The sequence below is a fragment of the Arvicanthis niloticus genome, chromosome 2, assembly GCF_011762505.2.
Source record: "Arvicanthis niloticus isolate mArvNil1 chromosome 2, mArvNil1.pat.X, whole genome shotgun sequence".
Lineage (NCBI taxonomy): Eukaryota > Metazoa > Chordata > Mammalia > Rodentia > Muridae > Arvicanthis > Arvicanthis niloticus.
In genome coordinates this window covers 90929263-91048072 of record NC_047659.1, presented here as the reverse complement: position 1 = coordinate 91048072, position 118810 = coordinate 90929263, and the positions used below count along the sequence as shown (strand labels likewise).

General features: G+C 45.4%; 4 protein-coding genes across 8 annotated transcripts; 2 read left to right on the top strand and 2 right to left on the bottom strand.

Moving 5' to 3' along the window:
* Nucleotides 1-7718: 7718 nt before the first annotated feature.
* Nucleotides 7719-28031, top strand: Rpap1 (RNA polymerase II associated protein 1). Of its 4 annotated transcripts, none has more exons than XM_034496013.2 (25): nucleotides 7719-7814; nucleotides 10018-10274; nucleotides 10777-10925; nucleotides 11181-11270; nucleotides 13261-13381; nucleotides 15521-15742; nucleotides 17214-17429; nucleotides 18631-18746; nucleotides 18984-19082; nucleotides 19502-19603; nucleotides 19782-19949; nucleotides 20175-20357; nucleotides 20475-20609; nucleotides 20902-21072; nucleotides 21717-21874; nucleotides 22256-22414; nucleotides 22560-22761; nucleotides 23228-23337; nucleotides 23568-23763; nucleotides 23918-24070; nucleotides 24274-24416; nucleotides 25134-25890; nucleotides 27093-27269; nucleotides 27403-27462; nucleotides 27558-28031. In XM_034496013.2, exons 2-25 carry the CDS (start codon nucleotides 10094-10096, stop codon nucleotides 27705-27707), a joined length of 4218 nt encoding a protein of 1405 aa, XP_034351904.1. In that variant the 5' UTR covers nucleotides 7719-7814; nucleotides 10018-10093; the 3' UTR covers nucleotides 27708-28031. The 4 variants fall into 4 exon arrangements, with proteins under 4 accessions (XP_034351904.1, XP_076785624.1, XP_034351903.1 ...); XM_076929509.1 differs by having other exon boundaries at nucleotides 7737-8029; XM_034496012.2 differs by lacking the exon at nucleotides 7719-7814 and adding an exon at nucleotides 8047-8246.
* Nucleotides 28032-30882: 2851 nt separating this feature from the next.
* Ltk (leukocyte receptor tyrosine kinase) lies at nucleotides 30883-39498 on the top strand. 2 transcript variants are annotated; one of them, XM_034495362.2, is made up of 20 exons: nucleotides 30883-31035; nucleotides 31522-31665; nucleotides 31760-31931; nucleotides 32321-32471; nucleotides 32564-32701; nucleotides 32823-32979; nucleotides 33067-33249; nucleotides 34939-35037; nucleotides 35616-35768; nucleotides 36224-36319; nucleotides 36593-36788; nucleotides 37269-37359; nucleotides 37496-37560; nucleotides 37744-37873; nucleotides 37967-38064; nucleotides 38207-38299; nucleotides 38385-38486; nucleotides 38620-38754; nucleotides 38829-38919; nucleotides 39052-39498. In XM_034495362.2, the coding sequence occupies exons 1-20, from the start codon at nucleotides 30993-30995 to the stop codon at nucleotides 39367-39369; spliced, it is 2655 nt and encodes an 884-aa protein (XP_034351253.1). In that variant the 5' UTR covers nucleotides 30883-30992; the 3' UTR covers nucleotides 39370-39498. The 2 variants fall into 2 exon arrangements, with proteins under 2 accessions (XP_034351253.1, XP_034351254.1); XM_034495363.2 differs by lacking the exon at nucleotides 33067-33249.
* A 264-nt stretch (nucleotides 39499-39762) lies between these two features.
* Nucleotides 39763-48474, bottom strand: Itpka (inositol-trisphosphate 3-kinase A). Its single transcript, XM_034495851.2, has 7 exons — nucleotides 47881-48474; nucleotides 41677-41773; nucleotides 41385-41601; nucleotides 41084-41288; nucleotides 40764-40865; nucleotides 40447-40518; nucleotides 39763-40336 (listed from the first exon to the last, which is right to left on the bottom strand). Exons 1-7 carry the CDS (start codon nucleotides 48361-48363, stop codon nucleotides 40133-40135), a joined length of 1380 nt encoding a protein of 459 aa, XP_034351742.1. The 5' UTR covers nucleotides 48364-48474; the 3' UTR covers nucleotides 39763-40132.
* Nucleotides 48475-55937: 7463 nt separating this feature from the next.
* Rtf1 (RTF1 homolog, Paf1/RNA polymerase II complex component) lies at nucleotides 55938-112568 on the bottom strand. Its single transcript, XM_034495422.2, has 18 exons — nucleotides 112322-112568; nucleotides 96222-96332; nucleotides 87772-87919; nucleotides 84140-84344; nucleotides 79499-79613; nucleotides 78709-78820; nucleotides 70621-70756; nucleotides 69627-69804; nucleotides 65696-65778; nucleotides 63841-63928; nucleotides 63644-63751; nucleotides 63031-63108; nucleotides 62362-62483; nucleotides 62170-62227; nucleotides 61047-61124; nucleotides 60269-60364; nucleotides 58306-58417; nucleotides 55938-58049 (listed from the first exon to the last, which is right to left on the bottom strand). The coding sequence occupies exons 1-18, from the start codon at nucleotides 112529-112531 to the stop codon at nucleotides 57943-57945; spliced, it is 2145 nt and encodes a 714-aa protein (XP_034351313.1). The 5' UTR covers nucleotides 112532-112568; the 3' UTR covers nucleotides 55938-57942.
* Between the last annotated feature and the right edge of the window lie 6242 nt (nucleotides 112569-118810).

The window sequence follows — 118810 nt, the reverse complement described above, 5'->3', positions numbered from 1 at the left end:
CACACTTTCCCCAAAGGACATCCTGGTTTCATTTTTCTCCTTAATTTCACTCCAGTATCCCTTCTGGCTCTCAGTATTTCTACTTATAGGGCCAAAGTGGCAAGCAGGGAGAAACCTGTGGTTTTCTTTTCTGGTTTTTTTTTTTTTTTTTTTTTTTCCTGCTATACAAGAGTGGTTAGTTTCTTAGTTTTTAAACCCACTCAGTGCCTCTCCCCCCGCCCCCCCTCTGAGCATAGCATAGGAATGTGCTTCTAGGGGTATGTGAGCAGGTGTGATTTTTGTGGAAGAGATGTGTAGGTGGGTGAGAGGGTGTGCATTGTGATGTACGAGGGAGGGTGTGCATTTGTGCAAATTCTAAATGTGACTGACGCTTTGTGGGCGGATGGGAAGAAAGTGTGTTCTTGCGTGTGTCTGTGTGTGTGACTGGAGGAGGACGGCTGCCTGTGCAAATGCATGCCTGCAAAAGTTCCCTTCCTTCTGGAAATGCATGGTTTGGAGGAAAAGTAATCAAATCAGCAGGAAATGTATTTGACCTAACAGAGAAGCAGCTGCCCCTGGAGTTCCTGTCCTCCAGATAGACCAGAACCAGTCCTATCTATCTCAGGGGAGGAATGTGCTATTGCATGGGTAAAGAAATACTGTGAAAGGAGGGGCTGATGGCAGACTCGTACTATGGACAGGTCAAAGACCATAGCATCTCCTTACTCCGATAAATGGTAAAAATTGGGACTAGAGAAATGGCTCAATGGTTAGGTGCACTGTTGCTCCTGCAGAAGACCCCCTCATTTGATTCCCAGATCCCACTCGATAGTTCACAACAAACTATAACTCAAGTTCCAGGGGATCTAATATCTGCTTCTGACCTCCTCAGGCACCAGGCACACACATGACATGACACACACATACACACACCACTGCTCACAGGAGCAGGACACCTGATGCCAATTTCCAACATCCCAGGAAACAGCTAATTCAGCTTCTTTAGATTTGAGGCCTCTCTCCCCACTAGGAAGAGGAACCAAGGTGAGCTATGGGGCATGACACCCTGACCTGTACCCAAGTATCTGTTCTTCCCCTAACCACTGGCTCATGAGTGTTGGCAGGTCCCACTCAATGAGTGAGGAAGATCACAGGCTATGGTCCTTATCTCTTTATAGGCAAACATTGTTGCTTTGGGAGTTTCATAGGGAAAATAATGCCTATTGAATTCCAAGGGTGCTAGAAACTGTTGCTATGCCTACCAAATGCTAAGCAAGAGATCATGCCACTCCTTGCCCCACAGAAAGTGAAGCAGAAAGGTATACTCCCAGAGGCAACTAGATGTTCCCTTATAACCTCAGGGGAGCCTCAAATGATCAGATTTCTTCCTAAAACAGATTTAGGAATAAGAAGAGAAGGAGTAACTTGGGCTTTCTGAAAGGGGACTAGGTCCAAACGTGGAAGGAAACAGAGATAACTCAGTGTTAAGAATGCTTGCACAAGAGGCTGAAGAGATGGCTCATCGATTAAAGCACTGGCTGCTAGTCCAGAGAAGACCTGGGTTCAATTGCCAGCACTCACATGGCAGCTCACAACTGTCTGTAGCACCTGTTCCAGGGGATCTGACACCCTTCTAATGCAGTCAAATCACAAATGTACATAAAATAAAAATAAACAAATTATTTTTTAAAAAGGAACACTTGCAGAGGCCCCAGGTTCCCAGCATCCACAGGCAACTCACAGCCCACTGTGGACCCAACACCTTCTTCTTGCCTCCTTGGGCACCGAGCATACATGTGGTGCTCATACAAGCAGGAAAGCACTCATATATAAAAATATATATATAAATAAATGTTTTGAAAACAATTTCAACAGGGGAGGAGAACCCTTAAGGGGAAGAATTGTATGTTTGAATGTGTCTGTGTGTCCTATTTGTCCTCTTTAAAAAAAAAATGTGTACTTGTGTATCATTGCGGGGGGGGGGGGGTTGTGGAGGGGCTCCTGTGTCACAGCCTGTATGTGGTGTGGCCATCAGAAGGAAACTTTGTGGGATCAATTGGTTTTTCCATTTTACTTGAGTTCTGGGGATCAAACTCAAGTTTTCAGGTTTGCATGCCAAGTACCCACTGAGCTATCTTGCTGGGTCCCTGATTCTCTTTAATTGTATTCTGTTAAGTAAGGATTTTTTTCATCTCTAATTTACTTTATTTACTTATTTTGTGGTACATGTGTGTGTACTTGTACTTGTTCCTGTGTTCACATGTGTACACATAGGTGTGTAGGTCAACCTCAGGTGTTGTTCCTCAAGTACCATCCACATTCCAATCCCCTTTTGAAACATCATCTCATTATGTAGCTCTGCCTGACCTGGAACTCATAATGTACACCAGACTAGCCTCAACCTCCAAGATCCACCTCCCTCTACCTATGGGGTGTTGGGATTAAAGGCATGTACTATGCCCAGTTCTATGTTCTTCTTTTCTGAGCTGGGTAACCCAGTAGATTAGACTTGCTAGGTAGCAAGCCCCAGAGATATGCTTGTCTCTGCTTTCCCAGAAATGGGCTTTAAACCACTGTGCCCAGCTTTTCAACATGGACAACCAACTGTTTCTGCTTCTGTGCCTTTGCTCCCTGATGTGGCTCAGTGGTAAAGGGCATACTTAGCATGCTCCAGTCCCTGGGTTCAATCTTCAGCAATTCCAACTCCCAAAATGCTTAGGAAATTGTTAGTTACAGACATAGAAACTAAATATAATATGGCATGTTTGATATGATCTCAGGACAGAGAAAGAATGTATGGGGAGAAAATGAACATCTGTGTAAAGTTGGTGGTAATATTAGTTATTAATTTTAAAATATGCCTCGCTAATGTTGTAGATTGCCAAGCTTGGCAGCTCAGGCCTATAATTCCCCAGCTATGAGGTAGAGATCAGAGAGTGATGGGGCAGTAGAGTGAGCAATTTCGAGACCTGAGCAGGGCTGGTAGTGGTAACACAGGCTGGTATTTTTGCTAAAGAAGTAGAGGCAAGAGGGCCAGGAGTTGGAGGCTAGCCTGAGAGACAAATTTTGGGTTTGGGCACAGTGGCTCATGCCTTTAATCCCAGCACTTGGAGGCAGAGGCAGGGGACTTTCTGTGAGTTCCAGGCCAGCCTGAACTACAGAGTGAGTGCCAGGACAGCTAGGGCTATTAACCCAGAGAAACCTTGTCATATAAAACAAACATACCAAAACAGAAGCAAACAAAACTGTTGGGGATTGGTTCTAATGCTTTGAATTGGTTTTTGATCAATCAATAAAGAGCCAATGGCTGGGCAGGGTGGGGGTGTGGAACCTTTAGAATTGCTCAGGCAAGAAACTAGGAGAAAGGAGAAGGAAATCCCCATGATTTAGAGGGAGATGAAACAGATTTAGAGCTTCGGAAAGAAAATCATTCAAAATGCAGGTGAGAAGGAATGTGGGGCCCCAGAATGGCTGCCCAGAAGCATCTTGAGCAGCAAAGACTAGGGTGCCGCCCAGAAGGAGCCAGGGCAACAAAGATAAAATATAGAATTAGAGGGCGTAAAGCCAGGATTACTGGAGGGAAATGTGTGCTAGCCCCAGGGAGGATTAGAACTGCCCAGCCTTTGAGCTAGCCAAGGCATTTAAAAATTACCTGGGCAGCCTGTTGGGAGCCAAAGCTTATAGCCAAAACTATCCCTACAGAATGGTGCACAATGTGGTCGGGGAGAACTCACCTTTAAAATTATTTAGAGAAGCCAGGCAGTGGTGGCGCAGGCCTTTAATCCCAGCACTCAGGAGGCAGAGGCAGGTGGATTTCTGAGTTCCAGGCCAGCCTGGTCTACAGAGTGAGTTCCAGGACAGCCAGGGTTATACAGAGAAACCCTGTCTTGAAAAAGAAAAAAAAAAAAAATTATTTAGAGATTCTTAGATGGAACACACACACACAATTGATATAAGTCTAGGTGGAGGGGAAAAGTAGTTTCTCAGCTAGCAGAGCTGTGATTTCTTCAAAAGCCTTGAAACTAGAACAAAGGAACAAAAAGAAAGAAAGATAGATAGAAAAAAAAAAAAAAAAAAAAAAAAAAACCAAAAGCTGGGCAGTGATGGTGTACGCCTTTAATTCCAGCATTTGGGAGGCAGAGGCAGGTGGATTTCTGAGTTCCAGGCCAGTCTGGTCTTCAGGTCTTCAGAGTGAGTTCCAGGACAGCCAGGACTACACAGAGAAACTCTGTCTCGAAAACCAAAAAAAAAAAAAAAAAAAAAAAAAAAAATGAGTCTTGCCAGGGCAAATACTCTGGATCTTTGAACATAATCTACATGAAGCCAGCCTAGGCTAGGGCTGGAGAGTTGACTCAGTGGTTAAGAGCACACACTGCTTTTCCAGAAGAAGTTTTAGTGAAAGTTCCAGCACCCACATCAGGCAGCTTCACAGCCACCTGTAATTCCAGCTGCAAGTGTATCTAACACCTCCAGCCTCCGTAGGCATCTACCCTCATATGCACATAGCCTCAAAAGATAGACACAAAGATATATCATTAAAATAATAATAAATCTTTAACCAACAAAAAGCCAGAGGACTTAGTGGCTTATGATATAATCCTAGCATGGAGGTAAGGGAATTTCCAAGAATTTCAACTACATAGTAAGTTCCAAGGGAGCCTGGGCTGCCCTGTCTTAATGAAGCAGTAACAACAAGAATATACCAATAAGGACCACATATTCAGCTTAAGGTAGCCTTTAATCTACAAGATTAAATCTACAAGATTCCCTTTCTCTCCTAGACATGCAGTTAATAAAAGAAAGAAACTGGCCACTGGCACAATTAATCACAATTGGATTTAGCTAATTGTATTCTTGGGTCATGTTCCTGTATTACTAGTATTTTCTAGGTCATAATGCTTGACTGTATTCTGATCTTTTTGGACAAGATGTGAAGGACATGGTGGCATATGCCTTTAATCCCAGCTCTTGGGAGACAGAGGCAGGCTGTGAGTTTGAAGCCAATCTGGTCTACAGAGGAAGCTCCAAAACATTCAGGGCTACACAGAGAAAAAAAAGCAAAAACAGTCTGAAAAAGCAAACAAATAAAAAAGAATCCTTAGATATTTGTATTTCTAAGCCATCACATGAAGAGGGGAATTGTGTTCAACAGTCTTCTTTAGTGATGCTAAGATTTGTCAATAAAGATTGGGTGTGGTAGCTCCCCACATGAGGGAGGGGGATAGAGGCAGGAGGACCTGAAATTTCAAGGTCATCCTGAGTTGCACAGCAAAATCAAGGCCAGCCTGAGCTACATTTGACCTTGTGAAGTTTCAAAAACAAAACAGGCTGGGATGTAGTTAGTTGGTGGAATGTTCACCAGGATCCATCCTTTCTTTCCAAGTTGTGATTTCCTCCTGTCTTTCGTTCTGCTGCTTTGTACCAGCTCTTTCCCCATTTCCAGAACTTCTTAGTAGGTCTACTCTACTACTGTTTGAAATCTAAAGGCTGCCTAATCCCTAATAGCTGAAAGTTACAAACATGACTGAGGCCTGGAGAGTCTGTGATTCTGGACCATTAGCCTGTGTGTGTGTGTGTGTGTGTGTGTGTGTGTGTGTGTGTGTGTGTGTGTGTGTGTGAAAGAGAGAGAGAGAGAGAGACAGAGAGAGAGAGAGACAGAGACAGAGACAGAGACAGAGACAGAGAGATTTTGAGATTGAGATTTGGTGTCATTAAGTAGCCTGGACTAGCCTTGAACTGCAGCAATCCTCTTGCCTCTGCATTCCCAGTGCTGGGATTACTGGTGCACATCACCGTGCCCAGTGTCATCAATGTGTTGTAACAAGTCCTACAGTAAATTCTGATGCCTGCTAAAGTTTTTTTGTTTGGTTAGGTTTTTTTTGTTTGTTTGTTTTGGTTTTTGTTTTGTTTTGTTGAAGGGGGAAGAGGAAGGGAACAGCTGAAAAGGGGGAAGGAAGGTCAGGTGAAGTGAAAAAATTTTTTTTTCTGAGAACTCATTCTGTCCTGGAACTCACTCTGTAATCCAGGCTGGCCTCGAACTCAGAAATCCACCTGCCTCTGCCTCCCAAGTGCTAGGATTAAAGGCTGTGCCATCACTGCCTGGCACCAGCTAAAGCTTTAGACCTCTGACTTAACATTGACTGTCATAGGCTGGCCTCAAACTATGACTTACTAAGGATAAGTATGTGCACAACAATACATTGATTGCTGAACATTATGGAGGCAAAGACAAGGACCCATGCTCACTGGGAAATCAGTCTATCCGTCCATTCTAACACACAAAACTTTTTATTTAGTCAAAACAGGACACTGGGCTGCAGAGATGTCTCATCAGTTAAGAGCACTTGTTGTTCTTGCAAAGGACCAGTGTTTGGCTTTTACAGAGCTCACAGCTATCTGTAACTGCAATTCTAGGGTATCCAATACTGTCTTGACATCCTCTTTTTAATTCCTTGGACTCCAGGCATGCATGTGGCACAAATACATACATGTAAGCAAAACACACACTTAATAAATACATATAAAAACATTTTTTAAATGAGCACCTGTTGTTCTTTTAGAGGACCTGGGTTCAACTCCCAGCACCCACGTGGTGGATCACAAACATCTGTAACCCCAGTTCCTGGGGCTCTAACTCCCTTATCTTGCTTCTCAGGGCACCAGGCATACACATAATGCACAAATATACATGCAGGCAAAACAGGTATATCTAAAAAGAAATAAATATAAAAATTAAAAATAGAGTTTTGCCCATAGGTGGTGGCACACGCCTCTAATCCTAGCACTCAGGAGACTGAATTTGACAAGGTTAGCCTGGTCTACAGAGTGAATTCCAGGACAGCCAGGGCTGCACAAAGAACCCTGTCTGGAAAAACTGAAAAACTGAAAAACAAACAAAACAAAACAAAACAAAGCAAAAAAACCCCAAGGTCTCACTGTGTAGCCCAGGTAGACATTGAATCTGTCATCCTCCAATATCAGTCTCCCAAGTGCTGGAATTATACAAGCCTTCCATATCACAAGACTGAAAGAACTTCTCTTGTGAAAAGGTAACTAGTAATTGCAGAAGTCTGCTCCTAAGGGGTTAGTGCAAGTGCTTGGATTTCAGACCATCCGATTTCAGAAGTTGAGGGGGCAGAAGTGATTGGTAAAGGTTTTTACCAAAGTTGACTCTGGCTACACCTTAAAGGAGAAAGACTTTGTGGGAGGGGACGGCAGGGACAGTGGTTTGAATTTCCAATAAGGGAGACTGGCATGAACAAAGGCAAGATGCTTAGGAAGCAGGTAACCTTGATGACAACCAGGTTCTTTAGTCTTCTCACAAACACCCAATTCTTACAGTGCTCTCTGGGAGAGTTGCTTTCTTTGAGTCCCCCTCTCGCAGTTGCCTTCTCGCTCGTCTAAAAGCACACTGGGGAGGTCGCATTGGTTTGTGTGCAGACTTTTTTGTATGGTGAGTGAGGACAGTGGAGCCAGAATACAGGATGCAGTTAAGCACGATGGTGAGTGCAGAAGGGCGTTTCTGTCAGTTTTTGCCTCTGCCGTGCAGTGAGTGTGGAAAGGCCTTGGTCTGTAGTACACCAAACGCGTAGATTTCACGCGTCTATGTGATAATTAGATGCCGCAGGCTTCGCCGCTTGGGGCTAAGAGATACAATGCTGAACAGAGCTCCTTCGAGCTCCAAGGCGAGCCAAAGCGCGGCAGGCGGGGCTGCTCGGCGGAAGCTGAACTCTAGCGGCGGCGGAAGTGCCACTCCGTACGGCCAAGATGGCGGCGCCCAGGCGGGTCTTGTTGGAGTAGGTTGCTGTTTGCAGGGACCCGATCAAGTTACTCAGGTGGAGAACCCAGAAGCAAGATGTCTGGTTACTTTGTCATAACCTGCTTGGGAGTGTTTGCACAGAAGTAGCTTGTGTTACATAGACCTCGGGTACATCCCCTCATTTCAAGCCTCACGAGCTGTCTCTTGGTTGCAGACACGGGCGATCCAGGATGCTTAACTAGAGCCTTAGGCGCAGTCTCCGGACAGGTCGTGTGGCCGATAGGCTGCGATGTAAGGGGCTGTTCCAAAACCCAGTAAATCCGTTGTTAGTTTTCCTTCGCTTTAGAGTTAATCTGTAGGAATTATCCTTATTATAATTCAAGGTGTAACTTTTAGCACTAGATGATTTTAGACAAATTCCCCCATGGAGTTTGTGGGGGAGTACATTTGCTTCGTTATGTAGCATGGACTTGCTGTTTTCATCCACTGGAGTTTATTTATATAACAGGTACTGTGGTAGGCACGCTGCATGTAATTATATTTTGCTGTTGTTTTGAAAGGTTTCCTGGATTCCAGGTTGAATTGAAACGCCTTTTCCTCCTACCTCCACTTTCCAAATGCTTGGATTAGGATGTCTCAGCCTTGTGCATTTTACAGTCTTGAAACTGAATTTGGAATAGCTTAAATAATTTGCCTAATTTTACACTAGTAAGTAGTGGAGCTAGTATTTGATTTCTGAGTTAGATTTCTAACGCTGCTGTTAAACAACCCATACTGGCGCACGCGCGCGCACACACACACACACACACACACACACACACACACACACACACGTCTCCTATACCTGGAGCTAACTATGTAGCCTTGGGGGTTGACTTTGAATTCAGTTGTTCTGCCTCAGCTACCTGCATGCTGATTGTAGCCCTGAACATTTATAGCCTTTTCTACACACCTCTGCCCAAAGTAAACTCTCAAAAATCTTTTTTAGTGGTAGTTTGTTTTTATTTTTTTTTGGGGGGGGGGAGGGGAGAAGGTCTTGCTATATTATCGCACAAACTATCTTGGGCCTCTCAATCCTTTAGCCTTCTGAGTGCTAGGATTGCAGGCATTGCCAATCACAACTAACTATCGGTACTATTCCTTAAGTTATACACTTGTGATTATTTTAACATTTCTGCGCACTTTAGGCCTTATGTTAGGAGTATTTTCTATACTGGCCTAGTAAATACAGTTTACTGATATAGTTTACTAATATAGTTATGCAGTTCATCTGATCCTGCATAGGACTGGGAAATAAGGAAATACATGGTTGTCACTGTTACTATTGTGATCTGTCTTGTCTCTCCCTGCTTCTTACTGTCCTTTGCCTTTAGAAGATGTGTTCCATGTGCCATATATTTACATTTTATTTTTATTATATTACTTGTTTATTTTGTGGAGGGGAGGCACACATGCCACACTGTGCTTGTGGAGGTCAGAGGACAGCTTGCCTGGTTTGGTTCTCTGTTTTCACTGTGTGGGTTGGTGATAGAGTTCAGGTTGCCGGTCTTAGCAGCAAGTGTCTTTATTGGTTGAGCCATTGAGCCCCTCATTGTTTATTTTCTGTGATAGGATTTTTGTAGACCAAACTAGCCTCCAATTCGTAGAGATCCACTAGCCTTTACCTCACTAAAGGCATGTGCCACTATGCCTGGTTAATTTATCTTTTTGAAAGTGTATATAACAAGGTTGCTACCAACATCATCTAATTTGAGAAAATTTTGAGAGTTTTGTCATCCACAGATTGTAAACAACCTAAATTGGCAATACTTACTTTTTGGTTGTTGCTCTGTTTTGTATTGTGTTTTCCTGAGACAGAGTCTCACCATGTAGCCTTGGCTGTTCTGGAATTCACTAGGTAAACCAGGCTGGTCTTGAACTCACAGAGATCCACCTGCCTTTGTCTCCCAAGTGCTGGGATTAAAGTTGTGTGCCACCACTGCCCCGCTCTTGTTTGTTTTTTGATACAGAGTTTCATGTATCTCAGACTTTTAAACTTACTGAATACCCAAGGATAACCTGGACCTCTTTACCCTCTTGCCTTCACCCCCAAGTGCTGGGGTTATTGGCATGTGCAGCCAGCCACCCTTGCCTTAGCTATAAATACGTTTACTAGATTTATGGTCAGAGGGGGCTGATGGACAAAGGAATGCCAATGAGAAGTGAGCTCATATCAACTCATGGAAAAGATAAAGACAACCAGTGTTCAGTTATAAAGGCTGTTGTTTTGTTGCTTTTAGGGGTGAATGAGAGAGTTTCTCCTCACCAACAAAGCAGTACTGGAAGGAATCATACACAGGTCACAGCTCCAGGGTCATGATGCTGTCCAGACCAAAACCTGGAGAGTCTGAGGTAGACCTACTGCGCTTCCAAAGTCAGTTCCTTGAGGCTGGTGAAGCTCCTGCGGTACAGCTGGTGAAAGGAAATAGGAGGCGTGATGATGCTCATCCACACCAGCCTCCACTGCAGGACCATCGGGATGTGGTGATGCTGGACAGTGAGTGCCTGTGGGCTCAGCCTGAGGGACCCTGCTTTTATCCTGAGGTGGCTGAATTCTGCTCCAATTGTAACCTCCATTGCTGAAATTTTGCTTTTGCTTTATTCTTATTGCTTTCATTTGTGTGTGTGTGTGTGTGTGTGTGTGTGTGTGAGAGAGAGAGAGAGAGAGAGAGAGCGCAGGAGGGAGAGAGAGGGAGAGAGAATCTCACTCTGTGACTCTAGCTTGTTTGAAACTCAGTATTGGGCACAAGCTGACTTTGAACTTGTGATGATCTTCTTGTAAATACTGGGGTACCAGACAGATGTGCAAGCCAGCTGTGCAGCTTCATTATACAGATGAAGAAACTGAGGTTCAAAGAGGTTAAATATCATACCCAAGAAGACACAGCTTAAGCTAGGGCCCAGGGTAGCTGTCATCGTCTTTTGTTCTTTGTCCCCCAATCCTGCTATTTCCTTAGGAAGGTGTGAATATACTCAGTATCTCATTCGTTTTCTTTCAGATCTCCCAGATTTGCCCCCAGCTCTGCTTCCTGCCCCTGCCAAAAGAGCTCGCCCGAGCCCTGGCCGTCCCCTGCCTCAAGATGAAGACCCTGAAGAGAGGCTGAATAGGCATGATCAGCACATCACTGCCGTCTTGTCTAAGATTGTTGTACGTGGCAGCCCAGCTGGGTGGGGGAAAGCAGCCATTTGGGGGAGAAAAGGCACTTATGAGTGGAGGGTGCTGCAGAAAGGCAGACTTTTAACACTCCACAGTCAGGTCAGGTTGGGGCTTGGTTAGAACCACCTAGACTAGATCCAACATGGGTTCATGAACCCCTGGAATGAGGGTCATAGAGGCCACTGGAATAGGGTTCAGCCTGAAGAAGCCTGTGCATCTTAATTACTTTGTGTTTTGTTGCCACAGGAACGAGATACAAGTTCAGTCACTGTGACTCTGCCTGTGCCCAGTGGTGTTGCTTTCCCCCCTGTGTTCCATCGCTCTCAGGAGAGACAGGTAAGCCAGAGTTCCCTTAGGTGGAGTCTCAGGCTTTCTATTGCTGGACCAAAACACCATGACCAGAAGCAAGTTGGGGATGAAAGGCTTTATTTCAGTTACAGTATCATCAGGATAGGAACCCAAGTAGGGCAGGAACCTGGAGGCAGGAGCTGATACAGAGGCCATGGATGGGTGCTGCTTACTGGCTTGCTTCTCATTGCTTGCTCAGCCTGCTTGCTTATAGAACTCAGGACCCCCAGCTCAGGATGACACCACTCACAATGGGCTGGGCCCTCCCCAGCAATCACTAACTAGGAAAATGCCCTAGAGCTAGATTTCCTTTCAGTTGACTCTAGCTTGTGTCAAGTTGCCATAAAACATGCAGCACAAGTGGTGCTTAGGGGATGAGTGGTTCTCAGAGCACATCTTCCCTAGGAAGTTGCTCTGGGCAATGATAATCACATCCTTTTTTTTTTTTTTTTTTTTTTTTTTTGTTTGTTTGTTTGTTTGTTTTTGTTTTTGTTTTTTTGAGACAGGGTTTCTCTGTGTAGCCCTGGCTGTCCTGGAACTCACTCTGTAGACCAGGCTGGCCTCGAACTCAGAAATCTGCCTGCCTCTGCCTCCCAAGTGCTGGGATTAAAGGCGTGCGCCACCACCGCCCGGCAACCACATCATTTTTATTTTTTTCTTAAAGAACACCACATATAAGTATGTATGTCTGGGTATGTGCACGTGGGTGCTGGTGCCCACCCAGGCCAGAAAGGTAGAGTACCCTTGGAGCTTGAGATACAGGTGCTTGAGCTGCCTGATGAGAGTGCTGTGAATTCAATTTAGTCCTCTGGAAGAACAGCAAGTGCTCCTGACCACTGAGCCATCTCCAGACCTCTCTTTAGACATTTTATCTGTGTGAGTGTTTCACCTGCATGTATGTGTGCCCATGGAGATCTGAAGAGGCTTTCTGATTCCCTGGGACTGAAGTTAATGAAGCCTTCCCAAGTAATAGAATTTTTTAATTTTTTTGTTTCTTTTGTGTTGCTGGGAATTGAATCCAGTGCTTCCCAGTCCTGAGTAATGCACCCTGAGTTCTACCCACAGTTCAAGTCCTACTTTCTTCTTTGTGTGTGTGTGTGTGTGTGTGATGTGTGCGCACAAGTTTGTATGTGTGAGTTCTGGAGGTTGGAGAACCACCTCAGGTGTCAGTTCCTGCCTTCTACTTTCTTTAAAAGAGCTTATCTTTGTTGTTCACAGCTTTGCATGTCGGAGTAGATGGCTTATGGCTTTTATTTTGTGAGACAGGATCTCTCTGTGTAACCTTGGGAGTCCTAAAACTCACTGAATAGACCAGACTGTCCCAGAACTCACAGAGATCCTCCTGCCTCTGCCTTTCAGGTGCTGGGATTAAAGGCATATACTATCACAGCCAGGCTTCAGTGGCCTTTGAATTTCCAGGGATTCTTTTGTCTCTGTCTCTTATTTTGATTTAGAAGTATTGAGATTACAGATACGTGCTAATTGTACCCAGTTTCACATGGGTCAAGGGGATTCAAATCAGATCTCCATGTTTACAGAGCAGGCACATTTACTTTGTGTGTGTGTGTGTGTGTGTGTGTGTGTGTGTGTGTGTGTGTGTGTTCTCCCCTTCCAACATGTGGGTCCCTGGATCAAACCCGTTTTATCAGACTGCAAGTGTTCTTACCAACTTGGCCATATTACTGTTTTGTTTTGTTTTCTCTTTTCTTTTCCTTTTTTTTTTCTTCTTTTTTTTAGACAAGGTCTCATTTCTCATTGCTGGCTTCAAACTTGCTGTGTAGCAGAGAGTGTCTTGAACTCCTCTTATTTCTACCTGTACCTCCAGAGTGCTGATTTTAGCTGGGTACCACCATATCCCAAAAGTCCTACTTTCTCTGAGAAACTTTCTTTTCTCTTTGTTCCAGGGCCTTGGTTTATGGAGCTAAGGAAAAACAGATAATTAATATTAGCAACTTGGTTTTTTCTCTTTGCCCTATAGGTGAAACCAGCAGCATCTGGTAAAAGGAGCATCTTTGCTCAAGAGATTGCAGCAAGGAGGGTGTCAGAAAACAGGGTGTCATCAGCTGAGCAAGTTGTCCCCAGCCTAGATGCACCAGAAGGTGAGTGCTGACAGACTGAAGATGATGGCGCTTATTCATGTGGACTCTTATAAATGCATTCTCTTTTTGGTGGTGGATAGAGTGGGGCAAAGTCAAGATTAATGTATGCCAGTCTGGCCTCGAACTCACTGTATAAGGGAGGATGATTTTAAGATTGTTATTCTCCTGTGCTTCCACCTCTGGACTGCTGGAAATATAGACATGTGCCACCATTCCAGGCTATATAGTTATGGGGTCAAACCCAGGGCTTCATGTATCCTAGCAAGGACATGCATGCCAATAACAGAGCTATGTCCCTAGCCTCTCAGATGTATATTTATTCATTTATTCATTTTTTTCTTTCTTTAAAAACTTTTTGCTGGGCAGTGGTGATGTATACCTTTAATCCCAGAACGTGGGAGGCAAAGGCAAGACAATTTCTGATGGTTAGAGGCCAACCTGGTCTACATACAGAATAAGTTCCAGGATAGCCAGGGCTACACAGAGTAGTCCTGTCTCAAAAACAAAACAAAAATACTAAAGAAAAAGAAAGAAAGGGAGAAAGAAAGAAAGAGAGAGAGAAAGAGAGAGAAAGAAAGAATGAAACCCAGAATACTAATAAATATAAAAATTATGTTTGGACTTATTTAATTGTATATGAGTGCTTGTGTTTTGCCTGTCCGTCTCTGAGATCAGAAAGGGACATTGGATTCTCTGGAAATGACATTTGGATGGTTGTGAGTCACCATATAGGTGCTCAGAACTGAACCTTGGACTTATGCAAGAACAGCAAGTGCTCTTAACTCCTGAGCCATCTCTCTGCCTCCCCCAAGCATATTTTAATCAATTTCAGATAGAAACTACTAAGGGAGGGTAAGTAATTAATTCTGCCTCTAATTCTTGAAAGCTACAGCTACAGTATTAACAACCAAGTCACTGGGGCTGGAGAGATGGCTCAGTGGTGAAGAGTGAGGACTGTCTTACAGAGGATCCTAATTTGATTGCTAGCTCCTGTGTCAGGTACTTACAGCTACTTGTAATCCCAACTCCAGGGGAGCCGATGCCTCAGGCTTTCATGAGCAGTGGCACATATGTACATTTGGCATGCCCATACACAACCCATATATGTGTACATGACATACCTACACAGACCCACATACGTACACATAATTAAAATAAAAATTTAAAAACCCAAGGTATTACGTATCATTTTACGTTATGTTTGCGGCCAGTATGTCTTCTTGGTTCTGCTCTGGTCATGCAGGTCTCTGCATGGCACTTTCCCTGGAAGTCCCTTTCATCTGATACTCATGGGAGGCTGAGGCAAGAGGACCACGGGGCAAGGGCAGCCTGGGCTACATATCAACATTTTTTATTGAAAGAAGAGGGGACTGAGGGGAGGTTAGAAATGTCCAGTAGAGAGTGTGAAGGTCTTAAGCCAGTTGGACAGTGGTGGCACAGGCCTTTAATCCCTAAACTGGGGAGGCAGAAGCAGATAGATCTCTATGAGTTTGAGGCCAGCCTGGTCTACAGAGCTAGTTACAGTTCAGCCAGGGCTACAGAAAGAAACCTTGTCTCAGAAAAACAAACAAACAAACAAACAAACAAACAAGATATTGGCCAAGTTTTCAGAATGATGTGAATTGTGAATTACTGGTGGAACAGCATGAGGTAAACCCTGGTGGTAGATGGCTGTTAGGATCTGATAGACGATTCAGAGGGAAGTCCTCCCGTAAAAGTGTTTTTTGTTTGTTTTGTTTGTTTGTTGGTTGGTTTTGTTTTTCTTTTTAGATTTACTTGGTATATACATTTGAGTGTTTTGCTTGCATGTGTGCCTAGTGCTCTTGGAATTATAGAGGGTTGTAAGTCACTATGTGGGTGCTGGGAATAGAACCCAGTCCTCTGCAAGAACAACAGGTGCTCTTATCCACTGAGCCCTCTCTCCAGCTCTCCCATGTAAGTCTTAAGAGAGGAATGAATGAGAAGTGGCCATCTTGCCTTGCCAGAATGCCTGAAATGCTGTGTGGTTTCCATTCTGTGTCTAGGGAAGCCTCGGGGCCATTGCTGGTCCCTAGGGCTAGTTGCCTTATTGAAGAGGCCAGGGAGTGTAGGTAGAGCCAGGAGAACAGAGCAGTAAGACTGATTGTCCACTTCTTTCAGGTGCTGTGCCTTGTGAGACACTCTCCTCTAGGGACAGAAGCGACCAGCTTCCTGGGAGGATCCATGGCTTCCACAAACCAAACCTGGTCACAGGAAAGGGGCTCAGGAGCCAGGCAGCTGAGCAGGAGGTCCAGACAATCCATGAAGAGAATGTAGCAAGACTACAAGCCATGACTCCTGAGGAGATCCTGAAGGAGCAGCAGCAGTTACTGACTCAACTTGGTATGAATGTTAAGTCTTCCCGCTGGGGCCAAGCTAGCAGGGGCTGCAACTTGTTGGGGAAGGCCTGTGTATGTGTGTTTTACTGTTTTGGTTGCTGGGATTGAACTCTGGTCCTCACATATTCTAGGCAAGTGCCCTAGCCCCTAAAGGAGTTGAGGGAAGCAGTGAGCAGTGAGCCTGTACTAGTACAAGGTAGACACATTTTGAGTGTTTATTTACTTCCTGGCATTGGAGATTGATGAGCTATGTACGGATATTTCCTTGCATTTCTTTGTTCAGAAACTATTCTTCTACTCCTGGGAGAGATATGGTATTAAGTTCATTTTACTCGTGTATGAATGAATGAATGAATGAATATGGTATTAAGTTCATTTTACAAATGAGTGAGCGAACAAAGCAGGCTCTGCTTCTTGGGGTAGTCAATGCCTTTAATCCCAGCACTTGGAAATAGAATCAAGCCAGAGTTCATGCTCAGCTACATGGCTAAGTTTAAGGCCAGCCTGGCTCTGAGTTGGAGGCCAGCCTGGCTCTGAGACTCTTCCTCAAAAACAAAACTTGAAGCTGACGACAGAGCTCAGTGGATAACTGATGACACAGCTCAGTGGGTAACTGAGCATGCCTGTAACCATGTGAGGGTGGGAGAGAACTAACTCCACTAAGTCGTATTAGACCTCCACATGCACACACACTACCTCCTCATGCTCCCAGTAGTAACTTAAAACAAATCCTCAAAAAAAAAAGAGACTCAGAAATTTAAGAGAAATTCTCCACATGTCACATAACTGGTGTGGAATATAGGATTATGGGAAGAGTGCTCCAGTTGAAACCCAGAGCCTTGCACATGCCAGGCAAAATGCCTTACACGTCTAGTGCTGCAGATTACATTTGGTGCTTCTGACTGGACTAGCCATCCCTGCCCTAGTGTGTGCTACCGTAGTTCCTGGTGTAGTTCACACCGTGCTTGGTCACAGAGGTGGTGTTCTACCCTCTATCCTTTACCCTCTCGTTAACTACAGTGACACATATAGGAGTGTGCTGTGCCACATGTTTCTTCCCAGTCAGTCTTGTTCCACATTGTGTGTGGAGCACTTATGTACTGTATATTCAATTTTTAGCAAATGTATGTACAGACTGAGAGAAAAGAAAGAAATTGTTTGGCTAAATGCTGTTCTTTGGGCTCTAGTCAACGGTCACTTGTTTCTCAGACATCTGACCTGGTAGCAAGCAGAGGTTTCAGCCTAGGAACCTAGGCCAGAGGACTGGGAGGGCAGGGGCCATGAGGATAGTCAGGTCCCAGGGGCTACACAGTTATGGGCTAGCAGGGTCATTAAGGAGCCACAGGAGAGTACAGGGGGCCTGAGCCAGGACTGACCTTAAGACCCAGAATTGGGAATCTTCCAGCAGATGTCAAATGAGGAGGATTCTTGGGACCTACCTTAGCTTCTTACTCTCTTTCCACTTTTACCCCTAGACCCCAGCCTGGTTGCCTTCTTGAGATCTCATAGCCATGCCCAGGAGCAAACAGGAACAAAGGCCACCAAGGAGCAGAGCCCAGAAAGACCCTCAGTTCCTGTCACTAAAGAAGAGCCTATCATGTCAACTTGTACCAGAGAATCTAGAATGGGGGAGAAAGTGGAAGGCAAGGTAGAGGACGAGCTGGAGGACAAGCTGCAGCCAAGAACCCCAGGTATGGAGGACAAGCACCATCATTTCCTCAGAGAGGAAAAAAATAGCCTGGTGTGGTGGCACATGTGTTTAATTCTAGCATCCTTGAAAGGCAGAGTTAGGCAGATCTCTGTGAGTTTGAGGTTATATGTCTACATATCAAGATCCAGGACAGCCAAGGCTACAAAAGGGGAGTGTGCTTGCTACCAAGCTAACAACCTGAGTCAGATTCCTGGAACCTACATAGTGAAAGAAATAAACAACTTACACACACACACACACACACACACACACACACACACACACACACACACTAAATAAATGTTAAAAAAAAAAAAATGGCAGGAAAGAGTGTCCTTTGTCCTTAGCCTGCTGATGGGGGTGACGTTCTCTGCCCTTGGATATGGAATGTTCATCTTCATTAGTGTCTTTAAATTGGCTCAGATGGCCCTCATTTGCTGGTGCATGTCTTCCTGCACCACTTCTGTTACCCCTGCTTCTCCCCCCACCTGAAGGGGCAGCAAGGTGTGACTGAGGCTCCCTCCCAAGACAGACCATCTTCCTGCCCTTGCTCTTGCTTCATCTCCTTTCTGTCAGTGTTTTGGAGGGATGGCAGGGCCAGGAAAGGGGAGACATGTCCAGTGCAGAACTCTGGACATGCCAGACCAGAAGCAGAGGCCAGTGGAAGCACTCATCACCCAGAAACAAGATTATTCCATTAGGGATTAACAAAAGAGGAAATTGAATTATGATAGCCCGGAACCTCCTGCTCCTGAGGGACTGAGGGCCAGCCAGGCAGGTTGAGTGGGGGTGGGGTGGGGTGAGGATGCAGGAGGAGATGGTGGAGGTGTTCCATACCCTGCCACTGGAGCAGCAGAGCTGCCTCCCCTTTGTCTCCATTTCCTTGCTCCTTCAGAGGGTTGTACCAGAGTGGACTGCTGTGCTTTCCTTGGCACGTGGTGCCCATCTTCCTTCTCTGTCACATCTTCTCCTCTTCTCCTTTGAGCAAGTCTTTGGAGTCAGCATGGGGCTGGAGCCAGGTCCAGCTATGTCTGCTATAGTTGAAACATTCATCCAGTTGCCAGGGGTGCCAGCCCCCAAGCCATACCAGTTAGCCATAGCTGAGGGTCGGAGCTGCTAGGCTCAGTGCAGAAAGCCTGAGGCAGCTGCTTTCTGCCAGTGGGCTGAGCCCCTTGAGGAACACTATGCTTCTGCCTCTCTAGCACTGAAACTGCCCATGACCCCCAACAAAGAGTGGCTCCATATGGACACTGTGGAGCTGGAGAAGCTCCACTGGACCCAGGACCTACCACCACTCCGGCAGCAGCAGACACAGGAGGTGAGGGGCACAGGTGGGATGAGGTTGCTGCTCTTCTGCCCAGAACTGGGGCCTGAGAGATAGCTCTTATCTGCTCTCAGCGTCCCTCCTGTCACCCTGCCTGGCCCTATAGACCACGTGAACCTCATTTCCAGTCAGAGGTAGAGCCCAGAGCTACTCCTAAAAGGCCTGAGATTAAAGGTGATTGAATGTGAGGAGCTGCTGCAGCACCCAGCACAGTCCTTTTCTTTGTCTTAGAGAATGCAGGCTCGATTCAGCCTTCAGGGCGAGCTCCTGGCACCTGATGTGGATCTGCCCACGCATCTGGGCCTGCACCACCATGGAGAAGAGGCAGAGGTAAGGCATGGGATCCAAGGAAAACCAGGAGAGTCTTGGCAAATGTTTAGCAACTGTGCAAAAATAGGAGCCCTGGTCAGTTGCCTTTGACCTCTTCTGTGTCCTGCCCCAGCTCATGGCCTTGCTGTCACTCAGTTTCTTAGAGTCAAGATGCTGCTTCTACTGGCAGCTTACTCTGTTCTGTAACTTAACAGCCAGGCTTTGCATGCTTTCCCTCAGGCTATTCCCTCCCTCATGTGCTGCCATCAGCTACTTTATCCCTGTTGCTTTATGGCACCATTGCTGTGTGCTTGAGGTTCCAACGAGAGCAGTCACTAGGTGTCACTTGTTTCTCTTGCCTTTCCCTCAATATCTTCCTGGGTATTTAGAAGACACTGCCCTGTGTCTAGATTCCTTCTGACTCTTTGTCCCTGCACCAGCGAGCAGGGTACTCTCTACAGGAGCTGTTCCACCTGACCCGTAGCCAGGTGTCGCAACAGAGAACACTAGCATTGCATGTGTTGTCCCAGATCGTCGGCAGGGTAAGTGGACTGCTGGCCTGGTCCTACCTAGCCATACCCCATCCCTCATCCCTTGATCTTAGACTTTTCCTGCTTACTGTGGGTCAGACTAGGAATGGGGCAAATGCAGGGTGATGGTTCGGCAAAGGTTCTATCCAAGTTCTGCATCTTCAACAAAGTGTAATCCTCCTGTACCAAGGCCCAGGCTGGTGAGTTTGGGGACCGCCTGGTGGGCAGTGTCTTGCACCTCCTCTTGGATGCTGGTTTCCTCTTCCTGCTGCGCTTCTCCCTGGATGACAGGGTGGACAGTGTCATCGCAGCAGCTGTCCGGGCTCTTCGTACTCTGCTAGTTGCTCCTGGAGATGAGGTATGTCAGGGGTAGAACTGCTCTGCGTTCTGGGCATGCCCTTTTCCAAGGCTTTGCAGGCAGAGTGGAGAATAGGGTGGCAGGTATCAGCCATGTCCAAAGGCCACAAGCCCAGGAGCCTTGCCTCCTCATTGCTGTTGTATGTTGGGGAGGGATCATTTGCCCTGTCCCAGAACCATGTCTTCCTTTCTGTCCCTTCCCACCTCTACCCCCATCCTCTGGCAGGAGCTCCTTGACAGCACCTTCTCTTGGTACCATGGATCTTCGGTGTTCCCTCTGATGCCCAGCCAGGACGATAAAGAGGATGGAGATGAGGATGAAGAACTTACAACAGAAAAGGTGAAGAGAAAGACCCCTGAGGATGGAAGCCGCCCTCCACCTGACCTGGCCAGACATGACATCATCAAGGTAGAGGGCACTCTGCATTCCCATCCTTGACCTGCAGGGCAGGTTCGATGAGCAGGAGAGGTCACCAAGACCTGGGTGTCCCTCATATGTAGCAATGGGTTTCTTTTTGAATCCTAGGGGCTTCTGGCTACCAACCTGCTGCCTCGGCTCCGCTATGTGTTGGAGGTGACCTGCCCAGGACCCTCTGTGGTCCTTGACATCCTGGCTGTGCTTATCCGCCTGGCCCGGCATTCCCTGGAGTCAGCTGTGAGGGTGAGAGGGGAAGAAGGGGAGCAAATGGACAAACAGCCCCGTGGGCTCTTCTTGTTTTATTTTATGGTTTTTTGTTACTGATGTTTTTGTTGCTGCTATTGTTTTGAGATAGGATTTCATTATGGCTCAAGCTGGTCTGGAGCTCACTGTATCACTTAGGCTGGCCTAAACTTGTGGAAAACCTTCCTCAGCTTCCTAAGTACTGAGGTTACAGACATAAGCTGTGGTCTTAATAATCTGATGATGGACCTTATCTTGGTCTTCTCTGCCTCCCTTTCCCTATCTCCTGCAGGTCTTGGAGTGTCCTCGGCTGATGGAGACCATAGTTCAAGAGTTCCTTCCTACCAGTTGGTCCCCTATAGGGGTGGGGCCTACTCCCAGTCTATACAAAGTGCCTTGTGCTGCTGCCATGAAACTGCTTAGAGTCCTGGCTTCAGCTGGGAGGAATATTGCTGCCCGACTGGTAAGCTGGATACACGGCAAGAGATGGAGGGCATAAGACAGGGCTGGTTTGAGCTGGAATAAGCTCTGAACTCTGGATAGCAACCTTATTCCATCCTCCCCTTCCTCTCTGGTCTGTTTGCTCAGAAATTCAGCAGACACCAGCAGGTGGGAACCTGGTTACCTGGGTCTGTTGGGCCTATTCTGGTCTCATGATGTGGGGAGGGTTCCCTGACCCCAGCCTGTCCAGGGTTACTGCATGCAACAGGCTCTCATCACCTATATAGCCAAGCAGAAAAAGTACCTAGCAAATACTATCTAAAAAGAAGGCAAGAGCACTGGCTGGTGAGATGCTCACCAAGTAGGCACTTGCTGCCAAGCTGATGACCCAAGTTTAGTCTCTGGAACCCATGTGGAAGGAGGAGGGAATCCAGTTTCATCTGATTTCCATATGTACTGTCTGACATGTGAGCACTTGTAACCCCAAATAAATGCTAAGGGAAAAAAGCTTGGGGGGGGGGGCGCCAAGGGCAAGGTTTTTCAACCCTGCCCAGAGCCGTAGGCCATGTGGCATCACAGAGACTTAGAATAGGGCAGCTTGAGCCTGTTTCCAAGAGACCCAGTACTAGTTGGATGACCCTGGCTCCCTTACCTTTTCATCTCCAGTTAAGCAGCTTTGACATCAGGAGTCGCCTGTGCCGATTCATAGCTGAAGCACCAAACGACCTGGCCTTGCCACCTGAGGAAGCAGAGATCCTGACCACTGAGGCCTTCCGTCTGTGGGCTGTGGCTGCTTCCTATGGCCAGGGTGGTGACCTTTACAGGTGAGGAGAAGCAAGAGGTAGGCTTCTCATAGGGCCCTGGTGTTCTGCGTTATGAGTTCTGCATTATATCCTTCAGCTTTGTTCAAGGTCCTGAGAAAGGGAGGCCGAACATGATGAGGTGATTTCTGCTGGGTGTGAATTGCTAGGGAAGAGCGGACCAAATGTGTTCTTTAACAAAACGTCAGTGTCAGTTCCCAGTTATGGGGTAACCTTGGAGGTTTGCAGCCTTCCCAGTTTTCAGGACCTAGCCTTGCATAAGTGTCTCTGTCCTGGGCTGTCTCCCTCCTGCTCCACTTTCACCAGGTTGAAGCTCCTGACACAACTGTCCTTTGTGCCCTCCCCTTGCCTCCCTGCATAGTGAAGGCCAGTTGTCTTCCCCAGGGAGCTGTACCCAGTGCTCATTCGGGCCTTGCAGACACTGCCTACAGAGCTCAGCACTCATCCCCTACAGCCCCTGTCCATGCAGCGGATGGCCTCTCTGCTCACTCTGCTTACCCAGCTGACTCTGGCAGCTAGCAGCACACACCCTGAGCTCACCAGGTAGGCCAGCTCCAAGCCTGTCAGCAGGTGTGCCCAGCCATAACCCCAGGACAGATGGGAATGCTCCTCCACAGGGAGAGAGTGGCTGGAATTTAGGGAGTAAGGCAGCCAGGTGCTTACCTTTGCCCCTTTGGCACTCCTGCAGTGGCTCTGCCAAGTCCTGTGTGTCAGCCATTCCTTCCTCTATCACCTGGACACACGTATCTGGACTCAAGCCACTGGTCGAGCCATGTCTAAAGCAGACCCTAAAGCTTCTGCCCAGACCTGATGTGTGGAATGCCCTGGGCCCAGTGCCCAGTGCCTGCCTTCTATTCTTGGGTGCTTACTACCAGGCCTGGAGCCAGCAGGTGAGTGCAACCTACCTGCCTTCATCCTAAACACTTCTTCCTGTTCCTTCACTATTGGCCCCTTTTCTACCTCTCCCTCTGCATGGCTTTGGGTGTAAATATGACTGTACTGAGTGGAACCCAGAACTCATGCCAGACAATTACTTCTCTACTGACTTCTACCCTCACCTTTTCACTTCTACCGTCCCTTCCTACTTCCATTTCCCAGGCAAGAACCAGGAACGCCGAGCAGCAGCTCAGCTTTCCTCTGCCCTCCTCATGCACCTAGATGTTGTGTACTAGAGCAAGCTCAGGGCTGTCTCTGCTTCTGAAAGATCTGCCTGTGGAAGCTTCCAAACAGATTTTTTTTTTTTTTTTTTTTTTTTTTTTTTTGAGATCCTTAGTATAGAGGGACTGGTCTGGATATATAGGGCTAAGAGAATGGGTGTTTTAGCCCATCAGTTCAATGGGCTCTTTGGCTCTCCAGTCCAGCTTGTGCCCAGAGGATTGGCTTCAGGACATGGAGCGCTTGGTGGATGAGTTCTTGCTGCCCCTGCTGAGCCTGCCTCCCCTGGGCAATCTGTGGGATTCCTTAAGGTATGACCTGTGACAGCAGCTGGGGGAGTGTGGGATGGAGGCAGTTCTCCTGAGGGGCTCCTGGGTCTGTCTCCCCTATCCATCCCAGGCCCTTTAGGAGCCTGAGGAAACCCAAATTCCCAGCAAGAGCAACCCTTGGTACTCTGAGGAACATGAACACTGGTCTTCACAGACACACCGGGCTATACTCACAGACCAGAGTCCCCTTAGCATCTATATTCTCCCTGCAGGGACTGCTCCCCACTCTGCAATCCGCTGTCCTGTGCTTCCACCCCTGAAGCTCTCCCCAGCCTTGTGTCACTGGGCTGTGCAGGAGGCTGTCCCCCTCGCAGTGTGGCTGGCTCAGCCTCACCCTTCCCATTCCTCACTGCCCTCCTCTCTCTCGTTAACATTCTGGTCCAGATCCACAAGGGGCTTTGTGGACAGGTAAGCCTCGGGTGCCCATTTAAAGGCCAGGTATGGGGACAAGATAGCAGGGGTAGGAGAGAGAGGGATAAGTGGCTAGGAGGGGGCAGCAGTCTGGGGAGCCCCAGGGCCCATCAGTGTCAATTTCTAGATCTGAATAGACTTGTTTCCTCAGCTGGCTGCTGTGTTGACAGCCCCAGGACTCCAGAACTACTTTCTCCAGTGTGTGGCTCCTGCGCCTGCCCCACAGCTCACACCCTTCTCTGCCTGGGCCCTGCGCCATGAGTACCACCTACAGTACCTGGTGCTTTCCCTAGCCCAGAAAGTGGTGGGTCCCTGTCTGCAGAGTCAGCCACGCCCTGTTGTCCCTCCTGCGCCTCTGCTGTCTGTGCTGTTTGTCCTGGGCCATGCCCTCTGCTGTAGTCTGTATTCCCTGGTTCATATCCTCCTTTCTGTCATTTCCTCACTCCCTCTGCTTTGTGTCTTCCATGCTGCCTTCCTGCGCTGACTAGAGTTCTGTCTCCTCCCTAGGCAACATTGCAGCCAGAGCCAACCGCCAGCACTGCCCTCCATCATGCTATAGCCTTGGTCCTGCTGAGCCGGCTGCTGCCTGGAAGTGAATACCTCGCCCAGGAGCTGCTGCTGAGCTGTGTGTTCCGGCTGGAGTTCCTGCCGTAAGTCCAGGGGTTTCAGCTTCAGGGGTTTGGTGTTTTTGGATGCTGCTGAACTTTGTTAACAAAACAACATCTTGGAGCCAGGAAACCTGGGTTTTAGTCTCTTTCCTTCACATGTTATACTTAATTTGTTATTCCCTCAGTAAAGTGAAGATGCGGCTATTCATCTTCACCCCACCTGAGAATGATAAGATTCCATAATATGACAGTGGCTAAAAAATGTCACAGAAGCTAAGCTAGGGATATAGCTGAACAGTAAAGCACCTGCTTGGCGTGTGTGAGGCTCTGATTCACTGATGCACACCTCTCATCCTAGCACTCAGGAGGTCAGCCTGGGCTACATGAGAATGAGATTACCTCTATCGATAGATAGTTGATAGATAGATAGATAGATAGATAGATAGATAGACAGACAGAGATGGGTAGAGATAGATGATAAATGATGGATGGATAGATAGATAGATAGATAGATTATAAATAAATAAATAAACAAATAGAAAAGAGCTGGGTAGCTCCAGCACAGCTAGAGGTCAAGCATATAAGTTTAAGTAAACTTTCCTTCTGTTCCATCTCCTAAATGCTATGCAACATTGTGGTGTGAAAGGCTGTCAGGGGGGCTGAAAGGCATAGGACTAAACTTAGACACTCTAGATCTGGGACAGCTGTCTGGATGCTGTGATTCTAGCCCTTAGTTTTGACTTTTATATCATGTTACAGGGAAAATGCTTCAGGGGGTCCAGAGGCAGCTGACTTCTCTGATGGACTGTCCTTAGGGAGCAGTGGGGACCCTCAGTGTAAACGAGGGTCTCTCCTAGTTCAAGCTTGCCAGGATCTCCCCAGTATCCGCAGCTGTTACCTGGCCCATTGTTCACCAGCCAGAGCCAGTCTGCTGACCTCCCAAGCCTTGTACCGTGGAGAGCTGCTGCGAGTCTCAAGTCTGCTCCTGCCTGTACCTAAGGAGCCACTGCTGCCTACTGACTGGCCCTTCCAGCCCTTGATACGTCTCTACCACCGAGCTTCAGATGCTCCCTCTGGGCTGCCTTCTGCTGATACTGTAGGTGTCACCATGCGGGTCCTACAGTGGGTGCTAGTTCTGGAGAGCTGGCGCCCTGAGGTCCTCTGGGCTGTGCCCCCTGCTGCCCGCCTGGCACGTCTCATGTGTGTGTACCTGGTGGATAGCGAGTTGTTTCGAGAGACTCCCATACAGCATCTGGTGGCAGCTCTTTTAGCTCGGCTCTGTCGGCCCCAAGTCTTGCCAAACCTCAAGCTGGACTGCCCCCTCCCTGGCCTGACCTCTTTTCCTGACCTCTATGCCAGCTTCTTAGACCACTTTGAGGCCGTCTCTTTTGGAGACCACTTGTTTGGGGCTCTGGTCCTCCTTCCTCTGCAGCGTCGGTTCAGTGTTACCTTGCGCCTTGCCCTCTTTGGAGATCATGTAGGAGTATTGCGAGCACTTGGCCTGCCTCTGACTCAGGTATGTTCTCAGCCCACCAAGGCCGGCCTAGGACCCTTGCACCGGACACTAGGGGCAGTCTTGAGCAGTGTGGAGCTTCTGTGGCAGTCATTACCTCATTACCTCTTTGAAAGCATCAAGATGTAGGGAATAGAAGCAGAGAGTCAGTATTTTTTTATTATTATTATTATTATTATTATTATTATTATTATTATTATTATTATTATTATTATTGGTGGTGGTAGTAGTGGTGGTGGTTTTTTTCAAGACAGGGTTTCTCTTTGTACCTGCACTCAGGTGTACATATAACATACACACACACACATATGCACGTGCGCACGCATATACACACACACACTTACTTAAAACATGAAAAAAAATTAAAAATTTTATAGTTACTCATAGTAATTTTTTTTTTATTTAAAAACATTTTAGAGCCAGGTATAGTGGTGCACACCTTTAATCCCTGCACTTGGGACACAGAGGCAGTTGAGTCTCTGTGAGTCTGAGGACAGCCTGGTTTATATAGAAGTTCAGAGCCGGGCAGTGGTGGCACACGCCTTTAATTCCAGCACTTGGGAGGCAGAGGCAGGCGGATTTCTGAGTTCGAGGCCAGCCTGGTCTACAGAGTGAGTTCCAGGACAGCCAGGGCTACACAGAGAAACCCTGCCTCAAAAAAACAAAACAACAACAAAAAGTTCAGAGCCAGAGCTATATAAAGAGACCCCATCTTAAGAAAAACAAAGGTCTGAGACAGTGTCTTCCTGTGTGACGGCGGCCAGACTCAGCCTCGCAGTTCCCTGCCCTCGCCTTCTGTATGTGTTGGGGAATGATAGGCACATGCTTCGACTCCCAGCTTAGTAATAATTGTCTTTATTTATATTTTTTTTAGTCTCTTTTGTACTTGTATATTTTTATAAAATTGGAATTACTGTAATGAATTTTTCATTTTACCTTACACCATGAGCATTTGCCATCCTTAAATACTCCTAGGAAATCATTCCCTTGTGTGCGGCTTCCACGCATCTTAGGCAAGTGCTCCGGCTGTCAGCTGTGCCCGCAGCTTTGTTCTTCAGCGGTCATCCATGCACTAAAGAAGGGAGGTTTTTGTAGGACCTGATTTCTGCGCTATGGTTTGATGACATGTGACCAAAATCGTTCACTGCTGCTGCTGTTGGACATTGCCAGCTTGGCCCTCAGTATGTCGTTTCCCTCTGTCACAGCTGCCTGTGCCTCTGGAGTGCTACACGGAGCCTGCTGAAGACAGCCTGGCTCTCCTTCAGCTCTACTTCCGGGCCCTGGTTACTGGGACACTCCGTGCTCGCTGGTGTCCCGTCCTCTACACTGTAGCCGTGGCTCACGTCAATAGCTTCATCTTCTGCCAAGACCCAAAGAGCTCAGTAAATCACCTCTCTATCTTCAGAGGGAAGGAGGGAGCTGGTGGGCCAGTCGCGGATGGGCTGAAGGTTAATTGAGGCCAGTGGTGGGTACCAGACCTCAGCTTAGTGCCATATCTCCCTCTTCTGCTCCCAGGATGAGGTGAAGGCCGCCCGAAGGAGCATGCTGCAGAAAGCCTGGCTGCTGGCGGATGAGGTGGTATTGTGGAAAAGATACAGGGTGGATTAAGGAACCAAACCTCAACAAACTCTCACCACCCACCCACTTCACGGGGTTTGTCCTCTCTGCAGGGGCTGCGGCAGCATCTCCTCCACTATAAGCTTCCCAACTCCAGCCTCCCAGAGGGCTTTGAGCTGTATTCCCAGTTACCTCGCCTGAGGCAGCAGTACCTTCAGACGTTGCCCACAGAGGTGCTTCAGAATGGAGGATTCAAGACATAGAGCACTTGCCGGCAGGCAGATCAAGATGAATATTCTCCTGGGGCTTACCAGTGAACATCATGAGAGAAGAAAACACAAGGCTTGCCTTCCTGTGAGCACATTGTTTGAGCCTTTTTTTTTTTTTTACAACAGAAGGAACTCATTACATCACGCTACTGGAGCTCAGGGTCTGGGTGCACTGAGGGCTATGCTAGGTGGGAAAGGTGGCTTCAGTGTTTACCCTGCAGTGGCCAGGACAGCTCTCCTCACCTGCCTCCAGTCTCCACCAGGCCAGAGGGTATGATTGCTGTGCTACACCCTGAAATAAATCCTTTTCTAGTCTAACTGATCTGGACTGTTTTGTCACGTTCAGAGTTGGTAGCAAGGGTGGATTATCTCAAGGAGAGAGGTGGGAGAAAAAGTGACAATGGGAGGTAAACACAGTCTCCATCTGGCGAAGGCAGAGAGAGGTGTGTTTTCTGGGAGTCCTCTGTAACAATGACAGTGCTCCTGGAGTGGGTGTGGTCCTGGAGGACTCTGCAGGCCCTGGAAGTACTGGGGTCAGAAAACCCAGATGTCAGCCTGGTGTAGTTCTATGCCATTCTCAGTGGGCCTTTTTTTATAATGTGTGTCCCTCTGCATGTGAGTATGGCATGTGTACAGAGACCAGAAGACGGTGTTGGATGCCCCTGGAGCTGTGTGGTTATGAGCTTCCTGCTGTGGGTACTAGAAACCAAACTCAGGTGCACTTAACCACTGTGCCATCCTCCAGCCCTGGTACTTTCTAGATTATCCTCTCTGAACATTCTGACATAGGCTTGCTTAAATTTTTTTTTTTTTTTTACTTTGCAAGGCATTGTGGAACATGCCTTTAATTAGCCTGACCTTCAAAATTCCAAGTTCAAGACAGCCAGGGATACACAGAGAAACCCTGTCTTGAAAACACACACACACACTATGTGTATGGATTTTTACCTACATGTGTCCGTGTACCATGTGTGTGCCTGGTACCCCTTGAGACCAGATGGGGACATCACCCTGGAACTAGAGATACAGATGGTCGTGACCAATTGTGACCAATCATTTTGGTACTGAGAATTGAACCCTGGTCCTCTTGAAGAACAGCCTGTTCTCTTTAACTGTTGAGCCATCTCTGCAGCCCAACACAGGCTTTCTTACCCTATCATTTGCTGTGTGGAATAACTGTTCTTGCAAATAAATCATCAGGAGAGGTCCAGTATGGCCCTGTCAGCCAAGATAAACGACATGATCACCCATCATCAGACTAGTGGCCCATGAGGGAAGTTGAGGCAGGAAGTGGTAATGGAAACCTTAGGCGGCTGTGAGCCCTATGAGAACAGACTTTCAGGAGACAGGCTTCACTGAGCAGCTTTTAATTTCAGGGAACAAAAGCTATTCAAACCTTTGGGGAGTGGGTAGATCCTTTCAGGGTAAGTGTCCTTCCTTGGCCGTGGCTGAGGTGCTGGAAATACCTTATTTGCATAAAGAGCAATTCCAGGTGCTTGCTGGACATGATCTTATAAGAAGAGAGGATTTTTAACCTGCAACATGGCCACCAGGCTACCTGACCACCTGGATGGTGGGGGTGTGTGGGGGGTGCTGTGACATGCAGGCCCAGAGCAGGGAGAGAGGAGTCATACCTCTAAGTCTCAGGACTAGATTTTCAGGGTTTGTGCATAGCTCCACCTCTCTCTGGCTCCGGGTTGGCTTACCCAGTTGCAGGGCTCCTCAGCCCCACACACAAACAGTTCCCTTTCTTTAGCTTATTAAAACAAAATTTTATTCATGAAAGTTCCTGATGGTGATGTCTATAGAACTGAGTGGGTCATGAGTTCTCCATTTTTATAAAATCTACTATAACTACAATTAGTATTAGACACCCAGAATTTAGTAACTAGCTAGTTAGTTACCTACTAGGCCTGGCTTCAGTTTTCCGATGTTAAAAAAAAAAAAAATCTTTAACCATTAACTTTTTTTTGTTTGTTTGTTTACTCCAGTATATATTTACTAAAACAATTCTCCCTCATCACGATCCAGGTCCTCTTAGTTGAAGAAAGGAGTGCTAATTTCTTTTTTTTCAACAGATAGGAGATCCTTTGCAAATGATTTATTCTGGTAAGAAGGTTTTGTTTGTCTTTGTTTTGAAGGAACTCATAGCAATCCTCCTGCTTCAGCCTTCTAAGTGCTGGAATTACATGCCCTCATGGGCACCATGCCTGGCTTAACATTGGCAGTTAGAACAAAAGATAAAGGACACAATACACTCTCCTATCCGAAGGCTTCCTTCTAGTGGCTCTCTCAGTATGTGGCTTGTAGAAGGATTTGCAGGTGGCGGACTGTAGAGCAGCTACTCTGCATTGCTGGGAGTACTTAGCATCTGAATCTTCTGACATCCTTTTTCAATTTCTATTAGCTTTTTGAGAGGAAATCTCGAGTAAGCCCAGCCTGGCATCCAGTTTGAAAGCCGGGGATAACACTGAACTTGGGGTCCCATCTCCACTAGGCAAGTGCTGGATTATAAATGCAAGCTACGCTGCCCAAATTTTCTAACACCTTGTCCAGGCATGGCAGTAAGAAGTTGTGCACAGGACTCAGAAAGTCATGATTCTGCATTGGGATGTTCTGCCTCATAGTCAGAAAGGGACACAGCAATGGCAAGCAATACTGCCTTCCTGAGGCCTGGTGGCATCAATCCCAGCACTCAGGAGGCAGAGGCTGACTCTACATACTCCCCATGTGGTCATACACATACACTAACATTGACACCATTTTTTTGTCTTTGTTTGTTTGTTTGGTTGGTTGGTTTTTTTTTTGTTTGTTTGTTTTCTCCTGGAGCTGAGGACTGAACCCAGGGCCTTTCAATTGCTAGGCAAGCACTCTACCAACTGTGAGCTAATGCTATCCTGAGACCTACAGAAGCCACTGCCAAATACTAGGATGAGGACTGCCGTCCAGGCTGCTATCTCAAAGGAATAATGTAGAGCCAACTTTTTCTCCTGCCAGGAACACATACTAGTTGATGGGGCACCACGGGAGGAGACTGAGAGCCCTTCAGCTCAGCAAGGCTTCTCCCGGAAGCCTGAGGACCTTGCTTGCCCCGCCTTTTCCTCCTATTACCCAGGTCTGACGTGGGTGTATCCAGGCCAGCTCGATGTAGGGTAGTGGTGATGGCACTGAGACTGCTGGATGGCACTGAGACTGCTGGACACGCCTATAAACCGCAGCCAGAGTCCAGAGTAGCGAGTTCTCAACCATCATCCTTAGCTGGAACCAAGGGATCAGACGATGGGCTGCTCCCACCGGCTGCTGCTGTGGCTGGGAGCTGCCGGTAAGTGCTGTTTGTCAGGGTACCAGCCAACCAGAGACACCTAGACTTGGGGCTGCATTAGCAGCAGACCAAGTAGATCTCAATGGTTCCTTCTAAGGTGGCCTTGTGCTTCTAGAAAGCACAAGCAAGAAAGCAAGAAAGGTACGGAGCACGTCCAAATCTCAGAATCACGTAGGGCCTCGGCACTACTTAGGAAGAAGATAGAGAAAAGAAGGTGGGGGTGGGGTGCTGAATAACCGGGCTTGGTGCAGCCCCAGTTACTCCGTGAGAACTCTGAAATAGAGGATGTAATATATGTAGACACCTTGTAAGGCTTGAAAGACCAAGTTGGGTGTCAGATATCTAGCTTCAGGCTCTGTAATTACCCCGGGGCTGCATTGGGGTATGGCTGTTAGCAGGTACTGCTGAGTGGCTATCTATCTCTTATGTCTTTCCCTTCACATTTGCATCTTCTTCTAACCCCTCTTCCTCCCTGTCACCTTTCAGGAACTATTCTTTGCTCCAACTCGGAATTCCAGGCATCTTTTCTAACACCCTCGCCTTTGCCGGTGCTGGTCCCCAATTCCCAGGAGCAGAAAGTCGCCCCCACGCCCAATAGATTGGAGCCAACTTCCCTCCCAAATTCTCTAGGTGAGCTTCAGGCTCCTCCCTTTTCTTGGTTCACCCTCTCCAGATCCCTAGGCCTGGACAGGAACTCTACTTTTTCCTTTTCCCTTGCACCTAGGCACGCGGGGGCCTTGGGTGTTTAACACCTGTGGCGCCAGCGGCCAGAGGGGACCCACACAAACACAGTGCGACGGGGCATACACAGGAAGCAGCGTGATGGTGACAGTAGGGGCTGCCGGGCGGCTCAAAGGCGTGCAGGTGTGGCGGGCGCCAGACACCGGCCAGTATCTGTAAGTGCTGGGCAGGGAGAGGGTGGCAATCACCCGTGAGGCTGAGGTCCTACAGTCCAGGGAAGCAGGGCCCAGAGCCTCACCACGTACATGTTCGTCTTAAAACATTCCGCAGCGATGCCTAGTGTCAGTTGCTTCGATTGTCTGTCCTTCCATGTTAACCATCAGACAGGACGGCCACCTAATCAACGGTGGCTCCAGATAAGGGCTTGACTCTTCCCACCATCTCCATTAACACTCCTGAAATACACGTGGAACCTAACTGTAAACTCGGTCTTGCCCATCCCTTCACCACAGTCCATCTAAGTCCCCTAGGAAGCTTTCGGGCCGCGAGTTCCCGATGAGGCGCCCAGGACGGAACCGCGGACCGGTGCTCTCTCTTGCCACAGGATCTCCGCTTACGGAGCAGCGGGCGGCAAGGGCGCCCGAAACCACCTGTCACGGGCGCACGGCATCTTCCTCTCGGCAGTCTTCTTCCTCAGTCGCGGGGAGCCGGTGTATATCCTTGTGGGGCAGCAGGGCCAGGACGCCTGTCCGGGAGTAAGCGGAGCGAGTGGGACAGGAACGCCCGGGGCGACAGCTGGGGGAGGAGAGTGTCCTGGTCAGCAGCATTTCACCTTGGTGCCACCCAGGGGAGCCCCGAGAGCCAGCTCGTCTGTCTGGGAGAGTTTGGGGAGCATACGATGACCGATGGGACGGAAAGGATCCCAGGCTGGAGACGCTGGGCCGGCGGGGGCGGGGGTGGCGGGGGAGCCACCTACATCTTCCGGGTAAGTGCACCGGGTGCTGTAGCCTCGACCCCCAGCTGGGTGTCCCAGGCTCCTCTCTCCCTCTGGGCTCCCGGGGGCTCAGGACCCGGGCGTGGCCCCTGATCGGCCACTGGCCCCATAGCTGCGCGCAGGGGAGCCAGAGCCACTGCTGGTGGCAGCAGGAGGCGGCGGGAGGTCCTACGGGAGGCGACCTGACCGCGGCCGGACTCAAGCTGTCCCCGAGAGGCTGGAGACCCGCGCGGCGGCGCCGGGCAGCGGCGGGAGAGGAGGTGCGGCAGGTGAGCGCGCCGCCCCACAGGGAGAGCCGGGGAGGCGAACGCTCCGCCCCGCCCCGCCACTGCCCGTCGCTTGCTGTCCTTTCGCAGGTGGAGGGGGCGGCTGGACGTCGCGGGCCCTCTCTCCGCAGGCTGGACGTTCGCCGCGGGAAGGGGCCGAGGGCGGCGAGGGCTGCGCGGAAGCCTGGGCTGCGCTCCGCTGGGCGGCGGCGGGAGGCTTCGGGGGCGGCGGCGGGGCCTGCGCGGCGGGCGGCGGTGGTGGCGGCTACCGGGGTAGGTGCACCGGTCCGGAGGGCAGCCCGTGTGATATGAGCCTAAGAACTTGGCTTGAGCTTTCCAGGAGATAGATGGGGAATGTCCCACTCTCCAGTGTGCCAGGCCCCAGCAGGTGCTCTTACAAAGGTCAGACCTGGTCAGACCTGGGCGTGGTGGCACGCTCGCCTGCAGGCAGGCTGGAGGCAGAAGGTGTCTAAGCTAAGTGGAGTGAGTTTGAGGCCAGGCTGGGCTACAGACTGGTCTTGTTTTGTTTTCTTTTGTTTTGTTTGGGGTTTTGTTGTTGTTTTGTTTTGTTTAAGACTTAATTTCTTTTTTGAGACAGGCTGTCCTGGAACCCCCTCTGCAAACCAGGCTTGCCTCAAACTCACAGATACCCACCTGCCTTTGCCTCCCAAGGGTTGGGATTAAAGGTGTGCACCACCACCCACCAGGCTGGTCTTGTTTTGTCTTTTACAAAGGGCCAAATTACCCAGGCTAGCTCGCACATTCCTTGAGCCATACTACAAGAGAAGCAAAAACAGGCAGATCTCTGTGACTTTCAGGCCAGCCGGGGCTCCATAACGGAACCCTGACTTAAAAACTAAAAAGAAAAACCTAAATCAATTCCAAATCACACATGCAATTAAATCAAGTGCCTGTTCCAAAAACAAATCCTTACTCTGCCCAAGTCTAAGGAATTTAGGGCCAGTCTTGTTATGTTAGCATGCTGAGTTGGGAGGGTTAAGAGTAAGAATGGTTTAAGTCAGTAATTCTCAAAGTGTGCTTATCACAGAAGTTATTAGAAATAAAGATTCAGGGATGAAAGCTGGGAAGATGTTGGTCAAACATTAAAACAAAACTTAATTACAGAAGGAGTCCATTTAAGTTATCTTTAGTTCAATATACTAATCACAATTAATACTAATATTTTTGGTTCTGTCAGTGTAGAGGATAAAACCCAGCCTGTGGTCAAACCCAGGGCCTTGAGCATGCTAGAGAAATGTTCTCCCACAAGGCTACATCCCGAGTCTCAACAGCATGGCTAAAAGAGTAGTTCTGAGATGTTCTTGCTACAAACAATGGTTTATTGGCTTAAATGATTGCACAATGCATGCACATTTCAAAGTATCATATTGTATACAATAAGTACATAGTTTTTATTCGTTGATTAAAACTTAGTTACAAAAAAACCTTGGTTACTATGATTAATTTTAAGGAGAAATGCATGGCCAATCTCCAGAATCTATGATGGCAGGGGAGGTGCTGGCCATCTGTTTTAACCCATCCTAAGGATGCTCTAGAGTTTGGGGATACTGATGTAAAGAAATAGAACCCCTGGTCTATCAAGACTGGACTGCTCATAAATACTTACAACACATCTTTGTTCACACAGGAATGGAGTTTGTGGGCTAAACATTGCTGTTTCACAGCTCAGTATGTAGTCTGGAGGGGCTCAGATAGAAAAGGGGTCCCAGCCAGGCTAAGCCAGGTCTTTGGGTTTCAGCAGAACATCCAGTCCCCACTTCTCTAGCCCCTCAGCAGCTATATGGCAGTGTTACTGTAGAGAAGGCCACACAGGATTTACAATGGGAGATGGTAGCTTTCCTGCTGGTCATAAGTCAGCATCTCACACAAGGCAGCTGGGTGCTCTTCCTCCAACATCAATCTCCTTTTTGTAGTTAAACCTCCATCACTCTCCATTTCAAGGTGGTGATACTTCTGAGTCTGACCTCTTCTGGGCTAATGGGGAAGATGGCATATCCTTTGTCCACCCCAGCGGTGAGCTCTACCTACAGCCTCTGGCAGGTATTTGCCCTGAACCCCTGCCTCTCAGCCTGGCCATCCATCTTCCTCAATCCCCGGACCCACAACCATACATAGGTACCATCTTCCCTGAGCTGTTTGATACCCAGTTCTTAAATGGCAAAGGAACATTTGAGAAGCATCTGTGAGTTGAGATTCTAGTACAGGTATTCCAGACTGCTAGGCAAGTTTCCTTGCTATGAATTCTCTCCAAACAACTCAGGGCTCATGGGTCCCAGAAGATGTAATATACAGGCTTGACTGATATCCCCATTCTGGGCTAGCAAGATGGCTCAGTTGGTAAAAACCTTGCCTCTCAAGCCTGATGACCTGAAATCATGGTAGAAGGAGAAAACAGATTCTGACTTCACTAGCATGTGCATGCATGCCTTTGTCTATCTCTGAATGAAATCAGTCAGCAGAAAAGAAGTCCCCGGGGCTCTGACATCACCCTGCGTGTTGCTGTGGTTGGAACCACTGCTTACTCTACCCTCTTGACTAGAAATAGCCATGCGGCTGAAAAATTCTGTATGTTCCATCCCCACTTCCCACCCCACCATATCTATTCTTTTTACTCACAGTCACAGAGGGCCATGGGGAGGTGGAGATCCGAAAGTACCCCAATTGCAGTCATTGCCCTTCCAAAGACTGCCAGTGGCAGGCAGAGCTCTGGACGGCTCAATGCATATGCCCAGAGGGCATGGAGCTAGCTGTGGATAATATCACCTGCATGGGTATGTCTTTGTAGAGCATTGGAAATGCATCAGGGCATAGTCTCCTGTCAAGAACATGTAGGCCAGTGTGGGAGGCAAGACGGATATTTAGACATAGCTATGTATCTAAAAATGGCAGTTGCTATGGAAGGTATCAAATAGTTAAGGGACTCTCAAGAGGGAGAGTTGCTTTTGTCTAGGACAACTGTGGGTGGCATTGTGGGAAAGTAAACACTGAGAAAGGGCTTGAAGCATGGATAAGATTTAAGGGTACCCAGACATAGGAGCACAAACATGTAACCCCAGCAGTGAGTAGGCTAGAGCAGAATTGAGAGTCTGAGGCCAGCCTGGGTTACTGGGAGACCCTGTCTCAAAAACTAAACAAGACAAAACAAAACACAAGACAAATGAGAAAAATACTTGAGGGTAGAGGGACAGAGGAGCCTCCTGCTGGAGATGGCGTTCTTTCTCCTTAGACCTGCCAACCACCACAAGTCCTCTGACTCTGATGGGAGCTGTGATAGCAGCCTTGACACTGAGTCTCCTTATGATGTGTGGAGTCCTAATTCTAGGTATGGGCAGCCAGCACGGCTGATGCAGGCTTACCTTCTCTACTAGGCTGACGGGCTTCTCTGTGGTTCTAAGGTAAATGTGGCTGACTTCATGGCCCTTACCCCCACAGAGCAATGGTAGATTCCTCTCAGCTTTTAAGGGTAGTGCCGGGGAGTCATGGGGAAATGTGTATTTGAAAGGACATTTGGAAAGGTGTTCTGGGCCTGGGAAAGCAGTGTGGGCCTGATGGACAGGTAGACAGTATACCTCTCTCCTCACACTCTCATCCGCAGTGAACCAGAAGAAGTGTCAGAGCCTGTGGGGGACCAGGCTGCCAGGCCCTGAGCTTGAGCTGAGCAAGCTTCGAACCTCTGCCATCAGGACAGCCCCCAATCCCTATTATTGTCAGGTGGGGCTCAGCATTGCCCAGTCCTGGCCTCTGCCCCCAGGGCTCACTGAGGTTTCCCCAGCCAATGTCACTCTACTCAGGTGAGTCCTTGACCTCCTTCTGCAATGGTATGCACCTTGAGCTCCCTCGCCATTCTTCCTCCTGTCATGAATCCCAGAGAGCATCTAACTTAAATTTCTTGTACAGAAGAAAAAGTCTTGTATATCCCATCCCCATTCCCACTTCCAAAAGCCAAGGAACATGGATAGGGTCAGCTCTTGCCCTAGTTCTGGAGTGCAGAGACCTGAGAATATGACTGTTCTGGAGCCTACAGCTTGCCTTTCTCCCAGAAGGGTCTGCATTAGCACAGGAAAGGCCTTATCCTCCATTAGGACCCTGACTCTGGCCACAGCTCTGTGTGTCAGCATTAGCTTGTGTCTGAGAGCATTCATGGCCCACAGAGAGCTCAAAGAAGGTCACCTGGGCCTATGGGGTGGGAACCAAAGAGATAAAGGGGCATTACCTCCTCTCTAGACCGTTTGTCTGTGTTATCCTCTTCCTTCCATCTTGTCCTCTTCTAGAGCCCTTGGCCATGGTGCCTTTGGGGAAGTGTATGAGGGACTAGTGACTGGTCTTCCTGGGGAGTCCAGCCCTCTTCCAGTGGCTATCAAGGTGAGAAGGGGTAAGGCTCCCTTACCCCTTGTGGCAAGCATATGGAAGAACTGACTACTGCTAGAGCCTTTGTTAATCTCCCTCCTAAAGCACTCAGCCAAAGCTCAGGAGTGCTCTGTCTGCATTCCCTCCTCAGACTCTGCCGGAGCTCTGCTCCCGTCAGGATGAGCTGGACTTTCTCATGGAGGCTCTGATCATCAGGTGCACCCCATGGCAGGCAGGAGGGTGTGGTGGGAGGCAGGACCTGCCTACAGGAATGGCCTCTCCACTCTTTAGGGTTGAGAGGCAGCATTTTAGGGCACAGAGGTTTTCTGCACTTTAACTGGATCTAGAAAATGCTTCTCTCTCCACTGGTGATGGGGTATATGCACCATCTCCACTTAGCAAGTTCAGCCATCAGAATATTGTACGCTGCGTGGGGCTCAGCTTCCGGGTTGCCCCTCGCCTCATTCTGCTGGAGCTGATGTCTGGTGGGGATATGAAGAGCTTTTTGAGGCATAGCAGACCACACCCGGTAAGGCCTCCTCTGGGCTCCCCGACCCTGCTAAGATCCTGACCAGTTATTTCTATGATCTGGATCAGCTGATGCGCCTTCTGCCCAACTCAGGGGCTGCTGTCACCTCTGACCATGCAGGACCTATTACAGCTGGCCCAGGATATAGCACAGGGCTGCCGCTACCTGGAGGAAAATCACTTCATCCACAGGTTGGAAGCAATCTTGACTCAGGAGACCCTTGGCCCACTTGTCCCCTCAGAACATCCCTCTCTCTATACAACCTTTAAAGAAACATATCAGAAAGAGCTAGAGTGCCTGTGTTCTGGCACGAGTATTTTGTCTGTTTTACAGAGACATTGCTGCCCGTAACTGTCTGCTTAGCTGCAGCGGAGCCAGCCGAGTGGCCAAGATTGGAGACTTTGGAATGGCAAGAGATATCTACCAGTGAGCAGGAATTGGGGAGGTGGGAAAGCTGCTGCTCCATTGACAGTATTGGAAAAACTCAGCACTTTCTTTCTCCTTTATATAGGGCCAGTTATTACCGCAAGGGGGGCAGGACCTTGCTACCAGTCAAGTGGATGCCCCCAGAAGCTCTCCTGGAGGGCCTTTTCACATCCAAGACAGACTCCTGGTAATAGCATGTCCCCTACTGTTCTCCCCTCCTCTGCCCTGAAACTAAGTCTATCCCCTTCATGCCACCTCATATGACAGCAGGGGACACTACACATGATGGGTCTTGTTTGTTCCTTCCACCTCTGATATAGGTCTTTTGGGGTCCTGCTCTGGGAGATCTTCTCACTGGGTTATATGCCCTACCCCGGATATACCAACCAGGAAGTTCTAGACTTCATTGCCACAGGGAACAGGATGGATCCTCCTAGGAACTGTCCTGGGCCAGTGTGAGTTAACAGTGCTGCCCAGGGAGGGAGGTATCTTAAGGTTTTGGGAGACATAAACTCCTGCCTCTCCCTAGGTACCGAATCATGACCCAGTGCTGGCAGCATCAGCCTGAGCTACGCCCTGACTTTGCCAGCATCTTGGAGCATATTCAATACTGCACTCAGGTGTGCCCCTCACCCGACCCCCAGCTCCCAAATATCCCTTTGATCCCCTCTAACTACCCTGGCTCTGTAGGGCAGGAAGAAAGCCATAAAATAGCCATGTGGTTCCCTATTCCCCCAACTCTCCCATTACAGGACCCTGATGTGCTGAACTCACCCCTGCCCATGGAACCAGGGTCCATTTTAGAGGAGGAAGGGGCCTCTGGGCTGGGAACTAGGTCTCTGGAAGGTCTTAAATCCCCAAAGCCGAGTTCCCAGAACTTGAAAGGCCGGGGAGGAGGCCTGCTTGGCTCGTGGCTGCCCTCTGGCCTCAAGACCCTCAAACCCAAATGCCTCCAGAACATTTGGAACCCCACCTATGGCTCCTGGACTCCAAGGGGCCCCCAGGGTGAAGATTCAGGCATTGACCTCAGCAATGGCTCCTTCTCGAATTCCTTTCCAGGCATCCAGTAGCCTCTGCCCCCTGCAGCCTGTGCTGCATGTTCAGGCATGTTTCAGGGATGTCCTGGCAGCCTGGCCTTTCTACACTGGAAACCAGCCCAGACCCTCTTGGGGAAGGGCCTGGGCTACTCTCAGTCTTTGGTCTTTGGAACCAGAGGCCAAGCACCCACTGCAGGAGTCAGTTGAGAATCCTAGATTGTCCACTCCCCATAAGTATCTTTCCTCTGGCCCATTCCAGTGCTACAAATGTTTTTAGTAATAATAATAATAATAATAATAATAATAATAATAATAATAATAAAACAACCTTTCTAATTCTTCAGTTCTCTGAGGGAATGTGAAGGAGTCTAGAACTGAGGAAGAGTGAACCAGAGGTGAAGGGGAGGAGGCTTGAGTCACAGAAGCTGAATCTTTGAGTTTTATTAGGAAGGGTGTCCACTGTAGTGTAGGAAGTTAGACCAGTAAGTCTATATACCTGTGAAGGACAATTCTGGATCGGCAAAGCCACTTGAGAAGAGCTGGGCTGGGGGAGAAGCCCATTGTTTCCTTCCCCTCCTATAAATTAGTGTCATTCAGCTCTGGGTAACAGGCTTGTGCGGAAGCCAACTCCTGATGTGCTGCACCCCCTTAATGGATGGCACCTGGTCCTGCAGGACCATGTGAACTGCCCGCCCAGCGGGGTTCCAGTCTCTTGCCGGCATGCATGGTGGGGATGCAGCCACAGGTCCACATCTGTCTGACCAGCTGGCCCACGTTGAGGGAAAAGGGCCCAGCCTCATCTCTCAGCCAGGCTGGCCAAGATGCCAATGAGATTGTCCAGCCCCAGCAAATAGCCGTCCTCACGATTGCCCTCCTCCCAGGGCCTCCGATGATCCAGGATCTGGCCATCGGGGAGAGGCGTGGTCTTGCCAAAATCGATGAGCCACACACCAGCACGATGGCAATGGTCATGCACGAAGAGGAGTGAGCTGCCAATCACCTGCCGACCCCCATGGCAGTCAGGCCTCAAGCCTTTCCCAGAAACAGTCCCCTTTCCCATTTTCAATCTTATAAAGCACAAACCCAGCCCTGAGCCCACCCACCTCTTACCTCGTGCTGTCTAAAGAAATCAGAGATCTCCAGGGTATCCCGGATCTGCTGTAGGCGGTTCAGATACCTCCTCTGGAAGAGTCAGAGTGGACAGATTAATTTCACACCAAGGCGGCTCTGCTGACTCTGAGAAGCACCATGCATTTATTTTAACTTGCCTAGCAAATACTGTAGTGGCTCACACAGGAGAGGAGGAAAAACCACAAGGGAAGTGCTACCACTAGGGGTAGCACAGGTGAGGACACTAGCCAAGAGGCGCCGCCCGCCCTTGTAAACAGGCGCGTCCAAACCTCAGGGCTCCGGGAGCCTGCGCTCACCAGCACTTCAGCATCTCCTTGCATGAATTCCTCAAAGACTCGAGTCACTTGCTCTCGGCTTCGTGTAGTTTTGAAATCAGTGCTGCAAGATCCATCGGCTTTCTGAAGGAGGTGGGCAAGGAGGGTCAGAGACCAGGACCCATCTGAGGGGAGAGAGGATCATGCAAAGGGCAGTGGTACCTCCCGGGGGCCTTAACCTCTGGGGATCAAGAGATAAGGTTACTAGAGGGTGTCTCTTGGTGACGGTTGAGGCAGGAGGGCAGGAGCACTAAAGTTGGGGCAGAAGAAAGGCCATGCAAAGTGAGGGGAGCCTGACCCACCTTGATGCCCTCGATACGGAAGCCGAGTGTAGTGCTGGAGCTGATGCCTTCACGCCACTGCATGTAGCGTGGTTTGGTAACGGCACGCTGCGCATGCTCCTCCTCAGTAGGTGCCTCAGGGTCCACTGCCAGCATCTTCTTATACATGTCCTTCCGAAGCTTGGGCCGTTCTCGGGCTTTGGTCAGCTCCTCTTCCAGGTAAGTTCTGTGAGGTGCAGGTAGGAGCCAGGGCATGTGATCTTTTATCCCAGTCCTTGGTTCCCCCGACTGATTCTGCCTGACAAAGAGAGGGGACACGAACCTGACACCCATCTTGCAGTCAAGCACACAAGGTCCATCGAAGCCATCGAGCAGGTCCTGTAACTGCAAGTAGCTTTCACCATCCCGCTCGACTACGCCATGGAAGGCGGGCACACACCCACGCAGCACGTCAGCCATCAGCCGCACCAGGCAGTAGTGTTCAGGCTCTGAGCTGCGCTTCAGAATCAGGCCGCTGGTGCCCGCAGCTTTGAAACTCCCTGCACAGGGGCACCAGTTAGAGCTACCCACGCCTTCCTGTCGCAGCAACCTCACCCACCTGCAATGATGCTCACCTGTGTGCCCTGCTAACTGCACCCAGGAGTAGCGCCTTTTGAAAGGACTCATGACAGGCAGATTGACCATGGTACGGATCTTCTGCCAGTGGCTTTTCTGAAAGCAACAAGTCCAGGTCTGCAAGTCATCATCTCAGTGATGTCCCTCTAGAGCAGGAATTCAACTTGGCCTCACCCCACTAGAAGCAGTTAAGGTTTTTCATCCATGCATTTGCTACCCACTCACTCAGCAGCTACATACCCATAGAAAATGTATTGCAAGCCAGTGTGGCATGTACTAAGACAAGCAGAGAAAAGGTCGTTCTAGCTACTCAAATAGTCTGAAAGGAGCCAGGGATTTAGCACCAGAAGGCTCAGGGTTAAATCTAGCTCTACCATTGAGTGGACTCTGTCAAGGTTTTTGAACTTAGTGAATATCAGAAATCACTTGATGCTGATTGTGAGATCTATCACAGGGACATCTTGAGTAAGCCAGGGATGGAACTAAAAGTCTGCATATCTACCAAGGCCTAGGAAATGCTTCTGTGTATCATTTTTCCTTCATCTGTGAAGTGAGGAAACAGTTATGCTTTCAGCACTATTGTAATGAATGAACTGAGTTTGAATCTCCTCATCCAACTGCTGGAGAGAATTGAGCCAAATTTAGATACTGGACTTACTCACCTGGAACCTGGTAGTCTCACTTAGGAGGGCACACCAACCACAACCAACCCTTCAGGCAGGACCAGGGAAGGGAGGCCAGCCTGCCAGGGCTGTGGAAAGAATAGCCCGAGGCTCCCCGGGACCTCTAGCTGAGCCTTTGATCCCACACACTTACTAGACACAAAGCTAAAGCCCAAGGCATCCTTGGCTATGATCTGGATCAAGAAACCTAAGGTCTGACCAGGAAATGCAAAGTAGAAGGCCTATTGTCTCAGAGAAAACCGCAGGTAAGTGTACCTATTTGGGGTGTTATCTCTTGCCTCATGGCCATTACTCTATGCTCAACTCAATCCCAGCATTTCCACCTTCTACCTCAAACTCAGCAGTCCTGTGTCTGCTCTTTGACATATGCAGGGGCTGACTCCTGTATCTTGTTTGCAGCCTTGTCCCATTGATGCTTGTCTTCCTAGAACCCAGGAACCAGCTTCATTGCCAAAGGGAAGAAATGAGGAGGTAGCTTAAGTGGCAGAATTCTAGTGACCAGAAAGCCTTGCCTGTGGAAGAGGTGGGGTTGGTGACAAGGCACTGGGTAGAGACTGAGCAGTCGCTTTAAGTCCTGGCTTCCTTCACTTCCTAGCTCAATGATCCAAGCAAGTGCCATTTCCTCAGTGAGGTGGAGGTGGAGCGGCTGCCCTAACACGAGCCACCCCACCCCACCATTTACTGACTGCTGCAGCATCCCTGATCATCTTCCCACGGTCAACACTGTTCTCACTTTCCCAACATGGCACACTAGGGCGTGATCACATGTCCAATCCCCAGGGATCTGGGGGTGTAGCCAGAAGCAGCCCACTAGAAACATGACATCTTTCAAAACTCCTTTCATAAGTCTTTAAATACATACAAGGTTTGCATTTTGCTGCATAATAAATCTAAGTTTTATTATAAAACTCCCTTCCTTCCAAAACCTCAAGTAAAATTCCAGAAAGGTAATGCATGGAGTATACATCCCAGACCTCTTCTCTCACACTGAACTTGAGAATTCTGATGATCTTGATGCCCGTACACAGCATGAATATGAGATCAGTCCCACTACACAAGGAAATCAAGTTAGCATCCTCATGCCCTGGTTCCAGACTCCCACTTATGCTCCTGATCAGCCCAACTTCCTCACTGTGATCCAATCATCTTGCAGTTTTTATACCTTGGTTCTAGGGGATCAAATGGGACACCACATGACAGACAGTATTATGAAGGTTTTAATCTCTGAGGTGGGCCTAGGGGCCTCCTCTTCCTTCAATGGTGAAAGGCTTGTGTGGTTGGAAAGCCTAACAAAGTTTTGAGGGAGGGTGTGGCAAGAATGAACTTAGGCAGGGTACATTTAGTTCTGTAGTCATCCTGGTGGGAGGCCCGGCTTGGCCTGTGAGAGAGAACTTCACTAGCCTTCCTTTTGGAGTTTTGTGTTTTCTTTCTTTCTTTTTTCCTTCCATTCTTTCCCAGATAGGGTTTCTCTTTTTTGTGTAGACCTGGCTGTCCTGGACTGTTCATTCTGTAGACCAGGCTGGCCTTGAACTTAGAGATTCAGAGATCTACTTGCCTCTACCTCCCGAGTGCTGGGATTAAAGGCTTGTACCACCACACCTAGCTGGGGTTTTGTGATTTCAATGAAAGCACTGTTCGAGGCCAGCCTGGTCTACAGAGTGAGTTTCAGGACAGCCAGGGCTACACAGAGAAACCCTGTCTCGAAAAACCAAAAAAGCACTGAAGGCTCAATTGAGGCCTCACAAAAGCCAGTTCATTGGACATGGTGGCACATGGTTGTAGTCCTAGCTACTTGGGAGGATGGAAAAGGAAGATTATGTGAACCCCAGGAATTTGAGGCCAGGCTGAGAAACATTGAGATAGGTGTTTTAAAATGTGTATGTTACCACTTGGTGGACTGATTAATATATGATAACAGTATCAACTTGTCCCTGAGCTGATATGAAATAGGGCTATACCCAACTCTCCCTGCCTTGGTTTTGTGGATCTTGTATAAACAAAAAGCAGCAGATTCTAACTGTGCAGGTAACAAAGCTTTCCTGCCCATCATCTCAGCGGAGCCTTCGAGACAGCTCCTGACGTTTCTTATAACAAGGTGTAGCTCTCTTTTCGATAACTGATAAGGTCAAACTTGGATCCAGTTGATGTAAGTGCTGTGGGAGCCGACTCACTGCCTGCTTCCCTCTGAAGAGTGCCTCCTTCTGCAAGGAACACAATGCACTCACAAACAAGTAAAAGCAAACAGCCTGTTAGACAGTCACTCTCGGGTTGGTGGGTGGGTGAAGATTTTGGTTCATAAACAGCATCAGGGAAGATATGGCCCTCCCCTCCCTCCAAGGAGAGACTGTTTCCACCAACTATACGCTGCCTGGACATTTGGTTTCCAGTATGTCCTGATAATGACAAAGGAGGCCCCTCTGATAATTTCTCTTCCCTTCATAAGCAGGGACTTGCTGTGTCCTAGCCTTAGACCCCTTCCTTGTCTAAGCTCTGCGTGGAAGCCTGTGGACATCTGCTCCTTACATCATTGCAGACAGCCCATTCCTTTGCTCTGTCTTTAGTTTCCTTCTCATTCTCTGCCTCTATAACAAAGGTTCTCAATCTGTGGTTCTCAACCCCTTGGGAGGGACAAACAAATCTTTCACAGGAGTTGTCTGACCATCAGAAAACACAGATATTTATATTATGATTCATAACAGTAGCAAACTTAGAGTTATGAAGTAGCAATAAAAATGTTATGGTTGGGACCACCACACAGGAGGAACTGTACTAAAGGGTTGTAGCATTAGGAAGGTTGAGAAATTTCAATCCTGGTTGAAATTTCTGCCAGCCCAACACCCTCTCCATGTTCCAATTGTCCTATCAAACTAGCACTCCCTGTGGTGATGGTGGGGAGAGCAAGCAATTTAAATTCACTAAATGATTTGCACTAAGGTATAAGTGACCCACGACTTCACCTTCCCATGGGCATTTGCTTTTTAAAAAGGAAGTCTGTTAACCTAAATTCTGCTCTATAATTAGTGAAAAATTATGTGTGGGGGTTCTGAGTCCAGGAGGGGACAGCATCCAGGTCTCCTTACCTAGCCTGAGTTATTGAGAGAATAAAATCAGATGAATAAGAATCAAAACACCTTCTCTTCTGCTAGGGTCACTCTCACAAATGTCTGAGGAGACAGCCAAGGCCTTAGAGTCTCAGAACCTGCCCTTGGAGTAGGTCTCCTGCGTCTCCCTTGGTTGTTCAGCTTCTCTTGTTCCTGAATTTTCCTTCTGTCAGAGAAAAGGCCACTGGAGGGAGCAAAGCTGCCCAGTCAGCCCTTCATGTCCTGCTCTGAGCAGCTGTACAAGCGCCTAAGAAGTAAAGGAAAGGTCATAGAGCCTGAGTGAGACAGGCAGAACCGTAGGTCAGGTGTGAGATGCTGGGCTGGCTAGGCAACAGCCCTAGAATGCAGGCACCATATCTTTCCCCAGTGCATCCTTAACAGTCAGAGGGACCCGCTCTGCTTCCTGACCAGGGAAGCCCTCAAAGGCCGCCTGAGCAAGCGTGCTGTGTGTGGGGCCTGTGTGAGGCAAAGTCCGCTCCAGGCCCTTCCACGCAGACGCAGGCAACCTCTGTCAACAGCTCCAGGCTTATCTGCAGCTCTGGAGCTGTTTGCCTTCGGGGAGGCCCTGGCGGGCTGGGGGTTGGGAAGCCTGGGACACAACCTGGGAGTTTGAACGGCCCTGAGAGGCCATCTGGACCTACTCCCGCAGGCTCCCGGAGAAGCAGGCCCAAGGTGGGAAAGGAAGATGAAGATTTGCAGGGAACGGCTAGCTTGGGCTTCTCCTGGATGTCCTGACCCCTACCAGAGCTACCTACACTGGACCCAGATTTAGACTGCGAGTCCTCCTCCGCACAGCCTCTCCCTGAGCACTTTTAGGGGGTCCCGGCGGGAGGAACAGGGAAGCGGGCGTGCCTGCGCCCCAGCCCGGGTCCTCCCGGCTCTGGCTCTCACCGGTCGCGCCCTTCACGGGGCCCGCCTCTCGAGTGTCAGAGATTAGAGCAGGGGAGTGGCCGATCTAACGTTTGGGTTCTTCAGAGGTCCTCCCACTGCTCACAAGCCACGGTCTTGGGGGAGCCTCGGCGACATTCGCCTCAGTTCCTAGTCTAGAGTCGCCCCAAGAACGACCACCGTACCCGATCGATCGTACTCTGACTTGTCAGGACGAAGGGCTCAGCGGACTCGTGACTGAGTCCCCTCCACCCCCCCCACCTACACCTGATGGCCGGAAGTGGGGGGACGACTACCTTGCTGTGAGTCCCCCCACCCCCTTTTCTTTTTTGTATTGTAAGTCTATGAGTCAGAGTGCCACTTCGAGTCGTTACACTGTCTCCCTTGCTCGGTCCAATCCCAGTGTGCAGGGATGCCGGTTCCAGAAGGCCCAGGCCACACCTCAGCGCTCTTCTCAAGGCGTCTAGGCAACCTGGGCGCGCGTCTTACTCTCGAAGTCGCCAGGATCGGGCCTTCTGGGCAGAGCCGGGCGTTCCCGGTCTTTCTCTCTCTCTTTCCACTCGAGGAACGCTTGCGTAAAATGCATCTAGAGCAACGCTGCACAGTCCACAGGCAGTTAATTTAGTTATCTGGCCATGGTTAAAACAAGGGAGATTACTGAAGGAGGTTCGCAAGTTCAAGGCCTGAATGGACTATAGACTGTGTTTCACTGTAACTTGGCAATTTAGTGTCAAGGGAAAAGGGCTGCGGATGTAGTTCAGTGGTGGTTGTGCTTGCCTACCGTGTTTGAGGCCCTGAGTTCAACCTCCTTCCAGTCAAGGAGGGTCATACCACAAATAATGACTTCACCACACACTGGTCGGTGATATCTGACCGTTGAATTGGCCCGGGAACATTCATACTACTACAGACAGAGACTAGCAAGCTCCTGTCGGCCTCAGTGTACCTTGCCCACTTAGGAGCCAGGGCGAGGAGGGGGCGCAGCAGGTGGATCTTGGTTCCGCTCGGTTCTAGCGCCGCGCCCCTCCCTTCTCGCGTCCACGCCTCGTGCGCGCGCCGGGGAGCAGACGGCAGCGGCTCCGGAGCAGAGCCAGGAGCTCCGCTCCACTCCCACTCAGGAAAGGGAAACCGTGGCAACGGCGGGGGTGGGGCCGCGGCACCGAGAGGGGGAGGAGAGAGAAAAGCTCACGCGCCCCTTTCTCTCTCAGGGCTCCCGGGGCAAGGCTACCCCGCTCTGATCTCTCCAGCCCTACCTGACAGTTACCCAGGTATGCCCGCCGACCCGCCGGCTCCCGCTCCGTGGGTCGCGTACTCCTCAACCTCCTTTAGACGCCCAAGCGCTCAGCTACCATCGCCTGCCTAGTCCCCCAAAAAGAACCAAGGCGAGAGGTCGTCCTGGGGTCCCTCTCCGTCCCCGTGTCCCCTGACCCCCGCTTGGGCTCTCGGCGGGGGACGCAAGCCGGTCAGAGCAGAGCAGGGAGCCGAGTCCCCGGCGCGCAGCCCCCGCTGGCCCCGCCCCCGCGGCCCGTACCTGCACCACGTCCTCGCTGGTTTCCAGCTGCACGTTGCCGCGGCTCCGGCTCTCGCTGTCGCTCAGCAGATCGTCCTCCGAGTCCTCGAGCAGCGACGAGGAGCCGGTGGAGGAGAGGGACGAGGTGGAGAGGCGGCGTGGCTGCTGCAGGTGCGACCCCGCGGCTGGGAGCCAGTTCCCCTCCCGGTCCGGCGGCCCGGGGCTGGCCGGGGCCACATCCTCCTCGCTTGTCACAGTGAGCTGCGGGATCACCGGGGCAGGGGCAGCACGCGGGAGCCCGTTGGGCACTTGTCCCCCACGCCGCTTGGCCCCGCGGGCCCGGGGCTCCCCAGCGGCTGCTGCGGCGGCGACTGCGGCGCAGCGCGCCTCGAAGAGCAAGCGCAGCTCCCCGACGCTCCGGCGCGGAGCCCGCTCCAGCCCGGGGCTGCAGGGCCCCGCGCCCCGTGGCCGCGCCATGCCCGTCGGGCGCCCGGGCAGGGTCATCTCCCAACACCGGAGCCGCAGCCGAGCCCACCAGCCCGCGGCGCGGCGGGGACTGGAGACGCTCAGCGCCCGGGGCTTGGGACTGCCCCGGGGCGGAGCCTCGGCAACGCCCGCCCGGCCCCGCCCCGGCCGGGCCGCGCCCCCCGCCCACTCCTTTCACTTTCTGAGAAAGCGCGGGCCTCCCGGGGCCCTCGCAGCTGCAAGAGGCTTGCAGTGTCCGGAGTATCACAGGGAAGACGTAGGTCCGTCCCCGGACTTATCTCACGACCTGCCCTCAAGGAGGCTGGAGGGACCTGCCCCGTCCCTGAGCCTGTGCCCTCCCGAGGCTTTTGAGGGATTCCTTCAGTGCGAACCAGAGGTCTTGACCTGCACAGGAAGAAGCTGCGCCCGTTCCTTCACACGCTTCTCTCGGGCTCTTTTCCGTGTTCCAACCTTCCTGGTCAAAGTCTTTTTGAGTCTCTGGGGCTTTTCTCTGGCCTGGGCCCCTTAATCTGGAGTTCAAGGCCGTCAGCCACCCAAGGAAGCCACACCCCAAGGCGTGCGCCTAACTAGAGTCTGGCCAGGGTCGAGCTGAGACTGCTCCCCACCCCCATCCCCCCCGAAGCTCTCTACTTCCCAGCGGGCAGAGAACAAGGTCAAGAGGCGGAGCCTGACTTTCTCCAAGTATCGCAAGCCAGTCCAGGCCTGCATTTCCACCGCCCCTCTCCAGCCCCCCACTAGCTGGAGGTGCTGTTTATTCTCCTCCTCCCCCTCCCCGCCCCTTCCTTTGGAGCTTTGTGGCTTCTAAAAAGAGTCCTTTCGCCTCTCTGAACTGCTGATTCTCCATAGTGGAACTGCCAACTCTGTAGGGTTGCTGTGAGAGTAAACTTTTAGGGATGGGTGCTGAGTGCGTAGCTCAGTGATAGAGCACTTGCCTAGTGTGTGACAAGTGCTGGATTCCATGCCCAGCATGAAAGGAAGGAAAAAGGTTTGATACTCCAAAACGCAAGTGCTTTTTGGTGTTGCAATAAATAGCCAGTGCCTCAGGCCACCATATCTTAGATGGAAATACAGGCTCCTTCTCTCCATTTCCCTATCTGTGAGCAGAAGAAAACCCCACATGGCCTAGAGTTGTGGCTGCACACTGGAAAGAGAACACTGATGTGGTTCAGAGTCCTTCTTGTCATCTCTGGACGGGCCTGCGGACTCTGCTGGTGCTCAGCTGAACTGCAAGGCTACTGTGAGCAGAAGGCAGAATTTTCTGCCTTCCCCTAAAAGGATTGAGGGCCCTCTCATTGAACACCTAGAGCCTGGGATTGTTGGTGGCAGGCCCAGGATTATGTTTGCAGCTTGTCTTTTCTCTCTTCAGCCAGAATTTAACATGGTCCAGGAGAAGTGAGTGGGAGAGGGAGAAGAAGAACCTTTGGCAAAGAAAAAAGTTCCCTAGGTGACCAACAGAGAAAAGAGGAGGAGGAGGAGGAGGAGGAGGAGGAGGAGGAGGAGGAGGAGGAGGAGGAGGAGGAGGAGGAAGTGGTGTGTGGAAGGAATGAAAGCAAAAGAGAAAGAAAACCACATGAGTTTGAACACTTGCCTCCTCCATGGAGAAGTCAAGAATCAGCGTGGACACGAGAAACTGGACACATTTTCTGGGGCAGAGATGTGTGTGTCTGAATGTTTGAGTCCAGAGCTTTGCCAGCCTGTAGTGGGGACTTCAGAGGAGCTGTCCTCTGTGGGACCTGACATAGGAAATAGGAAAAGGGAGGAGGGAGCATGTTGCTGGGCACCTGTGTGCCAGGCAGCAGCGTGTGGGCAATGCTGGAATCGTGGGCTGAAGGTCTAGCCTAGCTGCTGAGAGAAAACCCAGAACAATTCTTTTTCTTCTTGTATCATGGACTCGCCCAAGTCTTAGGTCTACCGTAGCAGGAACCAAAGAATGCTGCTGCGGGCTATGGCGAATGCCTATGCTACCTTTGCTAGGACCAGGTATTCAAGCCATCCATCCATGCATAATTATAAGGTGGCCGGCCTGGGCTACGTAAAAACGTAAAAACGTTTCTCAACAATAACAACGGTATGTGCTGTCTAGGTGGATGGATAAGGACAGCAGGGAATGTGTGAACTGAGAGCAGGGGCTGCCAGTACATCCCATCCCACTTACATCACTAAAGGAAAGAGGGAAGGGACTTCCCGGAATGCTGGTTAGGGCACTTCCTAAAACTACAGCTAGGGAGTCCAGACTAGGCCTCTGACTTCTATCACTGTGTGTTATGTTAAATTTCTCCCTCCCTCCCTCCACCCCCTCCCTCCCTCCCTACTTTCCCTTCCTCAAATTTCTTGATATAAAATCTCATTCTGGTGTCAGGCTGTCCTGGAACTCACTGTGTAGACTAGACTGGCCTCAAACTCACAGAGATCTGTCTGTCTCTGCCTCCCAAGTAGTGGGTTAAAAGCGTGTCCCTCCATACCTAGCTTGCACTCACTAAGTAGTCTCTCTTGTCCTCAAGCTCTGGGCAATCCTCCTGCCTGAGCCTTTGGGTGCTGGGATTATAGGCATGCACCACCACAGCTGACAGGCTTTGTTCATTAAGGAACTTCTAGTTCTTTATACAATCAAGCAAGAGTCTGGTTCCACCTACTTCAGGCAGAAAACAGAAGGAACATACTGAGGCAAGACCTGGATAGGTCATAATAAACTAATAAATGGTAAACTTCCAAGTCTAGTAATCCTCCTGCCTCAGCCTCCCAATACCAGGGCCTCAGATATAAGCTACCATGCCCAGCTTCCTCCACTTTTTGTTGCTTGAGAGAAGGGATGTGAAGGAAATCAGTTTATGAGTGTGGTGGGTGTGGCCTCCTGTGTGTTGAGAAACAAAAGGGCTGGAAGGAAGTGAGGAGCATAGAAGAGTGTGTCTAAGTTTTGGGGGCCCTTGAGGGATTGCTCTGAGCTAGGCCACGGGAGTCAATGCTGCGCTGCTTTGGCCACAGACCAGCTTGCTGTCATTGGAAACAAAGTATTTTTTTTTTTATTTTTATTTTTTATACAGAATCTAGATATGTGGCCTAGGCTGACTTTCAACTTGCATTTTTTTAAAAGAATTTATTTATTTATTTTATGTAAGTACACTGTAGCTGTCTTCAGACAGCCATATGAGGGCATCAGATCTCATTATGGATGGTTGTGAGGCACCATGTGGTTGCTGGGATTTGAACTCATGACCTCTGGAAGAGCAGTCAGTGCTCTTAACCACTGAGCCATCTCACCAGCCCTCAACTTGCAATTTTGATTCAACCTCCTGAGGGCTGGGATTGCAAGCATGTACCATCACACCCAGCTTGCAACCTGTTTTCTTGAGGCACATCAGTGGGATAGTCCTCCTACCTTCAAATAGTGGGTGCTAAGGTGCCTGAGTCCTCTCTCTGTTGCTTAGCCATCTGGACTCAATATGTGTGAGGGCTGTGTTTCTCCTGGAGGGCAACAGCCATGGGACGAAAATATAGGAAAAGGTGAGGCCTGGAAATGGAATGAGCAAAGTGAGAGGTGTGTGTGCATGTGCGTGCGTGTGTGTGTGTGTGTGTGTGTGTGTGTGTGTGTGTGCCCAATTTATCTCTATCCTCTGCCTCCACTCCAGGTGCTGAAGCAAAATTACTGCTCATTACCCCCACGTCTATCTGGTCCTGCGCAGTTTCTAAAAGCGTCTTTAAATTAAAAAACAAAACAAAACAAAACAAAACAAAACAAAAACCCAAAACCTTTATTTTGTGTGTATGGGTCTTTAGCCTGCATAGCTGTGTACCATGTGGGAATGTCCAGTGTTCACAGAAGCCAGAAGAAGGCATCGGATCCATTGGGATTGAAGTTACAGATAGTTGTGAGCTGCCATGTGGGTGCTGGGGATTAAACCTGTGTCCTCTGTTAGAGGACTCTCATTGCTGAGCCATCTCTCCAGCTCCTCTAAAGCTCTGTAAAACAAACGGGGGAGGGGGGGGGCAAGAAAGCATACACTCTTGAATGAGGGACTCCTTACTCTGAGACTCTAGGTCCTCCTCGGTGGAACTAGCTCAGTGTTGGAGGGGAGGGATTAGGATATCATTTTCCTCTAGTGGGATTAGTACAAAAATTCATTCTAGTAACATATGCCCTAGGGAGCTTGATCCTTCTAAGAGACTGCTGAGCATAAGACTCCAGAGTTCTGTGGCTCACTGAGCAAATGCCTACTGAGTAGTTGCAATGAACCGGACATTGTGCTGGATGCAAAGGTTATAAGGATACGAATGGCTCTATTACTGGGCGTGATTATTATTTCACATTTTTATAGAAGAAAACCACACAGGCGCCATCCAGAAAACTGACCATAGGACACTACAGGGCTTCCTTTACTGTTTGCAATGGGTCCTCAGGGGAGCACTGTGAACCTTGGTCTCTCAGTTTCTTTACCTTTTTCAAACATTCTTAAGTGGTCACTCTGATGTTTGGCTATGCCCAGTGCATTATAGAAAGAGGGCTGACCTGGACCCAACCTCAGCTGTAGGGTGGGGAAGAGCAGTCCTTCTGGAAGGGGAAATGTACAGGGTGTCTTTCTTGACAGTTCCAACCTCTGATACTTCTCAGCTCTGGGTTTCTTCTCTTCTCTAGCAATCTGTTGCATACAATAGCTTAGCCTTTGTGGCAGTGTTCTGGAATAGCCAAAATGATAGCAGGGCTGACCTTCTATAATCTGTCACTCTTGTCTAAAACAAAATGTACCACCGTGCCTGTGTATGTGATGTTATAGCAGTCTGTCCTGACACACTTCAGAACCAAGGTTTGCTGTCCCTCAAGGGGCCTGTGTTCCTATGAGTCTCCTGAGGACAGGTAGCTGTGGAGCCTTTTATAGTGGCCAGCGACTTAGAGGTGATGACCTCCCAGAGGGCCTTCAGTCAGGGACTCCAGAGTGTGAAACCCAGGCTGCTCAATCCCCACCCATGTATGCTAGTGATGTACTGAGTCTGCCTACAGTAAGTGCTGACTAGGAAACTTCCCTGTATCTCCCAGTGAAAGAGTAGGAGATGCGGCTCTCAACTAAAACCCAGTTCTGGCAGGTATGACCTTCACTCAGGGGGCCTCGTGACAGAGTACACAGAACATCAGAAGCAGGAACCTTGGAAAGCTGCCATTGGCCCAGGGTCCTAGAGGCTAGGGTCCACTACAGGTGAGTTTAGGCCATACTGGCTAGTGTCAAGACTCCCTTAACACCAGGGGTGCCTCAAGCTTGGGGGAGGGACACCGTGCAAGTGCTCACAGGTGCTCACTGCGGTGGAGCCGATCCATTCCAGTTGTTGCTCATCCTCCAGTTGTGCTCCTACTTGGGCTGCCAAGACACAGGACCCATCAGATCCCTTAGTGCCAACGGGCCAGCTTCACCCTATGCAGCCAGCCACCAGCCGAGCTGAGCTTCTAGAATCCAACAGACAGGAAGCCTGGGCTTTTAATGCTGCGGGCGCGCCCTCGACAGGACATTCCCCAGTCCCTCCCGCTGTGCATTCGAAGTGTTTGGGATCAGAAACCCTGGACCTGTCTGCTCGATCAAGGATGCAGCTTGATCCTTTCCCCATTTATCAGCGTTCTAAACACCACTGTTTAAGAGAAACTTGCACTTTTGGACAGGGCTTCGATATAGTTATGGGAAGAACCGGAAGTTTGATGAGATTCTATTTTTTCTGGCTTGACTTCCAATACTCTTGGTCGTTTATGGATGGTGGTGTATATTGGAAGGCCAGAGGTAATGACAAGGAAGGGAAGTGAGGCCTCTGGAAGATTCCCCAAGCCAGACTGGCTATGTAGCTGAAGACAACGACCTTGAATTTTGTCTGTCCAGCCTCCACCTCCTTGCTATTGGATTGCAGGCATGTGCTGATGGGGATTGCATCCAGAGTCTTGTGTGAATGCCCAGCAAACTGCCAATTTAGCTACAGCTGTTTTGGTGGTTGTGCTGGAATTAAAGACATGGACTATCATGTCTAGCTCATTATCCATTTAAAAGATGAGGTACTGTGTCACAGAGACGAGGGCTATCCCTAGGGATTAAGAGGTAGTGCTAGGAGGTGAGTACCAAGTGCTTCCTCTGGCCCTTGGCTCTTAGGTGCAGAGCAGGCTCAAGTTCCTAGATGTGCCTGTGCTCCAATGGATGGGTATTACCTCAGGCAAAGAAACAGCATTCAAAGTTTCACCCACAAGGACTGGGGCAAGACTAGAACAGCCTCATAGCTACAGTGGACCTTTTACTAATTAATGTTGCTCCTTGTAGCTCGCAGTACAGCTCAAGGAAACCCAGTGTCAGCCTTTGGTTTTTGTGATCATGCAAAAAAACATCTTGAGCTGGGTTTGTGGCTTTTTGGCTTATTAGAGCTCTTAGGCCATTCAATGAACAGTCTCCTCTCCTGAGAGAAGCTGATACAAAGTTAACCATCTTTCTCCTTCTCTCCATTGTTGTCTGATGTGCAAGTGGCTGCCCCACAGCAACCAGACACTGAAAACTAAGTGGCTTGATTGTCAACTCATTCTCTGCTTTAAAGGGCTCTCTGTACCCAACAGTCAGGCAGTGGTAACAAGTTTGATGTGCTTGTAGGTCCTACCTTGTCAACACCAGGCAGCCTTGAACTGGCTTTTACCATCTCCGCAGAGGATGACTGTAGTTTTTTGTTGCTTAGTCAACACAGGTAAAGAAGTATGATGCAGCCTTAGCACTGTGGAGAGCCCTCACAGGTCTTACCTGTGTAGGGCAGGATTGCAGATCAGCTAGACTCAATCCCTGGCTATCCTGCTCCATACAGGCAGGCAAAAGAACTGTGCCTGGGTCATGAGCAAGCTGTTAGGAGCAGGCTTTCACTACGGCCACGCAGCGCATTCGGCATACATATATATGCTCATGTGGAGCTCACGCTGGGTCAGGGAACTACCATCGTGAGGATGTTGCTTAAGGGTTGAAGACAGCCATTTTCATTCTGGGGATGCAGAAGCTAGAGTGGACTTGGGCAAAGGAGAGGTTCTTGGGGACTTCTTATGGGTGCCACTCAAGATGCAAGCTTTGGACCAAATCTGATCCCTTGTTAAAATGCCATCGAGTTTATTTACAAATATATTTACAGATTGAGTGACAAGTCAGGACTTCACAGAAAAATAAAAACAGATTTTCTCTGTCCCTGTCAGAAATCAGACAGACAACAGATCTACAGACAGCATGAGCTAGGCATATGGACACTGACTCTTCCCAGAACTGAAGGGTAGACAACAGCCTTGGGTGCTTTGCCCTTCAACACTAAGTGAAGTTGGGGTGATGGAGGGGACACTGAGGGTATTCACCAGCAGAAGAAAAACTGTGACCCACCAGGAACCCAGTTGGTGGAACAAAGCAAATGTCCCGTGAGTGGCTGAGATCCTGGCTCAGAGGTCCCGCCATGGCTGAGACTGCAGATAGGTGCTGACTGTTGACTGGCATCAGCAGACAGGCAGGTCAGTTGCTGGGTTAACTTTTGCTCTTCTTTGGTGGGCTTTTCTCCCTGCCCCATGCTTTGGCATCTCAGCAGCTGCAGAGGGGAGTGGTAAAGGGGCTACAGTGTGTGGCATTTTTAATAAAAATTTTATTACACAGCCATTATGTCATTGACACTTGTCCAAATCCAAATAATATTTAGATACAGATCTACATGTGGGTCAGGATGACTCCACAGAGTATATGGATTCTACGATTTTATGTCCTTTAAACAAGAAGGAAAAAAAGTCCAAGTGACATGATAGGAGAGGTCCCAGCAGCTCCAGGAGTCTGCTAGAGGGCAGGCGGCGTTCAACAGTCTGTGATTCCCCATTTACGAAACAGTCTATAAAGAGCTTCAGAAGGGTCAATGGACTCTTCAAGTATGTATGGTTGCAGCGAGTCCATCACCACTCCTTTGCCCAGCTCTGCCACAGCTACAACAAAGCTGGATCACAGGCCACACTTTCCAATTCTACAATCGCAACACTCCTTTAAAACCATCCGTTGTTGCTTTTTAAAAAGTAAAAATGTAAACTAAGATAAAGCAACACCGAGGCTTTACTCGATCAGAAGAGCTATTTTGTCCATTCTTTGTTTAAATACTACTTAATTCCATGATTTCCCATCATCCCTTCCTTATACAAAAGTCAGTGAAGTGCAGAGCAGAGCGAATCCTCAGCACTGTGTGGAGGTCGGCGGCTCTCAGCCGTTTCTTTAGCTTACTGCTTGCTGGATATCGGCAGCTGTACTTTGTTCTGGAAAAATTTGTTAAATGCCACTTTATTTACAGTTGGAGCTTTACACCTGAGAATGATTATCAAGCAGTCAGCTTATTTCTTTTCAAACGTCTCATAACAACATACACACCTCTTTGCTGGCTTTGCCGTAGCTGCACAATATATATATATGCTCACCACATATATATGCACACACGCGGACATACAACGGGCACACACACCACTGCACATGCTGGTAGCATTTGCAACTTACACCTTGTTTGCTCTCCACATTCATGTTGAATTATTTCTTAAAAAAAAAAAAAAAAAAAAAAAAACCAGAACAAAATGTTATTCTTGCCAAACACTAGCGTCACTAGGAAGAGACAGGAACAGTGGGTGGGGACGAGATGTGCTACGTTCAGTCAAGAAGCTACAGCTGCCTGTGGAAGGAGCGAGAGCCTCTGGCTGCCCTCCCTGGGACCTGCCATGAGCTTCCTGCCCACCTGCCAGAACACAGCCTATGGGACAAGGGGGCTAGAGGGGAGTTTCCTGTGGGGCAGGGCAGCGCTAGGGTATCGGGAGGGAAGTCACACAGCTACAGCAGTCAGGCCTGTTTAGTAAGAAGAATCACATTTAATCAGTTTCTTTCTTGCAGTTTCAGATGCTCAAGTACAGCTCAAAAAAATCTGAAACAGCTGTAGACCCATGACAGACTGATACAAAGAGTACTGCATTTTAAAAAATGATAAAAAATACACACACACACACACACACACACACACACACACACACACACACACGCTCACTCAAATTAGGCCCCCTCCCTCCCCATAAATGTACACTTTTTGGAAACTAAACTGGTTTTGAAAATCCCTCTTCCATGGACACAGGAAGAGGAGAAAGATGAGAGGGAAGGGGACGGCAGCCAAGTCTCACTCTCTGCAAGGGTTAGGGGCCAAATGTTCAGTGGTCCGGCCCAAGGCAGCCTGAAGAGGAGACTTGAGTGCTGCCGCAACTGCCACCAGGGGCTGTAGCAAGAACCCCAGCTCCATGGTAATACTGAATGTGCAGACTGGCTGAACTGTGCTAGTCACAAACCAAAGCAGGTGGGGAGGGCAAACACAAACCTAAAGACATGAAAGAAGCCCAACCCACCCAGACCCACTGGGTAGACAGAGCCCGAGGTTGCTGGGAGATGGTACAGACAAGGAAGGTCTATACAGCAAATGGTTTATATTACAATGACTGGCAGTTTAGAGTCTCTTTCCAGTTCCACTGCTGCTCCAGCCCAAAGAGGGCAAATCAAAGGAAAAGAGGGAAGGTGGGACAATGGCGGGGCATGCGGGGTTGGAAGCAGCAGGCTGGAGTGCTCAAATAAGCCCCCGTCGTTTTTTGTAGTCTTCTAAGTTCAGAGATCTCCTTGGAGCTCCATCCTTGGCTGGTGGGGCCTTGGAGGTGATGGCCAAAGCTTTTGACTCTGGGAAAGAACAAACAGGCAAACTAAGGACCTGTACAGAACTTCTGATTCTGGCTTCATTTCTTCAGGAAGCCTTATTGACCGAAGCCTGCTCTTTCTCAAGACTGACCTGTGGCCTATCTGACTTTAGCTCTATGGATCACAGTGAAGCAGGGACCTCTTCATCCCCTTCTCCATAATCAAGACTCCAAGCTGAGAGATTCACAAATCTGTCTGGTCCTTGGGGCCCTCCCTCTGAGCCCCAACACACACCCACCTGAGCTTGGAACCTGTAAGTCAATCTTCACATCAAAATCATGTACTTTGAACAAGTCTTCTGAGAGGTCACTGGCTGACTTAGAATTCAAATCTTTATCCTTTCCTTGTCCCTGCAATGAGACAAGGAAACAAAACATAAGACATAAATGCAGGGGGCTGGAGGATGACTCAGCGGTTAAGAGCACTTTCAGAGGACCTGAATTCAGTTCCTAGCACCCACATGATGGTTCATAACCATCCGTAATTCCAGTTCCAGGAGATCAGAAACCTTCTTTGGACTTCCCAGGACATCAAGTACATCATGGGGTGGCTATACATCAATGCAGTCAAAATATTACACATAACATAAAATAAATAAAATGCAAATAGTCTTCAAGAAACAGTAGCCACGGATGGTCAAAGGGTTCACTCAAGATCATGTGACTTTTATAATGAGCCTCCCACCTTTTCCATGTATGCACATGTGCAACACACATGTGGAGGCCATACAATGACTTTGGGTGTGTAATCTTTGGAAAATCTACGTATCTCCTTTCAGACAGGATCTCTTATTGGCCTTGAGCTTACCAATTAGACTACTATAGCTGCCCAGGGATCCTCCTCTGTCTCTTCAGCACTGTAATCACAGACCTAAGCTACTATGGTGAGCATCATTTTTTCAGGACAGGGTTTTTCTCTGTGTAGCTCTGGCTATCATAGAGCTCTCTTTGTAGACCAGGCTACCCTGGAACTCAACAGAGATCTACCTGCCTCTCTGCCTCCTGAGTGCCAGGATTAAAGGCATGCCACTATGCCCAGCTATGTTAGGCATTCTTACACAGGTTTTGGGGATCAAACTCAAGTCTTGATTCCGAACTCATGTTAGGGAAGAATTTTCACACTGAGCCGTCTCCCTAGCCTCCTACCTCCTTGCCAGTTTTTTCTAAAAACAAACAAACAAACAAACAAACAAACACACAACACACAAATACACACAGAGAGAGTTTTAGTTTTTAATTAAAAATTAAAAAAAAAAAAGTGTGGTCCTTGTGGGTGGAACTCGGTGCTTGAGCTTGCCAGGTATACTTTCTCCAACTAAGCTATAATAATTTCCAACTCTAAGGCCCTTTTCAGAGACCAGGAGACGTTATGGATAAAAAAGCCTTCTCTCCTGGAGCCTTTCTAAGCTTCAAAGCAAACAGGAAAAGGAAAACCTGTCTATGGCATGAGTTGAACGAGTGGGCTTAGGATAATAGTCCCCCTTCTGACCCAAGATTTTGAGGCATTCATGGGTTAGTCAAGGAAACATCTGAAGTTTTTTAACATCAGCCTTCACCTCCTGAGTGAAGCACTATGGGCATGAGCCACCCTCCAGCCCCCAGTTTCAAGTTGTACTGGGCACGATACAGTAAGTGAGCACTCTACCAGCTGCCACATCCCTGGGGTTTCATGTAACTCAGGTTGGCCTCCAAACTTGAACTTTTAATAATTGTTTCTTCACATCCTGAGTACTGAGGAGACACACACACAGGAGGGTCCCTGCAAGCGCAAGCCCAGCCAAGGGCACAGAGTAAGACTGTTCAGGGAACAGAAAAACAAAACCAAGAAACAAAGAAGCAATAAATGAGCCTCTCTTGGATTGCCACTTTTGCTTTCACTGTTACAACTGTCTGACTCTTACTTGTTAATGGTTCCTTCTAATTACCCTGTAAGGGACACAGGTCACACACTTTTCTACATGAGAAAACCTGCCACCGAAGTACAGAATGCAGTGTGACCTGAAGACACAGTCAAGGTCTCATTAAGAAGTAGTTTAGGATGGATCACAATTCAGTACCATCGATTACACTCTTAAATAATATAACAAAGGACTAGGAGCACTTCCTGCATCCCTGCGTGTACAAACATTAGACCTATAAAAAGCCAAGGTGGCCTGTTGAGGTCCCAGCCTGCAGTCTAGCTCTGAAACCTTAGGTACTTGCCTTGCTCATTTCCTTTGGAGCATCTGGTAACACTCCAGAACCATATTTTGCATTGAGCTGGGCCAAAATGGCAGCCTGAACAGCTGGGTCCCTGGACTGGAAGAGAAAATTCATCAATTATTTTAACAACTTCTTAACATTCAGAGTCCCATGCCAGATTCTTTCCCATTTACTCCCACTAACATCAAACATACTACAGAGTGTCCACTAGCAGGTCAAGTCAGTAGGAAAGCACAATTAAAACCTTTAAAACATCCCAGTTAGGCCCCAATGCTAACCAACATATACAAGCGGTGCACTCTAGTATGAAAACCTTCAAAATCTAAAAATTTGTGCCCCCCATCATGGTGCTATGGGTGGAAAATCCCACATCTGATTTTATGTACTGTCCAAGCCAGGTACTAAAGGTATGGTTAAAATCACCCTCAGGTATACATCTCCTCTGTAGACCCCAGTCTCATTCCTGAGATATCTCAATAGTTTTTGCAATTATTTCTAAGTCTAAAATTACCAATGCTTCTAGCCCCAAGCACTGTGATCAGGGATACTCGTCCTATGCTAATAATCTGTTGTACTGAAGATATATTCGGTACAGGGCGTTAACTCCTAGGTTTTTACTACCTGTACGCCCTATAGAAAGATAAAACAGACAGAATCCACACCCAAGCTTGAGGCACACAAATCCCAGCTAGAAAAACATTATTTTAAACTTCTTTATTAATTTCCAGATGGAATTCATTTTATGTCCTAGAATCTAGGTCCTCTTCAAGGCACTCACATTGGAGACGATGGTGGGTTTGCACTGCCGCCTGGTGAAGGGGTCCATCTGCTGGTTTCTCATGTTGTGACTTTCAGCCTAAAACAGAAAGCATGCATTAGCTCTCCTCCCCCTCCTCTCGTTCATCATAAGCTTACATAAAAATAACATTTTTCAACGAGCTAGGAAAAAATTCAAAAGCTGTCTGTTCTTTTCAGTGATAAAACACTTGCCAAGCACACTTAAGACCTGAGTTCAGGGCTGAGCTCTGCAGAACAAGAACAAAAAACAACCCCAAAAGAATAGACTCTGGATCAACAACCAACCCCCACCCCTACAGAATAGGTAAAAGAACAGGAACTAAAACTCCCCTTAACAAAACAGATACAGGAGTAGCAATGGAACCTCTCCTAACAAACTAGATATAGGAATAACGTCCCCCAACAGCTAGAGGAGCAAGAACCCAACCCCCTCTATCAAAACAGATACAGAGCACAACACCCACCCCCAAACAGATATTGGCAGAACAAATATCCCCTAAAAGAACAGATACAGGAGCAACCACCAAACACACCCATGCACCCCAATAAAACAGATACAGGTACAACAATCATAAAAACGAATGTAAGACAAACAAGCCAGGAGACTGTTACTCTGAATCACAGTTACAGATGCTGCAAGCAGACATGAGGTAGCGCACTGTGCTGAGAGTACATGTCATTTCAATAATTTAAAACAGACATGGACAACAGACAAAGAAGATTTTATTTTTAACTTAGTTTGTTATCTGGGGAAGTGCATGCCTGCCACAATGTATGTGTGCAGGTCAAAGGGCAATTTTTTTGAGTTGGTTTTCTTCCTCTACCTCTATGGGCTCTAGGGACTGAATTCAGGGCACCAAGCTTGCATAGCAAACACTCTTATCTGCTAAGGCATCTCAGTGGCCTTAATTTTATTTTATTTTTTTAAACAGGGCCTTATATAACCCAGACTGGTTCTGAACAGCAATGCAGCTGAGGCTGGCCTTGAACTCCTGCTGCCATCGCTGAAGTGCTGGCATTACAGGTGTGTGCCATCATGCCGGAACTCCTACCTGTTTTAACTCAACTTTTTTTTAGTAATCCATGTGAAGTTTAAAACTCACCACCAGAGCCTTCTCAGACTCCACAATGTTCCACTCCCGATTCCGTTGGTTGATGTAGCTATAAGGTAAGAGGAGTCAGTCAGTGGGCTGTGAGAGGGGTGGACAGGATGGAACTTCTATACCCCAGAGATCCATGGGGTCTGTGTAACATTCACTGTCAGGGTCCTTACCAAAACAGGATTAGTAACACACCTGATAGCAGATATGTTCTTGGTCCGCTGGCGATCCAGGGCCTCTGCCCGCTCCTCTAGCTCATTTAGCTGGTCTTGGATTTGTTTGGCTTTGTCCTGATCCCCCAGGTCTTCAGCCATGGCCTGCCCAGAGAGACATGCCTGTTACTGATCTCTATTAAATATCCTGTACAGCACAGGTAAGGCACCTCATATAATAAACCCATAATAGGAAATGTATAGAAATAGAAAAAAAAAAGTACTTTACAAAGACAAGGCATCATTTTTCATCCTGTAGGAACACCTACCTTCCCATTAGTTACTTAGCTCAGGGCCCCACATGATAATGATGTAACATTAATCTTTAAGAATATAGGCCCATATAACTGAACTTCCATAGCTATCTCCATCCTATCCTGGTGGATGGAATAGAAAACCACCCGTAATAGTGGGGTTCACAATACAAACAAAACAAAGGGATAGAAAATGCAGGAAGACGGGAAAACAAGGTTGATTGTATTTCCAGGAAGGAAAGCTGCCTGGGTTCTCCAGAATATCCTGTTGCTTATCACAGAGCTCAGGCTGCTCGCCCAGTCCTACCATCACTTAGTCCGAAGCAGAGGATGGATGGATGAGTGTGATTTCTCCATCTTAACAAGACAGACAAAGGGGCTTGAGCATAAGTCCTTACCTTTTCCTTTAGCAGCTGAGTCTTCTTCATAGCATAGTTTGGTGGAGCTTTTCTGAACCTTTCTTTCTCTTTTACAATCTGTACCAGAAAAGAGACACCAGCACTGAGGTATTTCCACATTACGTTTGTAGACAGGCTAAGTAAGAGACCATTTTGGAGGTAAGCTACTAGCTAAAGGGGACTGCTTGTCCTGTAGCGGTGTCACACCTCAGAGGGTGAGCAAATTCTTTACAGGGGACACCATGCTGCTTCTGGGGTCATGGGATTCTGGGACAATCTGAAGAAGCATGCTCCCCAAAACAGCAGCAGCACAAAGGCATGGAATCGTAAGGCTAGCCACTGTCCAAAAGAACAGAGATCCAAGAATTGTACCAAAATGTTTTAGAGGAAAAAAGTTCTAGAAGGACCAAGCCTAGGGAAATACACATCCTAATAAACTTAAGTCTATGTAGTCTCATTGTAGATAACACTGTATAGAGAAAGGTTTGATAACGTATCAATAACAAGAGAGTAATAATCCCTTTAATTTCTTAGATTGCAGAAAATGACAAGTCTGACCTTTTCCAAACTGGATCTTAAAGAAGGACCAGCTTCTGAGATTCGGGTTTCTTACCTCCTCAATGTCCTGATCATTGAATTTATAATTGAGAGCTTCCTTAATAGATAATTCCTTTTTATTGATTTCATCTAGTGTGGGCAACTGCATGCCAGCAGAAAACATCTGAACCAAAATATAAGAAAAAAGCTATCAGTAAGGGATTTAGGAAAGAAAATGTTTATAAACAACTGCTCACCAGTCTAGCCGCTTACCGCTTCTTTCCACTTCATAAATTCACTTTCAGTGAATTCTTGGTTGGACACAAACTCTAGGCGGAACACTCGCTGATCATTGCCATGCCTACATAAAAGAGAGACAGCATCTCCAAGAATGTGTATGTTGACTGTAACCAGCTAGGCAACCATACCTGACTGTATAGATTATCTGTGTTTGTGTGTCTTAATACTGGCTACCCTCTCAATTACCAAGGAGACATTAAAACTGTAATGCTAAAGCACCAACTAGGTCTACTAAGCCCAAACTTCTGGGAGTAAGAACCAGACACAGTACCAACTTCCCAGAGGTTGTTTCAATGGGCATCCAGGATTGAGCTCACAAAACTCACAGTGAAAGCCTAGGAGGGCTTCAGAAGTCCGCTTACTAAAAAATCCTTCAGAGCCCATCAGTGTCAGGTGAATGTACTCTGCTTAGTTTCCAGAATGAACAGAACAGTGTTTCTGATGAGCAGTGCCTTTGTAAAGTTTGGTGACTCAGTAACCATACTCTTAAGAGATATCTCTGAACACTAGCTCAACAGGCTCTTTTTGATTTCTTCTTTATAAAAAAAAAAAAAATTTTTTTTTTAAATAGACATTGCCCATAAGTATCCACTGTATGCCCCGGGAGGCTAGAAATGGAGTCATAGGTAGTCATAGCCACCATGTGGGTGCTGGAGATTGAACCCAGGGCCTCTAAAAAAAAGCAGTAAGTTCTCAAAATCTGAGCCATCTCTCCAGCCCCTCAGCCTGCTCTTATTAAAACAAAACTGTTAAGCTTATTTGTACGTGTGTGTGTTTTTACAATTCCAAGTGTGTGTGATGGAGGACAACCTGCAAGATCAGTACTCTCTTATCATACACACTCCAGGGACTGAACTCATGTCATCATCCCCAGTCTTGGTGGCAAGTCCCTTTATCCTCTGACCTGTCTTGCCAGCCCTCAAACCCTTCATAAACGAACCAGAAGGGGTGTGGAAGGAGGATTTGGGAGGGTGTATCTATTACTTGCTATTTGCTATGGATCCTAGCAAATTCCTTTTATACCTTCTGATAAGTTTTTTAAAATTGTTGGAGTTCAGGGGGAAAAGAACCGGAATTTGAGTATCTGTCATCTCCTTTATCCTAATGTCAAGAACAGTGCCAGGCACAGAGTAGATATTCAGGAAATGTACTGAGTACATGAAATTTCCATTTCACTGATGAGGAAACTAAGTCTAGAAAGCTGACCACTTGTGTAAAAGGAGAAGCTCGTGATGAGAGCCAGGATCAAAAAGAAGCAAGTCTCCTGGTTGTCCTTACAGGAAATTCATGCTGGCTCTGGTGTGAGGGTCTCAAGGACCTGATTATTGTCCTTTTGTATATCCTAACACACTGTAGCCTTGTCCCTTATGGGAACGAGCAACTCTTTAGATCCAAGCTTTTTTCTATGTGCCTTATATGCTTTTCTATGTGCTATACATAGTGCTTTCTGTTATGAACATTATATTGGAGGCAATATAATTGCCAGGAGGCAGGACCTGTCCAAAAAGGAAGCTAGTGCTGCCACAGAATGACCTCTCAGAACTGGGCATGGTGGCACAAACCAGTTATCCCAATCCTTGGAAGGCTGAGGCAGGATTATGAGTTTGTGACCAGCTTGGATTATATAGAAAGACCTTATCTCAAAAAGACAGGGAGAGGGGGAAGAAGAAGATGAGGAAGGACACATCTCCTTAGGCAACTGTAAGTAGCCTGGAGTACATATCAGACATATCAGGCTGGCCTTGAACTTGCAGTGATCCTCCTGCTTCCATCACTAGAGTGCTAGGATTACAAGGGTGTCATCATGCCTGGCTCTGAAGCATCTTACCGTAGCTGGAGCCCTTTGTTTGTTCTGGTGCCGCCCAGCTGGTAAACTTTGGCAGTTTCCACAACCCCTGTGATCTCAGCCACCTAAGAGAAAGAACAGACACCAGTAAAACCCTCTTGCAGGCTTTCCACACCTTCTTCTGACTATCCACCCAAACACAGAATAGCTGTGAAAGAGGAACCCACAGGAGTCTATCTCATGGTTAGAATTCAGATGGATAAGGCCAGTAAACCTTATGTTCAGGGAGAGCAAGGTCCAGGAGAAAAGGCAGTCAGTCTGGAGGGGCCATTATAGAAAAGCCAAAGGTCAGTTCTTTTGTTGTTGTTGTTGTTGAGTGTTGAACATGCTAGGTTAAGTGAGTAATATTCCTAGCACTCCATCCTTAGAAAGAAAAGAAAGAAAGCAACAAACACTAAAACATTTACGTATGTGCCATAGCATGGTGACCAGAAGACAACTTTTGAGATTCAGTTCTCTTGTACTGTATTGGCTTCGGGGATCAAATTCATTTGTCAGACTTCGTGCAAGTGCCTTTATAAACTGGACCATCTCACCCTCATGGCACCCCATTAAACTGAATGTCCTTGCCAAGGCACAGCTGAGTGGAGCTCAAGGACAACTCTCTTTCCACCATGTGGATTCTGGGGATTGAAGTCAGATGGGGAGGCCTGGTGACAAACACGCTCCCTATTTCTTTTCTTTTCCTTTCTTCTTCCCTCCCTTCCTCCCTTCTCTCTCTTCTCTTCTTCTTCTCCTCTTCCTCCCCCTCCAACCCAGCCCACCCCCCTTTCTCAATGAGACAGGTTTTAACTAAGTTGGCCAGACTGTTCTTCAACTCCAGGCTCAAGTGATGCTCCCAGCTCTGTTTCCCAAACAACTGGGACTTTAGGCTCCCAGCGATAGACTAAACCTGGCTCTTACATATGTTTTCTTAAGAAAAGATTGGGCCAGGAAGATGGCTCAGAACGCAAAACAGCTTAGTGTAAAAGCCTATCTGACAACCCAAGTTGGATATCTAGAGCCTACATAGTAAGTCAGATGAAAGCTGGTCTTGAAGCAGGTTTTAATCCCAGCACTTGGGAGATAGACGCAGTGATCTTTGAGACCAACTTGGTCTCCAGACTGAGTCTCAGGATAGCTGGGGCTTACACAGGGAAACTGGGTCTCACCCTATCCCCCACCCCTAAAGAAGCCAGATGTAGTGGTACACATATGTAATTCCAGAACTTCCAGGGGGAGACAAAAGCAGGGACAGAAGAATAACCTTGAAGCTCATGAGCCAGCTAGTCTCCTAGAGTACACAGGGGTGGCAGAAGAGACTACTTCAAAACAAGACAAAAGTGAACAACTGGCTTCCTAAGTTGCCATTAGACCTCCACATACACACACCATGTTACTTACAACAATAATTAAAAAACAAGCAGACTGGCAAGATGGCTCAGTGGGCAGAGGGACTTGCTACTTGATGCAAGCTGAACAACCTCCAACAGTGTCCTCTGAATTCTACATGCACACTGTGCATGAATAACTTCCTCCACATGCTCTTACACATAGTAATACATTTTTTTTTAACGTTTTAAAAGTTGTATGTGTAGGCTGTTGAGATGGTTCAGAGGTTAAGAGCACTGACTGCTCTTCCAGAGGTCCCGAGTTCAGTTCCCAGAAACCACATGGTGGCTCACAACCATCTGTAATGAGATGTAGTACTCTCTTCTGGTGTGAAGACATACATGTAGACAAAATATTATATGCATAATAAATAAATCTTTAAAAAATCTTCTGTGTATGGATGTGAGTGGGTATGCTTGCCTGTGTGTTTGTGTTCATATGGAGGCCAGAGGCCAGGTGTCCTCCATCATTCTCTACCTCATTTTTTGAGATGAGGTCCCTCATGGAACTGGGAGACTGGTGTTCCAGCTGGACTGGCCAGTGAGCTCCTGGGATCTGCTTGTCTTTGCTCCTCAGCACAGATGTTATATGTGTGCACTGCCGAGCCAAGCTTTTATATGGGCACAGGAACTTAAACTCACGCTTGTGCAAAAGTACCTTGCTAACCGAGCCATCTCCCCAGCCCGAGATCCAAGGTCTTGAGCAAAATTTCTTTTTTGTTTTTTAATGAAACACCATTTTGAATACAGTTTAGGTTGCCCCATGAGCTGACTATGTAGCCCAGACTGGCCTAAACTCACTGAGCTTGTTCTGCATCTGCCTCTGACTGCAGGTACCACATGCATGTGTCTCATGTGTGGCACATTGGCCAAGGTCTAGTCACTCAAATGCGAAGGGTGTGAAGGCAAGTTTCACAGCTACTAGCACGCACACAAGGAATGAACTACATTAAACCAGCAAACACATCAACTGGGACCAGCATGGGTAAAATCTCTACTCAGGAGGCAGAGGCAGGCAGATGTCCGAGTTCAAGGCCAGCCTGGTCTACAGAGAGAGTTCCAGAACAGTCAGGGCTACAGAGAAACCTTCTCTTAGGGAGAAAGAAAAAAAAAAAAGTTCAAGTTTAGTGTGGGCTATGTAGTAAGATCCAGTCTAAAAAACCTGAATGAGAACAGGAAAAATAAAGCAGCAAAGCTCTAGCCCAGGCCATGGCAACAGTGCTGGCTGGAGCATAAGAGCAGGGCAGAGTTGGTGTCACTTTTTTCTCTTCCTTGTGTCTCGGTGACTTGTTATGTAACACGGCAATTTTTCATACATTGAAAAATTCATTCACTTATTTCTCAAACAAAATGTCTATATTATGTAAGATTGACCAGCTATGTCATGAATGTCCCTTCTCCCTTTCATGCTGAGAGGGAAAGAGAAGATTCTACATTCAAGCACACCAGTTCTTTGGGTTCCCAAGTACTCTTTTAGTTAGTTGTGAGTAATTCTCACTGTGGTATGAGCCGCTCTATAACAATTCAGCTTCATGTTGAAGGGATTGTTCAGTGGTTAAGAGCACTGACTGCTCTTCTAGAGGTCCTGAGTTCAATTCCCAGCAACCACATGGTGGCTCACAACCATCTGTAATGGGGTCTGATGACCTCTTCTGGTGTGTCTGAAGACAGCAATGGTGGTGTACTCAAAAAAAAAAAAAAATCAGCTTCTCTTCTGCTAGTCTGGCTCCTAAGTGTCTCCTAAAGGCCCATGGGCTGAAGTCTTGACATTGTTGACAATACAGGAAGGTAGCAGAAACCACCAGGAAGTTTTGTTGGCTTGTCCTTATTTTTGAGACTCTCACAACACAAAGCGGTCTTGCATTTCCTATGAAGAACAGACTCACCCTAAACTCAGAGAGCTTGCCTCTGTAGTACTGGGGTTAAAGACGTGCTACCATGTCCAGGGTCACTGGTGTGCTCTCAGGGTAACTATGAGCCTCCTGCTCTCTCATGCAAATCGTGGGAGGCCAGCAGTTTGCTTCCTTATGCACCTCTTTCACCAGCCCCTCTTTCAAGATCTTTTTATTTGGCTTTTCAAGACAGGGTTTCTCTGTGTAGCCCTGGCTGTCCTGGAACTCACTCTGTAGAACAAGCTGGCTTCAAACTTAGAGATCTGCCAATCTTTGCCTCCCAAGTGCTGGGACTAACCCTTTTGGGTCATAATAGTACTATTATGGCCTAAAATTTACTCTGTAGACTAGACTGGCTTCTGGCAATTCTTTTGCCTCTGTGTCTCAAGTGCTAGAATTAGAGGTGTGTGTCACCATACCTGGTCTTTTCTGTTCTTGAGACAGGGTTTCACTCTGTAGCCCAGGCTGGCTTCAAACTCATACCAGCCTCCCAAGTGCTGAAGTACAGGCGTGGGCTACTTTTCCTAGTTATAAGGGAAGCTGACTAATTCAAATGGTGGCAGAGTAACAGATTTGTTCAGCAGCTCCCACTCCCAGTAGACAATCATTATATTTAAAATATGGAAAATTGTCCAAGGGAAGAATACCAACCCGGTAAACTGGCTTGCTATTGTGGTTCCCAATGCCAATCCGTACAAAACATCCTGTGACAGTTTTAGCAAAGAAGGGCATGTGACACCAGCGCTCTAGCTTATGCCGTGATAACCGAACCCGATTCAGTTCCTCTGGTAAGGAGACTGGCTGTGACTTTGGAGGGATTTCTTCTTTCCTGTGAGAAACAAAGAGCAGTGTTCACTGTAAAACCACCAGAGAGACAGATAGCAAATTCTCAATACTTACCCAAAGAGCGGATGAAATAAAGGATCATGTAAGAGTCTAATCTATGCAGACTGCATCTATATATAAAGTCTACTTTATATATATATAAAGTAGTGCACTATACTGTGCACTGCCCTGACTGATGCTCCATCCCAGAACAGCAGCTGCAGACCAGCCTGAGGTGATGTGCTGTCAGTTAGAATCAACTAGGCCCAGGAAAAATGGCCAGGGGTGCAGCCAGGAGCCAGAGGCAGGAAAAATAGATATGCAGAATTGAAGGATACTAAACCGAGCCCAAAATGCAGTCCTTACACCTAAACTAGCTTTTCTTCCAAGACTCTTTCCACCAACCCCCCGCCTCCATCCCCCACTCCCACCACCCATAACAGCTAATCGAAGTTGTCAACTTGACACAGCTAGGAAGAACTCAAAATTGGGTGTAGGGTGTGTGGGGGGGGTGGGGCGGGGGGGTGGACTGTCTTAAACAGAATGGTCTGTGGGTATGCTGTGGGGCATTTTTTGCTGGTGATTGCTGTGGGAGGGCTCAGGCCACTATGGGAAGTGCCATCTCTGGAAAATTGGTCCTATATGAGAAAGCTGGCTGGCCAAGAATGAGACTGAGTAAGCCAATAAGCAGCATTTTCTGTTAGTTTCTGCTGCAAGTTCTTGCTTTGGCCTCCCTTAATGATAGAACCTTTGATTTGAAATAAACAATATCTTTCGATCCACTTCTCCTGCCTGCCAGATCCACACAGAGGCAGCTTACTCTTCTTCTTCATCAGACGATGACGTTCGGGATGATCGGTCTGACTTCTCACTGGATTTGTCGTCATCTTCCTCCTCCTCGTCATCAGAGTAGACCTCACTGGTTTTCAATGGCTGTTTTTTGGCCAGGAGCTCAGCTAGAACAATGGGGAAACATTTACCTATGTACTCTCCACAAATGAAAAATAGACCCATCTTTGATCTTTGGAAAGAACTGGAACGTAGAAAAGGACCCAAGCAGACAGTCTACCATTTCTATACTGGTCTTTGATAACCTGAGCCATACTTAGGTAAAACACAGTTAAGCATTCAGGTACCAAGATCAGATCCCACAGACCAAAACAAACAAATTAATTAAATTAAAAAAAAAAAAAAAAAGAAGGTTGCTACAAGGTGGGTAGAAATGGTTATCAACCACTCTAAAATTTTCCAACCCTCCCCACATGTTGGGGATTGAACCCAGGGACTCTTACATGCTAGGCAAGTGTTCCACCAGTGAGCTATATATGCAGCCCCTGTTCTCTTAAAGAAAAGGTTTTGATACTTCATTTATGTATGTGTGTGTGTAGAAGTCAGAGGATAACATGCAGGAGGCAGGTCGCTCCTTCCATCAAGTAGGATCTAGGAACTGCCTTTACCTGTTGAGCTATCTTGCTGGTTCCCTTGTGGTCTTTACTGTACTTAAGATGCTTGACGTTAGGCAAGAAAGAATTAAGAAAATTCATAATTATCTTTTGTTTTTCTCTTTTAAAAAATCTATTATGTGCGGGTGCCCGAGGAGGACAAAAGGTGTCAGATCCCCTGGAGCTAGAGTTACGGGTACTTAAGAATCTTCTAACGTGTGTAACTGATCTCTTGTCTGACAGAAGAGAAGCAAGCACTCTTAACCACTGACCCATCCCACCAGCAATGTTTGGCTTTTGACACCGACTCATTATGTAGTAAGTCTAGGTAAGCCTTGAACTCTGAAAGTATCACTCCATTACTCATGCCACTTCAATTTCAGTAAAGCTGTAAAAAATGAGTCAAAAAACAAGGAGAGATGGGCTGGAGAGATGGCTCAGTGATTAGCAGTTCCTACTGCTCTTCCAGAGGTCCTGATTCAGTTCCAGCACAGACATGAGGTGGCTCACAACCACCTCTAACTCTAGGTCCCGAGGATCTGGTTCCTCCTTCTGGCACCCTCATATACTCACAGACCCACACAAAGACACATGCATAGACATATAACTAAAAATCCATTGTTTTAGAAAGGAAGGCACTATCACTTTTTGAGTGACAAGGTGATTTTAAGGGGCCAATTAGTAACCACTGCAGGCTTCTGGTTCAGCTCACTGTTGCAACTACATAGCGTAGCTACTTCTGCAGCATGAAAGTGGTACTATAAGCCTGCAAGCAAAAACAAGTGATGCTTTATTCTAATGGAATTCTTTCTCTCAGCCTTGATGAGACAGCCTTGTGATGCTGTTACTCCCCCTAGCTGGCAATGAAATTTAAGTCACAAAAGATGGTTGTCTTCTCGTAGCTATAAAGAAAGAATGGAAGTAGACCTTGGTGTAGTGGTGTCTGTCTAGAACCCCAACTATTTAGGAAGCTGAGCCAGCAGGAAGGCGAGTTTCACGGTCAGTGTGGGCAATTTAATAAGATCTTGTCTCAAAATAAAAAGTCAGGCTGGAAAGGTGGCTCAAAAGGTGCTTGCCACCAAGCCTTGGCAACTGAAGTTTGACCCTCAAAATCCACATGTTGGAAGGAGAGAATCAAATCTCAAAAGATGTCTTCTGAATTCCACATATATGGCATATATGTGCCTCAAATATACGAACACAAATAAAATTTAAAAAGATGTTCTCATATACATATTTGTAGGAGGGTTCCTTCTCTAGCTCTTAAAAAACCCAAGCAACAACAAAAACTAACAACAACACACAAAAAAGAAACACCCTAAACCTCAAACTAGGAATAACCTCCAGAATATAAAACTTACACAGCTATAAGAAAGGAAGAAAAGAAGGCATGTATGTATGCATGCATGTATGTATGTTACCCATTGATGGTTGATGGTAAATAGCATGTAAGTCTGTTTTTATGCTTACAAAAAAAGAAGAAAAAAAATATATAGAGAAACAGGGTCTGATATATTTTAGACTGGCTTTGAACTTGCTATTTGGCCAAGGATAACCTCCAACTTCTAATTCTATTGCTTCAACTACCCCAGACAAATGCTGGGATTAGAGAGGTGTCTTCATGCCTGGAATTGAAACCAGGGCTTTGTGTATTGCTAGTAAAGCATCCTACCAACTGAATGACACCCCATCCCTTTGGTATGTATATGAAACATTTAAGTGATGCCCACTATGGGAAGGGGGCAAGGCATCAAGTAGAAGGATATGGAAGCTGAACTTCCCTTTAATATACCTTGTGTGACATTACGAAATACATCTTCATTCCCTTTCCTGGCACACAACTCCTAAAATCCATGGAGTCTTCAAAGTGATAGTGTCTTTTAGTATGCTAATGAGTTGACTGGTGGCTGCAAGCCCATAGGTAGCTTCAGGACAGGGGCTGGTCCCTGGAAAGACCAAGGCAGTATTAGAGAGCTGAGACTCAGATATTCAAGGAGAAAGAGGCTGAGGGTTAAGCAGATTACCAATGGCCAATTGATTTGCTCAATCTTTCCTCTGTAATGAAGCCTCAAAAACAAAAACAAACAAACAACAACAACAACAACGACCACAAAAACCTTCCATAGGATAGGATACAGAAATCTGAGTGTCTGAACCAGAGAAAGTTCCTAGAGGGTGGTCTGTCCTGAGGGCAGGGTTTCCTTGCAAATGTCCCACCCTATGAATCATTTCAGTTGTATCCTTTTAATAGCTCTTATAATAAACTTGATAACCTAACTAAACATGATGGTACATACCTGCAATCCCAGCACTGGGGAAGTAGAGACACAAGGATTACAAATTCAAGGTCAACTACAACTACACAGAGTTCCAGGCCAGACTAAGCTATTTAAGACCTTGTCTCAAACGATGAAAACACAAGCAAACCTAAGCATGCCTGAGTCATGTGCAACACTGTAGCAAATTAACTGAATTCAAAGGAGCTTCTGGCCCACAGCTCAGAAGCATAGATAAAAGAACCTGACATTCATGGGAGGAGTGAGCCCTCAATTTGTGGGTAGTATTGGCTCAGAGGTTGAATTGAATTAGGAAACACTTAGTCCGTGTCTGGTATAGAATCAGTTATTAGTTTGCCAGAGGAAGAAATTATCATACTAGAGATCATAGAAGTTTGTGTTGATTGTTGTTAAACATGTAAGAAACTGAATTTGGGGACTGGAGAGATGGTCCAGTGGTTAACAGAACTGGTTACTCTCCCATAGGCTCCTGGTTTGGTTCCCAGTACCCACACAGTGGGTCACATCTATCTCTAACTATAGTTCTAGAGGATCTGATGCACCAGGCATGTACCAGGTGCACAGATAGGCATATACAAAAAAATTATTCTCATATATATACATATACATATACATATACATATATATATATATATATATATATATTCAGTTTGTTTTTCCTCATAAATGTTTATTAGAAGACACAAATTTGGAACCACTTGGATTTTATAATTTATATGCTCATGAAACAAAATAATAATTAAAAGGCTATTTTTAAACACCAAAAGGAAAACAAAACATTAATTTGATGAATAACTATACAGAAATGAACTGTAATAAGTAACTTAAAAAAAAAGATCTGAGTGTGATGTGATGAAGACCTGTAATCCCAGTGTATGTATGTGTATCACATGTGTGCACTAACCCTCAGAGGTCAGAAGAAAGTACTGGATCCTAGATCTGGTGTTACTTGTGGTTGTGAGCCACCCCGTAATGCTGGAAATCAAACACAGCTCCTCTAGAACAACAGCAGGTGCTCTTAAGTGCTGAGTCAGCTCTCATTTCCTCTTACCTTTTTTTTTTTTTTTTTTTTTTTTTTTAAATTAAAAAGAAAAGGGCTGGAGAGATGGCTCAGTGGTTAAGAGCACTGACTGCTCTTCCAAAGGTCCTGAGTTTAATTCCCAGCAACCACATAGTGGCTCACAACCATCTGTAATGGGATCCAAAGCCCTCTTCTGGTGTGTCTGAAGAGAGCTACTGTCATATACATACAATGAATGAATGAATGAATAAATAAATAAATAAAATCTTTAAAAAAAATTTAAAAAAAAAAAGGGTAATAATACCATCAATGGGCAAATGTGTTCTCAATAATGGTGTTGGAGCTAGGAAGTGGTGGCGCACGCCTTTAATCCCAGCACTTGGGAGGCAGAGGCAGGCGGATCTCTGAGTTCCAGGTGAACCTGGTCTACAGAGTGAGTTCCAGGACAGCCAGAGATACATAGAGAAACCCTGTCTCACCAAAACAAAACAGAAATCAATGGGTGTTGGAAAAATTGAATGATATAAAAAAAGGAAAGATAAGTTGACCCCCTTTATGCCATTTATTAAAATTAACTGAAGATGGATCAAAGACCTAATTAATTAAAGATGGAGCAAAGATCTAAATTAAGAACTAAAGTACAAAAATCTTAGAGAAAATCACTGGAGAATTATGACATTGGATTTGGCAAGGATTTCTTGAATATGACATCAAAAGGTTATAAAAACAAAAGAAAACGAGGCATCAGCTGGTGTGGTAGTATATGGCTTTTAATCTCAGCATCTGGGAGAAAGAGGTGGGCAGATTTCTGTGAGCTCTATGTCAGCTTAGTATTCATAGTGAGTCTCCGGACAGCTAAGGCTACAAAGAGAAACCCTACTGGAAGGGAGGGAGGGAGGGAGGAGACTGAAAAGAGTCAGGCATAAAAAGATTATATATACATGATTTCATGCATATGAAATATTTAAAAAGCAGATGAGTGGCTGCCTTAGGCTGAGAAATTGTGGGTTTCTTATGAGTAAGTGCACAAAAATTACTGTTTTACTGGACAGACCTGTGAATTCTACATAATAAAAGCTGTCTGCATTGTAAACTTTTCATGAGTAAACAGTATTTTATAAGCTTTATTTCAATAAAGTTGTTACAAAAAATAAAGATGTAGCTAGGTCATTAGGGTGCCTGCCTGGCACAGATAAGGCCCTGTGTTCAGTCCTTAGCGTCAAATAACCCAGCTGTGGTGGAAAATGCCTGCGATCCTAGTTCTCCAGAGGTAGAAAGAGGAAGTTCTGAAGTCTAAGGTCATTCTTTCACTCTTGGCTACATAGCAAGCTTGAGGCCAGCCTGGCTATATGAGACACTGTCTCCAAAAAGAAAAATAAAGGAGTATTAAAAGTACATAATCTTTTCTTTCTTTCTTTCTTTCTTTCTTTCTTTCTTTCTTTCTTTCTTTCTTTCTTTCTTTTGTTTTAAATGAGATCTTGCTATGTTAATCAAAGTAGCTTCAAATACAGGGGTTCAAGCCATTATCTTATCTCAGCTCCTCAAGTAGTTATGAAGAGAGGTACGTTGCCACCATTTTTTAAAAATTATATTTTACTTTATATGTATGGCTGTTTTGCCTATATGTACATCTATGAACCAGGTGCATTCGGGACCAGAAAAGTGTATCAGATTCCCTGGAAGTGGAGATACAATGGTTGTATACAGTCATGTGGGTATTGAGAATTGAAATCAGGGTCTCTGGAACAGCAGCCAGTGTTCTCAACTGCTAGGCCATCTCCCCAGCCCTATGCCTCACTTTTTGATGTTATCCTTAAAACAAATCGAAAAACAAAAGCAAAACCAAAATCCTAGGATAATCAGGTGAATGAATACTCTTCTGTGCAGACTGTAGTCTCTACAGTCAGCAGAAAGGGCTGCAAAGAGAAATGAATAATTCCAAATCTCAAACGTAACAAAGCAACATGACTGCGGGGTGGGGAGTACTCTAAGGATGTGGTTGGCATCAGAGCCCACAGTTGGCATGTCTACCCCTCGGTTCCATTTCCAGCATCCTACCACTTGTAAAAGATTAAAAGTATAGGATCAATGATAGAACACTTGATTGCCTAAGATGTATGAGGTCCCCAGTTCAATCCTGACTTGGGCAGGGAGAGAAAGAAAGGGATGTTATATATGATTATCCTAAGAACCAAGCAAAAGCCATTTGGGGAGTTCAGCTGCACCCTCTTGTGAAAAAGGATTATCCCATATGGGCTTGCAGACTGTGTACATCCTCTCATGGAGGCTTCAGGGAGGGGCTAGAGTATGGAGTGGGGCACCAGAAGAGTAAGGCTGCTCCATCTATTCTGGGAAGCCCTCATCCCTGCTGGGTATGGCATTTCAGGGAAGGAACACTCACATTCCTGTAAGTCAAGCCTTGCCCACTGAGATGATTATTGGATCATTTGAAGTGGGATGATCCATTTCTAATGTGGATCTTAGAGGTGAGAAGACCCACCTCTAATCTGGGCCATCTTAATATCTGAAAGCCTATATAATAATAATAATAATAATAATAATAATAATAATAATAATAATAATAATAATCTGAAAGCCTATATAAAGGTGATGGAAGAGAGAAGCTCTCTTTTTGCCTGCTTTCTTCCATCCTTAATTCTATTCCTTCACTGGCATAGAGTCTACTTCTTTAGGATTCCAGCATATTTTGAAGAACAGCTGAGACATCTGGTCTTGTAGATTGAACAACCGTTGGATTCTTGGACTTTCTGTACATAGGCAGCCATTGTTGGATAAGCTGGACCCGTGAGTCATTCTAATAAATCAGACTATAAGTTCTTTTACTCCTACAGAAGCCTGACTAATACAACCATGTTTGTAAGGAAACCCATTGTAAGGAAACTCACTGATTCTCCAGAGTAAAGTCTGGTGGGGTCATGATGTTTCCCTGGGACTTCAGGAGGAGGAGGAAAAGGAAGAGGAGGAGGAGGAGGAGAAAGGGGAGGAGGAGGAGGAGGAAGAGGGGGAAGTTGTTTATGTCTCCTCCTGGGAGGAAATCTTAGCAACAGGGAAAGGAGGGAAGGATTTTAGAAAGAAGCGTTGGGGTTTTGTCAAGGGGCCATAACCAGTTGACTAATTGACTAGGAAAAATAACAGCTGTACCAGATTATAAGAAAGCATGGATGATTCTCATAGATATTAAGAATAAATCCCCACAACTCCATGTAAAGAGAAAGAAGAGAGTAAAACTGCAGAATACTCAGCCTTAAATGGAATATTTATATCATATCCTCCTTACAAGGTTCAAGGGACCTCTGCTGAAGAGGGAGCCAAACACTGAGTATTTATTAGATCACGAGGGATTCAATGCTTTTTAAAAAAGATTTATTTATGTGTATGTTTGTGTCTATGTGTATGTATGTACATGTATGTGGGTGGGTGCATGCTCCTGCTTGTGTGCAGGGGCCAAGAGGGCATTAGAATCTTCAGAACTGGAGTTTTAGGTGTTTGCAAGATGTCCAACTTGTTATGGGTGTTGGGATCCAAACTATAGTTCCTCATTTTTGTACAGGATGCACTCTTAACCACGGAGGCATCTATCCAGCCCTGTTTTAGAGAGTTGACTCAGCAGCTTAAGAGCACTTACTGCTCTCACAGAGGGCCTGGATTTAGTTCCCAGCACCCATAGAGTTGCTTGCAACTGTCTATATCTCCACTTTTAGGGGATCTGATGCCACGATAAGTAATGAACTTACTGTGGTGAGTTCAAGGCCAGTATGGACTATGAGACAATTTTCAGATAAAACAAACAACCCCCCATGTGAGTCCTGGAGTTAGGAACATAGCTTAGTGGAGAGGATCTGACTAACATGCACAAAGCCCTGGCTTTTATCTACAGCACCCACAAAAAGAAATAACACTGAGGCTCTTGACTATAAGAGATGTTGAATTATTATAGTTAAAACGCAGCATTGTTAATATTCACTTTAGACAATCTGATGGACAAAGAAACTATAGATTAACAAGTGGAGACTGGACAATGGGATCAAAGATGCTCCTTAGACCACTGCCATTATGTCCACAAGTTTCTATTACATAGAGAGCTAACAAAAGGAAAATAAGCCAACATCATTCATTTCCCCACTCACCTGTTCTGTTCTTCCGTTTTTCTCGCTCTGCTTTTAGCTCCTCCATGGCTTGAGATTTCTTATCTAGTTTCTCATCCCGCTTTGAACGCCGTTCTTTATTATGGGAGGTAACCTAGGGAGGTATGTAAGGCATCCTTTTTACTCCATCCTGGTAAGATTCTCTATACCAACACTCAACACTTCTGGTCCTTGTGAATTAAAGTGTACAAACTTTAAAAAACCTAGCTAAGCATATGCCTTTTGTTCCAGCACTCAAAAGAGAGAGGCAGATGGATCTCTTTGAATTGAGTCCAACCTGGTCTAAGTATTGAGATAGTGAAGACAAGGTCTATACAATGAGACCTTGTCCCAATAGAAAAAAAAATAGATTAATGGATCATCAGAGTGAACTCTTCCTAGAAGAGCACTCCATATTATGATCTAGTATTTGTTGATATCTTCAGATGTAGAGATGACTAACTTTTATAAATTTTATTAACTATATTTATACTGAGTCTAGGGTGATACATTCTGAGTAAACAATCAAGCTAGTTACCTGGGAAAGCTTACCAACTTACCCTTCAGGGATGCTCACACTCTGGTGGGTCCCTATTTAGCCAGACTTGAGTGAACAAGTCCTAAGGAGTTCATCAGTGTAGCTAATGGTGAAATGGTGTTCAGAGACTAAGGAGATCCACAGGGTGTAGATACAGATTATCTCACGCGTCTGCACTGTCTAGCCTAGGCTATTACCACCGGTCTCTTGTATAACGTGCTCCACACAAACAGCTGTGTTCTGAGGATGGCCTACCTGAGATTCTTGAATCTGTGTCAGCTTTTTCTTTTCTTGTTCTTCTTCCTGCTTTTTCTTTTTTTCTTTCTTTTCTTTCTTTTTGGCTGTTTTTAGTTTTTTCTTAATTTCAAATCTGGTTAAAAGATATTTGTTTGGTTTTAAAACGGAATAAAAATATATGTAAACACTGGTTTCTATTGGCTAGAAGACAAGAAGTAAGAAAAGGAGTTAAACATTTTTGAATACAAGAATATTAGACAAACACATAAAAATAATTTTTTTGCTTCCTGAAACTCCAGTGCCCACTAAGTATGTTAAAATTGTTGTCTATGGGGCAAAGAGAGATGCTTTAGTGATTTAGAGCACTGCCTGCTCATTCAGAAGACCCAGGTTCATTTTCCAGTACCCACATAGCAGCTCATAACACTCTGTAGCTCCAAGAACCTGATCTCTTCTCTCCTGTGAGCACGAAGCATGCATGTGGTACACAACAGAAAGGCAAAACACCTACACAAATAAACTCAACTAAAAAGTAAAAACAAAACAAAGTAAAGAACAAACAAAAAATCCCAACCTACTCAAAAACATTAATTTGGAATGGACATGAGAAAAAACATTCAAATTGGGAGTTCAAGGTCATCTTCAGCTGTATGAGTTTGAGGCCAGCTTGGGACACATGGGACTCTGTCTCAATAAAGAAAATAAACATGTATCAAATAAAAACAGAGCAGAATATACTGAAATTAACTGAAAATAGGTGCTCAAACATTTGAATATCAGCATTTATAGTATGTGGTGGTTTGAATATGCTTGGTCCATGGGAAGTGGCACCATTAGGAGGTGTGGCCTTCCTGGAGGAGGTGTGGCTTTGTTAGAAAAAGGGTGTCACTGTAGAGGTGGGCTTTGAGGCTTCTATGCTCAGGCTCTGCCCAGTGTGGCTGGCTTAAGATCAAGATATACAACTTTCAGCTCCTTCTCTGGCACCAAGTCTGAATGCTGCCATGCTTCCCACCATGATGATAATGAACTGAACCTCTGAAATTATAAGCAAGCTCCAACTAAATGTTTGCCTTTATAAGAGTTGCCCTAGTCGTGGTGTCTCTTCACAGCAATGGAATTCCTAACTAAGACACAGTGCATTATATGTATTAGAAAAAAAAAAGGCAAGAACAACTTTCATGGCAATTGAACAAATGCAGAAACAAACTGCAGCATATATAATGTAGCATGTATAATGAAATGCTACTCAGCTCTAACAGGGAATGAAGTGCCAATATATGCTACATGGACTAATTTTAAAAACGTGTGAAGTTGAGCACAGGATTTATATACCAGTGTCCTACTTGGGAGTAGGTGCTGAGGTGTAAGGACTATTTGAGCTCAGGAGTACCAGGGCAACACAGCAAGATTCTGTCTCTAGGGATTGGAAAAATGGTTCCTTGATGCTTAGGTGCACAGGCCTGGGTTGGATTGCCAGAACTCATTGCAATGGCTCACAGCCATTTATAAGTCCAGCTCTGGATGATCTGATGCCCTCTTCTAGCCTCTGCAGGCACTAGACACTTACATGGTACACAGACATACGTGTAGGTAATACACCCAAACATTTTTAAATGATAATAATAATAAAAGAAGCTGTACAGTTGTCGTGCGGGCCTTTAATCCCAGAAATGAGGAGGCAGAAGCAGGGGATCTCTGAGAGTTCAAGGCCAGACTGGTCTACAAATAATTTCCAGACAGCCAAAGCTACACAGAGAAACCTTGTCTTAAAAAAAAAAAAAAAACAAAAAAACAAAAACAAATAAAAAAGAAACCCTAAAACCCAAAATTTTCCCAAACAGTAACAAAAGCTGAAGAGAACTTTTTGAGTGGCTATACTGTACTGCTCCAGAACTACAGAACACCATAGCTCTCAGGAGGTTTGTTACCACCTTCGACATTCTTTTAGTTGCTAAAAATGTCACTGAATATTGCCTGCTTCTTAAAGGGGAGAAAACAGAGGCTCAGTGATAGCATGCTTTCCTAGCATGAGAAAAGCTGCCTCAGTTTGATCCTTGGTTCCTCCACTCCCTTAAAAAGATAAAACTCACTGTGTGGTGATACCCGCTTTTAGTTACAGCACTCAGGAGAGAGCCAAGGACATCTCTGTGAGTTTAAAGTCAGCCTGGTCCACATAGCATGTTCCAGACAATTCAGAGTTACATGGTAAGCCCTGTCTTATAAAATGGAAAAAACTCAAATATAAAGTTTGGGACAAATTACTCTGAACATTTGTGATCCTAGACTTTTATGTCAACTTCTTATGGTTCCACAGTTCAGAAATCCAAACTTCAGAAGTCACCTTTCCTCACCCACAACCCCAAGGCAGTATTCCAAGTCCTGACAGGTTATCTTGTAGGCATTCACACTCAAAATTAATACCTACCACTTTCTGCTGACTGAAAGCCCAACATTATTATCTATACTTAATATGGTCTCCAGAAAGAACAACCAGGCTCCTGAGCAACAGAATTAATGGATAACATGCTTCAATTGTCTTCTAAGATAGTAGGTAGTCAGGAAAGGAAGCCAGTTCTGGGAACTCTGTTACCCAAGAGAGAGAAGACAAGTCCACTTTGACCTTTCTGGGAGATGAGAAAGAACTTTTGCCATTTAAAATAAATATGGCAAACCCTCAGGAGCTTGAAACAGGTTCTGATTAAACACTTAAGTGCTTACAGCAGTGCTGAGAATGGAACCTGGGGACTTGGGTAAATCATGCAAGCAGTTTACAGTGAGCCACATCACCAGCCCAACATTTCAGCCTTTTGTTCTATTTAAGACAGTTTTGCTGGGCAGTGGTGGCGCACGCCTTTAATCCCAGCACCTGGGAGGCAGAGACAGGCGGATTTCTGAGTTTGAGGCCAGCCTGGTCTACAGAGTGAGTTCCAGGACAGCCAAGACACAGAGAAACCCTGTCTGGAAAAACCAAAAAAAAAAAAAAAAAAAAAAATCTAGAGTCCCAGTCTGGGAGATATGAGCCACCAACGTTGGCCCACATTACTTTTGTTAATTAGTAAAATGACATTCTAAATTCAAGGGCTGGAGAGACGGCTCAGTAATTAAGAGAGCTGCTACACAACAATCAAGTACAGAGTTCACATCTCAGCATCCACATAACAAGCCAGGCAGTCTACACATACCTGCAATCCCAGCTCCAAGGGGAGTGGAAATAGGACAATCACTGGAGCTTGCTGGTTTCGAGCTTAGCCTAGATCCTTCCTCAAATGAATAGGTAGAATATAAAAAGACACCTGACGCCCTATTATGACTTTTGTGTGCACACATGGGCATGAGTACCTACATATATCATACACAAAACAAGCACACACACACACAATATTTAAAAGTCAGATTATATAAATATAAAAGCCAAGAAAGTCAAGACTTCCTCAGTAGTTTTTGTCTTGTAGAAGTGAAATAATATACTTACTTTATTTTTTACTTAAATTACACTAGCTGATGGTGGTACATATATGCCTTTAATCCTAGTACTAGGGAAACAGAGGCCAGCCTCATGCACAAATTAAATTAAATTAAATTCCAGGACAGCCAGGGCTACACAAAGAAACCCTGTCTTGAAAAAAACAAAAGTAAATAAGTAAAAATTAATTACATTTTATTTATCTTTTGCATATTTGTTTGTTTTTTAGTAAGTAGCTCTGGCTGTCCTGGAACTCACTATGTAGACCAGGCTGACCTCATAACTGCCTTTGCTTCCCAAGTGCTGGCATGTGCCACTACACCCAGGAAAACTTGTTTTAAATTTTAAAAAGGAAGACACTGCTCAGTAGTGGAATTTTTTTTTTCCCCTTCCCTTCTCCCTCTTGCTCCGACCTCAAGGATCTTTCTTTCTTTCTTTATTATATGTAAGTACATTGTAGCTGTCTTCAGACACACCCCATAAGAGGGCATCGGATCTTATTATGGATGGTTGTGAGCCACCATGTGGTGGCTGGGATTTGAACTAATAACGTCTGGAAGAGCAGTCAGTGCTCTTAACCACTGACCCATTTCTCCAGCCCCACATGCTCAAATCTTAATTGTAGTGCATTTTCACAAAGCACTGTTGGAACACTTTCTTGTGCACTGTTTAAAGATGATCTTTTTATGAAGCATTGCCTGTCAAGGTGTTGAGTAAACATGTTCTCCATTACCTTCTGCTTGGTTTAATAAAGAGCTGAATGGCCTATAGCAAAGCAGGAGATGATAGGCCGAACTTCCAGCAGAGATAGGAACTCTGGGAAAGAGAGAGAGAGGTGGGAGATTTGCCAGACAGACAGAGGAAGAAGGAACAGGTGCAGAAACTGAAGAAGAGGTAACTAACAAGCCCTGTAGTGGGACGGAGCTAGATGGTCAGGTTGACTTAGATGAGCTATTTGAGGGTCCGCCAAGCTCAGGCCAAGCTCTCATAATTAATAAAAAGTCTGTGTCATTCCTTGGCAGCCGTGGGCCAAGACATCCTGTAAAATGAAGTGTCTGGCATCTCATGTAATTTATCAAAAATTGTAATAAGTAAGAAAAACAATTACATGGGTAAAGCCATATACCACTGTGAACCTGGAGAAAATCTTCAACTGTGAGAAACAAAATGAGTGCACAGGGTGGCGACAGCCTTACCTTCTTTTCAACACCTCCCTCTTCTCTATGCGGTTGAAGAGCTCCTGCTCCCGCTCCTTCTCTGTCATCTGCTCCAGTCGGGCCCTGTCTTCCTCATCTCCCATGAGATCCTCTCCATAGCCATCATGAAACTCTTCATCTTCTGACGAGGAGTCTGAATCTGAACTAGAAGAGGAGCTGTTGCTGTCAGAATCTGACACTTCACCTGCAATGAAAAACCAACAAAAATCACACCACGCTATGTGACACATGCCACCCCTTGGCTCTCCCACAGGAAAGGCACACAGCCATTTCCACCCACTTGGGATGTCTCCTTGATCTGTCTTTGGTAAATGCAAACAGGTAGGGAAATTTAGGCTAGAAAAATGACCACAATCTTTTCCTTCAAACTCATGTTCTTCCTGCCTCTGCCTCCTGAGTTCTAGGTTTACAGGGCTGTGATACCTGCCACTCATCTTTTAACTCAACTTGGTTACTCTGAAAAAAATTTTTACAGACCTATAAAAACAACCTATAGATAGATAGACAGGCAGACAGACAGACAGACAGATAGATAGAAAGATAGATACAGACAGACAGACAGACGTCAAGTTTTGTTGAGTGGTGGTGGTGCACCCCAGGACTTGGGAGGCAGAGACAGGCAGATCCATGTGAGTTAAGAGGTCAGTCTGATCCACAGAGCTAGTTTGAAGATAGTCTGGGTTACACAGAAAAACCCTGTCTCAAAAAAAACAAAACCAGAGCAAAAACAAAAAACTAAAAAATATAAAGGCCAACCCTCATTCAAAGATACTGGTGAGATATGTGAAGTTGTATAGGTAGTATTAACAAGTGATCTAAGTAAAGAAAATATGAAATCAAATTGAGACAGGGATTCCCTGTGTAGCCCTGGCTGTCCTGGAACTCTGTAGACCAGGCTTGCCTTTAATTCACAGATCTACCTGCCTCTGCCTCCTGAGTGCTGGAATTAAAGGTGTGCCAACCACCACCCAGCTCTATTTCTTAATTTTTAATCACCTAATTTGTTTTTCGAGATAGAGTTTCTCTGTATAGCCCTGGCTGTCCTGGAACTCACTCTGTAGACCAGGCTGGCCTGGAACTCAGAAATCCACCTGCTTCTGCCTCCCAAGTGCTGGGATTAAAGGCGTGCACTACTACTGCCTGGTATTACCTAATTTTTTATTACGTTTGAGTGGGGGGGAGAGGGGAGAGAGGAGGAGAGGGGAGGAGAGGGGAGGAGAGGGGAGGATAGGGGAGAGGGAGATGGAATAAATATGAATGAGAATATGCTTGTATCAGGGCAGTATTTTCCTAACTTTTGAGGCTCCAGGGGTCAAACTCAACTTCTCTTGGTGGCAAGCACCTTGACCTATTGAGCCATCTAGCAAACCCAGTTAACTTTGTTTTGTGTTGGAAGCTCACTGTGCTTTCCAAGTTGGCCCCCAAATTCTGGGTTCATATGATTTAACTCCCTTATTAGCCTCTTGAGCAGCTGGGATTTACAGGGGTATACCACCAAGCTTGGATTAGCCTCTGTCAACACCATTCTAATTTTGAAGAATTAAAGCCTGCTATATAGTTTAACAGAATTCTGTGAGGTGGTAATGAACACAATGTGACAGCTTACTCTATCAACTTGACTAGATCTAGAATCATATAGAAGACAAGCTTCTAGGTATGCTGATGATGGGATGTCTTGATGAGGTTAACTGAGGTGGGAAAACCAACTCTAAAAGTGAGTGGCACTATTCCTTGAGTTTAAAGCCTGGATGTACAAAATAAAGAAGAGGAGCTATGCACCAGCATTCATCTCTTCCTGACAGTAGATGTACTGCAGCCAGATGCCTATGCTCTGGCCACCATGCCTTGCCCCTATGATGGGCTATATCCCAAACTATGAGCAAAAATAAACCTTTTCTCCTTTGTTTTATTACAGCAATGGAAAAATTAACTGATAAACCCCATCTTACTGTGTAGCCTTGGCTGTCCTGGAACTCTCTACATAGACCAGACTGTCCTGCTTCTCCCTGACAAGGGTTGAGATTAAAAGCTTCTCCACCTTGCCTACCTCTGGAGTCTGTAGAGTCCCCACCAGCTAGAAAGCTGCCATGTGGATGCCCTGTCTTAAACATCTCAGTCTTTATGTCATAAGTGAATAAACCTGAGCTTTTAATTTTTATTCTATTTTTATCATTTTTAATTATTAGTATGTGTGTCTGTGTGGGGAAGTACACAAATGCAGTGCCTTCAGAAGCTAAGGTATCAAATCAAATCCTCGTGGAGCTGGAGTCACAGGTGCTTGTGATTTACTGGGAAACTAACTCAGGTCTTCTGTAAGACTCTACTGCTTTCAACCACTGAGCCATCTCCCCACCTCAACCTGTATTTTTTATAAATTAATAATACTACATCAGAATGGTTATAGTCATGGGTGGCTGACAGACAAATTAAATATATGACTAGTGCAACTGAGAATCTAAATTTTAAGTATAAATTTTATTTAAGTTTAAATAGCAACAGTTATCCCCTAATCTGGCTTAGTGTTGGTTTGTTCTGGCAAAAAACACTTCAGGTTATGAATCTGGCAAACATATTATAAAAGTTATCTATGTCCTTTGCTGTTCCTGCCTTCATGGTGCTGTGGATCAATCTTGGGACTCTAAGCATGACAAATCAGTGAGCTGCCACCAAGCTACAATCCCACAGCTTTTAAAAGTCACCTTCATTCCTCTTCCTCCTCTTTCTCCAGCTGTTCTTCCTCCTCCTCCTCTTCCTCACTGTGCAGTCCTGGCTGGGGAACCTATGCTAGGCCTTGGTGTTGCTGTATGATTTCCCCACCCCCACCCCGCCCTAGGCAACTCTTCTCTGCCTTCCCTCTTAGTGTCACACCAGAAGTATGTGACACCTGTCTGTGGCTACTGGCACTGATAATTTGGATCACTTGGTTTCTGTTTAAAGGCTAGTATGTACTAGGCAATGCTTTTAGACTACATGGATATCTTGTTCTCCAGAAATTCAAACTCATCCAGTAGATTTTGATAATTCTGAATTGTTTTTTCCTTTTCTCAGACTCAGAAGTTTGAGACCAAAAGATCACCAGTTCAAGGCCAACCTGGACTACATAGAGAGGACAAGGTCAGTTTGACCTGAATAGCAATAACGAAAACAACAAAATAAAAAAGACAGCATACATTACTAATGGGTATTAAATCATCAGTCACACCAGAATTTGTTTGATTTAACTTGCATTCATAGACGAGTGCTTAAAACCAAGTTAGGCCATTTTTTTGGCCAAAAACAAACAAACAAACAAACAAATAAAATTTACTATTCTAGTCATTGAACAAGTTCAGCTGTCAAACTACTATTGACAAACACAGCAAAATTCCTGAATTATCACCATGGAGAAATATTTTCTATGGGACTTGGTATCTGTTTCAAAGATTTCCCATTCTCAGTCAGACCAAGAATTTCCCAGAAAAAAAGAGCAAGTACTCAAGATTAAGAGGAGCCCAATGCAGGAGATCTGCGGCCACACGTCAGCAGCCTAGCCAACCCTTTGGTATTAAGGACCCACAGGACCCTTCCTTTCCCCTTCTCAAGACTCCTGCTGGGCTGGGTGCTGGGCTCACCTTCCTCGGGGGCTGAGCTCTCAGCTGAGCTGTCTCTGTCTGAGCTGCCCGAGGAGGCAGCTTTGCTGGCTTGCTTCTTCATGGCTCCTTTCTTCTCTACTTTTCTGGCTTTTCCTTTCTTCTTATTTTTATTGCTCCCAAATGTCCACTATAAGGAGGGGAAAAAGGAAAATTGAAATAGAACTAGGCACTTTAATGAAGTGATACATGCTTATAATACCACTACTTTTGAAAGGGAGGCAGGAGGCTTCTGAGTTTGAAGCTAGTCTGGAGCTGCATAATGAGACTGTGGTTTTTGTTTTAAAAAAAAAAAAACAAAAACAAAAACCAAAACACGAAACCAAGAGAAAACAACTTTTCCTATTTTCCTCTGTGGTAGAGATGACACCAAATGCTGAGGGCTGGCATGCTGGGTTAGAGTACACAGGCTAGCTGAGCACTCATGTGGGTCTCAGGAAAACAGAACTTTCTGCAGGAGAAAAACGACAAAAAACATAGGGAGAAAAGGACAAAAGCCACCCTGTGGCATGAATAATAGCTTTGGCAACTCCAAGGAAGCAGTAAGTAAAGTTAGACTGTTAAGTCTGAATACTGAATCTTGTTTAAAAAAAAAAATCTGGACTGCGAAGCTGGAGAGACAGCTCAACAGTTATGAGTCCATACTGTTCTTGCAGAGGACCTAATTCAGCCACAAAGACAAGCACTAAGTCACATTGTTAGTTAGTGCAGAACTAGATTTGGAACAGAGAACTAACTCATCAATACACTGGGCTCCATCCAGTGTCTCCTGCTTCCTGGTGTTTTCTTTACTTTGCTGTGGTAGTGTACAGTACATGTGGATGTGAGAGCATCTGTATGTTTGTGTATGTACAAGCCAAAGGTCAATGTCCAATGTCTGTTTCTGTACTGCGCTCCACTTTAGTCTTTGAGACAGGATCTCTCACTGAGATTGCTGGAAGGGAGCTCCAAGGATCCATCTGACTTCATTAACCCCAGTGGGAAAGTTATGGATGTGCACCTTCAGCTTCTATGTGGGTGCCAAGGACCTGGACTCCTGTCATCATGCCTGCATGGCAGGCAACTTTACTGAATGCATATCATACAGACTGAAGACTGGAGATGACTCCAAAGTTAAGAGTCCTGGCTGCTCTTTCAGAGAATTGAGGTTTAGTTTCCAGCATCCACACAGTAGATCACATCCATGTGCTGAGTCCAATTTTAGGAAATCCACTGCAATTTTATGGCCTCCATGACACCAGGCACCCAAGGGTTGCACATGCAACATATACATGCAAGCAAAACACCCATACATTTTTTTAAAAAAAGTAATCTGGATTATGCTGTAACAGTGTTTCATTAAATCATAAACATGAGATTCTGGACTTGTAATTATTAAGAAACCTGAAATTTGGTCACTAAAATAACGGGCAGCACATGCTCTCAATTCTAGCCAAAAAGTCTTTTGATGTTTTAATTTGCTGTTTTAGAGTAACTTTAGTTAAAAACCAAAATGGTGAATTGTAGGCTACTTTTTAATTTTCATTCTACAAGGAATGTGTACTAAATTATGATGACCCTTTCATCAACAGAGACAATTCTGTAAACTAAAATCTCTACATCTACTAGTTAGCAACAGCATAGCATCTTTGCTCCTCCTCTAGTAGGGTGATAAACCTAGGTCACCTAGGATCAGTCCATTTATGATGGAGAGTTTCTGTTGTTTTGGTAAGTCTGGAGAAGTAGGCATTTTAATTAGTTTCCCACAGAGGCTAGCCCTAAGACCCACACTCTCACTTCATCTTGAAAAAACACTGTTGAAGATGATTTGTTTTGTTTTTAAAGATCAAGTCTTCTTACAGAGCCCAGGTAGAGCTCAAACTGGCAACCCTCCTGAGTGTTGAGTTACACCTGTGATACAATTACTTTAATTGCCATTTATTTTTTCATTTAATGGGGAATGAAAATAAAACAACTGTATGTTATGAAATAAAATATTATATGAATGAATAGTGACTGGTATAGGTAAATTTGTATTTCAACACCTAGATCATCATCTAGAAATAGTCATTTTCTCTTAAATCTGAAATTTCAGGCATTTCTAGTTTTAAATCCTTAAGGAAAATGATTTTCAAGTCAGTTTAAAAGAATTCAAAACAGTCCACAATGTTCAATATTTGTTAACTGAGCTAAAACTACACCACATTTCTATGCAGACAATATTCGAATCAATAATGTACATTGTTATGTACATTGTTCCATTGGTTCTTGGTACAAGAAACAGTATAAAAATGTACACAGTACTCTGTATCTATTCTCAGTTAAGAAAATGGCCTCAATCCACCTTTCCCAAACAGTGTCTGGGCATTCTGGACTCCTCAACAGAAATGTGAGGCGCTTTAGAGTAAACGGCTGAGCTATCAGGGTCACATGTGAACCAGAGTGCCCAGGTCTAGTTTTGCCTACAGGTGTGGGTTTCTAATGTGCAACAGAGCCAAACTCTGGATTCCCTGGGGAGGTGGGTTCTGACCAGAGCAAAAACTACCTAAAGTAGAGTCACACTAGTGAACCCACTGGCTTCCTTGTCCTTCCACTCTCTTTCTGCCTAAACTTGAGCCTAGCAACTGCCTCCCATCTGATGCATAAGACACTGATTTATGGGAAAGAACAAAAGACAAGGGTTAAAACAGAAGAAATTTAAATGCTCATTTAAAAGAGGGCTTTTTGCTAAACCTAAATGTGAAAAGGTTATTGGTTGTTTTTCTTTCAACAATTTTCAAAAGAAGACACAAAGCTGCATGCCCGTCCTCCCATAAACCTGACTCAGGGACCTCCATGACATCAAATGAAAATAGCCAATCAATGCAATCCATGACTCTTTAGGGGAATTAGAATGCTATACCTAAAAATAAACTTCTGGGGCCAGTGAAGTGATTCAGCAAGTAAGGGAATCTGCTGCCAAGCTTAATGACCTGTTCAATCTCAAGGACCCACACAGTGGGAGCAGAGAACCAACTCCTGAAGCTGTGCTGACCTCCACACACCTGCTGTGACTCATGCCTGCCCACATGAATGTACACAGAAAATTAATAAAAACTCTTAAAAAAAAAACAAAAAACAAAAAACAAATCTCCAGCTGAAAGTATGCACCTGACAATAAAACACTTGGTGGTGTACAAAGCCTTCTGTTCAGTTCCCAGCACCTAAGTGTGGAGAACCATTTGTATTTCTACTATCCAAAGGTAAATACTTAAAGTCTGAGAATTTCAAGAAGACTCAAAGAGTTCCAATAATCATCCAAAGATTTTTTTTTTTTTTTTTTTTTTGGCCCCTGGAGAGTAGATCATATTTGCAGCATTTTACATTAAAATCTATAAATCAGATATTCCTATGGTTTTTGGCCTAAGCATATATATTAAATATTGGTGCAAAACTGACTCTCCCAAAGTACAGATTCTATTAAAGTATAAAAGAAGACAGTCAAGACTTTGTGACAAGAGAAACAATACAGAAATATCTTATTCCAGCCTTTATGCTAGGACTGCTTCCCTGCCCCTTCAAAACCCTTATTCTCCTGACTCCCAACAGAGGACAAATGAAGTCTTTCACTGTCAGAGTGAAACAGTAAAAATGGAGTGAGGGCAAACAGGACAGAAGTGATGTTCTGATGTTTTCTCCAGGAAAGATGAAGTAAAGGAATGAGCTATATTTCATGATTTGTTCGGGGACTGAGACAGTAGTGAAGGGTAGCTCTGTTGTTAGCTGGCAACAGTTCAAGCCTCTATTTTCTTATCCGAGGACCACAGGAGTCCAGGTGATCTCCAAGATCCTTTGCATTATAGGCATGGGGCTCCATGCTGGTTCTAAATTAAATTTATATATGAAATAAAAACATTTCAAGTAAATAGTGTTCAAGAATAACAGCTAGGCTAGTAACAAACAGTGCTGGAGCTGGGTCAAAAGAACTGGAAAAGAGCCAAGAATTTAACCTGTGTCTGTTTCTTATATATAAAATGCAAGTGACACACTGAATTGACCACTTACTACGGGTAACATGAGACTAAAAGGAGACAGAATAACAAAAGTTTCAATCTCATTATAAACCATGTTCTAGCTGTGGGAGGAACTCAGTGGGTAGAGAGCACTTGGCATGCAGGAAGCCCAGGTTTGATCTCCAGCAGATGACATGAAGATTAGAAGTTCAGCTTAGCCTAGAGAGAGGGCCCACTGAATGAAAGTACACACTGTTCTCACAAGACCTGATTCCAGTACCCACATGAGGGAGTAAGTCCAGTTCCAGATCTGTTGTCTCTAGATTCTACCAGTACTGCACTCAGACTCACACCACACATACACATAAATAAATGTAAAAATTATTATGAAAAACAGTTCCTTTTTGGCTACACAGTGAGTTTCAAGCCAGTCTGCAACATAACAAACCTTGTCTCAAAAAGCCAAAACAACACAGAGTGGTGGGGCACTCATTTAATCCTAGAATCCAGGAGGCAGAGGCAGACCTCTGTAAATCTGAGGCTAGTCTGGTCCACACAGCAAGTTCAAGGACAGTCAGGACTACATAGGGAGACCCCGTCTCTAAAACAAAACAAAACCCTTGTTCTACAAAATTCAATATACCATTTTATGTTGGAAAAAGAAAATCAGAATTTTCACTAAGGCTGTTTTTCTCCATTCTTTCCTCCTTTCAAGTGTGCTGAAGTCAAAGTATCATGACCTTCAGTCACTAAAGTATTTATTCCTTCCAGCTTCTGAGGCTTGGTCCACATGAAACTGAAAAAGCCTTGCCAATTTTTATTGTATCTCAAGAATCTTTACCCCAAATAATGCATCAATAAATTTACTAAAGTAATTTAAAAATTACTAAGTAATTTAAAAATATCACACGCAGAACATCCACTTATTCCCTCACCCACTAAATCTTATACTTGCTGTCTAGTGCATATATCTTCCTCTAAATGGGAAACTGTCATAATTTCTCTCTACTTCCCATCTCTATATCAATCAAGTAGGTATTCTCTTGCTCTGAAATCAGAGTGCTTTACTCCTTGTGATAAACTATTCATTATCCCTCACCAAGCCCCTGCAAGACACGGTCTCATGCAGCTAGACTGGTCTTGAACTTTGTAAGTAGGCAAAGATGACCTGAACTCTTGATCATGCTGCCTCTACCTCCCAAGTGCTGGATTATAAGTTGTGGCCCCGTACCAAGCTCCCATTGACCTTGAAATTAGCTGTTCCTGGTTTGTTGCTCAACAAGTAAAAGCATGTGCTACCAAGCCTGGTAACTTGAGTTTAATTCCTAAAACCCACAAGAAGAAGTAAACTATTTTAAGTTGTCCTCTGACCTCTACATGTGCATCTTGGTAAGGGTACCCACACATATAATACATCCATTCACATACTGAATGAATTTATTTTTTTTTTTGGGTGGGGTGGTTTCGAGACAGGGTTTCTCTGTGTAGCCCTGGCTGTCCTGGAACTCACTCTGTAGACCAGGCTGGCCTCGAACTCAGAAATCCACCTGCCTCTGCCTCCCAAGTGCTGGGATTAAAGGCATGTGCCACCACTGCCGGGTTTATAAAATTTTAAAAAATCTAAAATTAACTGTTCTCATCAATTTTTTGTACTATAAAATCTAAGAGGACCAAAACATTTCTTTATACGTATACTTATGTCAAACTAATGACAAAAGTATCCAGGTATGGTGGCTCATACTTATAATCCCAGCACGTGGGAGGTGAAGGCAGGAAGACTGCTGCATCAAACCTACGAATAAGCAAACAGACAAAAATAAAGGAGCATATTTTCTAAAACTCCAGGAAGCTTCTAGCACATGTTTGTTCCATCTCACTGAGGGTGGGCACTTCAACAACTCCCCCCCCCAAAAAAAACCTCCCCCCCAAAGACAGAGGGTTTCTCTGTGTAGCCCTGGCTGTCCTCAAACTCAGAAATCTGCCTGCCTCTGCCTCCCAAGTGGTGGGGGATTAAAGTCATGCGTCACCACTGCCCGGCCTCCAAAAAAATTTTAAAGGCTGGTTTGCACATAGGAAAGATGCAAAAATCAAAACAGAAATAAATACAGCACAATACTGTTTTTCCCCAGACAGATATGTGGATGCACATTTATTATGGCAAAGAAATAAAGTCAATAGCCTCTATCTCAAATTTCATGGATTCCTCAAGAATCCCCTACCCAACCTAAACTATCTACAGCAAGCTTAATTCTGGATCATGGTGCTATCACTGAGTTCTCTCCGGCCAGAGTAGAATGAAAATGAAAAAAAAAGACTTTATGTTACCTCCTCACTATCCAAAGTAGTGAAACATTTGCTCTAACTCTGAAGTGCTCTATACTGGGTAGGTGGAAAGACAGTCTTTCAGAATAGTTAACACAGGACTTGCTATTCCCCACCAATCACACTGAGCTCCTCCTGGGGGAGGAAGAGCAGTAGAGGTTAAGAACATTTTATGGGTTGCTGAAGAAATGGCTAAGTGGCTAACAACACTTTGCTGCTCTGACAGGGCTGGTATTCATCCCAGACCCAACATCAGGTAGTTCATAAGCACCTGTAACTGCAGCTTAAGGGGAATCTAATGTTGTCTTCTGGTCCCTGCAGGCACTTGCACTCAAGATATTCATATGCACACACAGGTATTCAATTAAAAAAAAAAAGAACAAACAAACTGAAAAGAACAATCTTATAGAGGGAAAAGCCACTCCAAATTTCTTCCCATGGTAGACAGGGCACAAGCTAACAGTCAAGCTTTTTCTCCCTTAAATACATAAACAGCTGACATAAAGAGTGATGAATTGTTTTGTTTTGTTTAAGTGGTTTCATTTGTTTGAGAGAGAATCTTCATACACAGTCCCAGCTAGTTTCAAATTCAAGCTCTTCAGTGGTAAAGCCACCACGCTTGGCTAAGGTAGAGTATTTATGAAACCAGAACAAAGGGAACCCTAACTATAAAGATTTATCAGGACATAACTTAGTCTAACACACACTATGGCTCTAATCCTGTGGAAGTCAGAAAGGACAAAGGGGTAGGGTGGTGATACAGGCCTCTAACCCCAAAATTTGGGAGGTAGAGACAGGAGGCTCAGGAGTTTAAGGCCAGCCTCAGTTATATAATGAGTCCCCAGCCAACCAAGGCTATAGCAGAGGGAGACACCATCTCAAAACAGACAGTAACAAAACAAAGATTTTCCTGTATTGCTAATGCACTAAAAACACAAAACTCAAAATTAAATTAGTTCATAGGCCTCACAAATTTTGTAATAGATCAGCACTGGCAAAAGAATAAACATTTAGCAACTCTCGCTGTAGAAAGCAAGGTTAGTTCTACTGAATTACTTAACACTAAGAGAATATTACTAGTCAATCGAATGCAAGCATACAATGAGAAGTGGTAAATACTATTTATGTTAGTTAAACTTCATGTTATTAAATAAACATTTTTAAATTTACTGTTAAAAGTATTCTCTTAAACAGTAGAGTAAAAGATTGAACAAAAGGACAGTCTCTCCCTCTCTCCCTCAGTACAGGAAATCATGCAGGGGAAGCGTTCTTTAAGTCAATCGAGAACACCTATCCCTTGTCTTCCACCCATAGTCTGGGTCCTTCAAAGCTTTGCTTTTGCTACTGGACAATTTGAGAAAACTGCCTTGGTTTAGACAACAACAGCTGCCTGACTTGCTTTTTACCTTCCTCTAAAGTCAATACCATTGCTTTCAGGGATGGGCTATCAATCTCCCCAAAGAAAGTGTGTGTCTCAGAGTATTTATCACTAAAATAAATATGGCATATATATTTTTTCTGTGTAATTTTTCTATTATATAACTCAGGCTGCCTTGAACTCTTGACCCCACTGCCCCAGCATCCTGAATGCTGAAATTATAGGCATGCATCACAATGCCTGACTTAAAATTTGTTTTCTAACATAAAAGTAGTATTTAAAAGATGACTTTTTAAAAAACATGACTAGGGGGTCTGGAAAGATAGCTCAGTGGTTAAGAGAACCATCTGCTCTTCCAGAGGTCCCGAGTTCAATTCCCAGGAACCACATGGTGGTTCACAACTATCTATACTGAGATCTGATGCCCTCTTCTGGCATGCAAGTGTACATACAGATAAAGCACTCAAATAAATAAATAAATAAATAAATCTCAAAAGAAAGAAAGAGAGAGAGAGAGAGAGAGAGAGAGAGAGACAGACAGACAGACAGACAGACAGACAGACAGACTAATGCTTGGCTTTTCTACTATAAAGAATGGCCACCATAATTTAGAGCTTTGCTCACAAAATTTCTTTTCCCCAAGTTCTTATAGGTTTGGGTTACAGGTCTTGGTTTAAGGAAGCAAAGTAATCAGTATCACCAAGTCAGGAATCTTCATCAAATGTTTGTCAATCATACAAGCCTAATTCCTCCACACCCACCTCATCATCACTGTCGGATGTCTCTGAATCTGACGAGGCTGCAGGCTGACTCACAGGAGGCTCCTTCTCCTCAGAGTCACTGCGCTTCCGTTTTGCCAGGGACAAGAGCTCCTAATTGGACAGAAATAGTCACATCAGTTTTGCTCAACAGAAAAGTACAATGAAATGACCATTCTCCTTGTGATCTTTTTTCTACATGCCTGTGCTCTCAACTGAAGTACACACCCATAAGCACTGAGCACATGAGCAGAGACAGATTACCAATATCCACATGCAAACCTAAGTTCCAAAATCTGTCCTCCTTTGAGGGACTGAAATAGAGGAAACGGAAGTGGAGCTACCTTCAAACTTTCAGATTCCTCTCTAAACTGCTAAGTACTGACCACCCATGCTGAACTGCAAGAACTATGTTTGCAAAGGTAACCTGCTTCATGTTTTTAATGGCAAATAGCCAGTATTCCAAGAATCTTTTATTGTCTTCCAAAGTAAAATTAACACCTGTAGCTATTCTATCTAATAAGCTTACAAAAGTTTCTGAGGTCATTTTATATTTTGAAAATGTAAAACAGGAAAAAGGAGGTATATTTCTGAAGTGTATATAGTCCAGAGTCACAAAGTAAGTAGGATGCTGGCCAGAATCCTAATCCAACAATCCTAATATTCACTATCTCTACTATTTAAATACAAAGGGTGATGATGGTGGTGGTAGTGGTGGTGGTTGTCTGCTGTTTTGTGTTTCCCATTACTTCTCCCATATACTCAGTCCAGTTATTAAAAGACATGACAAAGGGTCATTGGTTCCACTCCCTGCAATAATACCAGCTGACAATTAGACTGTTCTTACTAGATGCCAGGTAAGTCTCAGCATCTGACACTCTTCACAACAGCCCACAAAATATATTGTTATCACCCCTATTTAAAGATAAAGAAGTATCTGGAGGGCTAGTGAGATGGCTCAGTGCTTGCTGAAAAAACCTGATGACCTGAGTTTGGTCCTCAGGACCCATGTAAAAGTGGGAGGAGAGAACAGTCTTCATGAAGCTGTCCTCTGACTTTCACATGTATTCCAGCCCATATACATGCATCAAACATATATACAATTTTACACACACATTTTTTTAAAAAATGGTCTATTTATTTTTATTTTATGTATATTAGTGTCTTGCCTCTGTATGTTTGTCTGTGTGAGGGTGTTGAATTCCCTGAAACTGGAGTAAACAGAGTTGTGAGTTGCCATGTGGGTGCTGGGAATTGTGTAGACAGTGCTCTTAACCACTGAGCCACCTCTCCAGCCCTACACACACATTTTTAAAAGTAGCATCTGGAGCAGGACAAGTTAAGTATTGTTTAATGCTGTTTAATGCACTTAGTAACAGCTAAGTACATGAGAGTACAGGATCTGAACCTGGCAAGAGAATCCTGGCTCCTAATGCAGTCATGATTTACTAGTGTAAACATTTTCTACTGTGCCAAAGAAAGTGCAGTTAATTGCTACTGGCAATAATGATCCTTGATGACCGTAGTACTATGCAATTAGAAGGGAAGTGCAGGACAGGTTTTAAAGTACTAGACTGCTACAAAGCACCTGTTTTCTTCTGCCAGTCTCTTTCTATTTTAGGAGTACTGTCCTTCCTTGGCCAGAATGAGAAAATGACCTTCTGAGATTAACAGCTGGCACACTACTTCTTCATAAGCAGTCATGAGATGTCTGTCACTCCTCTCATATCACTGGAGAACAAGCACACCAGATTCTGACAAGGCTAGAAGTCACAAGAACATCCCCCTTTGACCAGTGGTATTTCCTATAGACCAAATGCATAGTATAATATTTATGCTTAATGCTTTAAAAATAATAGCTGGGCCAGGCGGTGGTGGCGCACACCTTTAATCCCAGCACTTGGGAGGCAGAGGCAGGTGGATTTCTGAGTTCGAGGCCAGCCTGGTCTACAGAGTGAGTTCCAGGACAGCCTGGGCTACACAGAGAAACCCTGTCTCAAAAAATGCACCCCCCCCCCCCCCCCCCCCCCCCCCCCCGCCACCAAAAAAAAGCTGGGCATGGTGGCAGATGCCTTTAGTCCCAGCACTTGGGAGGTAGAGCCAGGTGGATCTATGTTAAAAGCACCCTGGTCTACAAATCAAGTTTCAGGACACCAGGGCTACATAGAGAAACTCTGTTTCAAAAATCCAAAAAACAAACCAAGCCAACCAACCAACCAAGCATCCAAACAACCACACAAAAAGACCCAAGGTATCATTCGCATAGATGGTTCTAAGAAACCAGCAAATACATAGTTTAATACTACCAAAATCAATATATAGGATCCCACTATCTCTCTAAATTTCCTCCTCCTCTCTTCTCCTACTTTTCCAGTAACCACAGATACATTTTTACATTTTCCATCTTGATAGATATGCCCATTAGAGACTGGTACAAGAATGGAATCATATGGTCTGTAGCTGCTTTGAGTGTAGCTTACTTTTTTGTTGTAAAGTAAGTGTGTGTGTGTGTGTGTGTGTGTGTGTGTGTGTGTGTGTGTGTACACAAGAATGGGGGCATGGCTCAGTGAATATGTGGAGGTCAGAGGATGATTTTTGAGTGTCTGTTCTATCCTTCTACCATGTAGGTCCTGCAGATCAAACTCAGGTTATGAGGCTTGGCAGCAAGTGTCTTTACCACCATTTCACTGGTATGAGTATGACTTCTTTCATCTTTCATTCAGAATTATACATTTAACATTCATCCAGACTGCAACATGTAAACAGTAGTCTCTCTCTTTAAAAAAAAAAAAAATCATTTTAGTCGTTTACATTTCAAATGATAATCCCCTTCTCAATTATCCCTCCATATCCCCCCCCTATCCTGTCCTCCCTCCCCCTCTCTTTTGCCTCTATGAGGGTGCTTGCTCCTCCACCCTCTCACCCACTCCTGCCTTACCTCTCTAGTATCCCCCTATGCTGGGGCATCAAGCCTCTCTCCCCTCCCACTGATGTCAGATAAGGCCATCCTCTGCTACATATGTATCTAGAGTCATGGCACCCTCTATGTATACTCTTCGGTTAGTGGTTTAGTCCCTAGGAACTCTGGGTGTTCCAGTCAGTTGATATTGTTCTTTGTATGGGGTTGCAATTCCCTTCGGCCCCTTCAATCCTTCCCCTAGCTCTTTCATTGGGGTCCCCGGGCTCAGTCCAATGGTTAGTTGTGAGCATCTGCATTTGTACTGGTCAGGTGCTGGTAGAGCCTCTCAGGGAACAGCCGTAACATATTCCTGTCACCAACTGCTTCTTGGCATCAGCAATAGTGTGAGGGTTTGGTGTCTGCAGATGGGATGGATCCCTAGGTAGGGTGGACTCTAGATGGCCTTTCCTTCAGTCTGTTCCATTTTTTGTCTCCATCTTTCCTTTGGATGGGCTAAAGTCATCGCCATTGGCTCCTGGGAGCCCCTTGCTTCCCTGGAGTCTGGGACTTTCTAGTGACTACCCCAGGTCCCCATGCCCCTCTGCTACATGTTTCTATTCAATTTTCTGACCCTCTGTACTTCTATCCATTCCAATACCTGTTCCTACTTCCCCTTTTCCCCTCCCCTCCTTCTTCCCTTTCAGGTCCCTCCCTCCCTCTACCTCCTGTGATTATTTTGTTCCCCATTCTATATAGGATTGAAGCATCTAGTCTGTCTCTTTTTTAAAATATTTTATTTTTTTAGATTTATTTTACAGGCATGAGTGCTTTGCCTGCATGTATGTATGCACGCATACCAACAAATGGGTGCCTCGGAGATCAAAAGAGAACTTTGGATTCCCTGGAACTGGATACAGATAACTATAGACAGCTACAGATACCATGTGGGTACTGGGGACAGAATCCAGATCCTCTGCAAGGGCAACAATGCTCTTAATCATGAAGGCATCTCTCCAGCCCTATTTTATTATTTTAAATTATGTGTATATATGTGTGCTTATGCACATGTGAGTGCAGGTGCCTGTGGAGTCCAGAAGAAGGCAGCATCAGATCCCCTGGATAAGAGGCAGCTGGTTGCTTACATGGGTTCTGAGAACTGAACTTGGGTCTTTCGCAAAAGTACTAAGTGCTCTTAACCCCTAAGCCTTCTCTCTAGCCCCAGTTTGTCCATTTTTAATAGTAAACTCATTCCACTGTATGAATGTACCTCAGTGTATTATCCACCTAACAGATGAAAAACACTTGGACTGTTTCAATTAGTAGGGCAATTTCATGTTCATAGTTTTTACTTCACTTGAATCAAATCTAAAAATAGGACTGTGCGTAAATTTGTTGATCACCTTTGCTATTACCTTTTGCCAAATTATAAACTTAAATTTTAAAATTTTATTTCTTTTATTATTATTATTTGGGGTTTTGAGACAGGGTTTCTCCATGTAGTCCTTTCTGCCCTCACACTCAAGAGAGATTCGACTGCCTCTGCCTCCCAAGTGCTGGGATTAAAGGTGTGCACCACCACCACCTGGCTAACCTTAAAATTTTTATTACATTTATTTATGTGTGTGCATATGCACAATAAGGTTGCAGAGGTCAAAGGACAACCTGTGAGAGTCAATTCTCTCCTTCCATCAGAACTTTCACCTGAGTATCAGAGATCTAATTCAGGCTGTCAAGCTTGACAGCAGGCACCTATCTCTGCTCCAATCTGGCATCACTATGAATACTGTAGAATTCCAGTTTTAACAACTCATTACAACACGAATTTGGATACACTGTGCTGTGGTCTGAACGTGCTTTGTTTCCCTGAACAGTAAACAGCAGTACTTGGTTTCCATTCTGAGACAGACTCTTACTATCTGGCCCTGGGTGGCCTGGAACTCAGAGATCTGCCTACCAAGTGCATGTGCCACATCACCAAGCTTCTTGCAGTAGTTTAACCCACAGAGAATTACTTGATGGTATTCAGAGGAAAGAAATCTAATTTGGCTATGATATGCATAAGTGGAGCTTTGGGAAGCTACAACTTCATGACTGAATCCTGACAGCTTTGTAAGCAGACAGATGCATAGTTAGTTATTCATGTCTCTTACCATGATATGATGCAGCTGAGTCTGTATCATGCTGTTGCCCTCCAGCCTCCAAAACTGTGAGCTGAGTACTCCTTTCTCCCTAAGAAGTAATCTAATTCATTACAGGATTGAACTTTTAACTGTAGCTGGCAATCAAGTCCTACCCTGAAACAGTAGCTATTACATTAAGCAGATTCATGAAAACTACTGAAACTGGGCTAGCAGAATGGCTCAGCAGGTAAAAGAAACCAGCCATTAAGCCTGAAAACTGCATTCAATCCCCAGAACCTGTATGATGAAAGGACAGAACCTCAAGTTGTTCTCTGACCCCCACAAACCTGTGCATGCACATATGCACAAGTGTGTACACACACCTTCTGTGGCACATGTATCTGTAACCTCAGCACCTGGAAGACTAAAGGAGGAAAACTGACACAAGCCTGAGGCCTGCCTGGGATTTCCAGACCATCCTGGGCGAGAGAACAAGACTCTGTAACCAAAAAACCAGACAAACCTAACAAATGTCTTTCCATCAGTGAGTAAATGTACCATATAATCACACTCTCACTTTGTGTAGAACACTAGCTATAATAGTGTGGAGACAACAAACACCTTTACAGTTTAAAAACTGCCCTCTCCACTTCTGGAGCTCAGTACTGAATGCTACTTAGGGGAACTCCTGCCCAAACTACTCTATGACTTAGTCCTTTATGTCCTAATGAGGGCTTCCAAGTACAGATGGCTAGAACAATGTGCCAGTGAAAAGTCTCTACAACACTGCACAAATGAAGAGATTGTTATTGTTTTTATTTGCATGTGTGTGTATCTCTGTGTCATGTGTGTATGTGTGCCTGCAGAGGACAGAAGAGGGTACCAGATTCCCTGGAGCTAAAGGTATAGGTGGCTATGAACCACCTGACAGGGATATTGGGAACCAAGCCTGGGTCCTCTGGAAGAGTAGCAAGTACTCTTAATTGTTACCCATCTCTCCACCCTCAACACGAAGAGATTATTAAGGGTGATTTATTTAGATTCATTTAGAAGTTGATATCTGTATTGATTTGGTATCAGTTTAAAACAAAACAGGTCCACATGTAAGGGGCAAACCATCTCGCCTCTTTCCTATACTCACTCCATGATGTCATGCTGGTGAACACACTATGTCCACTGATCTCTTTTACTACCTTCCCTGTATTTCATCTCATCCAGTGAAAACCTTCACCTTTATCTTAATATGTCTTAAGGAGACTGCAGTGTGAGGTGATAACATGATCTACACCAAAGATGTGCTTACTGTAGTCTCAGTGCCCAATCTACTACAGGTCTAGCTGTCAAGAAATGCCACATTTAGCTTCAATAGCAGTTTCAATGACTGTTCAAAGGGCACATTTAATTAGAAAGCACAAACTGAGACCTAAAATAAAGCAAGAGACTGGAATTGACAACATAAACTGATAATCTGAGATAGTAGAGAGCTTGTGGCAGGAGGATCTTAAATTCAAGGAATTCCTGATCTACAAGAGAGTTCAACAGCAGCCTAAGAAATTTAATGAGACTGTCCCAAAATTTAAAATAAGGAAGGTATCAGGTGAAGTGGCAAAAAATTTTAGTCCCAGAACTTGAAAGGCAGAGGCAGGTGGATTCCTTGCCTTCATAACAAATTCCAGGCCAGTGAGCACTACATAGTAAGATCCTATCTTTAAAAGAAACAGAAAGAAAAAGGGGTGGGGCTAAAGCTCAGTAGTAGAGCATCTGTCTAGTATGTTTACGGTACTTGGGCACAATCCTCAATATTTAAATGGACAAACAAAGCAGAGTTCATATGAATAAAATTCATAAGGTTTCACAACTCATTAGGACGCTAAGCTATGTTGTTGTTGTTGTTTTACTTAATCCTACAGACATAACTAATACTCAACAGCTAGGTATTATTTGCCCTGATACTATCCTGATTTTTAGCATTGAAACCCCTGCACTCATGGAAACACCTCAGTCCAGGCAAACTAAAATGCTTGTTCACCTTACTACCAGCACCTATTATGTTCCATGCATAGGGTAAATGACAGCAAAGAAAAGATACAAATGTCCAAGACTTCATGGAATTTAAGGACAAGAGTAGGAGACAGTCAAGAAAATAAATCTGGGGCTGGAGAAATGGCTCAGTGGTTAAGAGCACTGACTGTTCTTCCAAAGGTCCTGAGTTCAATTCCCAGCAACCACATGGTGGCTTACAACCATCTATAACAGGATCTGACACCTTCTTCTGGTGTTTCTGAAGACAGCTAAAATTTACTCATATAAATAAAATAAATAAATCTTTAAAAAAAAGAAAATAAATCTGTATGGACAAAGCTAAGTGCTAAGAAGGAAGTGAATCAGAACACAGGGGGCTATCTGCAGCAAGGAGAGTAGGGGAAACTTCTTTGAAGGCTCAAATTAGAAACTTTTAGAAGGGAAAGGAGGGTATATGGGATCCCCAAGGGAGGAGGCCTCCGGGACAGCTAAGGCCACCGAGCTGATTGTGTTGGCTCAAAGAACTGAAAGAGAAACTGTCACTGATGTTTAAGCAAGCAAGAGGGGGAGGGGAATAAAATGAGGTGGGTCAGAGTAAAAATAAAGCTTATCAGAGGTTTGCAAAGCAGGGTCAGGAGTAGGGATTTTGTTTGAAGGCAGCAAGAAACCCCCAGATGGTTTGAAGCAGAGCAGTAACCTATCCACTACGACTTTCCAGGAGTACCTGGGGCCAGGGTGGTGGTGTAAAGGAGTCAGTTTGAGGCTCATTCCATCCTGAGCAGGTAATAGTGGCCTGACAAAGTAAGCAGCCACTGGGATGAAGAGGATTTGGAAACCTGAGAGGTGCTAAGAGAAGAACTACAATCCACAGAATGCTGTATTTACGATGCTTGTGGTATTATTTCTCTTACAGAGACACTGGCAGAGGAATGTGATCCAAACAGTGGGCACTGGTTATTTATTAAGAGCAAGGAAGGGAAAGTGGAGTGTGGTGAAGGATGGCTCAAGAGTGAAGGTGTTTGTTGCCAAGCCTGACAACTAAAGTTCCATCACTGAGACCTATGTGGTGGAAAGACAGCCAATTCCCAAAGGTTGTTCTCTAACCTACACATGCATGCACACATTAAAACAAAAAACCCAATAATTAAAGGAAGGAAGGAAGGAAGGAAGGAAGGGAGGGAGGGAGGGAGGGAGGGAGGGAGGGAGGGAAGGAAGAAGGGAGGGAGGGAGGGAGGGAGGAAGGGAGGGAGGGAAGGGAAGAGAAGAAGAGAGAAAAGTGGTAGAGACAGAGCTCAGCTGGCAGAATGCTGATCTAGAATGTAAGGTCATAGGTTTGAACCCTCACTCATACCACAAAACCAGGCATGGTGGCTCACACTCAAGTACCTAAGAGGTATAGGCAAAAGATCAGTTCAAAGCCACTGGCTACATGTTCTGAACCACCCTGTCTCCAAAACCCTTCTTTTTCTATTTTTAAGTTTTGGGTTTGTTTTATTGTTTTACTATCACATTTGTTTCCTTATTGTGTATGTGTGCATGCCAGCAGGCCCCTATATACATATGCATGCCATAGTGCACACGTGGAGGTCAGAGGACAACGTGCTGCTGTTAATTCTTTCCTTCTACCATGTGGTCCCAGGGATTGAACTCAGATCAAGTGCCTTTACCTACTGAGCAATTTCATCAGACCAAACAAAACCCTTCTGAAGGGTTTCCAAAGTAGCAGTGTAACAATCCTTTACACTGCACATAATCAGCACTCAATATGGCAACTTTCCCTTCAAATTTCCAGCAAAGTTATTACACATGGAAAAAAATATGAGGCTCTAGAAATGTCTAAAATATTGTAACAACTGCCATGACACCCATGTCAGAGTGGGCTAGGAAGAAGAGAGAGAAGGGCTTGCTCTATTAGGAGATGTGACCTTGTTGGAGGAAGTTCATCACTGTGGAGGTGGGCTTCGAAGCTCTGATCAGTGTGCCTGGTTTACCTTTGGAACAAAATGTAGAACTCTCAGCTCCTCCAGCTTCAAGCCTGCCTGGAGGCTGACATGCTTCTTGCCATGATAATGGACTGAACCTCAGAGCCAGTTGGCCAGCCTCAATTAAATGTTGTCTTCTATGAGTTGCCTTGGTTATGGTGTCTGTTCACAGCAATTAAATCCAAACTAAGACAACTTGACTTCTCCATTCTCAGAGTTAAAACATTTTCTGTTTCTACAGCTAGGTAAGGTGGTTCGCATCTGTAATGGCAACACTTAGGAGACTAAGGGAAAGGACTATTCTGAGTTCAAGGCCAGCCTGCACTACACGATAAGATCCTATACCAAAACCCCTGCGTTTCACACATACAGGCCTCTTCACTCACTCCGGGCTTCTTTCAGTTTCATGATGGCAATAAGCCTTTTCTACCTAGCTTTTTGCATACACGCAGGTTCCTCAAAAATGAACACACAAAACCCTCCCCTTTATTCTTCAGCCTACTAATCTCCTTTTCCTTAACATCTGTTCCAGGTCTCAGCTTAAATGTCATCCTTACTAGGGCAGTACAAAGCCTGATATAAACCAGTCCTTCCCTCATAACCTGCAATCCAAGTCTTGCCCTTTCTCTGCCACTTCTCATTGTAAGGTCCATGAAGGTAGGAAACACTTCCATTTCGTTCATCTAACCTAACCCATTTGTTGGGAAAAAAAAAAAAAAAAAAAAAAAAAAACCAATCTCTACTCTTCAATGAACAATATACCAAATATTATATATATAATATATTATATATATATAAATATACCAAAGGACCAAGTCTAAAATGAGTTTTGAGTTGGTGAGAAAAGGGTGCACACTGCCTCCAAGCCTGATAGTGTGCGTTCAGTTCCCAGATCCTTAAAACCTGCATCATGAAAGAAGAGAACCACTTACATACTCTGGCTTCCACACATGTGCTCCCTACCCAAATAAAGTAAGTACAGAAAAAATTTTTTTAAATGGGTTTTGTATTTTTCTCAAAAGCTTTGGTATAGGGGTTGGAGAGAGAGATCAGTAGCAGGGTGCCTGAGTTTGCTCTCAAGAATGAACACACAGGTACACAGACAGACAAACAGAAACACACACACACACACACACACACACACACACACAGAATTAACCAGCTGCCAAGAATTAACTTCACTCTTCTCTAACCAGTTCCAAATGAAAACAATTTAGTAAATAAGCTGCATCAAGCTACATGTAACATTACACAAATTTAAAATTTTACAAGTTAACACTACCATTCACAAATTCATTACAGCCTTCAAAATCTGCCTCTGACATAAAACAAAATTAAGAAAAAGCCTAACTTTAAATTTCCCAAGTTTTATGAGAAACATTTATAGGATACTTTATACCAATGGTTTATACAATATGCTAAACAGAGGTCCTAGAAAATATCTAGTGGGTCTATACAAAGTAAAAACTATTCTTTTTTTTTTTTTTTTTTTTCCCAGTATGGAGGCTGGAACCTAAAGTCTCTTGCATGCTAGGTGAGTACCATAACATTAAATCTTATCTCTAGCTCTCTTTTTGCCTTTTGACATGGTTCAGGTTGTCCAGACAGTCTAGCCTTCAGCTTACAAGCAGGCCTTAAACTTGTGATTCTCCTGCTTTGGCCTGAGTAGAGTGGCTTGGATTACAGGCTGTGCCACCAGGTCATCTTCAAAGACAAATTTCATTGCTGTCTCTTCAAGTTGACTAGAAACAAACAAACAAAGAACAACAAAGTTTCTATAAAACAGGAATAGTGGCTCACATGTAACCCTGAGACTTGCAAGGCTGAGGTAGACACACTGTCATAAGCTTCAGGCCAGCTTGGCTACAAGTGAGACACTTTCAAGTTAGACAGAAACAACAACAAAGAAAGAAAAGGAAGGAAGGAAAAAAGGAAGGAAGAAACTATAAAAACATTTTAGTATGAAGATACCAAAACAAGTTTTGGAGAAGGCAAAGCAGGAAGATGGGTTGGGAGCCTTGTTATGTAGTCCTGTCTGGCCTTGAACTTTTGCTCCCCTGCTTCAGGTTTGTGAGTGCTAGGATTACAGCTGCGAACTTTCATGGCTGGTTAGGGCTAAGTAAAGCACCAATGACAAGTATCCTGCTATTTAAAAATGGGAAAACAATAATGTGCCCCCTCCCCCGCAAAAAGTCACTATCAGTTTACATGCAAAAGGAAAATCCTCCAAGGCTCAGAAGTATAGCTTGGTGACAGAGCATGTGACCAGCATGTGTAATGCCTTGGGTTTGATTCACAATTTTATACGCACACCTCTCCAAATTTTCAAATTGAGATCCGAGTTTTGGAACTGGCAATATAGGCTTAGATGGTAAAATGCTTGCCTAATCTAATTCCATCTCCAGCACCACATAATATGTGGGGCACACCTGGAGCCCTACACTTGGGAGCAGAGGCACTCAGGAAACAAAGGCAGCAGGATCATTCTCAGCTATCCTACTAAGTTTAATCCGGCCTGGGCTCTATCATACATCACCTCTAAATATACAAAGACAAACACACAGAAACACAAAGACACACATAACACGTCTCAAGAATGACTGACTCAAGAGAAAGAATCTCGTTGTTGGTGGCACACACTTTAATCCCAACACAAGACAAAGGCACATGAATCTGTGAGTTTGAGGATAGCCTGGTCTACAGATAGAGTTTCAGGACCGCCAGGGCTACACAGGAAACTATGTCTCAACAAACAAACAAACAAACAAACAAACAATATTTAGGTCTGGAGAGATTGCTCAGTGGTTAAGAGCACTGGCTCTTTCAGAGAACCTGGGTTCAATCCCAGCACCAACATGGTAGCTCACCACCATCTGAAACTCCAGTTCCAGGGGATCCGACACCCTCCTCAGTCCTCTGCAAACACCAGGCAAGGGTGTGGTACCTACACATACATACAGGCAAAATATCCATATATTTAATTTTTTAAAAAAAATTGAAAAAAAAAAAAAAGCATCTCTAGCGGCTGGGTATCAGCTCAGTAGAAAAGCATGTACTCAGTATGCATGATGGCCTAGGTTCAATGCCAACAGCAACAGCAAAAATACAAAAACCATCCCACCAATAAATTCATATTAGAGATTTAAATGAGCTACAAGCTTTGGTGCTTTAAATATCTGTCACATTCTTTGGGTTGCATGTATGCCCTTAACTTGGATACAATACAGGAAACACAAGCAGCTATTTCTCTCCCCAACTAGTTAAAATGTCTTACTAAGAAAGATGAACTTGCATACCAACAGTGGCCTCAATGATAAGCATGAATCATAATTGCCTGGCCTGTACCTGTTACAAATATAGAATCCAGGACTTTAGTCTCTGAGGTCTGGTTTAGTACAAGTAGGAACTATGCCCCGTACCCCTTCCCAACCTATTTTATTTTACTTGATCATATGTGCCTTTTAAAAACTGGTACATATACATCATACATAGTGTTGGGTTTTTACAGTCTATCTACATTCTAAATAAGCAATCCAAGGTGGATTCTGACACTGCTTACCCACCTCCCCTTAAATAAGTACTAAGTTGGAGGTGCTAGAATAATATCGACATAATGGCTTAGATACCTAACTAGAAAACTCAGGGGTGGGGCCTCCTTACTAGCTGTGCACCACTCTCCTGTTAAGACACTTACAGATCTGTCATGGTTTGTTCTTTCTTCAAGGATCATGAACTAAACAAGCCCAGTGTCAAACCTCCAACGAAAACTTAGCAGTAGATGGCACAGCCCAAGGCCATCTTGGTCAGGAAAGATCCAGGATTCGATGGTTATGTTTTGTGGATTCCTAAGATCCTAAATCAAGTTGACTACAGATTTCTTTTAAAAGACCCTGGTAAAGTCACCTGAGACAGAGAGCCAAGCACAGTGCAAAGCAGACAAAAACAAAATTAAAAAAAACAAACAAAAATCCAGAAGGCACTAGTGCCCCTGTTAGGATGTACCAGGAAAGGAACTTTTGATCTAGTAGTTCTCATCTGACAGAGAACATGCTAACAAGTAGCTGAAGGAAAGGCAGAATTGTTGTTAAAATATTTTTGGTACTACTTACAAATTTCACATTCCTTTTTCAAAGGGAAATTTAGAGTTAAAGTTGCAGCCCCCTTCACTTCCTTTTTTGGAAATACTTTTTTAAAAGATTTGCTTTTATTTTGTGTGTAAGAGTGTTTTTGCCTGTATGTCTGTTTATGTGCCACATGTGCACCTCGTGCCTGTGGAGGTCAGAAAAGGGGATCTGATCCCCTAGAACTAGAGGTACATATGGTTGGGGGATAAACCCAGGCACTCTGCTTTTACCCACTGAACCATCTCTCCAGCCCCTGGAAATATTCTTTGTAGATCAGGTAAAATATCTCTACCATCTATGGAAGCACTCCACCCAATCATTCATCAAAATTCTGTGGGAAAAATCATTAAGGTCAGAATAACTGGGAGTTTGCTTCATTCCTCTTGGGAGCAGAAACCTCAAATGGGCTTTATCAAGCACCCAAACACTTTCTAACTGATGTGATAACTCTATTTAGTGTACCTTAAAAACATGAGTTTTAGCAACATGGAAATTGGCCATGAAACATTATTCTCTAGCTGGGCATGAAGCCAGATGGAGTGATGGTTCAAGTTTGTAATCCCAGCACTCTGGATGCTGAGGCAGGGAACTTTTACGTTAATCCAGCATGGACTTCACAGCAAGTTCCTTCCTCATAAACAAACCAAGGTTCTGGAGAGATGGTTTAGCTGTTACAAGAACTTGCTGTTTACAGAAGACCTGGGTTTCCAATACCCACAGACAGCTCATAATTGTAACTCCAGTTCCAGGGACTCTAACACCCTCTTCTAGCCTCTGGGCAGTAGGCAACAAGTACACACATGGTCCAGATACACACATGAAGGAAAAACATTCATACACATTAAAAAAGAAAAAAAGAAAGAAATCTTTTTTAAAAATGAAATACTTTTCTAAAAGCCCACATTTTTTTCATTTTGCATTATGAAAACGTAATGGAGTATACTTCGCTGATATCGTAGAAACAGTATGGTTGTAATGGATTAAATCCCAATTTTACCACTTACTAGTGAATTACTTTAGCTTCTTTAATCTTGTTTTCTTCTAAAGTAAAGTGGAAAAATAAGATCAACTCACCGTGATTTGAAAATGTGACAATGTAAATCGAGTACTTCATCAAGGAATCTAATTTACTCCAGATATAATGTAAATGATCACACCCACACTCCACAAACCACAAAACAGAGGGGTAAGATATATAGACTCTAATGCTTCTGCCAGTCTAAAAACTTATCAAAAAAACTTTTACAGATAGTAACACACTTTTTGGTTGATTTTTTTAGGAGCTTTTCAATGAAAATGCCTTCAATTTATTCACTCGATTCCTACCCTAAACAGGTGTTCCTGTCCTTAGTCCTTCTACTGACTCCATTACTTTCCTACCTTCCTACTACCATCTTTAAAAGGTTTTCTTTCTTTCTTTCTCCTCTCTCTCTCTCTCTCTCTCTCTCTCTCTTTCTTTCTTTCTTTCCTTTCTGGCAGGTGTGGTGACCCATGTCTGTATCCTGTAACCCCTGTACTTAAGAGGACAAGGTAGGAAAATTGGTTTAATTCAGTGACAGACCAGGCTACAGTCTAAGACCCTGTATCAAATGGCAATGTGTGTAGGTCTTTTCCGTTAAAACCTTACAAGTCCTTCCCTAATAAGAGCCCTCCCTTTTCTTTCGTTTTTGGGGTGTTTGTTTGTTTGTTTGTTTGAGACAGGGTTTCTCTGTTTAGGCCTAACTGTCCTGGACTCATTTTGTAGACAAGGCAAGCTCTCCCTTTTCAAGTCCTAATTAATCCTGAGACCTCTAGTCTATTACTAAGGACTCCCAAAAAAGCTTTTATACAAAAACTTTGTAGTTCATACCAACATTTTTAATTATAAACATTTGATTTATGCAATTGTCCAATTCAATACACAAGGCTGATGTTATATCGTCATTTTACAAAAAGTAAATGGCTAGAAAGAAACTAGGACTCAGAATTAGATTCTGAGCTTAATACATTTATAAAGCTATTCTAACTTGTATCTTGCCTACCCTTCCTTTGTGTTATTTACTCATGAAACATGGAGGAAACCATCTTTGAATCTCCTGATACCATCAGAGTACTGCTACAAAACCAGCTTCCTTTCTGCAGTGTTTTTTAAAGTACAGAAGCAATGTGGGGTACTCCAAGACGCTAAGGCCACAAGTTACTTTCAATACTTCTCAGATCTTCAAGTGAAAAAAGAATCTCGATTCTCAGATCTTCAAGTGAAAAAGAATTCTATGCTGCTGCATAAAAAAAAGGCTAAGAGCTTGGACCACAGTCTCTCTCTGCTGCCCTACAATTCACAACTTCCAGTTATCTATCCTCTTTTTTCCTCCGAAGAGTTTTTTTTTTTTGTCTGACATCCCAACGGGAACCCATTTGGACCGTAAATGACCATAGTCTCCAAAGATACTACAACGAAGTTTCCCCCCAACCCCAAGCACGTTCGGGACATGTATGAGTGTCCCTCCTATGTCCACATGCCTGGTCTGAAAAACATCTTCCAGAGTCCACACCTTCTAGACAAATTTTCCCTCCCACGGCCCCATGCTCACCCTTGCACCTCCTCCAAAATCTCTCAGCCTGGGGTTGGCGGGCGATACTTCCTATCTCGCCCAGCCCTAATCTCCCGGCCTGCAGTCATGAAGCCCCGATCCGGCCCAAGCAGACAGCGGTCCCCCTTCAGTACCCCAAACCCCGAGGCCCATCAGCCCGATCCCTGCCCCGCCTCCTGGCCCAAGGCGCCAAGTCCTCGGGGCTCCGTCTCCAGGCCTGGCCCGGGCTCCCAGGGCCTAAGATTCAACGGGGAGACAGGAAGGGACTATAGCAGCGGGCCGGACACCAGGCGGGCCGGGCGCTCGGGCCGGGCGACTCGCAGCTCCCGTGGCCAGGACTCAGCCCTCCCGCTCTGCCGGCCCGCGCCTCCGCGGCCTGCCCTCACCTGATCCAGGTTCTCGTCGCTGCCGCTATCTTCCGTATCAGAGTCGATCACGACACGGCCTTTCCGCTTCTTTACCATGGTGGTCCCCCGGCTCCCACGCCGGACGCCGCCCGGACTCCCCTCTTGCCCGCCTGCCAGTGGGACCGCCACTGCCGCCACCACTGCCGCCGCCACCGCCGCCGCTCGACCCACACAAAGGCGACCGCGCATGCGCGCTCCGCTCCGCCCCTAGCCCCGCCCCCCGCCTGGCGCACGCCGTTCGCCGGCGCCTGGCGCCCCGCCCCACCCCATCTCCGACGCAGCGCGAGGGGCGGAGCCACGCGCCGCTGGGTTCCGGACCGAAGCTCCCGATCTCTTCCTGCTGTACGGAAGCTTCTGCAGTGTTGCAGTTGTAGGCTGCCCAGGGGTTCCCTACTTACAGCGAATTTGAGCCGCCGGACTAGGCTCTACTCTGAGGAAGCTCATGCATCTCCAGCCTTGGAAAGCGACCTTAAGGACAGCCCCTAGAAATTGCTGAGGGCTTGAGTGGAGAAACCGAGTCGGCCGGCCTGCCTGCCTGGGCTGTTTATTAGTGACAGTCGAACTGCAACCCAAAAAAAATAGGGAAGATTATTCATTCCAACGATTAGAAAATTAGTTTCGGAGATCTCAAATTCATTGTAGGGAAGGAGCACGTGTCGGGGTGTGGGATGAGCTGAGAAGTGGCCCGGGAGCAAAGTTGTAACTTAATGAGCTATGCTAAGGAGTTTCAAGCTCGCTTGAGTGTTCTGTGTCTTTGGTAAGGGACGACAATGTCTTCAACACTGGAAGAGACTGAGAATAGAGAAATAGATGGGTTCTGAATTATTTGTTAGGTAGAATCCCTAGAATTTGAGATAAGTTGTGCGGCAGAGGAGATGGGGGTTGCAGATTCTGATTTAGAAAGGTAAGTGCACCTTTATCAAGATAAAGTATGAAAGAGGTTTGGAAGAGAAGAGGGTAGGAAATGTTTTATGTCAGTTGAATTTGAAGTCATCTGACAAAGGTCAACACTGGAAATGTATTTTTATATATTATGTGCAGCAGGGCTTACATTATTAGGGAGTATAACAGTTTGCGGCTGTTCTCAAGTCTTAGAGCCCCCCATAATTCCAGATACTTGGAAGATTAAAACGGGAAGAACATAAGGAACACAAGTTCAAGGCCTGCCTAAGGCTGCATAATAGGTCCAAGGCTAAGACCCTGTCTCGATCAATCAATATATAAATAAATGTCAGGCAATGGTGGCCCATGCCTTTAGTCCCAACGCTTGGGAGGCAGAGGTGGGCAGATCTTTGAGTTCCAGGCCAGCCTGTCTACAAACCGAGTTCCAGAACAGCAAGAGCTGTTACAAATAGAAATCCTGTCTTGAAAAAAAACAGAGGAGGAAGAGAAGGAAGAGGAAGAAGATGAAGACATAAAGTATTGGATGTAGCTCGGTACTAGTGCTTACGAGCATATATAAGGCCCCAGGTTCAATCTTCATTATTAAAAGCAACAATAACAAATGTTCATGCCTCAAAATAGTAACAGCTCTAGCACTCATCAGTCTGAGGCAGAAGAATCACATATTTAACTGTAACTTAGGCTACATAGCAAAACTCAGTCATTCATATAGATAAATATAGATATGTGTGTAAAACCTATATGTGTGTATATATGTGTACATATACACATATATAATACAATACCATCTATAGAAAAAAACACTGTCTACTGTTAGCTACTTGAAAATATGTTTAGGATTACGTTGAAGGAAACAAACTAAATAAAACCAGGTACCATTTTACTCCTAAAGAGTTTTACCTAAACCCTAGACATCTGTCCCCCAGCATATTCTCAAACAAAGTCCATGGCCAAGATTATCCAAAAGGACCACAGAAGCTCCTGAATTTCTAGGTACCTCTAAGTCTGGTGCCCTCTGGTAAGGACACTTTAAATGTGTTGTTCATCACATGATTGTTGAAAGAAAGCTATAATATAGTCAATGAATTCTAAAGATTGTATTTGAGTGAAATCTGTTGACTTTTAAGTCGTCTACAAAGGGTCTTCTAAGGATTCATGGACAAGTTATTCCTTATAAAAATTAATCAGTGTCTACATTGATGAAATAACTGTTCTCTCTAAATACCTTCTTGAATGCTTTCCAAAATGCTTGTTGAAAGTTTCCAATCGGGGCTGCAAAGGTGGCTCAGCGGTTAAGAGGAGCATCAATTGCTCTTCCAGAGGTCCTGAGTTCAATTCCCAGCAACCACATGGTGGCTCACAACCATCTGCAATGGGATCTGATGCCCTCTTCTGGTATGTCTGAAGACATCAACAACAGCATACTCATATACATAAAATAAATAAATAAATTTTTAAAAAAAGTTTCCAATCAGCAAAATGAGGATAATTGAGGATAATTGAACCTGCTTCCCTGCCTCTCAATCTTTGAGTTCTTAGAAACTTTAAATGAATCATTATATGGAAAGGTTTTCAGAGTACATTCTGAAAAAGTCAACAGTGAGTACATCACTTATAATTGCTCTACTTTGGGAGTAACCAGCCAAAGTGATGCAGACCGGTAATCCCAGCACTTGGGAAGTGGAGGCAGAAAGATTACGAGTTCCAGGCAGGCCTCAGCTATATAGTAATTTCAAAGCTATCCTAGGCCAGATGAAACCCTATCTCAAAGAAGAAACAACCTACTGGAGATCAAATAAGGGCCAGCAGGATAACTCATTGATTAAATGCATTTGCCATGAAAGCCTGACAATATGAACTTGACCCCTAGATCACAAGATCACATCCAAAGTGGAAGAAGAGAAGAAGAGAATTGACTTCCAGAGTTGTCATCTTAACTCCATTTAGGAGCTCTGGCGCGCGCACACACACACACACACACACACGCACACACACACACACACAAATAAAAACATTTTAAATTTAAAAGCCAGGCATAGTGGCTTAGGGCTATAGTTTCAGAACTAAGGGGGGGCAATTAGACATCTCAATGATTTTAAAGTAGCCTGGTCTTCATACTGAGTACTAGAAACAAAGTAAGAAACAATTTTTATTCAAGACTATTCCAGATGTCAAAAGGTTCTCTCTCTCTCTCTCTCTCTCTCTCTCTCTCTCTCTCTCTCTCTCTCTCTCTTTCTCTCTCTCTCTCTCTCTCTCTGAAGTTCTGAAGTGCTTTGAGACATGGTCTCATGTAACTCTTTATGGCCTAAACAGCTGTGTTGATTCTCTTGCCTTCACCTTCTGTGATGGTTTGTATATGCTCGGCCCAAGGACTGGCATTATTAGAAGGTGTGGCCCTGTTGGAGTAGATGTGGCCTTGTTGGAGTAGATTTGTCAATGTGAGTGTAGGCTTGAAGACCCTCATCCTAACTGCCTGGAAGTTAGTATTCTGCTAGCAGCCTTCAGAAGAAGATGTAGAACTCTCGGTTCCTCCTGCACCATGAATGCCTGGATGCTGCTATGTTCCTGCCTTGATGATAATGAACTGGACCTCTGACCCTGTAAGCCAGCCCCTATTAAATGTCCTTTATAAGACTTGCCTTGGTCATGGTATCTGTTCACAGCAGTAAAACCCTAACTGAGACAGCTTCTGAGTGTTTGGATTACAAAATAGAAAACTTTTACAATGTATTGCTTGCTTGAAATATTAAAAAATGAAAAGCAAATATTAAATTTTAAAAATAAAAAACTAAATAAAATAAAAAAGACAAAAACTATGGATTCCTAACAAATGGGCTTGTATTTCTTTCTCTTTTGTTTTTTGAGACAAGGTCTCATATATCCCAGGATGACCTTAAAGTGGCCAAGTAGCTAAGGATGACCTTGAACTTCTGGATCTGCTGCCTCTTCTACTTGAGCTTGGATTATAGGCTTGTCACCACTCCTGGTGAGGGCTTTGCTAGACAAACTACTCTACCAACTGAGCTATATCCAAGCCCTGTTTTCACCATTGCATTTTAAAAAAATAATCGAGATGGTCATTTTTGTTTTGTTAAAGAGGTTTAGCATGGAAAACTCTATAACAATTACAATTTTTAAGGCCAGAGTTACTAAAACAGATGAGAAAAGAACAGATTAAGAGCTCAGAAAAATGTGTGTTCAGAGTTGATATAAATAGGCAATATAAGGAAGAAAACCCTCCCAAAGATTACATTCCAGCGTACCTAGAAGAAACACTAGACCAGTGGTGATAGTAGTACACCTCATTCCAACACATTTCCTCATAGCTTGGGTCAGAAGACACCTTTAAGGAATGAGTTCTCTCCTTCTACCATACATAGGGGGGCCCAGGAATTAGGCTTGATAGCAATTGCCTTTATTTACTGAGCCATCTAGATATCTTTTCTATGCTTTATTTAAAAAAATCAGTGTAGTAACAAATCTGCAAACAGCAGGACCCTCAGGAAGCTGATAAGTCTTGTATCTCAGTAAAATATTCCCTAACAGAAGGAAGAAAGATGGGCTCAGGCTAATGTCTAACTCCAGTGCTAGGGAGCAAAACCAGGTAAATCCAAGGAGATCTTTGGCAAGCCAGTTTTACCAAAATTACTGTGATAAAATAAGGTGGAGCATGATAGAAGACTCCTGACATTGTTCTCTAGAACCTGCACACACCTGTGTGTACGCACTGTGAAATAACTAAAAACAATGTGTAAAGTGGACTGAGTATATAGTTCAGTGCTAGCGTTCTTGCCTATTATGCATGAAAACAAACAAATGAAAACAAAATAATTTCTTGTAATCTGGATTCAAAGTTTCTCAAGTCACGGCACAAACTGAGACCTGCTCTTTAGGATCGTTTTGCAGATGACAATCCTGGCATAGCTGAGTCATGAGAAAAGGGTTTTTGGGACTGGAGAGATGGCTCAGTGGTTAAGAGCACAGACTGCTCTTCCAGAGGTCCTGAGTTCAATTCCCAGCAACCACATGGTGGCTCACAGCCATCTGTAATGGGATCTGATGCCCTCTTCTGGTGTGTCTGAAGATAGCTACAGTGTACTCACATACATAAAATAAATAAATAATTCTTAAAAAAGAGAGAGAGAGAGAGAGAGAGAGAGAGAGAGAGAGAGAGAGAGAAGGGTTTTCATGAGAAAGGCCAGACCTGCACAATACAGGGCAGCTGAGATCCTATTTTTTGTCTCCTGTGTGAGGCAGGATCTCATTGTGTAGCCCAAGTTGGCCTGAAATTCATGCTGCTATTCCTCCTTCAGTCTCCTCAGTGCAGGGATTACAAATATGGCTACCATACTGGGATCCAGGCTGGTGCACCTGCTTTGATCCAACAAGTTCTTAATTTCCCAAACTCCTTTCAGTTCTTACTGTTTTGTTACTGTTTGTTTTCATCCTCATGGTCTAAGATGGAAATCTATCATTAGTAAATTCTGGACTATAACATGGGAGCAAAGAGAAGGGCAGCCTCCTGGCCCCTGCTCTGGGGTGGGGATTCAACCTAGATAGGCAATTGGGTTTTTTTTAAGCACTTGGGAGGCAGAGGCAGGCAGATCTCTGAGTTCTGAGGCAGCCTGGTCTACATAAAAGTTCCAAGATTCACTACATAGGGCTATAGAGAGAAAACCTGTCTCTATTTAAACAAACCAACAAAATAAAAATGTAAAAAACAGCACAAAAATACAGAGAGAAGACACTGAGAAACAGAAAGAAAATGTTTCTGTGTCCTGAGATTGTTTTCTTTTTGTGTGTGTGGTACTGGAGTTTGAACCTAGGCTCTCTTGCGGATTAGGTAAGAACTGTACCACTAAGCTGGTTTTTGATTTTTCAGCTTGAAGGCTGGGTGTAGTGATACATATCTGTAATCTAGAGGTGGGAAGATCACTGTGAGTTCAAGACCAGTCTGGTTTATATACCTAACAAATTGTATGACAACTAGAACCAGTGAGGCAACAAAACAAAATTTTTTATTTTGAGAAAGGTCTGTCATAATTAAGGATTCATTGCTGTGAAGGGACGACATGATCAAAGCAACTCTTATAAGTCAAAAATTTTAATTGAGGCTGACTTACAATATCAGAGGTTCAGCCATTATCATCATGGCAGGAAGCATAGCAGTGTGCAGGCAGATACAATGCTGGAGGAACTGAGAGTTCTACATTTTAATCTGAAAGCAGCCAGGAGGAGGCTCTGATTCCACACTCAAACAGAGTTTGACACTAGGAGACCTCAAAGCCCTCCTACACAGTGACAGACTTCCTCCAAGGACACATCTCCTAATAGTGCTACTTCATATGTTCATTGAAACATATGGATCTATGAGGCCAAACCTATTTAAACCACCACAGTGTCTCTAATTTTTCAGGTGGACTAAAGCTTTCTTAGTTAGCATTTTATTGCTGTGAACAGACACCGTGACCAACGCAACTCTTATGAGTACTTTAATTGGGACTGTCTTATAGGTTCAGAGATTCAGTCCATTATCATCAAGGGTAGAGCATGGCAGCATTCAGG

Bases quoted from the DNA above. Each gene is read 5' to 3' on its own strand.
- Rtf1 (XM_034495422.2), bottom strand. From the start codon at position 112,531: ATGCGCGGTCGCCTTTGTGTGGGTCGAGCGGCGGCGGTGGCGGCGGCA. The intron at 63,752-63,840 runs GTAAGCGGCTAG...ATTTTGGTTCAG, and splicing joins TTATGAAGTGGAAAGAAGCG to ATGTTTTCTGCTGGCATGCA. The intron at 62,228-62,361 runs GTGTGTTACTAA...CTTACCTTATAG, and splicing joins AAGAACATATCTGCTATCAG to CTACATCAACCAACGGAATC.
- Ltk (XM_034495362.2), top strand. From the start codon at position 30,993: ATGGGCTGCTCCCACCGGCTGCTGCTGTGGCTGGGAGCTGCCG. The intron at 33,250-34,938 runs GTAGGTGCACCG...CTCCATTTCAAG, and splicing joins CGGTGGTGGCGGCTACCGGG to GTGGTGATACTTCTGAGTCT. The intron at 37,561-37,743 runs GTGCACCCCATG...ATCTCCACTTAG, and splicing joins ATGGAGGCTCTGATCATCAG to CAAGTTCAGCCATCAGAATA.
- Itpka (XM_034495851.2), bottom strand. From the start codon at position 48,363: ATGACCCTGCCCGGGCGCCCGACGGGCATGGCGCGGCCACGGGGCGCG. The intron at 41,602-41,676 runs GTGAGCATCATT...GCCCCTGTGCAG, and splicing joins GCAGTTAGCAGGGCACACAG to GGAGTTTCAAAGCTGCGGGC. The intron at 40,337-40,446 runs GTAAGAGGTGGG...GGGGGTCGGCAG, and splicing joins ATTTCTTTAGACAGCACGAG to GTGATTGGCAGCTCACTCCT.
- Rpap1 (XM_034496013.2), top strand. From the start codon at position 10,094: ATGATGCTGTCCAGACCAAAACCTGGAGAGTCTGAGGTAGACCTACTG. The intron at 10,275-10,776 runs GTGAGTGCCTGT...GTTTTCTTTCAG, and splicing joins GGATGTGGTGATGCTGGACA to ATCTCCCAGATTTGCCCCCA. The intron at 20,358-20,474 runs GTAGAGGGCACT...TTTGAATCCTAG, and splicing joins CCAGACATGACATCATCAAG to GGGCTTCTGGCTACCAACCT.